Source organism: Vigna unguiculata, chromosome 9 (assembly GCF_037176805.1).
Source record: "Vigna unguiculata cultivar grain cowpea cultivar isolate G323 ecotype 2 chromosome 9, ASM3717680v1, whole genome shotgun sequence".
In the NCBI taxonomy this organism is placed as follows: Eukaryota; Viridiplantae; Streptophyta; class Magnoliopsida; order Fabales; family Fabaceae; genus Vigna; species Vigna unguiculata.
This window is the reverse complement of record NC_140800.1, coordinates 42,855,725-42,973,183: the sequence shown is the minus strand read 5'-3', so window position 1 is coordinate 42,973,183 and position 117,459 is coordinate 42,855,725. Positions and strand designations below refer to the sequence as shown.

Here is a 117,459-nt window from a genome sequence, read left to right as displayed (position 1 = left end):
TTAAAAATAATTAAAATACAATTGCAAAAATGAATTGAAATTTATGTCTAGCTACATTAATTTAATAATATGAATAATAGAGTTGACTTTTATAAATTAATTATTTGACAAATAAATTCCTGCTTTTGCATTATTTATTAGTTAATAAAATTTATTAATTTATTGTATGTCAGCTCATATTGATCATCTCTCGTATCCAAAAAGTAACATTTATCTCATTCATATTTATATGTTAAAAACGATGCTTAATTCATAATTTGGTTTTAATTTTATCTGAATTTTTAAAAGATTTATAATTTTTTTTTCAATTCAGTATTTTAAGTTTTTAAAAAATTTTAATTTAATTCTTTAAGTTAAATTATCGTTAATGTCGTGTTTGTACATATCATTCAAATGTTGATTTTTTTTTTAAATTATTTTTTAAATAAAAAATTGTCATGTGTCTAGGGATGTCAATATGGTAGAAATATCCATTCCATCCTCGTTTCCATATTTGTGTGGATATCCGTTATGCGTTATCTGCATATTTTTTTTAATATTTACGGATACCCACAGGTATTTACAAAAAAAAAAATATTTAACAACATATTTTAATCATAAATTCAAATAAAATACAATACATAACATTCATAAGTTTCAAACAAAGTCCAAATAATCAATTTAAAAAGTGTTGAATGACAGTTTAGAAAGAAATATAGATTTTTTAAAACCAATTGATAAAAAATAATGACTCATTCAAAATAAATGTCATAATATTTTAATCATATTTTTTTATTTTTTTTATTTAAATTATAGTATAACGGGTACCGATACTATGATATCCGTACTTATCTGTTAACATGTGAGTATAAAGAATACATGTACGGTTATCCTCATGTATCCATTCACAATATTTATTTTCTACCCGTTGCGAGTTTTATCTGCGAATACTCACAAGTGCATTTTATTGACATCCCTACACGTGTAAGGCTATGGTTGTGCCACTGACGTTAACAATGGGACGTGACACTACCACTGTCATACGACACAATCATGATCTGTCATGTAGCAAATTTTGTTTAAAAAAAAAAAACTGTTTAAACATGTACAGACACAACATTAACATTAATTTAACAAAAAATATCAAATTGAACATTTAAAAAAAAAGAAATTAAAAGATAAAAACTAAAAGTCTTTATGAATTTTCAAATAAAATTAGAACATCAAATTAAGAATTAAAACTAAAAACAAACATCGAAAGCAAGAGACGAAGGGAAGAAAAATTTTTGATAGTTACATTTCCAATTTTGTAATTTTAAAATACGAGGAAGATACACATGAATATGAAATATACACTCAAAACGAGAAAATGTTTACATCATTTAAATATGTTATAATGTAATGTTAGAATAACATTATTTTATATTGTTATACACTAAAATAAGATAGAATGTTATCTTTGAGAATAATTCATCTCAGTCATTTTTAGAGATCCCCACTCAATTTTACTTTTATCTCAAAAATAACATTTGTGAATCTAATTAAAAAAGAGAGAATATGTTAAAAGTAAAATCACAAAGAAAAATAAAAAGATAAAGTTTAAGTAAAAGTTTAACCAAAAAATTATTAGAGTCTAAAAAAAATTTGGCACTTATTTTGTACAAAAATGTCTTTTAATAACAAACAAGATGATAATCAAAGATAAAATGAAGAAAGTTGAAGATTTTGATAAAATGAACGAAGTTGAAGATTTCCATAAAGTTAATCAAGTTTTTGGCTCCACCAAGAATTTTCAAGAAGAAAAACACACACACAACAAAAAAGAGATCTGACTTAAATCTAAACAATACTTGATTTGAATAAATTTCAAGATAATGATATGATTAAGGACTAACTTTCCAAAAAGAGATAGTGAGAAAGATGTTTAAAATTTCTCTTCCATAATTTTATAGAAACTATTGTAAAATTAGTTTGAACTTTATGTAAATGTTAAATTTTGTATTTTTTTGTTCATCTTAGTACTCAACTTTCCATAACTAAACATTTTAATTATGATACTTTTTTGCAACTCACATTTATTTAAATGTAAATGGGGTTTAAAACCTTATAGAAAATACTCACAATTCACATTTGTAACTATGATTCAACAATTATCTATAATTAATATTCATATTTGCAAGTTCAATTCATATTTTTGTCAACTTTTAACATGTCCTATCATTAGAGATAAAATTGCATTGCACTGATATTTAAAATCCAATCAGTGTGTATTATAGGTATCCATCAATGTTTGAATAATTTATAACACTTTGAATTGAGTAACTCTTCTTCTTTCTAGTTTCGTCCTATCAACAATTTTATATTTATTTGAACATTTGGTTCTCAGTATGTGAAAAATCTTCGAATGATTTCATTACTGAAATAACATACTAGTAAGAAAAAATTGTCAAAATCTAGTAATAAAAATATCATTGTTCATTTTGAAATAATTTATTGTATTGCAATGACTATATACCATAATAAAAATTCTAAGATCTAAGACATTTTATAAGTAATGAAGTTTAGAATTAAATAAATATGTTTATTGATAATGAAATTGAAAATGGATCTCAGGAACAATAGGGTGGCCTTCGTCCAGGGCCTCCAAAGTAAAAGACAGGCTCAGCCCCATATTTGGCTTCATTCAAAGCACTGTAACAATAGGGTTCATCAGCCATTGCACTTACATAACTAGGATACTTGAGTTGAAGAGAATAATCCATGATCCTTATGTTCCTCATAAAACACGCATCCCTAAATCGACCATCTGCAAACTCTCCACTACCCATCTGTGTTCTCGTGTGAGGGGTGTTCTTTTTTATGTTGCCACTTGCCACCTGTCCTCCCCATTCCACCAATATCGCACTGTGCCTCAAAGAACTCAATATCTCAGCGGGCCAATAACCCACGGCGATGTTCTTGTTCAATTTCAGATACCAATTCCCTGTGTGTGCATCCTGCATCATACATCATTCATCATAAACACCATCTTAATCTTTTACCATCATTTCTAACATAATCATAGTAATAATTCCAACATTCTTTTACCAGGAACATTCCAACGTTAATCGCATACTGTTTCCCCCAACGTGATGATATAGGGTTTACTGCACCACCAAGCACTACCTGCCCTGTTTGCACAAATCCTGAACAAGTAAGATCAAAGCACCCTGTTGACCTATATGAATCCCTCTGCACCACAATCAACCAACACACCAATATTTCATCTTTGAACAACAACAAAACTAAGATCAATTAATCAACAAAATAACTTACTGTCCAATAGGCAAAAAACCTCGTTGCCCCATCTCGATATAGCTTTGGATTCACCTAAATCATAATAATAATAATAAAGCATTAGTGATGTTTGTTATTTAGTGAATGTAGAACATGCTAAGTTTTGCGAAGGGAAGGAACGAACCATCCACCCTGATTCCACGCTTTCAAAATAGGGATTGTTATTGTTTTTAAGCCATATTTGAGCAGTGGTGAACTCGCCTGCCTCAGGAACCCTTGGATTCCAAACATTGATGTCTGCTTGTGCACCGATATAATTGTATCCCATCGTCACAAGATATGCTGACTGTAATAATTAAGATTTAGTAGTAGTTGTTGAACTTCTAACAATAAACTGTAGTGATATTAATCGACACATACCGAACGATTTTGTGGAATAAAATTCTTTCTTTGGTTTGCTGTTAAATTCTGAAAATGCGGAGAAAATTTCCGGCCAAAGGTATGAAGAGAATCAGCTCTGAGTAAGTCTTCTCTTAAGATTCTGCGTATCGGAATGGTTCCTTTTGGACAACTTCCACTCCTTTGCCATGTCTGAAATAGCTCTAACTCTGAATCATCTTCTGTGCTTGAATCAGGCATCATCTGCCACATCCATTCTTTAAATTAAGATGCATACTCAGATGTTGTTGTATCAGACTCAGACAAAATAAAATCGTCAACATAATCACAATTTTAATGCCAAAACTACTCATTTAAAATTAAATGATCATATAGAAAGATAACGAGAGACCTTGATAGTGTGATTTTTTAAAGCTGGATGATCGAAAGCTGGTTGATCGTAGATGTTGACGCAATCAATAATGTCTCCATCTTCACTCTGCAAAAAAAAAAAAAATATAACCTTTCTAATTTGTTTCTATTTCTTAAATTAAAAATCATATATATACTGCACATGTATTTACTTTTAAATTTTGAGAGCATCATTGAAAGATATCTTTTAACAACATATAGAAAAAATATTCAAATAACTTCTAAGTTTTTCATGAATTAGATTTCTAGAAATTTTAGACTCTATACAAATAACCAAGCTCACAAAAATATATGTCTTACGTTCCTTTCAATTGTCAGTTTTCATTTTATTTAAGTTTTGCTGTTTGTAGGGTTCAAAACTTTAATTATAATTTTACCAATTATACTCTCTTTTCTAAAGTTCCAAAAAAAAATGTTTCATATATCTCTTTTTGAGAAAAAAATTGTGTATTTATTTACAAATGAGAACATATAAGTAAGAGAAGAAAATTAAAATTTTAGTATAAATAGAAAATATTTGTATTAAAAAATATCGAAAAATAAATATATTATTCAAATAGTTTTATTGATTAATTTTTTATAACCAAAACTTCTAAAGCCGGGTATTAAGCAGACAAGTACTTTTACGCAAAAGAAAAGTATAAAAATAATAAACATATTATCAAAATAAAATTATGAAAATTAATAATTTTATTGACTAATTTTTTTTATAACCAAACTTGTAATGCTAGGTATTAAGAAGATAAATATCTTCTAAAAAAATTGAGACGAATGTTTAAACAACTTTATTATGTTGTACGTTATTCAACTCACTTGGAAATTTATTTTAAAATTAGCAATAATCTCCTTGACTTTAATAACTTCTATCTTGCATTAAATAATTTCACTGATGAAATTGATGATGAAATAGTCAACCCTTTCGTACTTTCCCCGGCACTTGTTGTGATAGAATGTTTTTTTTACAACATATCCAACAAAGTTTAAGAAGTTCTGTTTAATATATTTTCTCTTTAAGATGAGAAATTTAGGCTTTTGGAAGCATTGATGATTTGGTTTTATGAAAATAAAGAATTTGAGAGCATTTAAAAAAGGTAAAATCTGGAAAAAGAATGAGAGAATGTTGGAAATGCAAACCTTGATGGTTTTCACAGCGGGCTTGTTGAGTTGCCTCAATTTGGCTTCAATTTCTGTTTCTAGCGTTGATGATGGCTTTGCTTCAACGTTGAATCTGATGCACAATGCAAAAAATGCCCAAAGGAACAAAATTTTAGCCTTTGTCTTTCTCATTTTAATTTGATTTCTTTTCTCCACTTATATGTTAACCTACACCACCAGACATCTACAACTTAAACTTGCATGACTATCAGTTTAAATACTAATCACTCATTTATTTTTGCATTTATTACAAAATTATTATTTTGGCTTTTATAACTTTTCACCGATCTATTTATTTAATATAAAAAGAAGGTTGTTGCTAATAGGTGTTTTTAAGGTTCTTGTTAAAAATTAAAATATAATTAAATGTAAGAAAAAAATTGAAGGAATGACAAAAAAAAATATCTCTTTAACTATTGAAGAGTCTTTCGATGAAAAGTTAAAATGTTTGAAATGTATCGTCTTTAATTTATGTAAAAAAAAAAAAAAAACTCTTTGAAAATTATAATTTTTGCACCGAAAACCTTTCTCCTTTTTTCATAATATTTTTTCATTCCTTCAAATTTTTTTACATTTAATTTTATTTTAATTTTTTGTAATATTAAAATATAATTATTTTTTAACTTTTTATAGGTGTGCATCTAATAAATTATTAATTAGAATTGTATTTACTTATGAACATTCTTATCTTTTAAATAAAGTAAAATTGTATTTATGATTATTGGGTCAACATTCTTTAATATTACAATTAACTATGTATTTTTGTAACATTCAAGACATTTTAATTATGCTTACCTAGGTGTCAGACACATGTTAACATTCTCATAAAAAAAATAGAGAGAAAGCTAACAAGTGTCTTAAGGGAGCACTTAAACGTATAATTAATAAATATTAAATTTTATAAAAATTCATATGTAACTGTAATATTAAATAAATTACGAAATTAACAATTATTAATATATTTTTACTTTATTTAGAAGATAATATTGTCCATGAGTATTATATGGTTGTAATTAATAATTTATTTATTACACAGTAAAAAATTAAAAATTAAATAGTCATATTTTAATGTCGTTAAAAATTAAAATATATTTGAACATTCAAATAACATAAACTAAAAAAAATTATAAAAATAACTTAAATAAAAACTTGATATATTTGAAATGTATCGTCTTTCATTTTTGTAAAAATAAAAATCTTTGAAAGTTATAATTTTTGTATTTTCATATGAAAAACTTTTTCCTTTCTTCGTAATATTTTTTTCCACTCCTTCAAATTAACTTTTTTTACATTAAATTTTATTTTAATTTTTTTAACATTAAAATATAGTTATTTTATTATTTAATTATTTTTTAATTTTTTATAGGTGTGCATTGAAAAAACAATTAATTAAAGTTGTATTTACTTATGGACATTTTTGTCTTCTAAATAAAGTAAAATTGTATTTATGAAATTAGGTCAATATTCAATATTTAAATGTAACTGTAATATTAAATAAATTATGAACTTAACAATTATTAATACATTTTTACTTTATTTAGAAGATAATATTGTCCATAAATATTATATAGTTGTAATTAATAATTTATCTATTACACAACTAAAAAAATTAAAAAATTAAAAAATTATATTTTAATGTTGTTAAAATTTAAAAATATAATTGAACATAATTTAACAAAAAAAATATTTATTTATTTAATAAAAAATTAGAAGTAATTAACATAATATTACCTTTATAAAAATAAATAAATAATATTTTATTTTATGTTAATGAATTTTTTATGTTCAATTATATTTTACTTTTTAGTAGCATTAAAATATAATTATTTTGTTATTTAATTTTCTTTTAACTATTTTTTTTGTGCATCAAATAAATTATTAATTATAAATGCATAATATGTATGAACATTTTTGTCCTCTTCCTAAAGTAAAAGTCCACTAATAATTGTTAAGGTCATAATTCATTTAATATTACACTTACCTATGAGATTTTACAGGATTCAACGTTCATTAATTGGACCTAAAAATTATCTTCAGGCCACTGGTTAGCTGGACCAAAAATATCTTAATCCGTGCTCTCAACGTGTAATTAATGAACATTGAATTTTGTAAAAATTCATAATAAGGTGTAATTAATGAACATTCAATTTTGTAAAAATTCATAATAAGGTGTAATTAATGAACATTCAATTTTGTAAAAATTCATAATAAGGTGTAATTAATGAACATTGAATTTTATAAGAGTTCATAGTTAACTGTAATATTAAATGAATTATAATCTTAATAATTATTAGTGTAATTATTTTTTATTTAGAGGACAAAAATGTCCATAAATATTACACATTTATAATTGATAATTTATTTGATACACACAAAAAAATTAAAAAATAATTATATTTCAATGTTCAAAAAAAATAACATATAATTAAATGAAAAAAATAAAAAAAAGCAAATAATATTTTATTTTATGTTAATTTAAGTTTTTTTACGTTTAATTATATTTTAATTTTTTAACAACATTAAAATATAGTTATTTTATTACAACTGTATAATATTTATGAACAATTTTATCCTTTAAATAATGTAAAATTGCATTAATAATCATTAAGATCAAAATTAATTCAATATAACAGTTGACTATAAACTTTTACAAAATTCAATGTTCATTAATTACACCTTAAGCAGTGTCCTTAGGACATTGGTCAGCAGTACCCTTAAAAATAAAGTTATACACATATATTGAGTTAAATATATTTTAAGTTCTTAAATTTTGATACAATCCCAAAACTTAAAAAATGAATAAATATAATTTTTCTAACTCAACTGGGTTTTAGGGTGACATTTAAGTTTTTTTTTTTCATCATTACAATATTTGTATAAAAGTTAATTTTGATCTCAATTTAGAAAGGATGAAATTGCTCCCATTTAAAAAGAAATTGAGACTAATGTGATACAAAATAAGAAATATATGAACCAAATTGAGATTTTTCACATCAACAATAATATGTGACAATTTTTTTTAAATCATAAAATAAATTAAAAATTTTAAAAAATCATGAGTTAACACGTGATCGACTCTTTTTTGACATGTAACAGTTTTTTTAAAATAAAATTAAATTAAATTAAAAAGTAAAAAACCACGAGGACATAGTCCTAATTTGACACTTGACATATTTTTTCTAAATTAAAAAATTCCAAATTCATAAAAAATAAAAAAAAAGAAACATAAGGTGACACATCACACTGAATTAATGCCATAAGTGGTGCACTGATAAAGATGATTAAATTGGGATACATTTTAAAACATAAAAACCCAATTAAAATGACTTTAAACCTGAGGAATCAAATAAAATTTTTGAACAAAAATAAAGACAATCTGAGAGGTCTAACCTACAAAAAATTTGTATACAAAAGTTGTATACAACAGAAGAAAAAAAAATCAACAAGTCTTTCAAAATAAAGTAAATTATTAAATCAAATTTTGAAATCAGATAATTACTTAAATCAAATTTCAAAATTTAGTAAATTTCTTAACCGGATTTTAAAATTCGCTACGTTCTTTAACTGAATTTTAAAATCCGATAAATTTTTAAATTAGATTTTCAAATCCAACAAATTTCTAAGTTCAATGAATTACTTAACTTTTACCTTAAATCAGAAATTCGTTTCTTTTGCAAACCGGATTTCGAAACCGGTTTTCAAAATCTAGTAATTTAAGGGTGCGAGGATGGGTAAATATAGCACTTCCACAGTAAATACACTTGATAAACAATATTTACTGGTTATCTAATTAATTTAATATTATATATATATATATATATATATATTTATATTCTGAAAAAACATATTTGGCATACAATAAAATTTGGGATGCATAAAAAAATTGGAGGTGCAGAAGGAAGAAACCCCAAGAATGATAAATATAAATAGAGAAAACAAAAGGAAGAACGAAAACTAAAATAAAAAACAAAAAACGCCTGGTACAAAATAGTTTCCATTCGTTAATTGTTCTATCTGTATAAAATAAGTAATCTACTTATTGCTGACTAAATCCCCACTTGTATATTTTTGAATAATTATTTATCAATACAAAATATCTATCAACTTTATTGATGAATAACTTTTGTCAGACCACGTGTATTGTATACATCTATTAATATGATTAAAAATAAATTAATTTCTACGATGGTAAACCATCGTGAGTGCATTTGGAAGAATTAATTTATTAACATTTAAAAATAATAAACAGTCATTTGAAGAAAATATTTTTGTTAGGTAGAAGAATTATTGTTGTCTTTGGTGGGGAGAGATTCTCCTGCAGAAGTCATGCAGTTTGATGATCCCCTAAATCTTCTTTTAGTTTATTTTTATTGATTAATTAGTTAATTAATTGAGAAAATATAATACAGTAATGGAAATTATTAAAAAGACAGAAGAAGAAAAAACAGGTTTGCCAAACTTTGGCAGCAGAACCAGCTGTAACAGCACAGCACCCACTCAAATTATAATAGCCACTCTGTAAATTTCTCTGCATTCCCAAAATACCCTTGCTTTCTCAACTCATTTCCCTTCTATATAAACAACACTCCCTCACCTTCTTCACTTCATTCGCCGCAATTCATTGTCGTTGGTTTATCTGGCGACACTCCTTCGATCAAAACCCTAAATCAGTGATAAACAATGGCTTCCTCTCAAGTCCTAACCATCACCACAATGACGGTCCTTCTTGCCGTCGTCTCCGCCGCTTACGCCGCCGATGCGCCGGCGCCTAGTCCTACCTCTCCCGCTCCCGTCATCTCTCCCTCCTTCGTCGCCGGTTTTCTAGCCGCCGCCGTTGCTCTCGTCTTCGGATCTTCTCACAGGATCTGAACATGCCGAGCTTCCGCCTTGAGATTTTCAATTTCTCTATTTTTTTGTGTGGATTACCAGAGATCGAGGCTTGCCCAGTAGTATATAGCTCTCTCATGTGTTGATGTGCAGAGATTTCATATGTTCATTTCTGGATCTTTAGTTATTTTGCCATTACTTGAGTATTATTACTTGTGATATTTGTTTTGGTACATAATGGATTTCTTTTATTTTCTAGTTTGTGCTTCTTTGTAGTGTTTTGTTATTAATTATATTGTTATTTTTTGTTTAGTTTTTCTGTGAATTCAGGTGTTCATATAAATAGATATGCTATCTATGGTCTGAGGCCATTCTTTAATTTTGGTAACGACTTTCGCAACAGCATTCGAATATTAAAAGAAGATAGAAAAATATTATATCTAAAGACCCTTTTGGGTTTCAATTTGGAGGTCCTTAAGTTAAAAAAAAGTAAAATTACAAAGTAATAATATATTTTGAATTCGAATTCGAATAGGAATACTGTTTGTCATAAATTATGTTTTGCCAAGACCAAAAAAGAGATTGGTCCACAAATTAAATTTATGAAATAAAGTTTGTTCAGATTTTAGAAAAAAAAAAATTTAATTTGTTTGAATGGAGGATTGATAAAGACATTTCCTTTTCCCTTGTTAAAAACTTGTAATAGAAGAAAATGAAGTATAAGTTTGTGGGTTTGGGTAGAGCGGCTAAAGAATAATTAATACAAATCAGTTCCACCATTTTTTTATATCGAAAGTCAAATAATTAAGTTCATCGGTTAAAATAATATAAATACGTATCATAGATTTTATATAGACAAAACTATCCTTTAAAATTATTATTAAGCAAGAAATTCTTATACAAAATAAATACTTAAAAATTTTAAGGTTTCTACTAAAAATTTAGATAATTAACTTTTTTATATTACTAGTTTTATGTATTTATAATTAATAACTTCATATGTTGAAATATTATTTTAAATTGATACTTTAATTGTTTTTTATTTTTTGTAAACTTTTTAGACCTTTAACAATATTATTTGTTGGTTTTTTTTATTAATTTAAATCTTTTTATCTTTAATTATATTTTAATTTATAGTAATATTAAAATATAATTATTTTATCATTTAATTATTTTTTAATTTTTATTTTTGAACATTAAATAAAATATTAAATCCAAATGTAATACTTATGAACATTTTAATCATTTAAATAAATAAAATTACATTAATGGTTATTATGTCAGATTTTATTTAATATTACAAATAATAATGAAGTTTTCCATGATTCAATACATATTAATTATTTTTAACTTGTATCCTTAGCCACCCTTAGAAAACCCTTAAATTGTTTTAATAATTGCTAATATGTTTTGGTGAAAATCTATAATGCTTTTATTTGTTTTTTTCCGAAAGAAAAAAATACATTTATGATGTTCATAAATCATAATTAGATTTTGGTTTCAATAATATTAAATTATGTTTAATGATTTTCTATGTCACGTATTATAGAGAACAAATTCTAATTTTGATTAAAAATAACAACTTAATTATCTTATTTTATCTATTTTTTAATAATTATAATGAATTTTAAAACATATAAAGTTAAGAAAACCGGCCTTTCCATAGGAGAGAATGCATTCTCCAAATATAAATTAAATTTTAATTGTATTTTTGGTTTATAATAAATTTGGATTTTGTCATCCAAATTTAATAAAATTACGTGATTCTCTTAAACTTTAAAATATACGGCTAAGTTTGAGAGATTTTCCAAAACATTTTAAATTCCTGTTAATTTTGGGAGATTGAAATTGTATATGTGTTTCAAATTTATTATTTCAGATTATAACTTTTATAATTGTAATAACTTTACCTATTATCAAATATAATACATAAATACATTAATTTTAAAAATAATAGAACACAATATACGATATATATACATATTGAAAAATATATAATCTTTTTAAAAAATATATAATTTTTAAAAAAATATATAATTATTTTTATAAATATAAATATAAATTAATATATTTTTAATATAAAAATTTATAAATGATTATTATTATAAAATTATTATTAATTTATATATTAGATACCAGTATCAATATAATATTTTAAAATATTAAATACTGATACATATCATACATATACGTACATGACACAAATGAAAGAAAGAGACTGTTACATGGTTGGACCACGACAACAATTCCAAACAGCTTCAACTGCTCAGTCAAATGTTCATCTCTATCTCTTCCTCGTACAGGGCATAGTTTTGCCATTGAATGGTTTAATTAAACAATTAAACAGTCTTGGCATAACTCCAAAAGTGGTCCCACCTCAACATATGTAAAGATATCGAAATAGGTTATAACATGTCCTAATTTCACTTAATTATGGTTTCTGATATTCACTGTTAATTTTCATAAAGGTGGACTAAATTGAATCCAATTTACGGTTAAACACTTTGAATTGGTTAAGTATGGGTTGATATAAACAAACTTCTTACTATTTTTTATTATAATTATGTAAATTGATAATATAATATTTTTAAATATTATAATATTTAAATAATATAAATATTTAATTTATTTGTTAAATTATGTAAGTTGACACTTAATTTTTTAATTTATTTGATAAAAAAATAAACACTTTATTGTATTGTTATAAAATAAATGAATTAAATCTATCTATTTTTATTTTACTATAATATAAATATATTAAATAATTTTAAAAAATAAAATATCATTAAATAAGTCAAGTCACTCATCTATTAACACATGGTTCCGACTCATCACTTCATTAGTCTTGTATGTGATTGAAATTCAGTAGTATTTGAATAATTTATTAATTGCATTACTTTAAAAAAGAATAATTAATGAAAATCAAATAAAATACTTGAAATGCAACTAAATATTTAATAATAAAAATTCACAAGGATGAGTTACTGAGTACATAAAAACATAAGGATTTGTATTTAATTCCAGCTTGGAAGAATGAAGTTGAATCTAGGATTTTAAAACCCAAGAAATCTAAGAAAAAAAAAAAGCACTTCAATTCCTAAAGTGATTGATTGTGTAGCATACCGATACTTATCAATATTAAAAATTGATGATTTTAACTCCACTTTTTATTTGTATACACTTTTTTCTTCTTTAACCAAGATTATCTTCACTTTTTAATGAGTAGTCTTGAGTCCATACTTCATCACAACAAAGCATTTATGAGCAATTGCTTGAGATTTCATCATTGATTTGGGTATAGAAAGGGTAATAATCATCAAAGAAGGCTAGGTCAAAGATAGATGGAAACATGGAAAAAGAAAACTAAGACAACACACATCATCGTACCTAAGAACAAACAAATTCCTCTGACACATGATCCCATTATTTAAAAAGATTAAGGATCATTTACTTGTTATAGAGGTATGAACTTCAATTCAACAAAGGAAATTATGACAGCCTTCTAGAAGATGCTCTATTTTAAAATGTTTTTTGCTAGAGATCACAAACAAGGCACGAAGGGTGTAGTTAATTTCTAAAAAACAAAAAAAAATCATTAAAAGAGAGAAAAGAAAGAGATAAAGATGATTTAAGAATAAAATTTTACAAAGGTTATAAAAGACAAGGTAAAAAATATATATAATTTCTTTTTTTAAAAAAAAAAATTGAGCAACCCATGAAACCGATGATAGTTAGGTAAGAATAATAGTATACAATTATAAATTTTAAATTCAACATTTCAAGTTAAAAATATTATATATTCATTTATAGATGTGTAAAATTATATTTTTAATCCTATTTTAAGAGTGAACAAAGACATAACCATTACCTACATATTAATGACAAAGGGGTCAAAAAATGATAAGCTGACTAATTCATTGGCATGTACATGCTAGACTTTCCTTAAACAAAATATTTATATGAGCATGCAATTTTTTCTTAAGTTTGATAAGTGTCAGGCAACCCCATTACTAAAATAGTGATATTATTTTAACCTAAAATTATCATAAAAAATGACGGGGTAAATGATAATTTGTGTGATAAAATGAACAATAGAAAATGTTGTCAAAGGTGTTGTGAGACACATTGTGTTAGTGAAAATGCCCCTCCTTGAGGAACACCTAGTCATTTGCAATTCCAAAGCAGTTTTCCAGACTAGGAAAGAAAGGAAATGAAGGCAGGGAGATTAAGCTAAGCAGTGGCAAAGCTAAAATATTTAATATTTTGATTTCGATGAGTTGACACCCAGCTGTGATGTCATGCCATGCTTTACAAAAATCCATGCATTTCCTACATCCTTACCAAACATAAAGCTTAGCACCTTCACTTCTCAACATTCATAGCCTCATCATTCACTTATCTCTCTACTCAGAATCAGACTCCATGTTTCCCATTGCTTTCAAACCTCTTGGTCTCTGCATCAAAATAAATTTTATTTCTTTATTTATGTGTCACAAAAACATCGTCTTCTCATAATTTTAGAAATGGGATGTTCTTCTTTTTTCCCATTCCATTTACCTTTTTGGATATTTTCTTCTCCCTAACCTCGTATCGTTCCAAGGTAAGATCGCACAACCATGCGCCAGGGCTAACGAGCTGTCAAACAAACAATATTCAAAACTCAAATCACAGATGCACTTATCTTTAGTTTCAATACATAACACCTTAATAAGACAGAAAATAACCCATTAAACAAATAAATAAGAACTTTCATCTTTACTTCCAAGTTTATAAAAATGCAGGGATTAGAAAAGAAGAGAATAAAAGAAAATATTTGAACTAGAATGCACATTCTTGAAATTATAATATTATAAATGTAAAATAAGATGAAACCTTATATAGACCAAAACATAAACTTAAACCTAAGCAACTATAATTCTTTTAGTTCTGTTCACAACCAGAAAGAAGTGTATAAATAAGATGCGTCACACATTTTCATTATTCAAAATAAATTTTTAAAACAGAAATGAAAATGATATAGATATACATATTTTACACAAGGGTATAGATTTATTTCTTTGAACTACTATGAGAGTACACAACAATTTCTCCTGGTATTCCATCCAGCTAAGAAGAGGTCAACAAGTTTCTAAATTTGTCGTCTAGTTAGTAGGAGTTTTGGTTTTTTGTTGATAAGTCTGTGTAGTGATTATTCCTATTCAATCAGGCACGTACACTACAACTGGCACCACTCATTACGCAGAAGATGTAATCCAGTATGGTCGCTCCCACTTTCTAATATATAAATCTAAACTCCACACGTGTGATACTCTCTTTTTATTTATTAAATTATTTATTTATTTATTATCTCTTTTACTTAATTCATTATTTCCTTTAAGTGTTTTTTATTCTGACCAGAACCCAATTAAGGTGGCATTGAATAGATAAATATCAAGTGGCCAAATACCAATAAAAAATAATAATAATAATAAATAATAGTAATAATCATAATATCAATATTAAATAATAGTAATAGTCATAATATCAATAATAAATAATAGTAATAGTCATAATATCAATAATAAATAATAGTAATAGTCATAATATCAATAATAAATAATAGTAATAATAATATTTTTCTAAATAAAATAATAATATTAAAACCACGGTTTTACTGTAGATTAAACAACTGAACTTTCAATAATACCAGTTTTATGATTAAGATCACAGTTTCAGTCTTAATTAAAGAACAGAATTTTCAATACCAGGTTTAAGAAACCGCATATTAGAGCCACCTAGGACTGAAAGAGGAAACAGATTTTTTTTTTTTAATTTAGGTACTGCTGCACACAGATTATTATACTAAATGGTAGGTGTAGGCATCAAATTCAAGAAAACTATTCAATTTCCCCTTCCTTAATTATTATTTTACTATAACTTGCTAAAAGCTTATTCAGCTTTCGGGATCCATCTGTGAGCATGTGGAAGAGTAGGCTAATCTCTATCTGTATACAATTCCAATAAGTAATAATGGAAAACAAGTAATAAAGCAAATAAACAAATATGATTAAATATTATTATTTTTAATAAATTAAAAAATTAAATATATCTCACGTAAAAATAGTGATGACTACGTACAGATAGTGGTGATGTTAGACTACTTAATTATTTTGGTGACTAACTATTCGGTGTGAGCCAAGCTCCGTTCGACGCGTGTAAGGCACTCCACAGCTGCCAACCATGTATGGCTTTTTCAGGAAAAGGGAAAAGCAAAATACCAAAGGAAAAAAAAAAGCACTCACCTAAAAGAATACCACCACAAATCAACTACTAAAATTAGAATATGCTACAAATAAATCTGTCCCAGAATTCAACTTTTTAATAAAAAATAATAATCCTATTAAAATTTATTAGTAAAAAATTTTCTGATGGGTTAAGCTTTATACTAATAATAATATGCTTTAAAAAAAATTAAAATATGATTCAGTTGGTATTCACACTCATTTTAATATTTTTATTATACCCTTACTAAGCAAAATAATTAGAACACCTTTCTTGTTGAGTGAGTACCAAAACAAGGTCATAGAACCTCTGTCAGACAGAGAGTAACTTCATCCAAATTATAAATTTCACTGAGATTTGTTTTACTATTGTCATTGTATTACTACTAGAAAATAAATTGATGGGAGCTGCTATGATTTAAGATATTCGACATAAAGAAAAGATCATGTTGATGTGATGAATAATAATAATAATAATTAAGTTGAAGAAAAGAATGAAAAAGCTGAAAAAGGGAAGTGAGGCTTACATTGAGGGTGCGCTGAATGAATTTAGCTCTCTTCTTGGGTCTCTGAGGCAGCTTTGAGCCCTTAATGGCGAGGAAATCTTCTTCCTTCTCCTTGTTGGTCAAGGCAATCACGAATTTTGGGGGCCACACAGGCGGAGCGGCGTCTCCGCTGCCGGAGGGCGACCCTCCCTTCTTGCTATCGTGCGCAGTATCCGATGAGGCTGCGGACTTGTTGTTGTCATTAAGGTGGTTGTTATGGGTCCCCCTCTTATCGTGCGCACCCCTGTCCGGTGAGGCAATTCCCCTAACGCCCCCGTTGCTTTGTCCTCCTCTCATGGCACTTGAACCTTCTGAGTTCCTAAATTACAACCCAAAAATTTAAAACGCAACCACAACCAACATGTAATTATCCTATGTGTCTTTCTTAATCGTAAGAACGTGAATCACATCACATAACACGACATAATAAATAGGGCAAACGAAGATGCATTTCAGAGGTTATTTTAGAGTTAATAAACATATATGTATATATTATTATATTATATATTGTGTATGAAAAGTAACCAGGGAGTGGTGAGTTTACGGAATTAACCTTGGGGGATTGATCTAGATCCAAGGGTGGGAGAGGCTGGAATCTATATAGACAGATTTTTAGCGTAGAAAAAGGGGTGGTTTTTGGCTCTTTGCGGGGCTTTGTATTTGTATTTTGGTTTGAAGGAGAGTTGGGTAGTTAATTTATTTTGGTCGATGAGAATTGGATATTTGAGTTGAGCCTTGAGGGCCTAGCCTAAGAGAGAAAGTGTTTGTAATTCCCTATAACGGCCACAGCTGGTTCCACGCCTTCTTTGGAGCCGTTGGATTTAGAGAGCTTTATTATTGGACAATGAAGATGAAGATTGCTACGTGTTCGAACGATGAAGGAGACGGAACGGATCTGCGACCTGGTCCCTTCGATCCGACGGCCAAAATGGAAAAGGACGTTTCGTTAACACGTGGAAGGAAACCCTCCATTCCATGGTTCCAACAAAGTCTTTCTGCTCCTAATCCATGTCAATAATCAACTCCTGCTTCCTCCTCCTACATGTAGATCCACAATCTGCAAATCCCCCTCTCTTCTGATCCTAATCCAATTCTAATCCTATCTTCTACAACGCACAAACCTCCTTCATTACTTATCTTTCTATCATAAAATTCAACATTTATTTTCTTTTTTATATAATTTCCAAACAGTAGTAAACAGTAACGAAACTTGGAATTAAATCTCACAGTAAATAAAAAAATGACCTGTCAGAGATTTGACAGAGTCAAAATAAATATCCCCTCATCTTCTAGGTTTTTCCATGGAAAACTCACCAAATATATAAAAACTAGATCTAGAAAAGAAAATGTCAACGGAAAAGTATCAACCACACCAACCTAAACCTCCTAAGAAATCTCAAACCCCTTGTCAGACGTCAGAAGCAAAGCAGCACTGCTTGGATTATTAACCTGATTTTCAGTATCAGACTCGCCGGTCGCTACCGATGATTCCAAGTTAAAATGTAATAAAGGAACGGACACAAACTATTTGATTTAAAAATGAAACATCCAAATTCATAAAGCAATGTCTGAAGGATTCCGCTAGTTTCCAACAGATTAAGCAAGAATCATCCTCCAACTATTTGTTTTTTTGTGTGCCTAAATATCATGGCGTTAATCCAAATTCAGAACCAGATATTATACCCTATTATCTATTTGTGAGGCAGATGAGAGAATGTGAGCTTAGCTTAGTGATCGAAGATATCTGGAAACAAAATTTGACGGAAGTGAAGAAGGGGATCTCACGCACTTACTCACCGTGAGTTCCTCTTCATTGTTTAATTTGGATGAGACTCCAACGACCTGACCAAGCCTTGGTGTATTCAGCCGAGATGAATTAAAATATATAATAATAATTTGAGTAGTGGCCCAAATTTTAAATTTTAAATTTATTTACAGTATTGAAGCTTAAGATTCTTTGGGTGAGAAATGTGATTTACAAGTTGCCCCCAACGAAATTTCGTGGCAGTTCCCACTAAACAATTTCAAAACCACTCTCTGCCCCACTACTCGCCACTACACTTTCAACTCATTCCCATGTCCACGCTGTGCTTTTTCTCTGCTACTTTTGTTTCTTTGTTTCCAGTTTACCAAGAAACCATCACACCCCAGTTCCCTTCTAACCAGTTTGTTAGATAGATATTTATTCCACTCTTACCCATGTGCTGCTTGCTTTCGAACTATATACATATCTTTCGCTAAAAATACGTTTAGTACATGTACACCACCACAAACCCTAGATTATTTATTTTATTTAATGAACAAAATAGAACAGATCGAAACAAAACATGGCCCACTCGGCAGTGCGCCACCAACACCATCCTTGCCCTCAAGATAAGTATGGATGGATACACACTCAACCAGAGAAAACAAAAAAATAATAATTATTAAGATTTGTAATTTTAAGTAACGATCACAAACTTTATCAATCACAAGGCACAAATCTTGAGTTTTCCCTCTTTTTGGTATAAAATCCGGAATTTTGTCAAATTGACCTATTCTCAGATCTCATTTCAGTCTTGCTCAATCAGATTTTTGTTTTTAAAAAAAAAAATTAAATCATATTCAATTCATTTATCATGTTTATCATGTATGAGGAAAGATAAAGTAACAGAGTGAATGACAAATAGCGTTACCTGAGAATTCGTTGCTGCGGAGAAGAAGGCCGTTGACGGAGATTTGGATACCCGTTACTCTGATTATGATGATGATTGTTATTGTTATTATTATGAGTGTGTCCAACTCCAAGGGTGTTATTATTGACACCGAAGGTGGGTTTATTTAAAGAATCCTTATCGGTTCTAACGACCCGGCGATCCACCCGAACCGTTGTCCTCTGAACCGGGCCTGAAGAATCATCTTTAACCTGCACTTTCATGCATCTTAACCGCTTCCGATTTCCCCACTGCAACACCAAATCCGACGTCGTTCCCTGTCTAGCGCCATCGGAACTCGCCCTCAACAGCAACGACCCATCCCCTCCGTTTTTATCTCTTCCACCAGACACCATGTTATTGCTTCGAATACTTGACTCTTTCTCCATTTCTTCAACCTTCAACCCTTCCCTGCCATCATCATCATCACCATACTAGGTTAATTTAACTACTAGCCACGATAAAAATAATTACAATTAAGATTTAATTATTCAAATTGCTACATTTTTAAATTGAAATTGAAATTGGATTTGTGTTCCTTCACAAAAAGGACACAGACAGCGTCTCTCTCGTCCACATCCCAATTGACTGAGGTTACTACACTGTTTAACAGGATTTGTGCATCGAATGGTCATGGATTCCCAACAAAAAATAAATTGTGCACTGTGAGCATCTTCTATATCTGGGTCATGACAAAAATGGGCGATGACAATAACAAGAGGGAGAGGAACAGAAGACAGTGGAAATGTTCTGTGCGCACGGAAAAAAGAGGTTCAAAATTCAGTATTTCCACAGGACAGTTAGGATAATGTGAAAACGAGACATCAATGGATTCAATTCAACTGGTCTCGGCCGGTTCTGCTTAATGTCTCGTCTCTTCAAAGCCACACTAGGATGTATTGTGAGCGGTTGAGATTAAGAAGAGCACCAAGGCCAAAGAGATCCGGAAAAAAACTAGATGTTTATACCTTACAAATTAACACTAGAACAGCAATCAATTCCTTCTGAAATTCTGAAACAACGGGATTTTTCGTTTACCTGCAGGAAATTATGAAGAAGAGAGAAATCAGAGAACAATATCAAGAACATATGAACATCAAAACTGAATTAACTGTTGCGGCCAAGACTGCAAGGTTGCGATCAGAATCAATTTATTCAGTTCTAATTTTGATTAAGTACATTAGTTTCTCTCACCTAAATCAGGTCCGGCCAGAACTTCGTATATGGCTGCAGAAAAAAGTGCCGGAATTTCAGTTCTGAAGCTATGGAAAATGTAAATCTATGTTGAAAATTCAAGTAATAATGACATTTCCAAAGCTTCTATCAGCGACGATGGATATAAACTCAGTCTTTACACCCAAGCAAGCAACGATCGTCCCTGTAATTACGGGACAAGCAGAAAGTTCAGAGCTTCAAAACCCCTTTTTTCTCAGAAAAATGTATCTGGGGAGGCAAAAAAAAAAATTCAGGAATAACTTAGCACAGACACCAAAGGAAGGAATAGAGGAACAAACAAGGCAAAAGAAAAAAAACTGGGGTCTTATTTCCCAACCTTCAAAAAACTGGAAATTTTCTGCAACTTATTAATCGCAATGATCAAAGGAAATCCCCAGAACAGGTTTCAGTTGAAAATTTAAAAAGGAATCGGAACAAACTCATGGAAACACTCTTGGAACATGCATCTGAAAACATAAATGAGCCAACAAAATTGGGAGAAGAAGAAAGGATTCGAGATTAAGACAAGTTTGGCTGTCGTGGGTGGGCAAAAGGAGGAAGAAAAGAAAAAGAGATAGATATCGATGCTGTCTAAATGGCTAACCCCATTGTATGTTTGGAAAAGTGTCAGATCCTGAAGATGAAACTTTGGGTTATGTGAATTAGTGTTGTAAATTGGAGAGGAAGCCAAGCCTGAGAGGTGAAGGAAGAGAAGAGAAGAAAAAAAAAAGGGTTGAAGAGGAAGCAGGTTGATGTTGTGATAAAAGGAAATGGTGTGTGTGGGTTGGTGTTTCCATTGAAGGACCTGTTTGTGTTATATACATACATCTTGTAGTACACACACAGACACTCCTTTGCACCACACCGTAGATCAATAATCTCACGGCTTTCCTCTTTTCTCCCTCTAACCATTCACGGTTTACCCTTACACACCATGCCCTTACGCCGTTAATGCTTTCACACCACCTTAACGGAATCTCTACACTCCTCACATTCCAAATTCCAATTATTATTTCAATGTTAAATATTAAATGTAAATTATCTTTTAATTTTATATTTTCATTTATCACCAATTATCATATGTACAAATATTTCAAAAAGAGTGCTAGATATTTCTCATGTTTAATTTATTGAATTGTTTTTTGCAAAAACTATTTCAGATTTTAAAACTTTACTCCTTAACCATATATAATTATTAAATTCATAATAAAATATATTTCGTTCACTTGAGTTCATTTCATTCCCGCCTTGAATTGATATTTAACCAGGGTTAGTTAACCTGATCTTTATAATAAACCGAGCCACAACACCGGTTATCTACAACAACGTGGCAAGAAGTAACTACAAATTTAGTTTCTTGACAGTTCTGTCTGTGAATGTCAGCTGTTTCGTGAATCATAAGAAGAGAGATAAATCTGATTCATACTTCAATCTAGCAACTACGGATTGACCAAATCCTGGCCGTCCATCCGTTATTCCAACTCTCATCAGCAGTTTCATAGATAAACTTTTTGAATAACATTCAAATTAAAACTTAAATCTTTCATATTTCTTAACTATAACACCCTAAAGTATAATTACCATAAATTTTCTTGCAATTTTAAAGATGTCTAATACTTTTTGTAGGGTTCAAAATTTCTTTCCATGTCACTATGCTTTCAAAATATAAAATTAGTGACTAAGGCATTATTGATATCTAATTTCCTTTTAGTGTGTTAATTTTATATTATTATGGTTATATATTTTAAACTTTATTTTATCAAACATATTCTATTCTATTAAGAATTATCACAAAGGACTAACGTCATAAAATAAACACGAACACGAGGGATGGACTTCAAACCCTAAACTATACACAGGGTCCTTATGGTTCCACATCTATAATACACAAAATTACAGAGTTGGTTTAAGAAATCATGACCAAAGTACAGTACATGACACAATGATATAGCATAAGGTTAACAACGACTATATTTAGTTTTCAATGGAGGACTTTCTATGAATTATGCACTGCAACCGCTGTGCAGAAAACTCCAGAGACCTCAGCCATTTGCTCTTTCCGTATTTCAGCACGTTGAAGTTGATGACAAAGTACCTTGTATGTTTCATCCCATACTGAGACCGGGATCCACAATGTATCTTAAAAGTCTTAACCTGAATCAACAGTAAATTAAGGCACAACTTTGTCAGAAATCAAAAGCTTTAGTTCAATCAATAAACAAAATGTTCATTTATTGAAAGGGGATACGGTGCCGGAGGCCCCTGCTGCCATCTCACACCGTAACTATGTGAACTGGATAGTTAATATCAAACAGAAAAGCAATGATTCAATCATAGACGGATTCTAGCATGCACAGTTCTTAAATTCATCCATGCACCTAGATTTTTTACTTATTATTGTAGGTGGACCATCTATTGTTGATGTCCTTTTTTTCCAAATCAATGACTATAGAATAAAAAGGTGCATGTTAAAAAGGGTCTCATACAATCAAACTCAACAAAGTGAATCAAGGAAAAAGTTTCTGGATCCCTTTCAATGCTAAATAAGAGCTTCCCGAAAAGTTTAATGTTTCTGTGAGAACTTACTTCCAGGATTTCTTTCTGAGCAGCAGTTTTCCTACAAGAACCCATAACAGCTTTGTGGAACTGGGAAAGCAGTGAAGAGAAGGTCAAGAAGATGTAATATAATTAGCAAAGTTAAAGGTTCAGCGTAGAAAACAAAACCAGAGATACCCCCTCCCCTCCTAGTCTTTTCTTGTAGTTTTAGCATTAAAGCCAAATTAACAATATTTCAAGAAAAGAAACTACCAGTCACTCACTCATGTTAGACAGAACCATGGGATTCACACAATTCTTCAGTATTTATCAAATCAACAAGGTTTATTATAATCTTTTCAAAGATTTCTTATCTCGATAGTTAAGTTCAGGTGGTTAGAGGAAATCATACATATACCACTTATGACACATTTGGTATTAGGAATGGGCTAATAGCCCTTCCCAAACTAAACCTTGGCAGCTTTAATCAAAAATAGGATGTCACTGAATTGTTTGGTACATGAAATGAATGTGGAATGGAATCTATGGGAATCACAATTCATATAATACCTTCCAACTATGAATATACCCCTTCAAATTTAAATTTTGGGAGCAAAATCATGATGAAGACAATTTAAGCAGTTATTTTATCAAATAGATGATAAAAAATCAATTTTTCAATCTTATGATACCTTATCCTAGAAATGGATGCGATCTTCATCATGTTGGTCGACTGTTTTTTGAAGGTGACACCTATGAGTTTTACTCAGGAGAGTAGAATTATCATTGGCAGGATATAAGAAGAGTGGGAACCATACTGCAACAACGCGTGGGAACCGTAGTCCGAATTTCCATTCATAGTCCTTTCTTTGACTTCTAAGCATAGCAGTAAAAAGACATCTCACACAAGTGAAACATATCCACTACCTCCTTGAACCCATCAAATATCAGTTCAGGAACTCTATCAAAACAGACAACTTTTCTCATGTATTTAAGCAACCAAGGTACCAAATAACATTCAGTTTATGTTAGTTTATTAGGTAATCAAATTAAGTTTGAAACATGATCTTACCAAAAATTGAAGAGTGTATTGGAAAAAAGACCTGTCCATAAAAGACCTTACAACATCACTTATTAGAAAAACAAGTCATTAAGGGCATCAAACAATTTCTTTTATAAATAAAAAATGGCTTGGTAAAGCACAAAATTATAGGAAAATGCAATTTTATAGTAGCATGTTCATATCATAACATTCATGAGAATTCATCAAGGTCATGGAAATTGCCTGGGTAAAAAAAGTATTGCATCCAATATATCTTATTTACATCTCCAATATACTTCATAATCATTGAAGATTTAGAGCGAAGAATAATGCATGTCAATATGCTTATTTGATACACTCGTACCTGTCTTCTATTCAAGCAACACTGTACTGATCACCCAGGTAGGTTTCATCTTCAGAGGGAGAAGGACTACAATGTATCCCACGACAATACTTTGCCCAGCTGTCTTCTGCTTTTGCAGATGTTGTTGCATATATAATCAGACCTTTCGGGAGAAGACCTCCGAAGATACTCCCAGATTCATTGCATAAATCATAAAACTAAGAATTAACAAGTAAATGGATAGAGTGAAGATTGCACAAACAGTACACAAATCATAACGACTAGTAACTTACTAGGCTTTTAGAAGTTCAAAGGCATGCTTGAGAAGCGCAGATATTTGGTGTGAAGAAACACTGTCGTATTACAAAAAACAAATGACACTAAAAGAATCACCAATAACCAGTAGTATGCACTAAAATGTGGATATTGACACCTACACTCTCTACTTCACTCTTCCTCACTCCTTTCTTCTTCTTTTTTTTTTTCAGGCGGGGCATGCCTCTTCCCCTGGTTTCATTGTTTACCCTTCAAGTTACCCACATAAAGAAGAGGAAACAATCAAATAAACAGAAAGCAGATATTAATGAGAACGTTTTAAAATGCTATTGTTCTCTGAAAAAAAAAATGCTGTATCAGAAATGATCAATTGAAGGGTAAATATTTAGGCTATGCCAATATGTCATTATTCCACTATGAGGCAATACCAACTCCCTGTTTAAAAATATCCAAATTCCTAGTGAATCGAAAAATATTCATACAATCAGTATTAAATCTGATATATGTCATTTTAAACCATCATCTTAACCAACATTTAAGAGTTCAAAGCTTTCAGTTTGTTGTATTTAAGTTGACAACTGTATAGACTTTTAGTTTTGGAAGTATACAATTAAATATTGGTTACATTATAATAATATTCAAATACAATATATTAATCAAATATAACAAACAATAAAAGATAAACTAAATTAAGTACATGTTATAGTTCATTCAGCATTCAGCCAGAATTCTCCTCTCTGAACCAAAGACGTCACCACATCCAATAAATTTTGGCTTGTCCAACATTAGAAGATTTTATAGAAACAGCTCAAGAATTTACTCGCCCATCAACCAACCTTTTAGGTTTTCAGTTGTTCAAATTTCATTCGGCGAGAAATGATTCGTCCAGCGACTATGTATAACTCAGAAAATCAACAAAACATATCAAGTGACCAGATTGGTTCAGAATGAGTTTTTCTCTTCATTTCTTATGTCTAACATGATATATTTGGTTCTAAAATAACATCAATATGAGCCAATTTGAGTCAATTTAATTATTTTGACTTTTCACTACTCAACATAACACAAATCACTAAACATACACCAATCAAGCAAATTCACAAAGCCTACATAAACAAAAAAATAGTGACTAAGTCACTTTCACATTCAAATCATCTACTCTAAAAAACTGAACCTTACCTATTAAGGCTTGTTGGCTCAAGTTTAAGCTCCCAAATTTCACTACTCTAACAAAAAAGTTACACAAGTAGACAGAAGACTATGATCAATGATAAAAACATATCCTTATATCCCTGAACTAACATAGATTCATCTTTGCCCTAGAGAGGTCACATGCAAGATTTCCTAATCTTCGTGCATGAAAAAATTCCCAAAACTAACTCAAGAAAAGGGGTAAAGAGAAACTTATTCAGAAAAAAAAATTATGATTGGACAGACTTGCTTTGTTCTACTCTACAATTCCTGTGGTGTGGACTCTCATCTAAAAAGAATGAGAAATTTAGAGAAAAAGGTAGAGAGAAAGTATTTATTAGATAAATGGTGATTTTTTTGAAAATTTGAATGGTTAACTTTTTCTATTTATAAGTTTTATATTAAAAAGTTTCTATGTCCTTACATGATAAAACTGTATTATTGTTGTTGCTAAAATTTTCAATAACCATTGCATAATGTAACTTACATTCTATTCAACATCAAACAAAAACACATAATCAACCCAAAAACAATGCAGGAAACACACATTTACCCTTGATAATTTTCAAAACAAGAAGACTCCACCATGCTGAATGCATGTAAAACATATAAAATCTATGATTTTCATAACAAAGTTTCGATGAAAGAATTCATAACTACCAACCTAGCACTCCCCTGGACGGTCATGACCAGGATATAATGTAAGTATCTGATCATTGGGACCATTGCTCATATCCTTCCCACTGAAACTGTAAAGAGCTGACTTATTTCCAAATATAGCTGACAAAAATTTGTTAACAGACAAAAATTGGTTAGCTGTAACATCTTCACCAGCGCAACCCTGCCAACAAGGTCCATGTTAGGAATCTACAGAACATTGAAACAGCATCTGGAATTGAAAACAAAATGAATTTCATTTCTACCCATTGTGGCTTAAACAATTTTACATCATGAACAAATCAGATATAGTATGATTTTAAGATAGTTACTGTTAGTTCGAGTGCATACACTATTTACTCTATAAATGATCACTTCTGATAGACTTTTATACCATTTTATACCAGATTACTTCCTTTAAAATATCAAAACTCAAGGTCACAACTCAAGGTTCAGTCTCCAAAGCTTTGTTTGGATAAAAATGGAAATTGAGGGCAAAGAAATAGAGAAAAAATATATAAAAAAGTTAATTGAATTGATTTTTGGATGCAACTTTGTACTATTAGAAAAAATTTATGAGGTGATTTATATTCATTTGTTTTTGGGTATATGAAATGAAGTTATACTTAGAAAATTATTAATTCATTCATCTAAGTATATCAAAGATAATCATTTCATATATTGTGTAATTAATGAGTTATATTAATAATTTTTGTATTTAAAAAAATACTCAAATAACTGAAGAAAACTAAATTGGGTATGATATGTACTTTAATTCAATTATTATATATATATATATATATATATATATATATATATATATATATATATATATATATATATATATATATATAATAATTGCAGTGGTAACATGTGTTTCTTCACTTCCACGCTAAAAATATATAAGGGGTGAGAAGTTGAATGAGTACATACCTGCTATTACTGTAGCCAAGGGTCCACAATGATGCAACCATATGCTTGGAAGAACCCTGGAAGCTAGGGAGAGTAATCGAATAATCAGAGACCCTGATGGCGGTCACCGGAGAGGAGGGTGGCAATGAGTAAGAGGATCGGAAAAGGCGTCGGTGATGGGAATGGAATTGAAGAGGAGGTGGGAATCAAAAATGATGATGAAGATGGTGAATCTCTCACTCACAATTTCAGAGTTGTTGATGTGTTCCATTAATGGTAATTCATTCACATGATCACAGTGAAGGACTGAGATTTAAATGAGGTTTTGTTCAACAACCTAAAATCTTAGGTAAAGTACTACAAAATAAAATGTCTATAGAAATTAAAATAACAAATTAATTTAAGTAATACTAAATTTAAAGTATTTGTCTCTGATTTAATTATTTGTTTTTTTTAATAAATTTTATTTTTAATACAAGATTTGTTTTCATAAATATAAAAATGCAGTTCAAATATTTAAATTTTTGCCTACAATAGGGTTTTTGTCTATTTGTCATTGTACAAATTTTAGAAGTATTTCATTTAGTGAATCACTATTAAATTCAATAATTTGTAATTTTTCTTCATTAAATGTCCCCTAAAATGTTCCGCCTACCATCTTACAAAATAAATACCAAACTAACAAGATTGTAAAAATATAGAGAATAAACAAGAATTGAAATAAAAATTCAAAATATTTCAAATACATGCAAATAAATAATTGAAAAAAAAAACTAAAATGTAAACTTTTTAACAAAGAAGTGAAAAAGTAATGGATACTAGCTTATACCTCTGTAAGTTATCAAATTGTCTAATTATATATATTTTCTTTGGATATCATGCTAATTTAACTTAGATGTTTATTTTCACATGTAAAATAAAGAGAGAATTATATTGATATTCTCTTAGGTTATGTTAAATGACATTTAATCCTCTAATTTTGAAACAAAATGCAGAGCTGGTTGAGTTTTTAATAAAATAGCAATCATACTTTATTTTTATAAATACATATTGGTTAAAATTGAATCAGAAATAACAAAAAAAAAAAGATTGTTAAAGATTTTAATAAAGTGTCACACAAGTCACTTGTACTATTCAATTTTCTTCTAAATTTACAATAGACATTCGCATATTTGTGTTAAAATCAACACTTCTACCTCTTATTTTATTTATAAATTTAATCACATATTTCATAATTATTTATTTTTCTATATTAAACCCATGTTTCTAAACTCTTAGTTTTTATAAAAACTTATAATTAAGTGATACTAAAATTTATTTTAGATATTATTAATACATAATATATAAATTACTCATTTTTTACAAAAGACTTATTTATAATTTATTTTTAAAACTTTACTTTTTTATTTTCATATTCTTATTTAAGTTTTAGTTAAAATTTATTTGTAAATAAAATAAGAGGATAAAATGTTATTTTATTAAAAGTACAAGGGAGGTAAATATCGTCTAAATTTTTTATTGAAAAAAATAAGATAGAGGCACGTCTTTTTTAAATTAGAACAATTGTGAGTATTGTTTAACATGATATTGACAAAAAAGTAAAATAAAATAAAAAATGTTTACTTTAAAATGAATGTTAATTAATGTGATAGTTAAAGAAATAGTGTAGTAGAAAAAATTGGTTTCTATCCTAATCAATATTTTTAAATCTAATGTCAAAAAATCAAACAAATATTTCAAAAGATATAATGTTTAAAATAAAAGGTGTTACATAAACTAATATAAAAATATTGATTACTTAACATTATCAATATATCAAGTACTACAAATATTAAATAAAAAAAGTTATATAACTTACGGGGACAATATATATATATATATATATATATATATATATATATATATATATATATATATATATATATATATATATAAATCTTTCTATAAAAATATAGAAAAATGAATAAATAGTTTAAGGATAAAATTAAATAAATTCTAAAATTATTCTACTTCAAATAATATTTAAAAAAAAATGCAAATTAGTAAAAGAAAATGATTGTCAAACGTTACTACTTAAGTGATAAACTTTTAAGTCAGTAAAAAAATAAAATAAAAACTAACTAAAATAATAAGTAGAATTAGTATGAGCATACTTTATTAAATACTATTTCAATAGATTTTTTTTTTTTAGAAAAAAAAAACTTATAAATTAAAATTTTATGTACGAGTTTAAAAATCAGATAAATTATATGTGATAAATTATATAAACTAATTTTACATAAATTAAATTAAAATTTTACATAAACCATTTTTTTATCTCTATATAGAAGTTTTTCCAGACATGATCAGATATATCATATATGATAAATAAAAAGTGCAAGCAATATTTTCTTCAAATATTTAATAGTTGGAACATAGAGAAAAAACACAAATCTTTGAAAGGTCTTCTTAAGAATAACTTTGTTTTTTGTAGTGGGTCCTAGTAAATTTGAACAAATAAAAAATGTTTAGAATTTATTGGTTTCTATAATAATTATTTAAAAACATTGTAGCATTAATTTTTAATTAATTGATTATATAAAATTTTATATTAGACAATACAAAGCCATATACATAGATAGATACTTTTTTTCTTTCTTTCCCTCACTTTATTCACTCTATCTTTGTTCCTTAAATTAATATTTAGCAAGGATTAGTTAAACCAAACCATGTGCTAGCTACCTGGCAAATGATAATAACACATTTGATTTCATTGTCATTCTGTCTGAAAAAAATCTGAATCATAGGAAAGAAAAATAAAATAAAATATCCAAACTTTGGGACGACTTAAATAAATTATACTAAAATACATAAACCAAGTCTGTATAATTTTATTAACGTCTAATACTTCTAAGATTCAAAATTAGTTGCTGGTATTCTTGTACTTTTTTAAAATCTAAACTACTCTTTAATGGCTGGCGGCTGTTGATTAATTTTACAGTAATATTTGCCACTCTGAGTGTTACTTTATGTTATCTTCTGATTTTTTTTTTTAAATATTTTAACAAATATATTAAGTTAAGAATGATCCCAACAGGGTTACTAGTTACTGCCATAGAATAGAAATGAAGGATGGGCTTACAAACACGATATCGTGCACTTTCATTTGAAGAAGTTGCAAGGGTCCTTAGGGTTTCACTGTCTCTGCTAAAGCAAAAGTAAAATGGCTTGGTTAAAGCATCTATTTTGCCCGAAATTACAATGCAAAGAGGGTTCCCAAGAGTTCCATGTGTATTTACAGTGTTGGAATAAGAATTCATGACCAAAGTACAGTACATGATGCAATGATAAACCATAAGGCTACAACCACTATACTTGGTTTCCAATTGGGTACATTGTATGAATTATGCACTGAAACCGCTGCGCAGAGAACTCCAGGGAGTTGCAGGAATACTGACGCATGCTTGTGGTGAGGCCTCGGCCATTTGCTCTTTCCGTATTCCAGCATTGCAGAGGTTTGCAAAGGACCTCATATGTTTCATCCCATACTGAGACAGGGATCCACAATGTGTCTCAAAAGTCCTAACCTGAATCAACAGTAGATTAAGGCACAGCTTTGTCAGATATCAAAAGTTTTACTTCAATCAACAAACAAATGCTGATTTATACTTTATAGTTCAAATCCAACATCAATTATTCCAAGGCAAAACACTGCCGGAGACCCTGCTGCCATCTCATACAACTATGTGAACTGGAAAATTAATACCAAACAGAAAAGCAATGATTCAATCATAGACGGATTCGAGCATGCACACTTCTTAAATTGTAGCACCCCTGCCCCTAATTTTTTTACTTGTTATTGTAGGTGGGGTGGACCACCTATTGTTGATGTCTTTTTTTTTTTTTTGCCAAATCAATGGCTACAGAATAAAGGTGCATGTGAGAAAGGGTCTAATACAATCAAACACAACAAAGTGAATCAAGGGAACGGTACCAGTGTTTTAAGGCAGTCCCAGTCATCAACAAGTGGTTGTCCAGCAGGTCTAACACTGCTAAGCAGTTCTGGACCCTCTTCAATGCCAAATAACAGCTTTCCAATAAGTGTCACGCTGTCGTCTATATGCATTCTGTGAGACATTGCTTCTAGAATTTGTTTCTGAGCTACAGATTTCCTAGAAGAACCCAAAGGAGCTTTGCGGAACTGGAAAAACAAAAAGGAGGTAAAGAAGATAGAATATAATTAGAAAAAATAAAGGCTTACCGTAGGAAATGACATCAGAGATATACCCCCTCCCTCTCCCATCTTCTTTTCTTGTAGTGTTATCATTAAAGCCAAATTACCAATATTTCAAGGAATGAAAACTACTAGCCACTCACTCGTGTAACATAAAGGCACGGGATTCACACAACTTTTCCATATTTTATCCAAGAAACAAGTTTAAAGATTTCTCATCTAGCTAGTTAAAGTTTTGGTGCATCTACATATTTGTTGGTGGAAATCCTATGGCACAGTTGGTACAAGGAATGGGCTAATAGCCACTACTAGTCTAAAGCTTGGCAGCTCCAATTACGAATGGGATGTTACTCAATTGTTTGGAACATGAAATGAATGTGGAGTGAAATCAATGGGATCACAACTCCATTTAATAATATCTGCCATGTATGAATATATGTCTACCCGTGTGAGGATTGACTCAATAAAAATCTGTTCAAAGATTCCTATATTGTCTAACACACCATCCAGTCTTAGTAGCATGTCTAGTCTTCTGTGATGTTTGCTAAGACTGAAGCATCTTATACTGGTGACCAGACGTGAGCGTCTTGTGCTGATGTTTGTGACCAGACGTGGGTAGTAATGTTAGTTAGGTGGAATTTATCTATAAATAGGGACCTTTTGTCATCATTTGCAACATGTAACTGTCAGTTAATGTTGTTACAAACTGTTAACAGAAACAGTGAGTTCACTAAGAAAAAAATTTCAAGTTGTAATTTGTGTTCATGGTTAATTTTATTGTGGATATCAGTTGAAGTTCGCTACTACTTCATGTTCCTTGTGTGATCTTTTACCTCCTTCAAGCTCTTTCTACGAAATTCTATTGTGGTTAATTCTGTCATCAAATATTGTTTACCTGGTAGACGCTAGTGAACATGAGCGTGTTGATCACAAAAACCCTTCAGATTTAAATTTTGGGGGAAAAATCATGAAGATATGGTTAAGCAATTATCTAACAAAATAAATAACAATAAACTAATTTTCAAACGTATGATACCTTATCCCAGAAATGGACGAGATCTGCATCACGTTGGTTGACTGCTTTTGAAGGTGGCACCAATGAGTTTTTCTCCAGAAAAGGAAAATTATCATTAGCAGGATTTGTACCCAAATATGAGGAGAGATTGTTCTTGCTAAGCCCAATGTCACCAAACTGCATCACGTGGGAACCATAGGCTGAATTTCCATTAATTGTCCTTTGTTTCACCTGTGAGCATAGCAGTCAGACAACTGAAACATATCTACTAGCTTCTCCGACCCATCAAATTTTTAGACAACTTTTGTGATATATTCAAGCAACAAAGGTATCAAATAACTTTCAGCTAGTATAAGTTGATTACATAACAGAACTAAGTAAGAAACGGGATCTTACCAATTCAAATTGTTGATGTAATGTTTCTGTTCGCAAATTGTGAATGTCACTGTTCAAAAAAGGTAGAGGGAAAAAGACCAGTCAATAAAAGACCTTACAAAATTAGTTATTAGAATACATAATCTTCCAAAAAGAAAAAAAAGTTATCAAGGGGCATGGAACAAAACTTCTTTCACATAAAAAAGGGTTTGCCAGAGTACAAAATAAGAGGCAAATACACGTATGCAGTAGCATGTATATATCACAGCAGTCATAGGCCTCAACAAGGTCTTGGAAATTTCCCGGGTAAAAGGTATTGCATCCAATATATCTTATGGGTGGTTCCAATATAATTATATAATCATTTGAGATTTGGAGAAATGAATAACACTAGTTTATATGATTTTTTGACACGCTCTTATAGTCATACCTGTCTTCCATCCAAGCAACACTGTACAGGTCGCCGAGGCAGGTTTCATATTCAGGGGGGGGACTAGGATTCTCCCCGGGACAATATGTTCCCCAACTGCTTTCTTCTGCATTTGCTGCTGTTGTTGCATAGATATTTAGACCTTCAGGAAGAAGACCTTCAAAGATACTCCCAGATTCACATGCCTCTAGATAAAATACCTGCAGCAACATTGCATAAATCATAAATAGAATTAGTAACTAGTAGCAATTGATACAAATATTAAGTAAGTCATAACTAGTAGCAACTTACTAGGCTTTTATAAGTTCCAGAAGCATGTTTTTTCTTTAAGACTTCGATCAGATCGGACGCATACATGTATGGACTAGTAGGCATCCCTGAAATCCATCCCCAGTACCCCACCCCCAAGGAAAAATACCATATAAGAAATAGAAACGGGCAGGTATTTAGCATGATGAAACACTTTGATGTATAAAAAAGAATCAAAAAACAAAATTATAATAGAAGAATCAACACCAATAAACAATATTGTGTACTAAAATGATCACGGACAAAAAAGGATAACAGGACATTGACAGTAAAGACCATATACTCCACTCTTCCGACCAATATTTTTTTTCGGGCGGGGAATGCAGCTTCCTCTGGTTTCATTTTTTACCCTTCAAGTTACCCAAACAAGGAAGAAAAAATAAACAAAGAAATAAACAGAAAGCACTTTATCAGAACATTTTGAAATGCTACTGTTGTTCGAAAAAGGGAGAAAGTTGCATCAGACATGATAAATTGTTTAGTATAGCCATACGATGAGTGTATATGTCTTACTGAAATCAACCCACAAACATGTTGCACTGTTCCTCTATGCTGCATAATACAACGTCTCCTCTTTAAAAAAAAAAATCCAAATTAAGCACTTGAGACAATCTTAAGAATCGGAAATATCCATAAAACTGGTATGAATTTTGAAATATTGCATCTAACAAAAACCAACATTTCAGAGTTCAAAGTTTTCAGTTTATTGTGCTTAGCTTGACAGCTATAGAGACTTTTAGCAAGGCAAGTATAGAAGTTCCACTTCGTAGAAACCATATTATAGGTGATGCTAAAATTCCCTATGACTATTACATTCAATTCGAAATCAAGCAACGTCACAAAAGCAACCCAGCAAAAAAACACAGGAATTACATTTGCCATTAATAAGTCGCAATACAAGAAGGCTCATATTAAAACATAAACAGAGCAAGATTTTCATAACAAAGCTTCTATGAAAGGTTTAGAACTACCAACCTAACACTCCTGGACCGCCATGATCAGAATAGTATATAAATATATGATCATTGGGACCACTATCGACAACCTTCCCGCTGCCACCGGTAAGAGCTGATTTATTTCCAAGTATAGCAGCAAAAAAATTGTTAACAGTGACATCTTCACCTACGTAATCCTGCCACAACAAGGTCCTTGCTAGGAATCTTCAAAACTCAAATTGGGAACAGGATATGGGATGCCAAAGTAAGATAACATACCTTCGGGACTCCCTTGTAAACATCATTTCCGTGAGGGCTGTTAATAATGACTCCAGGCCGTGGGTTCTCTTCATTGAAAGCAATGTCATCATACATAAATACCACAATATTTTCTTCTTTCAGACCACCTTTCCTCAGCAGTTGATACGCATGGCAAACATCAGACTGATGAAATGACAAATTTCGTCGGTTATCTCCAAATTAAAAAAAAAAAAAAAAAAACATACAAAGAAGAGTTTAATTCTATCTAGTACAAAAAATGCACACTTCAGTAAATCAGACATCAATGTAAACATGATTTTAAGGTAGTTATTATAAAAGTCAACAAACTTAAATATGATGGTCCATAATCTGATGACACTATGGAGATGCTTTATACTGTAAGTGCGGGCAATTTTTTACTCTACAAATGATAAATTGTTCCAGGCTTTTATACCACCATGATTAGGTTCTTCAAAAAATCAAAACTCAAGAGTCACAAGTCATAACCAAGAAGTAGGAAGGAAAACCACTTAGAATCAATCACGCGAATTATAAAATATACACCTACACAGCTGAGAGAGTTCATGACTGAATTTAAAAATTAAAAAAAAAAGTTAATTAAGATGGACTAAATTTGCTGTCCTACCAAACAAACATAGAAGACAGGGAAAGAATTAAAAAGCGAAGAGTGGGAAAGAAGAAAAAGAGTGACCTGGTGTCTGTAATTCCAGTAGCCATTGGATCCGGCAATTAAAACGGCCCATCTCGTGCCCTCATCGTTCTCATCGGCAGCAGGTGCTTGGAAGAACCTGGAAGTTTCGGAGGGCAATCGGAGAATCTCGTCGCGGCCACCGGAGACGAGGGCGATGAGGGTGGCGACGAGAAAAATGATCGGAAAACGATCCATGATGGGCGTTGAATTGAAGAAAGGTGTAGGTTGGAAAGAAAAAATGATGACGAAGCCAACCAAGCAACCCTTAAATTATAATTTCAGATTAATTTAATTCAGGGAAGACAAAGACTAAGTTGCGTTGGGTGGGTTGCGTTGCGTGGCGTTGGAGGTTTCCCTCCCTTTCCGGTTATAACTTACACTTTCAGAATCCGAATTCTCTTTTTATGGTGACCCCATCATTTTCCATAAATTATAAACGAAAACTTATTTTCCATATATACATTAAAACCTTCTTACGAGAAACCATATTATTCATTTTTATTTAGATGCTTTAAAAATATTAATAAATGAATAATTATTTAAAATTTGATTTTATAAATTTATATTTAAAAACAAATTTATTTAAATTTTCACTTTCGATTTTTTAACTACTTACGCGTAACACACTACAAATTACTAAATTTTGACAACAGTAGAAAGTATTTCCGGAAAAAAATATGCAACAGATTTTTCTAAGCACAAATTGTGTTCCTATATAATTATGTTGCTTGATGTTCATAATGCTTTGTCCCTACACTTTGTTTTATGATCATAATGCTTTCTTCCTTCACTTTGTTTGATGTGTAAAATAAAAAAATATAAAGAAATTGTCGCAGTTAACATAATTGTTTTATCAATATTTATGTATAACATTATGAAGATTTTTTTTATGTACGTATTTTATTTTCAATTTTATCGTTTAAATTGTTATTTTAACTAAAATACTTATTTTTAAATGATTGTTAACTTAAATTTATTTATTTTTAGATTCAAATAAATATTTTACCATTTTATCATTCAAATTTATTTATTTTTAAGTTCAAATTAATATTTTACTGTTTTATCATTTAAAATCACTATTTATTCAAATTCAGTTATTTTTTTTGCAAATTAAATTAATTATTTATAATAAAAAAATTACTCACATTGTTTTCACTAACATTTGAAGACATTTTTTTATTTGAAAATATTTTTCATAATAATTGTTTTAGAAATAATTATTTTATATTTTTTTGGAGTAGATTTCAAAAATATTTTTCAGTTCGGAAATATTAATATATTTTTAACATCTAATCCGAAATATAAAAAAAAAGGTCAAAATGAGTATAACGGACTGTACTTCGATATCCAAAAATATTTTGCTGATCCGGTGTTTTGGAATCCACAAATCTAATACTCAACCTCTTCTAGTATCATTTTCTTTTTTCTCTACGTAATTCCTTTACCTAAACCATTTTTCGTATGTTTTTATTTATTAGGTTTAAATGTTTTTTGTCCTTCATTTTTAGTAAAAAATGAAATTAGTTTTTTTTTTTAATTTTAATTCAATTTAGGCTTTTAAATTCTAGAAAAATTAAATTTAATCCTTTTAACCAAATTATTTTTGTTAAGTTTATTTGATATTTCAAACGCGTTTCATTTTATGATAATATTTGAGTTTGGTTACATTATTTGACACATTTCTACGTTTTAATTTTAATCGAGAAACATGTTGAAACGTCAAATAAATTTGAAAAAAAAATAAATAATTAAATCTATGCATCTAAAAATATAAAGATCAATTTGGTTTAAAATTTTTAATATAAACTAATTTTAATTTTTACTAAAAGTAAATAGATAAAAACATATTTAATCTTATTTATTTAAATGTTATGTCTGACTTGTTGACGAAGTTTTCGACATCACAAAAAATGGAGAAGGCACACATATGGGTAAGAAAGTTGGTGTATTTATTTCCATGTCTAACTTAACTATTTTATGAAGTTTTCAACAACACAAAATATGGAGGGAGGTGCACAAACGGACAGGAAAAGTGGTGGAAAATCATGTTTTAGAGATGGAGAAATGTGCGATGTGTTGTTGTAAATTGTATGAAAGAAAAGAAAAGGAAAAATGGTGAGTTGGAGAAGGTGATTTGGAGATGGAGGAGATGCACTCGTGGAATAAGAAAAAAAAAATAATGATATTTTAATTTTTTTCACTCACTTTTAATTTATTATTTTAATTATTATTAGATCATTATATTATGGTAATCTGTCACTTGAAAACCGGTTCAACAAGTTATAGGTTTCAAAGTTTTTCTATAAAAAAGTCTTTAAGTCCCTTATGTTGGACAAGAACTCTAAACCACTCTCTCTCTACCTCTGCCTTCTCTCTACTTGTCCCCCGCTTGTCTCTCCTCACCTTTTCTCTATTGTATACTTTATTTTCAACCATAAATAAACGAGAAATTTCAGATCTCTCTCCCCTCCCTCTGGAATCGAAGTAAGTTTTTATGAAGTAATTTTTTTCTAGGCATCTACGGATGTCTTGAGTAATATTTATTAAAAGATGCGGTAATCATTTAAAGGCTTAAAAACATTTTATGTACAGAATTTTATCTTTCTGTTTTACTTATTTGTTTTTCCTGAGATGTAAATTTATGAGAAAATATCTAACCGGCTTTGCCAGATTTATATTCTCATAATTTGTACATTTCTCTTTCTTTTGAGATGTAAAATTATAAGAGAATATATAACCGGCTCTGTCAGATTAAAATATTAAATTAAAAATTCATAAAAATATGAGTTAAAATATCATTATAAAAAAAAAATAATAGTTGGATTTTTTTAATATTATTTAATTGATAGGTAAAATGGAGATTAAAGATTTTATGGGGTGCAGGAAGAAACAAAAGGATACAGGAATAGCATCCATTGTCAATAATGAATCAGGACTTTAAAAAACAAACAAAGTTAAGGAAAAGACCTTTGGGTTGTTATGATGAAATATCATCGTCACACACACACACACACATATATATATATATATATATATATATATATATATATATATATATATTTATTTATTTATCTATTTATCATTTTTTGGAAAATAATTGTTAGGGATGAGAATTGACTGTTTTGGATCGAATTAAGATATAACCTGACAAATCCATTATACTCCAAATTTAATGTTTTAAGTTTATATTCGACTATTTAATTTATTGATCGGATTCAGGTTTTTGGATTATAGGTTAGTATAGTTGGATTTTTCTAATTGAAGATTTATATTGAATTATTTTTTTAATGAAAAAGTTTTTTTTGAATAAATAATATAAATATAGTTTATTTTTAACTAAAAAAATACATGTATAATATATATAGGAATGTTCCATTTTTGTGTTCACAATTTTACTTTTAATTTTATACTTCGCTAAATAAATGTTTTTTAAAATTCAAATAATTATTTTACTATTTTTACCTTTTAAAGTATCGTATTGGTAGATTTAAGTGTTTCGGTCATTTAATTATTCTTTTAAATTAATTACTTTAGAACTAAAATAAGTTATCTACAAAAATAAATTAATAAATATTTATAATAAAATTTAAAACATTAATTTTATTTTTTTTAAATTAAAAAAAGGTAAACACACGTAGCATAAATGTTTTCATTAGTAAATATTTGGTTAAAATACCTTTCTTTTCTCAATTTTTGTAAAATCCATCATATTTTTATTTTTGTGTTCAAATAGGTCATAATTTTAGTCAATTTTGTTCAATTTAGTCATTTTTTGCTGTAATGTGGTTTACATCATTTATATCATTTTTGGTTTTCTTTATTTTTTAAATATCCGCGTACAAATCCAGCAGTGTGTCAATCTCAGAGTCAATGATTTATTCAATATAGTCCCTATGTTTGTTATTTTTATTCAATTTAGTCTCAATTTTGTTTAAAATTGAACAATTTTGTCCTCTCGAACTTGAGATCAAATTTAATTTTTATAAGGATTGTTTTTTTTTATCCAAATCCACTTTCTAATTTTACCCTTGAAATAAAAGTTTTTTAACTAAAAATAATTATATTATTAATTTTTCTTTTTAAGTAATTGTTTTTCACATTTCACCATTTTTTCAAGTATAATAATACCTACAAAATAAATAAAAACTATTGACATTGAAATCATAAAAATTATTTATATTTAATAATTTTATATTTATAAATATAATAATAATAATATATGTTTTATTATCCTTAAAAAACAAATACACATGCACAACAACAACGTGTTTTCACTAGATTTAATAATAATAATTATTATGGATTATGATTTTGTATTACTTATCACTTAATTTTTATAAAATTATATCATATTAAAATTAAAATTTAAAATATTAATAAATTTATAAATATTAAAATACAAATTCGGATTGCATCAAATATCCATCCAATTTCAACCTATTATCATGGTCTACCATAATTATCCATTTTATTTTATCTAATTTTATTTTATTTTATCAAATTAAATTTTACCAAAAAATTAGAATATCAAATTAGTAATTATATATTTTTTAAAAATTCATTCATCAATCGAATATCAATCACGAGTAGGATGAAATTCAGGTATAAAATTGAAGTCCATTTAATATTATTAGTATTTAATTAAATTGAGTTCATCTTAAATTAATATTATATATCTATAACAATATATAAAGAGAATTATATCTTTTGTGTCCATATTTTAAAATACCAATTTTATCATATAAAATATAATTATTTATAAAATTTTTAAAAATTGACCATTACTTTTACAAACTTTTTTTATAAAATGGTCTATCTATACTTTTATCTTTTTCTTTATTTATCAATAGTTCTTCTCTCATCTTTTTCTGATATATTTTACTTTATTTTTAATAAATATAATTTTATTTTATATATTATAACTTAATAACATTATACTATCATGATTTTGGTGTCCAATTTTTTTTTTAGTTTTATCTCTTAAGTGATTTTTTTTATTTAACTATTTTTATTTTAAACTTAACTATTTTTTAAAATCAAATAAATAAAAAATATCTACAAAATAAATAAAAATAATCTATAATTAAATTAAATTGTAAAAAATATTTATATTTATTTTTATAATTATAATTTTATTATTTTTTGTTATAAAAAAACACAGTCTATTAAAGAGATCTCCCCTTACAACCATTTTATAATTGTTGTTTCAATCAGTTATCTCTAATAAAAAAATTATGTGATAATATTTTTTATCTTGAAAAGAAAAATACTAAAGACGCATGTATTTTCACTTATTAAAGAAAATGAGAAAATCTTTGCTGCATGAAACTTTTCATTAAAGTAAATAATGAAAGAGAATGAGAAAACTTTTACATCATACACGTATTATATTAATATTTAATTTTACCAAACATACATAAGTAATTTTATTGAAATTAACAATATTTTTTCGTGCTACAATAAATTATTAAGGGAGATGGAGAAAATCTTTACGAGATAAATGTATTATATTAACATTATTTAATTCTTACTATGTTATCTAAAACTTAACTAATGTTGGTTCAGAATTATTTTTAAATATTTAGTTATCATTTTATAGTTTTTTAAAATTATTTTTTCACTTTTTCTAAAGTTTCAAAGTAAAAGGGAAAAAAAAGTTCATCATAGGCTCGAAAATTTTATCTTTTTTGTCGAATTTCTACATGATATAGATATATCATAATGTCTTTTAGTTACTAAGTATAATTAGTTTTTTTTTTTCTTTTATCTTTATTTGTAAGAATTAATATTTTGTATTTTTTTTTATCTTTGTCATTACTTTCTTTTTTATTTTGAAAACTTGATTTTGTTTTTTCATATTTTGTTAAACTTGTGAATGTAGAAAATAAAGTTCGTCTTCTTTATTATTTTGAAGCCTTGATTTTGTTTTTTCATGTTTTGTTAAACTTGTGAATGTAGAAAACAGAGTTCGTCTTCGCTATTGATCAAGTCTTTCATTATGTTTGTTGTGTCTTTTAAGGTTTAGAAAAATACTCTTTCCCACTAAAAGATTACACAATTAATGAATAAAATTTTATTTTTGAAAAAAAGAATATAATGACAAATTTTAAAACTTTTATTATTAATATATATTTTTTGATAAATTAAAATTTTTATTGTTAATAATATCTTCGTCGATAAATTTTATAGTTAAATTTCGTTGATAATTTATAATATTTATTATTGATATATATATTTTTGCTCGTAATGATCCATCATTAAAAATATATTAACGTTTTCATTTTGGATTTTAATTATTTAATTGCAAAATTCGTGATTGAATGCGTCGGTAAATGATTTTTTTTTAAAATTGCATCTTGTAAGAATTTAAGGGTAAAAGTCATTGTTGTTTTGAAAATTTTATGAGTAAATTCATTGGTAAATATATATATTTTTAAAATACATGAATAAATCTATCCGTAGAATACACACCAAATTTCTTGTTAAATCCCACTAAAATAAGAAGAAAAAAATAAATCTTTTTATTTAACAATATTTTATAATAGTTTTATGAAAAGTGGTTTATATATTATATACACTACATTAGAATTGAATTATCATACAAGATGCATATATTATTATTTGTATTTCAATTTTTGTTACATAAATGATAACGGTAAGACGTGATTCATTAATTTTGAACTTAATTTTTTAATAATTATAAAATTTAAAATATTAAAAAATGTAAAATAATATTTTTTTTTTTAAATCCCTATTAATAATATATGTTTTCTGTATAAAAATTTCACCATTCTCACATCACATACTAGTATAAAAATGGAGACCCTTTCTTTTTCTTCAAAACTCTGAATTTCAAGAGTGGTAGTTCTCACTCGAGACTGCGGCAGTTTTCTTCTCCGCTCGCTCACATAGAAGGATTACGCATCGTTCTTTCGGGTTTGGTTTTTCACTGCCCTGCAGTGCCAAGGTAACCAACATCCAATCTTTTCGATTCTATCTGTCCACTGTGTTGCGTCTGTACCCGTAGTGCAATTGTGCTTATCTGTGGTTTAACTTCAAATAGTTTTCTTAATCGCTCTATTTGGAACAAATGTACGCACCGTTAGGGTTTTTATGTGTATTGTTTTTCTCTGTTTAATCAAAATTGGACTCAATGTTCGTAGACTATTTTTCATTTTTTTCCCTCTCCAATCATGTGTTAACATACCATCTTCATCTTCGTTTTATATCCCTGTTATTTTTTTTTTGTTTATAATTTTGTGTCTGGTTTTTGTATTTGAGATTAGAGTTCTCGTGATAATGTTTTGTGCGTTCATGATAATTGACAATTGATAATGTTTCTGAATACAGGTTAGCTGTTTGCTATGGAGAACGGGGATAACATTCTGGATGTCATATACGAGGAGGGTGACTTGGATGATATGGATGGCGATGTTGACATGGCTGATGTCGAAGAAGGGGAGTTGGTGGAGCCAGATTCCAAAAATGTTTTGGGACAAAGCAGTGCCGGAGATGTCAATGAAGCAAATGAAGAAACTCTCAGTAAGAACCGCAGGCGCAGAGCCAACAAGAAGAAGAATAAGAAGAAGAGGAAGGGTTCAGGATCTAATGCCACGGACATAGACAGGTCCAACTTTCTGCCCTTTAGAGTTTTGAAAGGCATTGTCATGTTGGCTAAAATATGATTCACTCACTAAAATTTAGTTCAAGTATGTTTTACCTCATAACTTTTAATGTGTAGTAGAATGTCGTTTAATATATCATTGAACTTGGATCCCTTATTCACAAATGTCCTGAATAAATGACAGCAGAACCAGAAAAAAAAAAAAAAACTGTTCCAATTCACCCCATAGTCCCATATCCAACTTTTGCTCCAAGTTCTTTGCATAAGTATCAAATCATCAGCTCAACAACAATTGGAACACGCAGTTCCAAGCCCTTCAGCCTTGCACTTTTGGCTGTTTTTCTTTGTTTCCTCACACCTCGGCCATAAGTTTTGTTTTTTCTCTTTCATGTATTGTTTATGAATACCTTTGTAACCCAATACAGTTTCGAATCCTAATGATAAGGATGGTTGGATTCATAATATTTTCTAGTTTATGATTGTGTTTTGCTTTAGTAACTATTCCTCTTTTATTCAAATCATGCAAGTTCTATTACCGAACATAGAAAAGTATATGCTGTTTGTTGGTGTAGCCCCAAAGTCACTGCCAATGACATAACTCAGTTGCCTCCATGACCCATTGCAATTTTTAATTCTAATACTAAGTATTCAATAATTATGTATTTGCTTCTTCCTTTTTATATGGTTGGAAAATGCAGTATTGTTCACTGCTCATTTGTTATCTTAACCTTAACCTATATTGTATTTGAATCCTCAACCCGGTATGGATCTAATATATAAAGTTGTTTTTCTGTTTGTCCCTTTAATTTTTTTACCAGCCTTTCTGTCCTAGCATTGAATTTCTAACAATTTGTCTGTTTTTCAGATTTGTGTTAGATACGTGTCGACGACTGAAAGAGAAAAAGTCTTACATGGTATACACTGCTGTGGGCTGCCTTGGGATCTCTGCATTAAGCGATCTTGTCAATGAGGTATTGAAACCCTGTTATATACTCAATTTTGGTTTAATAAGCCAGCTTACTGTGTTTGTTATTATAGCTGTCAGATTTTGTGTGAAATACCATGGCCAATTGGAAATTAGAAATAGTTTAAGAACCACCTAGCAACAATGCATAGTATGAGTTGAATAACATTGATATTTGATAATATTGTTTAATAACTGCTATGATAGTTATTGTACAGGTTCTGTACCATTCCAACGATTTACTCCTGACTCCATTAGTTGCACTGGAGTTTGCTGTCTCTGTTCAATAATTTCTTACCCTTGTTTCTTGTCTTAGTTCCTACTAGTTGTTTCTGTCATTTGGACAATGATTTCACATTGTCTGAATTCTTATTTTAGCTAATTATATATAGGTTTTTGTTGGTAAGGTTGATTGTCTATGGTGGTGTTAGTTTTGCTGGGATTACTTCGAGGTACAGCTGCACAGTAGTGATTACTTTTTACAGTTTGTCTTATTATACCAGCTACTTCTGGTTCTAATTTTCCAAATGTGGTTGGGTTCAAATGGTCCTATGCCTACTTTCTGAATACACTTGATTTTGGCTTCAGTCACTACCTTTAATGGCCTTCTCTCTTGATTTCCCATTGGTTTGCGCTTTGCATTTCTTTGAAATAAATTTGTATTTATGTTATGTGAATTCATTTCTTCTACAAGAATATGGATATGGTTGGGAGGAGACATAATTTGCTCACCTGTGTTGGGGCTAAGGTCCTAAAAGATTTGGGTCAGCCTTGAGCTGGTTATTCTTATCCACTCTTTCAAGCACCATATAGCTATTCATATTCTCTGATGTGTGCAATTTTGTCCCTAACCTTGCAGATTTTCCTTCCAGATGCTAGTTTGCTCCTTCCAACTCTCTACTTGAGCTTCGATGTTCCTGGCTGAACCACTTCATTATTTGCTATTTGTGAAGGTTGATGTCAATATTTGTTGCTTCATATTGTCAGTTATGCATATATGGAGAACGTTTTCTCCTTTTGGTCCCATTAAGAATTTATTAAGCATGTGCTGGTGAAAAGGAAGCTAATGGTTCTCTAGGGCTCATTTGTTAAGCTTTAAAAAATTGATTCTATGATACAATTTTTTGTCTAGAAACTACTCGGCTTCTAGAAGAAAAAAGGCACAAAAATGACTAAAGAAGTGTTTACATTATAAACATTTTTTTCTTTAAAGAAAAAGCACAAACAAACTGGGCATATGTCATTTTTGTCCACTTCATTGTGGCAACTTACAATTTCAAAGCCAAATTGAATCTCTTTTTCAATGTACTGCTTATTATCGTGATTATTATTTGATTTTGGCATGATCTCTTTCAACGTTCTTTTCTTTTTTAGTTAAGTTGTATGGCCGAATAGCTAACAGATCAGGAACTGTTGATGGTAAACTTAAGATTTAAGATTAAATATGCCAGGTACTGTAAGGAATTTTTTGTTATGTCTAGACAGGAAAATCGTGCTCTGTTAGTTTATATTTTAAACGGATTTACCATAACACCTAATTGTGTATTAATCACGCTGAAGGTTGCATTTAACTGCTGATCTAGCATTTTGTTGGAAAATCGTTTGCTTCCTGAAATCTGCTGCTTTACGCTGCAAGGATTTTTGCACTACCATAGCACTATCAAGTAAAGGGACTAGGTGCTTCTTTATTGTAATTTTGTAATATTATAACCAATCATTGTATCAGTTACTCTCTATTTCTTCGTTTTCTATTTGATGTAATTTCTTCTTTTTCTATTTGGTGTAATGGCTTCAGAGTTGTGTTTCGGTTTACCTGCAAATTTTATTCCTCTAGGACCGTTATCAGTTTCTGAACGAACTGGTTCAGAATCTAGAGGAAATCAGGGTTTTTCAATAAGCCTGAAATCCCAGTTGCTGTGCCAATGTGTGGTAGCTGCTGTAGGCTAGGATTAGAAGATACAAATGAATGATTTCCTGGGATATTTGAGAAACTGGACTCAATCCGGTCTTAAAGAATAAAGAATAGCTGCCTTTGTTTCAGTCCTTGCCTCTCCTTCATGCCAAAGATAGGACTTCCCTCAATTTTTGCCTCATCTTTGTAATCTATAAAGAGATTTTCAACTTGCCATTGATGCAATCCTTACCATTATGATTCTTGATCTCAGGAAATTCACTTTTTCTTTTTGTTTTTTGATTATGTGGGTAATGTTGTTGGGCTTCGCCCGGTTCTTGTAGCTTTATTCTTTTGTTTTCCTTGGTCCTTGTTTTGTTCTCAGACTCTTTTCTGTTATCTTTTCTTGCACCCAAGGTTCGTCATCTTCATTTTTGTTTTACTTAGCTCCCCGTGATTTTGCAGTTCTGGCATACCGATGCAATTGATTATAATCACACTTGGGTTTGAACTTTTTGTGTAGCATCTTTAAGTCATCCACCAGGCTGCATTCTGTGCAATTTCTCTGTTAGCTACCATTTGATAGCTTCTCTTCCTTTGCATGTTCCTGTGGCTTTAAATTACTGTTCTGTCTAGGTCAGCAACTAGTAAGCCTTTTCTCCATCAGATGTTGGAATCATCTTCAAGATTTAATACACAGCCGCACAATCAAAGCTCTGATTCCAGTTGATAGAACTGGTTTAGCATAATCTATGATGTGGCATAGGGTAGGGTTAGAGGATGCAAAACCCACCATTTTCTTGGATATTCAAGATCAGGACTCTTCACTTTGTCAAGAAGTCTAATCCTCTCTGAAATATTAAGATGATTTCTCTCTCAAATCCCAATCTCCTCTTTTTTGCAATATATGATGTTTGTTTTGTACTATCTCAGCCGGCCCAACTAACTACTTCCTTCACTAGGACACCTAACCAACTACTAATAGGTATCTATCGGTTTACCTCTACCTGTATCACCCAAATCCTCTTTTTTGTTTTTTTAATGATTTATGAACCTTTCAAATGATTTCAATATCTTGAATTCACCTTAAACCAACATATGGAAGGAGTTGTTGGAAATATATTGTGGGACTAAATTTAAGTAAAAAAATACTAAGGAGCAAAAGTACAATTAAACCTTATATTCTATTACATGTGTTTTGTGCTTTGCATGGAATCACAGTAATATCAACTATTTTCATATTGTGTATTAACTACACTTGTACCCTTCAATTTCTACTGAGAGTACCATTTTCGTTCTTTTTTGTTAATTTATAATCTGCCCCAATTTTCTAATTGATACGTTGTAAACTAGTATAATGATGTGGGGAAGTTACAGGTGGATGCAATACAGGCTTGTGGCGGCCAGAGAACAGCTGATGGTAGACGATTCCGGACAGGGGGTGGCATATTGTGGAGCATCTTAAAAGTTAGGGAACCGAAGGTCTTTAAAGAGATAATGAAAAAAACAAAGGAGTTTGAGGTGTGTGACTTTTTAACCTTTCATAATTTTGTTATTCTTTTGTTAATTTCTAATCTGGGCAAGCTGTCTAGTTGATACAATCTTTTCAAAAGATAAAAGGTATTGTTCCCGTTTATCCAGCGACAATGAATTTTTTCTTTTTTAGGGGGGTAGTATCATCTGACAATTTGCCTAAATGTGGTTTCTCACTACAATAAAGTTTCTTTTATTTAATCACCGCGAGTTTATTGTAAGAAGGGGTTCTTTTTCCATCCAACTAAAGTAAGGAAGGGCCTCATTGTTTTAAAGGTTTGCCTTTGATTTCTGAAGTGTGTATGGTATTGGTATGGCGTTAATAAGCATGTAAGGTTAAGAAAGTTATGGTTAGCATTTTTTGACTTGGATCTCTTAAAACTGTAATTTGTAGTTTACTTAAGTGTGAAATGGTAACTGGTGAGAAAATCGAGTTGACACTGACAGACATGATTACACACTGATTTACCGAGATCCCACAAGGATGAAGCCTTGCGATGTTTCTTCTTGAAATATGTACCCGTGGATGTTAGAGGCATACTTTGTTCAATTATATCCTCAGATTCTGTAATATGGACAGGTTTTCTGCTCCAGCAACTTCAATTCAACTTCAATTAACCTTAATGGAAAAGAACAAATCCCCACTATGCAAAGAAAATTTGGTTATCAGCTCCAATGCCTCTGGTTCTGAGATGAGGGCATTGCTGAAATTTGTTTGCGCTTAATGGTATTCTGTTTTTTGGTATAATTTGTGATTGAGATTTTTGAAACATAAAGCAAAAAATTTGGGCCAAATTTGTGATCGAGATATCTATTTTAATCCGTGTTCAAACCTCTGACCAAGATTGCTGAATTGTTTGGGATTATCCCTTTCATCATTCCATCTTCTTAACTAATTATGACGAACAAATGCTTCTTGAAATTCTTCGTTGTTGTTTACTAACTGGTTCTGTTTTTGCCTTTGTGCTTCATGTTTATCGTAATGCAGAAACAATTCAAGCAGCCTAATGTGACGCAACGACCTGTGCCAAAGAAAGACGATTCTTCTCAAGGAGTGCCCTTTTCATTCTCTGGCAGGGATCAGGCCAATGTTTTGGACAGTAATTTTCATGTTTCCCAGCTGCAGAATCAACATGAGCCAGCACCTTCTGAAGAAAAACCTATATCTGTGCATGATAGGTTAAGGATACCAGTATCATATGATGATGATCTTCTGGGAGAGAATCCAGTCAATGATGCAACCTGAATCTGGAAGTAGAGTGGCCTTCATCACTTGACAAGTTTTTCTTCCCTCTCAGATGGAATTCTACGGACACATCCCTCATTTTTCCTTTGGGACTGGAGCTATACTTCATTCTCCTTCTGTTCCCTTTTCCTCTCCCTGCGGCTCTCGTTTTTGTTTTTTGGCTTGTGCAACAATTCATTATAAGGAAAAATGATGTTTATGGTAAAAACAGGGCTTTATTCATTTTGCCTTACTGCCATCTAATATATAGTTTCGCGGGCAAAAATAAAAAATAAAAAATAAAAGCCACAAAATGGAAAGAGAAAAGATATCACTGCTGGACGTATTGATCTTCCAGCTGGCCGACGTTTTCGCAAAATTTAGGTTTGTCAGCGCGTCTTTCTTTGAGTTCGAAAAGCGACTATTTCTTTTAGATTATTTATGTAGAAAAATTATAAACATACACCTATTAATCCTCATACAATTATAAGTTGTATTATTCGAAAAGTATCTTATTACACTTTTTTTAATATTATTCTTTTTCTTTCCTTTTCTCTCAATCACATAGCTTATTTTTAATTTTCTGTATAATCTGGCTGTGCAAAGGTAATACTCCTGATAATTGAGCAGACTATCACCGCCTGAAATTAGGGTTGTTAATTATCATCCGATTACACCACTCATCAAAATTTAATAGAAAAAGAAGTCATGGTGTATTAAGTGGAGTAGAAGATTATATTATAGGAGATACATGGAGATTTATAAAGTAGAAAAGAGAAACCAGAGGATGCTAACAGAGAATAACAGAAGCAGTACATCTTCTTATCAGCTTTCTATATGGCTTGTATCTGTCATCTAACTTCCCAACGAACATTCACATGGCAACTTTGTTACCAAGAAAAAAGGGCCTTATCAGGGATTTCCACTTTTGACGGGTAGAAAGTGTGGCTTCTTCTGTAGGAAGAGGCAAACGGCAGTGCAGTCATCTAACTTGGAAGAAGGATACTTGTTTTTCCATGCTAAAACTGCTGCTTCCACTACAGCCCTTGCTGCTTCATTCTCAGTGTCTGCTGCCCACACAATTGAGGAAACCTCCTTGTTGCTCAGCACATCCCACACCTAAATCACAAGAACAAAAACTCAATAAAGAAAAATCCAAACAAGCAAATTAACATGCAAAATAAAACACTTACCCCATCACTTGCAAGAACAATAAATTGATCGCTAGATGTTAGAGTGCGATGCGAAATTTCAGGGATGGCAATGATGCCATAGTCTTTGAGCATGAAATCCCCAAAAGCCCGAGACATGGCTAGACCTGGAGAGTTCTCATCTGGTAACCACACTCGCTGGATGTGTGGTTCTTCCTTCAGGGAAAATACACGCCCATTACAACCTTTTATTCGTTCTGCTTCGCCTGCATTTCACGTTATTTACTTTTCATTTTCTTTTAGGCTCACATTAATTTACTTAGCTTCAACAAGAACGGTGATATTAGCCTTACAAGGTAATCCAGGTTTCATATCCGTGGTCAATTGAATGGGCACGATTTCACCGTCAGAGATTGTCCCCAAGATTGCTCTCGAGTCACCAAGGTTAGCTATGACAAGATCTTCACCCTGTTAATTTATCCATACGCATGCTTATTACTTACTATATATTTTCCATTCTAAATACCAAAAACTGAGGCACATACGATATGATCAAAGATTCGGTTCACTTGGTTTACCTGTCTTATGACAACCACAGCCGTAGTTCCACTGCAAGAGCAATCCAGATTCTCTTGTAACTTCACCTCCTTGTCCATCACCCTGAAACCATCAAGAATGGCTTCTTTCCATTCTTGAAAATTCTTGTTTAATAGAGATGAAGACTCGTCTTCTACTGTCTCCACATGGCTTATGATGTTCTTTTTTTCAATCTTTGCATGCACTTTTTTCTGGTCCACTATGAGTGAACACAAGTGGTTGTTCACTATTTTGCTCACTATGTGACCATTCCTTCCATGCCCATCAAAAACTCCACAAAACGCTGCGTTTGTCGTCCCATAAACCTAATAAAGGAAGCAGGAAGAGAAGTTACAATAAATGTCACGTGCTTCGTAGTGAGTATAGGATTCAGAAGAAAAAAAAAATAGTCAGAGATAGTTTCATTATAACAAACATGTACCTGGCAAAGTGTTGCAGCATCTTGGTTGAGCCCTTTGGTACCTTGTTTAGAGTAAGCAGAGGATAGTCCCCTTAGAAGCTTGGTTGCTTCAAACACTAACACATTTTCATCACGAGCTTCTTCAGGCGCTCCATGAATCGCTGAAGATTCAGAGGATATGCAGATACCCATGGAGACTTTTTCTTCTGTTATTTTATTCTATTCAAAATACCAAACAAGTCTAACACTCACGAATTATAGGACCCAATATATAGCAATCATTTGCAATTTAATAAGTGAAGTTGCTTATGTGGTTCCTTGTGGGAAAGCTTAAGCTAATGTAAACTCAATAATGGACGGTTTTTTAATGCTTATTTATTCAACTGGAATGTCCCAACACTGCCTTTAAGGGACACAGTACGGCTATTATTGAAATTAACAATAATCAAATGGCTCTGACTTTCTATATATGAAATTAATATCTCTAACAACACCATCAGAGATTCTAACACTTCTGCAGAACTATTAACTCTTCTTCTATGTTACATTACTAAGAACTAACATTTTCTCCTTATGTTTCAGTTATGGACTTTTGTGAAATAAGGATCAAGTTTCCTGTATTCCTGCAATCAACTTGTTCTTAGTTCTTAGAATTATGCATGGATACATCTAGTATCTTAACCATTAATTAATTTAACTTAATAATAAATTAAAACACATGTTGAGTTAACATTTTTTTTTGTAAGCATGGTTGAAGAAAGGAAGGATCCAATAATTAGAAATCTTATTTGAATGGAACAACATTTTAATATATTTAATTGGTATTTGACTTTCAATATGTATTAATAATGAAAACAAAGATTCAGAATAACTGTTCCGCTGCCATTACTACGTGTGTAAGACGGGTATTTTAAATTAAATAGAGATAATGTTAGGTATTTTTATTGTTAATGACTAGTATATATAATAAAGATATAATACTGCATATTTTTATTATTAATAACCAGTGTTAACAAAAGAGTATAATTTCGAGTGTTCACATTTTTGTGAAAACTAAAAGTAAAATAGCACAACATAGAAATAGATTATCACCTAAATTAGAATATATATATATATATATATATATATATATTATGTATGATTATAATTTATAACGTAGAATAAATAATATATTTAATTATAGTTATCTGAGTGTATGACTGTATTATATATAAAAAACATGCTTTAAAATAGTTAAATCTATTTGGTTGAACCTATCATCTTTTTCGCAAAAGCATTTTCTGATACATGCTTCCTAAATTAATATAAATTTACGAAGAAAAATCAATTTATCCCAAAAGACATGTCAGGCCCGGAAAAATAAATGTATAAAGTAATATGATATTTGGGAATTTTTTCCATTTATAAATCTACAATTAAATTCTTATGTATAAAAGTGGATTTTTTTTTCTTTATTTTTATTTCTATCTTATAAATTTTATCTTCTTTCTTAAAATTTACTATTTTTCTAAATAAAAATTATCTACTAAATAAATAAAAATTTTCTATTATTTAAATTGTAAAAATTAATTATATATATTTTTACTATTTTACGATTTAATCTTTAACAGTATAATTAATTTTTTTCTGAAAAGTATAAAATATTAATTAAACTAAAAAGTATAAAAAAAAAATTGGACCATTCCTTGATTTGTGTATCATCCTTAGCCAGGCTATATTGATCTTCTATGTATGTTCCAGTGTGATCGGTGTGGGACATAATAGGATCAAAATAAAACACCTAGTTGCTACTTAACAAAATATTAGTAATGTGTTACTGAGAAAATTTTCTCTGAATCTGTGTAATGAAGAAGAAAAGATACACAGGAACCAAGCAAGAAGTAAGTTCAATATAATTTTGAAGATAAAAAATGAATATCTAACCACTATCATCATATCTATAGCTATAGCCCTATCATGACTCTGCTCTGCAAACTCTGCACCTTACTTTTCATACGACATTGTCACATGTCTTTTCTTCAATATCAATATTAATTGAGAGTGTAAGTATAGATTAGTAATTAGAAATAATAAAATACTTTTACTATTTAAAAGTAATTTATGTTTTCTTCCTCTCTCAGTAAACATTATAATCTTATTTTTAATTTCCTCCTCTCCAAGTAATGCCCTAAGTGCTACTTCACATCAGTAGTGTACGGTGTGCAGTGTGTAGAGCAGAGTCATCATGGTTACGAATTAAAATACTTGGATCTTCTTTCATTCATCATTTCTGGGTTTCTATTCTGAGAGATGCTTCTTGTTTGCTTGCCATGGATACTCAACATTGCTTGAAGATTTCTTTTCTTCAGATTGCGCTTTTCGTTTCTTCTTCCATTTCTTGAAGATGCTCTGTCTAAGTGACTTCTGGTGACCTTAGTCATAACAGTTTAAACTAACGTAAAAAACGCAGCCACTTTCTCACTTTCTCTTCTCAACTTTCACCACCACAGCCAACCATCGTCTCTCTCGGTAAAGCTTCCCCCACCACAACCACCATCTCTCTCATTCTTCTTCTCTCTTGTTGAACTTCTACCACAACCACCTTCTCCTTCGCTCTTCTCTCTCGGTGAAGCTTCCTTCCACCACCACAGCCACCATCCATCCACCATCACCACCCCGTTTGGTAGAGCACGACGACAGCCACTGCAGCAACGCCGAACGTAACGCAGCCACGACCTCGCGTTTTCCGACCACCGCACCCACCACAGGTTCGTGTTCGTCTCCAATTTTTCAATTTTCAATTTTGAACCCTTTCCCCAATTTCGAACCCTAATTCATCCTCAATTTTCCAATTTTCAATTTCGAACCCTTTCTCCTAATTTTGAGCCCTAATTCGCCTGCTGTTACCCTTGCTCGTTAGATTCTGTTATTTGTGTTATTGATTGCTGTGTTATTGATTTTGTTTCTGTTATTTTTGTTGATATTATATTACTGTTTTTATGGTGATTACTGCTGCCCTGTTGTTTTTGGTGACTGATTCTGGTGATTACTGCTGCCTTGTTTTTTGACTGATTCTGGTGATTACCGGTGATTATTGGTTTTTGGTTACTGCCTTGGTGATTAATGGAAACGTGGTGGAGGGGAGTTGTTCTAAGGGTGCATCTAACAACCGTAACCGGTGAAGATTGAATGAAGGACTATTTGATTGCTTGAAATGGAATTTTTAGGACTATTTATTTGGTTATGTATTTGGTTTGGAACTTTGGTTCTGTGATTAGTGATTTCTTAAGTTGCATTCGCTGCTTGTGATGACAGTGAGATGGACGAGAACCAACACCTGAATCAAAGTTTTGATTCTTCAAGTTCTACTCTTACTCATTGCAAAGATTTAGGTTGGACAATTTATCTGATTGCTCATATTGTTCTTTGATTGTTGTTGCTAGTTGTCTAATTTTCAATTTTCCTTTTAGGAACTACTGACAGCGAATGTGATAGTTCCATCAACAATTTTGATTCTAACAAGGTATGTAATTTGGTAATATTTAGGCTTGTATATCAATTTTATTCTGGATTTCGGACTTGTATGTTTTCTTCTTTGCAGCCCTACATACTGAATGGGAATGGAAGGGAGGTTTTTAAACATCTGGCATTAGCTCGTGGTACACGACCGCCATACGACCAATACACAAGTTAGAGCAACATCAACTTGTGGCATGAAATTTCAAGAAATATTTTTTACGAGAATCCATATGTCAGTAAGGCCTCGTTGCCTGACATACTTTCAGTTGTCCGGGGATATTATAATATCTATATTGCAGATCCTTCATTGAGCAGATTGATGGATATCCCTTTCAAGAACACTATTCATTTTGTGTTTGGGCATCCTGTGTTTGGGCCATTATCTGGCCGGAAAGGCCCTCTAACATTTGAAGACATGGAAGAAGTGCAAAATGCATGTTCGGAAACTTGCATCGATGGGCAGACGGAGAGGCAACCAATTTTTCCGCCCACATCAGATGTCAAGAAAATGGCAAAGTTGCGGAGGGAGCTGGGTTACTCGGGGGTTTTATCAGTGCAATATGGTGAAGATCTTAAGCTTTTACCTCTAAAAGATGCACATAAGCGGTGGTTGCTCATACATCATGGTCCAACCTCTGATAAATATATAGCCATAGCAAAACAAGACCCCAAGTTTAGAAGAGATTGTCTTCTCAAGCTTTTTCATAAGGGTAAACCAAGTTCCAACTGTTCTAGGTCTTCGATTGGCTCTCAATAAAGAAGAAAATTATGAGAGTAAGTGAAGGTACGCATGTTACCATGCATTTCCTTTGCAATTTAAAATTTATTCACAACTAGTTCTAAAGCAAACTAATTTAGTGTGTACCTAGTGTAACATATCCTTTAGATGTATGTGTAGAGTTGGGGACTAATATGCTTATACAAAAGTTGAAACTCAAATATCATCAAATTAAAGTAGCTGTTCAGATTTCAAATATGCTCATCTACTTTTTGACTCCTGGATTTCTTTGACATTAAGCATTACAAAGAAGTGTAACAAGAGATACTACTTCACACCTTACAATTTCACAATTTCACCATGTTTTTAAGGCTACTAGATCAACATGGTAATTGAACTTGATAATTTTAATATCAGCAATGATTTTTCTACTTTATACTAATATAGATTGTGTTGTACGAGTAGGCTAGGTAGTTATGCTCATATTGCTGTTGTCCCGGATGCTGCTTCTCCACCTCTGTTGCAAAACACTATAAAAATTAGGAGAATTTGATTTATCCTAAAAAGTAGTGATGCTCATATTGCTTCTGTCTTGGTGCTGTCCCAGGTGCTGCTTCTCCACCTCTGCTGCCCCAACTGGCCTAGGATGCTCATGCTATTATATTGTGTGAAATGTGACAATTTCCGGTTGCTACATGTTTTTATGATCTCTTTTCTGTAATGAGAAAACTTCAATGTTCCATGTACCTGGTTTATATTTTATCTCACTTTCCTTAATTTGGCAAATTGCTTGTCCTGAAGATTGTTGTAATCATTAATTTCTTTCTAAATTTGAAGAAATGGATTTTGGTTTCATCATATATTTTCTTTTACTTACCCTTCCGTTATTTATCATACCTGTCCAAGGATGACACGCACAAATCGAGAAATGGTTCAAATTTTTCTTACAATTCTCTGTTTATCCTTGGTTGCGACTGGAAATGGGGTATACTGCAGAGTAGTTCCCAGAAACCTTGGTTTATGACATCTTTGTAAACACAGGAAGTTTTCTCTTTTTTTCTTTTCCTGCAAGAGTATGATTTCACTTCCCAAATATTTTTTCAGAATTCATATGATTATGTAATTGTGTTACGGAATATATGTGAAGAGTCTTAGACTTTATATGCAGTTCTCATGTTTTGTCTACAACCAAAACTAAGGTAGAAACAGACAAACTTGCTAATAAAATAGGTACCAAATTAGGTTGTATTCCTTACAGTTACCTTTTCAAATTTTATATCCCTTGCTTCAATGGTGGAACAAGAAGAGTAGATAAGCGCATGCAGTCAGGTATACTGCAATGAAATATCCAGCACGTTTGAGTAATATTCATTGCATCATCACAGAGTGATAAAAGAAGTTTCAGTTTTTCCTTATTTTAGAGTGAAATGGTGCACTTCGTAGCCGTACAAAATCCTATTTTCTGCTTTTGTTGTTCGAAAGGTCTCAGGTTTTCTGTTAAATCTAATGATACGAATATTGGTGATTCAAGAGGAAATTATATAGGTCTGATGTACCTCTATTCAATTGTGGGTTAAAATGGGTGAAGCGATAACTGTGTAAATTTCAAAAGTGAAAGAATTATTGGTGTATTTTCATCTGAATTTTGAGTAATTTTCGTAAAATGGCTAATAAATAAATAACGTATATAAAAAAAACATTGCGTGTTAGATTTAGTTAGACAAAGTATTTTAGCCGATACATATCGATAGCGGTGATTAATTATCAATCGTGTCTAATTAACGCAACTAAATAAATATAATTTTGTAAATAAAATATTTAATGACACATTAGAATCATAAAATGTGGAAGACTTAAGTGTGATTACCATGAACTCAGGTCTGTACAAATGCAGAGGGTAATTCCTTTTTGAAGTTTAAATTCATTTTTGCCTATGTAATAATATTCTATATAAAAATTTCAAATATATATTTATCTCTTAAATTTATAGAACTCGAGTACCTTTGATACATGTTAAAAAAACTAATATATGTTTAATAATAAAGTGTACTGAACCTTTATTAAATCTTATTACTAAATTTCTATGTGAATAATAGTTAGTATTGTTGTCAGATCACTTTTTTCTTTATATTCACAAAAATTTCCGAGTTTTATAGATCTTACAATCTTTTATTTATGTTTTGTTTAGCCCCAAGAATACCACCATGAAAATGTGAAAGATTATAAATGTGGTTGTCATAAAAAAAAACTGACACAGTTAAAAAATAATATTTGATTTAGTGACACTTTCAAACTATTATCAATTAATATAAGGGTATTAATTTCAAGAATTAAAAAAAAAAATCACAAGTATATGAAGAATGAATTAGTTATTTATGGTTTAACAAGAGAAAAAGGGATTTAAGTAAAGACGGATAGGGATACAAGTGCACTACACAATATAGGTTATAGAATTAATCTGATGCCATTTATTAGAAAATTTAGTAGAATGGATAAATTTAAATTACCTAAATAAACAACAAGGTGCTCCAATTTCATTTTAGATTTTCATTAAAAAACCGTATTTTATTACGCAATTTTAAGTTTAACGTTTTTTACATAGTATATAAGACAATGAATCTTTGCTGTTTTTTCAAACAGTTAAAATCACGTATATTTTTAAAAAAAACATGCAGTATTGAGACGTACAACAATTGAAATCGTATTAGTGTAATCTTTCCATTTTTTTTAATAATAAAAACATAGTAATTTTACTTTGTTGTGATTTTATAAATACTACTACCGTTTAGACATTCTTTTGCATCGCACCATTACGGTGTCAATCTTCTATACATGTGGCATTTTATAACGGTGTTCTAATATCAAGCCAAACGAAATAGAAAACACTTCTCTGCATATATCCCCTGCTCACTTTCTTTACCATGCCTACACTTACATTTGACAACAAGAAAGTGGGTTTGTAGGAAATGAATCAAAACTCAGAAATTGTTCATGCTAGTAACAATCCCAGTAACACAAGACTCCAACTTTGTTATGATCATATTCCCTTACCCTTGAGAGGTTAAAAGTGTCCAACGGCAATCCACTTTCCGATTCCTGAAATTGAAATGAAAAAAAAAAATTACATTTCCCTGGAGAATAATCTTTTGAATGCCAGCATAGCAGGGAGATAGAATCTGTCAAATTGAACTGACCAATTGACAATGCATACAAATTTTCAACCGTAAGAATAACCTTTGAAAAGTTAAACTAAACAATTGGTTTTGTTATAGCACAAGACAAAAGGATCTAAACCTGATACATGGAACAAACACCACAAACCCTCCTCTCTCCCATATCACAGGTTACAAACTATTGAACATTACTTATACATCATTAACATCACATCAAGATCTTTGGCTGGTAAAAGAAGACAACATCTACATACACATGAAAAAATAAAGTAAAAAGAGATTAGGGAAGTATGCAATTACATTGTGTTATTGGGAAGCTATGGGTGCGGTATCTTCAGTGGCCATAGGCTCCACCTGAGGAACCTTCTTTGCAATTGACTTAGGAATGTCAAGATACTCCTGGATACAACGCTGCTGAGGATGGGACAGAAGTATGAGGACGTGACGGAATAGAACACGTGCCAAACCCTGTCCACTCTCCAAGATAAACCCCTCATATTCACTAACATGTTCAAGGGCTTCCACTAGTGTATCATAAACCTCCTGGGGGCAATTATCAGGACCAGGCTTATCATGAAGGTACATCACATCCAATGTGAAGAGCTTCTGGTTCACCGGCCACTGATGCTGTGGTCGCTCCGATGATCTGCAGTAGAACAGAATCTACAATGGAGAAGCACGTAGCAGATTGCATGTCAGGATTCACAATCATAAATACAATTGTGTGATTGTGTGATGTTAATCGTAGCCATGAAAAACACTTACGACTCTAAAGATGCGACCCTCCACACGTGATTTCTTGGCTTCATGAGCGGCCAGTCGGAACAAAACGGTGAGATCGGGTGGGCCGGCGGAAGAAGAAGCTGAAATGCTCCGCATTGCAGCGATTGTCGAGTCGATTTCAGAGTTGAAGTCTCTCCGCAACTGTAATGAGAATTAAAATAAAAAACCCTAAAAAGCAAATGATTGATTAAATTGAAGGGGAATAGATAGGTTAGGGTGGAAAGAAACCCAGGAGAAGGTGTTGGAGAGAGTAGCGAAGGCGAAACGGTGTTGGGGGTTGATGGTGAGCTTGGCATTGACGAAGAGAATGATGGCTTGCTTGACGGAGTCCAATCGGGTGAGGGGTCTGCCGTTGGGTCCGGTGGCCCCTTTCATCTCGACGAGGCACTGAGGATCTACGTCCACGCATATCAGAATATCTTCGTTCGAAACTCGCGAGGGTTTCAGACTGTATCTGTTGCTGCTTCCCTCACCCCTTCCACACCCATCTCCTTCAATTCCCTCCATCTCTCTCTGATTCCTAATCTTCTTCTATTCTTGATTTCTTCTTACCTCTCCCGATATCCCTCTTATATATTTTCCCAATTTCAAATTTTCATCTCATTTTCAATTGCTCTACCCATTCCTAAATTCTTTTATGTTTACTGCTTATAAAAAATAATATTACTGATAAATAATACATGTTTAATTTAAAATACTTTTATCCTCAACTATAATCATTAACATTATATTTAAAATTGGAAAAAAAACATTATTTCATCCAAACAACAAATATTTAAATTACTCCCGTCTTTCTTTTATCCCAGCTTTGTTGGTGCAAATATTGAGACTCTGGAAGAAATTGACATGGAGTATAAGGCATTGGCGCTTGAAGCTGGCATCAAGAGTTGAGCACGTATACCTGACCATGATCTTGCCCCTTCCTTCATTACACATTTGGCAGATGCAGTAATAGAAGTTGTCCATCACCAAAAGCAATGTATCCATCGGTTCTCTGAAGGTAGCAATGTATCAAGCTATGCTCTGGTTCATTCATGGTATTCATGTCGTTCTTGTCATCCAAAATGATCATGGCATTCCCGAAAACGTTGAATATTTGTGCACACTACTTATTTGAAACTTCTTTACGTTTTAATGGGTCATTAACTGTTTAAGTCTCAAGCATACTTCGAGTGAAATAAATGAAAAGAAGGGAAATAAGTACGAAGGATAAAAAAAAGAAATGAAATTGAATGACTGGTGAACAACTTTCACACATTCAATAATGATTTTCTTTTGTCTTAAAACATACTACAATAAAACAGCAACAAAGCAAATGCGTTAACAAAATATTCCGGTCTTAATTTTTCATTTATGTCACATTCATTTTGACACAGACAGTTACTCTCACCAATTATTAGAAAACAATTTATGACCACAATAATTCAAAAGGAAAAACACTATTAAACACTTCGTAAGTTGTAAATAACAAGTCCCAAAAAGTTTTAATACCGCAAATTCGATGAAGTCAGTTGAATTAATTAAAAATTAAACGAAAATCAACCGATAGTTTGGTAACTTAAATTAAGCACACCATTTTTTCAAATGTTGCCATCATCAGGAGATCCGATTTAACCATACAAAAATATTCAACATGTAGGAAATTTAAGTACACGAACCCTTACATCTAAACATTGCAATGCTACATAGGTGGGTATCGCTAGTAGAATAAACAACTACGAAACACGATTAAAAAAAAAAGTCCATGAGAAAGAGAGAGGGAGAAAAATATCAACTCTGAGGCGAAGTCTTAGCAGCGCTAGTTTGGGGAGGCTGAGTATTCCCACTGCCATTACCATCGCCAGTATAGGCCGGAGCCTGAGTATAACCAGCACCATAAGAATTATTGCTGTATGGAGGCGGCGCCTGACCATAAGCAGGCTGGCCTCCCTGAGGTGCACCATATGTTTGAGAACCATAACCGGGTTGCCCTGCACCATAGCCCGATGGAGGTGCTCTCTGAGCACCAGTTTCTGCTTGGGGTTGAGTATAACCGGAAGGTGGAGGCTGCGCAGGATATGCCGACTGACCATAGCCTCCTACTGCACTAGGTGATTGCGACTGTCCATAAACAGGAGGATTGCCACTTGGTTTCTGAGATTGAGGGGTTCCATAACCAGGACCATAACCTGGCTGTTGTTGACTTCCATAAGCAGCTTGGGATGTAGGGGGAACCCCATAACCTGACTGAGGAGTTCCCTGAGGAGGGTAGTTGGAAGTGTTTGAACTGGGCTGTTGGCTACTAGGATAACCTTGCTGTGAAATGGTGGTCGGTTGGGTAGATGGAGCTGGTGCTGAATCTCCCTGCGATGCATAGCCTGCAGTGTGGCCCTCTTGTGCTGGGTTACTCCCACTACCATAGCCATAGCCTTGCTGCTGATCATATGTTGGTGGTTGTCCATACCCTGAATGAGATTGTGCATTATACGCATTATAGCTGTCCTGAGAATAACCCTGTCCCGGTTGGCTATAACCAGAAGAAGGTGGTTGACTGTAATTGTATGCAGAGCCATCAGCTGGAGGTGCAGGACCTCCAGGATTTTGCGGTTGCTGTGGCTGTTGATTATAGTAATCATAGCCCCCAGCATGAGTAGACTGTTGGTGAGGTGGTGCAGAAGACTGGTCCCAATTGGTGGAATATCCACCTGGTTGTTGGGAAGGATAGCCTGAATATGGTGGCTGAGGCATGTTATACTGAGGTGATGGACCAGAATATGCTCCAGGTTGAACATAGCCATAACCAGGTTGCTGCATTGGTGCGGGGGGGCCCCAGTTAGAGGGTGGTCGAGATTGGTAACCTTGCTGAGGATACCCACCAGACATTGAAGGATTTCTAAGACGATTCTGTGCAGACAAATAGAAAACAAAAATAAAGGGAGTCAATTCACCCAAGTTTCTACATCAGACAGGTACAGAAAGCAACATATGCACACGTACACAGGTTAAACTTATAAATGCAAAAATCAACATATAATGAACACGATATTAAAGGGTATGTTATCTTGCATTAACAGGTTGCATACATGATCAGAAAGGGATATGAATACCTACATACCGTACTGGTTCGTGATAAAACTGAGTTACTCCAGCAGAAGCACACCCTTTCCCTATTCGAATTGGATGGGTACAAAAGAAAGCACAGACCATAGAAGCAAACAAGCATTCAATATTTATTGCCTTGAAAAGGCAATCAGTCATATAGTATCTCAAAATAAGCAAAGATCTTACTCAAATTGTTACGCTATACAATATAATACTCATATTCATATTAATAGAACAAGTCTGACTGGAGTATATTTAACACGTACTAAGATGAAGGCTCAACTCTAAATACAAATATACAGACTGTTGAGACAACTTTTCTGTGATCCCATGTACATCCTCTCAACCTCTGTACAACCCAATCTAATAATTCAACCTCAGGATCACGAATTCAAAGTTCAAAATAAAGATTATTTAATTGGACAATGAATAAGAAAAATAATGGAATGATGAAGCAGAATAGAAGTGGCACAAAACGTACAACAGACAAATCTTAACAGAAATCTTGTAGATAATTTGGTTAGTTCAGAAAACTACTATTTAAACTGGACGACAATAATAGAATAGAGAAAATAATTAAAGTGCAGCACGATGGGTACGTCTCAGATTACCTATGCCAAATGTACGTCCAGTATAACATACGAGGATAAAATACTATTCCAAGTACATAAAGGTTCTATTGAGAAATGAACTGAAAACCACTTGTTGAAAACTATTTCAACACAAATCAGTATTCAATCTAATAATGACACTATAGTCAAAAAATATAGAAGGAGACTTACTGCCCTTGATAATAAATATCAAAACTGAGATTTAGAACCATACCAGGGCATGCTGAGGGAACACCAACAAATGGATTCATGTTGGTGTCACCAATGGTCCAATAGACACTAACCCTACAACAGTCCCAATAACAATATCAGTCATAGGATACACAATTAATAAGCATATTCCAATGTCGAGAGTCTATAATCTCAATGAGTATCCATCTGGACCAAAAAAATTCATAGTAACAGTAGCCTTTGCAGTCCCCAGGAATCTAAATCATTAAAAATATCGAAAGAGGAAACTCGCCAAAGCAGTGGGCCAGGTGCAAAATTCACCACAGTTAAAATACGGTCTTTGTAAAAAGTATGGTATCTTAGTCAACAAGACTGAGTCTAATTCCAAAATATTGCTACCAAAGTCATTGGTTTGAAGATGGATAAAAGAGATAGCGGATAAGATGTATTAGCTAATTATACAGAGCAGAGTACAAATGCACAAACATAAAGACGCAGTTGACAAGTCAGAATTAGAAAGACCCTGAAAGTTAATGACCAACACCTAATCCGAGACTAAACATAAAGAAAGGAGGATATTGCCAGTATATAAAGACTGTTAATCGAACAAGATACTATACAGTTGTTCACACCACAATACAGCTAATACACGACAGCTATAGCAGTGAACGATCTCACTAAACATTGATCTCACTACACCGAAGAGAGCTAGAGATTACAAGCAAGAACATCATAACAGCCACTATTGACTACTTTGTTTTCAACCTTAGTAAATTACTTTGTAAGAGTCTTGAAACACTTGCACAATATGACATTATGTACTTATTTTCTTTTGAGAACAATACAACAGGTAACAGAGGTAGTCTCAATATTTAAGTATCATATAATAAAAACCACTTACAAAAGGCACTTTAAGCTCTGAAAAAATAACCACATCCATAAACATACACTATCAGCCAAGCTGCATGGGAAGAGATACCAATGCATCCAGAATACGCATCAAGTTAACTAATATACAATAAGTAATAATGGTCATAGTGTGATGATATATCATTAATAAGATCAATGAATTAATTTATATGAACACAATAAAAGTCATTTATGCAAACTATAAATCATCACATGATTTACCAAACAAACTTGTTTACCTGCAAAGGAGCTAATCGAAGAGAGTACAAAATACATGTATCATGCACCAGGGGTAAATCAGATCCAATATTATATTTTAATATCATAAAAAAATAAAAAGATCCAACAGGCAATGACAAGCACACAGTATTCATTTAACAATCACATAAAGCAGCACGTAAATTAACCTACTTTGATAAAAAACAGTCTAGAAGATAAATAGATTGTGCAACATACATAGTACAAATCCAGTAGAAAAACAACAATTCTAAACACTGAACTAGACTTGGCATAACCACGCAAATATGCCTAAGCCAAATGTGGCAAAAAGAAGCACCATTCACATACCTCGCCGCTGATGATTTGATTAACCAACTCCTTTGCAGACTCAATTTGCTCAGGTGTCCCATCAATCTTTAATGTTCTTTCAGTTGATGTGTCACCTGGAGGAAGATGCAGAGGTATAACCTGACAAAATCATATGAACATTAGTCACAAGGAACTCCGGATAGAAATTTCCAAGTCATGAGTGTTGGCAGTTATCACAGTCTCTTATCAAATTAGTAGCAATCCCAAAGCTACAGTAAGAAAACCATAACGGCAAATCATCTATATCTAATAAACAAATAAGAGAACAGTGTTTTGCATATCAATTAAAAGTAAAAACCTGAATCCGTGCGCCGGTAGAAGCTTGCATATTCTTTATGGTTTCTCCACCTTTGCCAATAATAAGGCCAACCTGAAGATGACCACAATAAACTTATTAACCCAAACAGACAGAAAAAGAACCCCATACCTGAACTCGGAAATCACTCATGACTTTGTACAAAGCATACACTTCAACAAATCTGCCTTTCACACCTTATTATTTGGAATTCTCATGACAAATTCATCTGATCCAGCTTGTCCTGTAAGTCTTCGAGCAACAATGCCAGAGCCTCCAGATTCAGCCTGGTACAAAAATAGTTATCACCATATATATTGCAATTACAAAAATTTAGCATTTAAGCAGTTCACCAGAATATATGATAAACGAAAAATAATCCATCCATGACTGACAGAAGAAAAATAACAAGTATAAAATGTGTTTAACCTCAGCAAGAACTTCATTAATGAGTTTCTCCGCAGAGGCAATTGCCTCTGGAGTGCCCATAAGCTCAACGGTCCTGGTGGCAGAATTAGGGTCGGCGTCCATATCGCGAGTAACTTGAATTTTGGCACCTGACTGCAACTGCAGATACTTAATGGTCTCTCCACTTTTGCCAATAATCACACCAACCCTGCCGTTAGGGATGTCAATCTTCTTGCTCGTTCCTTGGTGACTGTAGGAGACGGGAGGAACAGCCGAGTACTGAGGCTTCGCATCTACGTTCACGGAAATCAGAGTTTATAAACCCTAACCTAAACGAGAAGAAGTGTGGAGCGGAGAGGGATAGTTTGTTACCGTAAGAATCGAAGCCGGAGGTAGGAGCACCGTTATCGGATTTGGGACGCTTGGCGTCGAGCGGGGGAGGAGGAGCAACGCTGAGGAGGCGGGCGGCGACTTCTTGAGCACGCTGCTTGGCGAGCTCGATGCCAGTGGCCGGGCCTGCAGAGAAGCCGGTAGGTCTGTCGGAGGATTGGTCTTCATACTTGCGTTTGAGGGGCGCAGAGTCGTTGGGAGATGAGTAGTGGGTTTCGTCCGCCATTGGCACAAACCCTAGAGATGTTAGGTGTGAAAGAGGGGCTGGTGCTATTATTTATAATTTATAGTGGTGGCTAGTGTGATCCCTACCCTGTGTGGGGCAGTGAAAAAAAAAGAAAAGGAGATATTTTGCATTGCTTCCCTTGTACAACCAAAATATTCAGGGGTCTTTACGTCATCTACAGAATTCCGACTTTATTTCAATTTTTACGGTGTTTCAATGTATAAATCTTTTACAAATAATACAAAGATGAAATTTTTAATCATAACATTTTATCTGTTATCTTTATGAAATTAAGTAAGAGTTTATTTATGAGATTTGATTGAAAACTATTATAAATATATATATATATATATATATATATATATATATAATTTATTCAAATTAGGGATTTTGTTTATGTCTCTCTTATGTACTATTTCAATACGATATTAGATTGAGGTTTACTTATTGTCTTTTGGATGAAATTATTTTTCATTTTTCAAGGATACTAATTTTTTTTATGTACATTATTATTTTTTAGTTTTTCTTTTGTCCTTGCTTTTTTGTCACAATTGTACTATCATTCAATTTGATTTTTCCATTGCATTGTCGTCCTTGTCATTGCATCTTGATGATTATTCATGGGTAGGTTGCGATCAGATTTTGAGTTTTCCGATTATACCTACATTTACTTGCACTCGTTCATTTTGCTAAATATTTTGAAGTACATCAATAATTTTTCTTTAAAATTTATATTATAATTATATTAATTACATTAACAAAACAAACTAATATTATTTATCGTTAAGAAAAATCTTCGATCCATTTTAAAAAATTTAACAAAAAACATTAAATTACATTAATTTTAAAAAATCAAGATCAAACTAAGAATAAAAACATCAAAAATAAACTTGACGTTTAAAAAAAAAGAAACAAGAATAAAAAATAATAACTAAACCTATTTTTAATATTGGGATTTATGAAAAATAATTTCAATTTTGATAGTTTAATTTATAGATTGACTTGGTCTATTTTGAAAAAGTGTCATGTCCAAACTTATCTGAGGAAAGTCTTAAGTTTTTAGAAAATTTTGCCAAACTTGTCTGTTTAGAATATGATTTTAGTGTATCTTATATTTTTCTGTTAGCTCCATATTATACTTTAGCTAAAATAATTTTAAATAATTTCCATTTTTCACATCCACCCAACACTCCAAACCAGACAACCACCATCAAGTATTCAATTTTTATGCAAAATCCATCAATAGATGAAAACAAAACATGATATTCCTGGAAAACATAAAACCAAAAAAAAATATCACTAAAATGGATAACATAGAAATAATAAATTATTTAACATCATATCAATATTATATTATACAATCACACAATGCTAAAAAACTTTTATTACAATAAAAACTTTACTTTTATTACTATAAATAAAAGTATGTTTTCATAATTTATTAAAAAGTTGCTTATGGATATAGTTTATTCTAAATTTTTCTCAAAACATTTAAAAAAGCAACTAAATAAAAAAGATAAATCTTCAAAAATCTCTATTCCAAACGAAACCCAAACTAGCATAAATATACTAAAGTTCAAGAAAATCACAACTTAAAACGCCATAAAAATGAGCTCCTATTCAACCATACAAAATAGGCAAAATGTAGAAAATATCAATACACCATTTTTTCCATCTAAACAATGCAACGCTACATAGTGTCACTAGAAAAATAAGGATCGGTAAAACAACTAAAAAAAAGACAATCCATGAGAGAAGGGGAAACAAAAATATCAACTCTGAGGCGATGCTTTAGCAACAGCAGTCTGAGGAGGCTGCGTATTTCCACTGCCATTACCATCGCCAGTATAGGCCGGAGCCTGAGTATAACCAGCACCATAAGAACTATTGCTGTATGGAGGTGGTCCCTGACCATAAGCAGGCTGGCCTCCCTGAGGTGCACCATATGTTTGAGAACCATAACCGGGTTGCCCTGCACCATAGCCCGATGGAGGTGCTCTCTGAGCACCAGTTTCTGCTTGGGGTTGAGTATAACTGGAAGGTGGAGGCTGAGCAGGATATGCTGACTGACCATAGCCTCCTACTGCACCAGGTGATTGCGACTGTCCATAAACAGGAGGATTGCCACTTGGTTTTTGAGATTGAGGGGCTCCATAACCAGGTCCATAACCTGGCTGTGGTTGACTTCCATAAGCAGCTTGGGATGTAGGGGGAACCCCATAACCTGACTGAGGAGTTCCCTGAGGTGGGTAGTTGGCAGTGTTTGAACTGGGCTGTTGGCTGGTAGGATAACCTTGCTGTGCCATGGTGGTCGGTTGGGTAGATGGAGCTGGGGCTGAATCTCCCTGGGATGCATAGCTCGCAGTGTGGCCCTCTTGTGCTGGGTTATTCCCACTACCATAGCCAGTAGTACCTGAGCCATAGCCTTGCTGCTGATCATATGTTTGTGCCTGTCCATACCCTGATTGAGACTGTGCATTGTATGCATTATAGCTGTCCTGAGAATAACCCTGTCCCGGTTGGCTATAACCAGATGAAGGGGGTTGACTGTAACTGTATGTAGAGCTATCCCCTGGAGGTGCTGGCCCTCCAGGATTTTGCGGTTGCTGTGGCTGTTGACTATAGTAATCATAGCCCCCAGCATGTGTAGACTGTTGGTGAGGTGGTGCAGAAGACTGGTCCCAGCTGGTGGAATATCCACCTGGTTGTTGGGGAGGATAGCCAGCATAAGGTGGTTGAGGCATATTATACTGAGGTGATGGACCAGAATAAGTACCAGGCTGCACATAACCATAACCAGGCTGTTGCATTGGAGCAGGGGGAGCCCAGTTAGAGGGTGGTCGAGATTGGTAACCTTGCTGAGGATAACCACCAGACATTGCAGGATTCCTAAGACGATTCTGAACAGACAAATTGAAACCAAATATGAAAAGTGAATCCAACCAAGATTCCACATCAGACAAGTATAAAAAGCAACATATGCACACGTACACAGGTTAAACTTACAAATGCAAAAATCATATAATGAACACGATATAGAGGGTATATTATCTTGCATTAACAGGTTGCATATCAGAAAGGGATATGAATACCTACATACCGTACTGGTTCGTGATAAAACTGAGTTACTCCAGCAGAAGCACACCCTTTCCCTATTCGAATTGAATGGGTACAAAAGAAAGCGCAGACCATAGAAGCAAACAAGCATTCAATATTCATTGCCTTGAAAGGGCAATTGACATATAGTATCTCAAAGTATGTAAGATCTTAATCCAATTGTTACAGTGCAATATAGAATATATCATTCATATTCAGGTTAATTGAAAAAGAGTGACTGGACTACATATATTTCACGCCGTATTAAGATGAAGGTGCAACTCTAAATCAAATATACAGACTGTTGAGACAACATTTATGTGCTCCCATGTACATCCTCTCATCCTTCGTACAACCCAATCTAATAGTTCAACCTTGGGACCAGAAATTAAAAGTTAAAATTAAATATTATTTTAAGGAAAAGGAACAAGAAAAATAATGGAATGACGAAGCCGAATAGAAGTAGTACAAAATGTACAACAGACAAATCTTAACAGAAATCTTGAAGATAACTGGTTAGTTCAGAAAACTACTATTTAAAGCTGGACAAGAATGCTAGTTTAGGGAAAATAATTAAAAAGCTGCACGACGGGCAACTTTCAGGTTACTGATGCCAAATGAATGTCAAGTATAAGATCCGAGGATGAAATGAAATACTATTCCAAGTACATAAAGGTTCTTTTTGAGATATGAACTGAAAAGCATAAGTGACCAAGTTGAAGACTATTTCAACAGAATCCAATATTCAGTCTAATAATGACACCATAGTCAAATAATATAGTAGGAGACTTACTGCCCTTGATAGTAAATATCTGAGATTTAGAACCATACCAGGGCATGCTGAGGGAACACCAACAAAGGGATTCATGTTGGTGTCACCAATGGTCCAATAGACACTAACCCTACAACAGTCCCAATAACAATATCAGTCATAGGATACACAATTAATAAGCATATTCCACTGTCCGTAGGCTATAATCTCAATGAGTATCCATCTGGACCAAAAAATATTCATAATAACAGTAGCCTTAACAGTCCCCAGGAATCTAATCCAACAAAAACAATGCAAGACGAACCTCAACCAAGCACTGGGCTAGGTGAAAAACTTCACCACAGTTAAAATACAGTCTATGTAAAAAAAGTATGGTATCTTGGTCAAGTAAACTGAAAGTCCAAATCTCAAATATTGCTACCAATATCCTAGGTTTGTGGATGGATGAAAGATAATGGCTAAGACGTATTAGCTAATTATACAGAGCAGAGTGCACATACACAAACGTAAAAAACCAGTTGACAAGTCAGAATTAGAAGACCCCAAAAGTTAATGACTGTCGCCTAATCCAAGATTAAACATAAAGAAAGGTGCATATTGCTAGTATATAAAGACTGTTAATAGAACAAGATACCATCAGTTGTTAACATTACAGCTAATATACGACGATTATAGCAGTCAAAGGTCTGCCTAACCATATTTCCACCTGGCGAGCTGAATAAACTACATTGAGGAGAGTTGGAGATTACAAGCAAGAACATCATAACAGCCACTAGTGATTTAGTTTATTTTCTACCTTTGTGCATTACTTTGTAAGAGTCTTGAAACACTTGCACAATATGAAGTTATGTACTAATTCTCTTTTGAGAACAATACAATAGGTAACAGAGGTCGTATCAATGTTTAAGTATCATATAATAGAAATCAGTTTTCAAAGGCAAAATAGGCTCTCAAAAAATACTACTTCCAAAAACATACACCATTTGCTAAGCTGCTTTGGAAGAGATATCAATGAATCAAGAATACGCTTCAAGTTAACTAATAATTGCCACACAACTAAAAGCTGCTTCAGTCCAGATCAAAACATCAATAATATACAATGTTAAGTAATAATGGTTACAGTGTTATGATATATCATTAATAAGATCAATGAATTAATTAATATGAGCAGAATAAAACTCATTTATGCAAACTCTAGTAAAAAGCATCACATGATTTACCAAAACAATTTTTCCCTGAAAAGGAACAAATCAAAGAGTACAGCAATCATGCATCATATTACAGGGATGAATCAGATCCAGTTTTATATTTTAATACCATAAAAAATAAAAAGATCCAACAGGCAATGAGAAGCAGGGAATGCTCATCTAACAATCACATAAAACTTGCACGTAAATTAGCCTATTTCGATCAAACAGTCTAGAAGATAAGTAGACAGTGCAACATACAGAGTACAAAACAAGTAGAGAAACAATAATTCCAACACTAGACGAGACTTGGCATAACCAGGCAGATATGCCTAAGCCAAATGTGGCAAAAATAAGCACCATTAACATACCTCGCCACTGATGATTTGATTAACCAACTCCTTTGCAGACTCAATTTGCTCAGGTGTCCCATCAATTTTCAATGTTCTTTCAGTTGATGTGTCACCTGGAGGAAGATGCAGAGGTATCACCTGAAAAAAATATATGAACATTAGTCGCAAGGAACTCCAGATAGAAATTTCCAAGACATGGGAGTTGGCAGTTATCACATAACAGCAAAGCTACGGTAAAAAAATATAACATAACAGTTATCACAAGGAATTCCAGACAGAATTTCCAACCACAAAGCTACGGTAAAAATACCATAACAGCAAATCACGGATATCTAATAACAAATAAAAGAAAAGTGTTCTATATATCACTTATAAGTAAACCTGAATCCGTGCACCAGTAGAAGCTTGCATATTCTTTATGGTTTCTCCACCTTTGCCAATTATAAGGCCAACCTGAAGATGCACACAATAAACATATCAATCCAAACAGACAGAAAAAGAACCCCAAGTCTGAACACAGGAAATACTCATGACATTGCACAAAGCATACACATAAATCTCCCTTTTCACACCTTATTATTCGGAATTCTCATGACAAATTCATCCGACCCAGCTTGTCCGGTGAGTCTTCGAGCAACAATGCCAGAACCTCCAGATTCAGCCTGGTACAAAAGTAGTTATCACCATATATATTGCAATAATTAAACATTTAAGCAATTCACCAGGAAACAGTTCTATGATAAACGAAATCTAATCCATCCATGATTGACAGAAAAAAAAAATGAGAAGTATAAGATATTTTTAACCTCAGCAAGAACTTCATTAATGAGTTTCTCTGCAGAGGCAATTGCCTCGGGAGTACCCATAAGCTCAACAGTCCTGGTAACAGAATTAGGGTCGGCGTCCATATCGCGAGTAACTTGAATTTTGGCACCAGACTGCAACTGGAGATACTTAATGGTCTCTCCACCTTTGCCAATAATCACACCAACCCTGCCATTAGGGATATCAATCTTCTTGCTCGTTCCTTGGTGACTGTAGGAGACTGGAGGAACGGCCGAGTACTGAGGCTTCGCATCTACATTCACGTAAATCAGAGTTCACAAAACCCTAAACGAGAACTAGAGTGGAGCAGAGAGGATAGAGGAAAGGAATAGTTAGTTACCGTAAGAATCGAAACCGGAGGAAGGAGCACCGTTATCGGGTTTGGGACGCTTGGCGTCGAGCGGGGGAGGAGGAGTGACACTGAGAAGGCGAGCGGCGACTTCTTGAGCACGCTGCTTGGCGAGTTCGATGCCGGTGGCGGGACCCGCAGAGAATCCGGTGGGTCTGTCGGAGGATTGGTCTTCGTACTTGCGCTTGAGGGATGCCGACTCCGTTCCCGATGAATACTGTGCTTCCTCCGCCATTGGCACAAACCCTAGCCACTCGCGTTACCTGTGTGTAGGGAGAGCGAGATATTTTGCTTCGCTTATGCAACAAAAATCACAAGATGTCTTATTACGTCATGTTTGTAAGAAGAATCTATATTTAAAGAAAAAATATTTATTATATTTTCACATTATTTTAATATATTTATTTTTCATTACTTCGCTCCTTTGGTTAGGCATTTTTAATATTTTCTTTCTATTTTATTTATTATAAATACAATGAAATAAATAAAAAATAAATAACTGTTTGAATGATTTTATACAAAAACACGTAAAATAATGGTTCATTTTAAAAAATAACTAATTATATTATAAAAGATAAAATAAAAATAAATAATTATAAAGAAAAGGAAAACTTTTATATATAATTATAGACTTTACACTTTATTTTCTTTAAAAAAAATCCAATTACTCAAAGTATCGTCTCTTTTTATTATTATTTTTTTTGTCAAAATATGTATGTGTGACGACATTCAGCAGTTTTTATTATAAACATAAAATAAGTTTATATTATAACTTCAGGTGTTAATTGTAAATGTAAAATATAATTCATATAGTCAAAAATAATTTCCTATTATGATGTTGAGTTTAATGTATAACTTATAAATTAATATTATTTTCTTTTATTTTAAAATTATTTACTATATCCGATTCGCACAGTAAAATAATAATTTGGTTGGAAGTGTAAAACAAAAACTATAACACGGTTAAAAAAACTATTTATTATAGTTTAAAGTGTGTTAAAAAAAAACTCAGGATTGTGTGAATAATAACCAAGCTCACACCTATTTTATAATTTTTAATAAATGTTAACACAAACAATTTATTGTGTTAAAAAAGGAATGGTATTTTCAATTTTAAACAAAATACTCGAATAAAAAAAAACAATTGATTGAAATTATTTTCTTAAATAATAACTAAAACCTAAAGTTATATGATAAAGGATTAAAAATAAGTTAAATTATGCACGTTTATTTTACTTATTTTACTATTTTCTTTCCAAGTTTGGTCAATTTATAAGCGAAACATAAATATTTTTTGAAAAAAATTAAGAAAGTAGGATTTATTAAATAACTATACATTCTTTCTTTTTTATTCTGCTTATATTTTATCATCACATTTCTACTTTCCTCTTCCTTCACTGAATCAAACAAGTAATTGTGGCATCCCAATATTACATGATTGTATTAAAGAGAAAAAAATTATGTTGAATTAAAGGAAAATGTTAAAAAAATTGAGAAATGAGCTGTACTATGTATTATCAATTATTTATTTTATTTATTTATTATTTTAATGAGTCATTTTGGTATATAAGTATACATATTAATAAAAATAAAGAATACAGTAGCCTATGTATTTGTTTATGTTAACACATAATTAAATATGAATTGACGTAAATTATAATAAAAATATAAGTTTAAAACATTAATAATCATAAATTTACCCAAAATAATAATGAAATGTTTTTATATGATTAATTTTATCATAAATATATTATGTCTCAAACGAACTTCTGAAGAAAATCAAAAAACACACATGAGAAGTTCAAAGCATATATTAGTTTTATTTTTTATGCTTTTCTTTTATTTCTCGACTCTTAGCTTTCCTAGCTTTCCGCGTCTTCAAACAGTAATCATGTTTTATGGTTAAAATAATGGTATAGTATTATCTATCAAGTACTAGTATTTTTATCAAAATAATATTATTTTAAACAAAGTATCATATCACCCCTGATTAGGCTTTCTATGAAAAAGCCCTTAACATTTTTGCTAAATCGACTATCAAGCCATAAATAATCCTTTAAATAATATCATTGTTGATTTAGAAAGAAAAAATCTTCCCTCTGACAAATCCTATATAAAAAAGCATAAACATTCTTTGAAAAGTATAGAGAACGAATATAAATGAGAACTACAAGTCAAAGCTTTGTGGAAATTGGGGTCATACAATTAAATTTTCAATGCAAAAGACAAATAGACACCTCATAAAAGAGAGTGTCATAAGTTTAAACACTCCTATTATATTTTATATTTGAAGGGGGTGGATTCAGAAAGAGAGTGCGGAAGGTACATGTTAGGGATGAAATCATCAGTTCAAAATTATTTATTGGAACACCAGGAGCCATTGGAGAGGGGAATTGGTCCAACGTAAAAACCGGAACTTACAAACCAAACATGAGTTTTTCACATATAGTTACTCTCGGGTACAAATGAAGAAGGATTAACAGATAAAAAAACTGAAGGGGAATGAAGCCCCCATAAAAAGAGCAGATAGAACATTCAGAAACTGTGATAAGGTAATGTATCGACACAATCTCCATCTAACATGGGCACTTCTTAGCAAGGTAATATAATACCATGAATTTGCTTATTGTAAAATAGTTTTTGGCTGCCAAGAAACAAGCTTAGTCGACCTTACTTTGTCCACCAATGGAGGAAATCTTTGCGCCTATTGATCTTTTTCTGCAGCTGGAGGAGTCCATACAGCAAAGCCTCAGCAGTTGGAGGACAGCCTGGAATATATATGTCGACAGGAACAATCCTGTCACATCCCCGAACCACTGAGTAAGAGTAGTGGTAATATCCTCCGCCGTTAGCACAACTTCCCATTGAAATGACCCATCTAGGTTCAGGCATTTGGTCATAAACCCTGCAAGAGTTTTTCAGCATCATATATAAAATTGTAAATTTAATTAACTTGATTTCGCCATGTCAAAGACAGAATACCAATGAAGTTCCAATGCAATAATAATGTCGGAACGTGGAATTTCACAGGGAAGAGGAGATAGAAAAATGACTTAAAAATCACATTGATAATGTTTCATGAAGATCAGTGACAGAAAAATCCCAACCAAGTGCAATGCATGCGGGATTACAACAGACGTAACTGCCAACATTTTCAAAAGAAAACATTTTGACAATTTAAAAAAACAAAGCAGTAGTCTTACAAGTGCGACTGCAAGCTGGCTAATGTTCATATACAGACTTACGTGGGGAGACATAAGGAAAAACCTATCCAGAGATTACTTGAGCATATAGAAACAACTTGTAACTCCCACAAACCTTTTTTAGCTTATTCTAATAATAGCTTTATGAAAAATCTGACATAAGTTTTCATGTAATGTTTGAAACAGGCGGTCATGCATGGAGGAAATGTTTCATGATTCTTACTTTCGCTGTCTGATAAGGATTACAATAATCTCCTGCAAACAGACTCCCAAATACAATCATCCTGGTCAGAAGATGTGCCAATAGAGTAAATGGCAAATTAGTATCTCTTGCTTTTCGGTTACGTAAGATGTTAGCTGGAAGAGGCTCTGGCCCAAATGATGCCTATTTTGGGTTCTGATGATCCAGATTAGCTTATAGAATTAGCGTTCAATTAAGTAGCTTACGGATACTCATCATGACATAGTAATAGATAATGATGAGCAACCAAGAATATGTATTATAACATAGTATAAAATTTAACAAGTGAAACTGGCAACTCTTGCACACCTTTCCTAAAGCAACTTAAAACAATTTTTATACTTTGTAGTTATATGACATAATTGTTCACACCTCTCATCCAACGCAAGACAACTATTATCCCCATAAGAACCTCTTTTCACATGCAGTATCATTAATCAAAGTGCTTTTTATAACAACATTTAATCACGAAGAGAACTCTATTAGCCACGATCTATTACTTAGGTGTTTGTTAAGAGGAAAGGGAAGGGTAACAAGGAAGTAGAAGCAAGTGGAAGCAATGAGGCAAAAAAATGTAAATGGGAATCAGTCTGGGGATATGGATTATAAATTTGCAACAACCAACAAAGTGCTCACATATGCCAGGTGGAGGCAGGATTCCAGTGAGGAATGTGAAGGTAGAAAGCAAGCCCCTTAAAGAGGTTACAGACTGCAGCTAGCGTGTCATTTCCCTATACTGTCTCCAACTCAATAAAATTTCTTTGTTAAAACAGAGTCCTGGTAGCAGTTTCCTATCAACACTAAAAAAAACCAAAAGCTACCACACCAAAACAAGAGTCAATTAAAACAGACTGTTACGAGAAAACCTAGTTCTAGGGCGATAGAGAGAAAGCCAAACAACAAGAACACAGGAAACCCCAGAATGAAGGGATTCCGAAACTGAGACAGAAGTGGCAGAATACAGGTATGTTTGTTATTGTTCAGTATGAATATTTTTAATAGCTAACTAAAATTTATATAGCTACTGTACTGACTGCTTAACAGTCGGTCCTAACCCATTTCATAACACAGACAAAATACATAATCATTGACCAGATTAAATTTCCCCGAAATGCAATTTAGTTACAGAAATTCTCAAATAACAGGCATCCACCTCTTGAACACCGAACACAGTTTATGTTTAAAATTCTCCAACGCATATATAACCGCATTTAAACAAAGACGCGACGGCATCGACACCATATCAAGTCAAATTGAATACTCAACCACGCACATATGTCACACACAAAACAAATAAGTGAATCGGGTGAGGGATATGATTTCTAATCTGCTGTGGAAAGGAACACAGTTAAAAATAGATTAGGGAAGTAAAAACCCTAGAAAAAAGGATAGAGGATTACTTGCGAAGAGCGGGAGCCATCTTGTTGGTGAGAGTGCCTGCGACGATCATACAGTCAGACTGGCGAGGGCTGGGCCTGAAAATGATGCCGAAGCGATCGAGATCATAGCGGGCGGCGCCGGTGTGCATCATTTCGACGGCGCAGCAGGCGAGTCCGAAGGTCATAGGCCAGATGGAGCCACGGCGAGCCCAGTTCATCAGATCGTCGACCTTGGAGATGACGAACTCCGCCGCCTTGGAAACGCCGACGGGAGAGGAAGCGGACGGAGGCGGTGGCGGAGCATATGGTGTGGGCGTGTGTGTGGATGTGGATGCGTTGAGAGCTGGGAGCGTCGTGTGGAGGGATAACGCTCGTTGATGGGAGTGCAGTTGATGGAAGCGTGAGGAGGCTCGACTGAGAAGAGCCATAGTGATGTTGGTGTGAGCGAATGAATCGCACCCGGGTTTCAGGACTCTCTCTCTATATCCCTGTCTACGCCCGAGCCAAACCTTTTTCTATATTTTGGAAAATGGTAGAGACATCGTTGACGAAACTGCGTGCCAAGGCTACTACTACGTGGCCCATTTCGGCTTCATTCCTTATTTTTCTTTTTCCAAATTACTATTATTTCATTTATTAAATTATTAAATAACCATTCAAATTCACTGCTTTCTAAGAGAAAGTCGATCATTTTACTTGGTTAGCTGTATTTTTTTAACTAGAGTTTTAAAATCACGAAAAAAATAATCTCTATGACATATATTAAAAAAAATAATGTAATAATTTTAGTAGTATTTATTTTTTTAAATTAAATAGATTTAATTCTTACTACATTTTCAAAACAAAAATATCGATAAAATAAAATTAAAAATCAAATCACATAAAAATGTAAAAATATAATTAAGTCTAATTTATTTTGGTGCGACGCTTACTTGTTACACTAATTTTACATTATCCATATTTTTTTTATCTAATACGTTTAACTGTAATTATATTGTTTAAGTTAAAAATATGAGTGAGTAAATTGTCAAATGAATATTTTATATGATTTTATATATGATTTTACATATAACTTCGTCGTTAAATGATTATGGATTAATTCATAATTCTTCAAATAGGATTCATATAATTTGAATTATCCACGGTAACATCTCATTTAATAGTTTTTAAATTACTAAATAAAGTATTATATAATGATAATCCAAAGTAGATAGCGTGAAAAATTAAGTATAATTTTATACAGGCATCCATAACTGAGTAATAACAATACTATATGTACAAGACCTCTAGAAGAAAGGAAAGGTAAATTCTAACCACTTACTACAAAACACACCTATCTACAGGACCTCTGGATACTACTGTTCAATCCTACTATCAACACCACGCAAAAACTCTCTACCTGCAGCCTCCTCTGCTCACACATTTAAGTGATCATTGCAAAGAATAAAACAAAGGGTAGACAAACATAAAACACGTAGAGTAAGATAATAATGATTTAAAGAAGACTACATTAGAATAAGAGCATAATAACAATCAATTATCACAAATTCACACAGGAACATTCCAATACTCACACGTCATTCAGCTCTAGACTCAATTATTCGGATATATGCAATTAACATCAGACCTCTTGGTGGCTTGCACCGGTGTATGATTCCCAAACTCTGCAGAGTTTGGCCTCAAGGGGTTATCACCCAATCATCACACCAGGTAAGTCTCTTTCGCGCCAAAGACTTGATCGAGTCCAATGGCTAAGACCTCCTGCTACTCCTCACGACATAACTCATTATACTCTATATGAGCCTTAATGGTTATTGGAGCGTCAAGATACTAACCAAATTTGAGTCCTTATGTCTTTGCATACCCTACCTCATTCACACTTAAAATTTCTCCATGAAATTCCTCCATAATTCACATACAACAGTTCCATATTCACCCAATCTCACTCAAAGCATACCAAGACAGTCAAAATAATTCATTTCACATCAGTTAATGCAATGAAACTAGGGATGACAAAAATACTCGTACCCGCGGATATCCGCGGATAAAATTTGTGGCGGATAGTTACTACCCATGGGTATTTATTACCCGCGGATAGCGGGTAGCGGGTATTTTAATACCCGCTTATAAACGGGTCGGGTATGGGTATCATACTATCCGTACCCGCGGGTACCCGCTATCCGCACAAAATTAAAATTAAAATTAAATTTATTTTTTATTAAGTTAAATTTAACTAAAATTAAAATTAACAGTATATTTTATTATGTCAAATTTAATTATAATTAAAATTTTATTTAATTTAAATTTTATTTTTATAATTTTATATTATAAAATTTATAAAATATATAATCTTTTAAATATTTGCGGGTATCGGGTATCCACGGGTACCCGCAGATTTTAAAAATATCCACGGATATTTTTTAAGCGGATACCCGACGGGTAAACGAGCAGGTAGCGGACGAATTTTTTTTTTGGCGGTTCGGGTTGCGGGTAGGCACTATTCGTGCCCGACCCGACCCGTTGCCATCCATAAATGAAACACATTAAAATAGCAAACACATGAAATCTGGCAGCCAGCGCTCAGCCTCGGATTCCAACGCTCAGTCTCAGCATTAAAATTTCGTTCCAGACCTGCAGGGGTCTTAGCACTGGGGCACCGCTCGGCTGGCGCTCAGCCTCATTCTTCTCGCATTTTTCAGCGCCAGGCACCGCTAGGCTAGCGCTCAGTGCTAATCCTCTCGCATTTTTCAAGGCTCAGCCTTGAATTCTGAGGCTCAGCCTCACACAAGAAAACAACACATATTCTGGTTTTTTGTTGGCAGATGTTTCACTTGATTTCATGACCCAAATTGGCACATCCATGGCAGTGTTGTCTAATTTTCAAAATGGTTTTTAAGCAAAGTGAGATGATACCAATTAGAGCCATGATTCAAGTGTTCATTTTCTAATTCAACCTCAATTCACAAAATGCAATCACAAATTCACTTATACCAAACATCAAACAATTCACATTCCATCATACTTCAAACAATCAATTCTAATTACACACAATTACATTCATTGTATCTTCCAATTAAATTCAATTATCAGCTTCCCTTACCTGATTAACTAGCATAATCTACTGCCAAAAACCTAAAACCGCTTTTCCATTGTCGATGCTCACAAATCAACCTAAAATTATCAGAAACATGATCAGAGAACATCATTAGAGCCACTGATCGACAGAGAATTTTTACAAGATATGCAAACCTCACATGCGATACAGATTACAACACATGCAATGTTTTCAAGAAAATACAGAGAAAAGAGCATAATTATAACTTACTCAATTCAAGGTTCTGATCAGACAGACTTGGAGATCTCACCGCAATGATCACTCTGGCGGTCTCTGATTTCAAAAAGGATGAGAGAATGGTAAGATATTTTAGAGAGAATTTAGAGGACGGAGTTTTAGAGAGATAATATTTTCTAAATAATGAAATCCTTTTATGAAATTTCTATTTATATATAAGCGGTTTATTATTAAAATAATAATAATAATAATAGGATCTCATTATTTTAAAGACAAACACTCTTTTAATGTGATTTTCTAGGTTCTCACATCCACTTCATGATAAATTATGTAATAATTCTTTGTATGAAAAATATATATAAATTGTTCTTATATAGGATCAATATATTTTTATAATATCTTCTATTCAAGTTGACATGACTTCTCGTATTTTAATTGGAATGATATTTCATTTTTCAGTCAACACTCATGAATGAATGCCTATAAAGACATCCAGACACTCAAATTAGTAATTTGTAAAACGCAAAAAATATTATAATAAATTAATGAACAATTTTATCTCAAAGAATACAATCTTCTACACATGTTTCATGGTCCTTTGATTGATTAAGCCTACACCAACTAGGCTATGCCTAATCTAAAATTGTTTAGGTAACCTTAATTTGGATAGTTAATCAGTTGATCATCTCGATGACATTATTAATTAGGTCAAAACGATGTTAATCTTTAAAAATTTCATCATCTTGATCTTATCTCTAAACTAGTCATTCAGACTCAAAAATAAATTCAGAGCCTTTCTTTTATTAGATAATATTTGAAAGAAAAAATTAATTTGTTTGGTCTTCACGCCTTACCCTAATATAATTCCCCAATCACATTTAACAATTGAAAGGTGAGCGCATGTAGGCGTTTGGGCTCTCTTTATTTTCTATAAATAGGGATATAATATCGTGGAAAGGACCCTTTTTGTTGATCCGAGACGTAATATTATTTGCTTTTCTTCTTTGTCGAGGTATGACTTCACTGTCTTCTTCAAATTCTAGTGGTTCTTTTGGTTCCAACATAGATAGTGGTGGTAATAGGGATTCATCAACAACAAATGGCCTAGGATGACATGCTTTTGCCAGAAGATCACAAACGGGTAGACTCTAAGGTTAAAGAGTATTTTTCAAAATATCGATAATTGTCTACGATTAAGGATTTTGTTAGAAGCATTGTGCTACTTGAGGATAATGTTAATGATGATATTATAGTTATTGACAGGGGAGTGTCATGCACAATGTATGTCACGGTCTATATGGTCATCATTCTTTATTTTCTATATGTAGTCAACATTAATTAACTAATTCTCATGTTTGATTTTCTTTCAACAAACTAACCATAGAGGTGTTGTAATTTTCATCGTGGCTCCTACACAATTACATCCAAATAGTTGGACATTTTTCCAAACCTTTCGAGACATTTGTCAGATTTTACTTGAAACCCACCTGAGGTCTTCCCTCACTATTATAGTACTCAGTTGGAGATTTAGTTAGTTCGTTGTCACTTGTTGGATAGACAAAAGTGTTTGCCTTATACACTTTATCATTATTAGTTAATAATAATAATAAAATATGAACATTTATTTATTTATTTCTATATTTATTTTATGTATTAATAAAAAGAAGTACTCGTTTAATATTATTTAGAGTATTTGAAACATGAACAATATCTAGTTAAGCCTACATCAATGCAAGATGAGAGAATGGAGACTAATCAAAATAATTTCACCTCATATTTAGAGATTATTCTCATATAAATATTTTTTAATTTATTGTCTAAATTTATTATATCATATTTATTAGTAAAAATATTCCTTAAATATTATTAACAGTTATTTAAATATAATGTATTATTTTTATGTTATAGATAGATTACACAATCTAAATATATTTTTTAATTTAAAATTATATTTTGAATTGGACAATGCAGAAAAAAAAAATCACTTCAGAGGTAATTTATGATTATCATGTTTTATAGGGGTGCAGGAAGAAAATTCCGGCCCTAAGTGGTCCTTTCCTTTTGAATGAGCTCAGCCCAATCACATGTTTTTATAATCACCTGTCAACAACAGGTGCTTCAAAGTTTACACAACAAAACAGTATCAATTTCGCACACTTCCTAATCTATATAACTTTTCAAAGCATGTGCAGGTACAAACAAAGGTAAGTTGACTTCTAACATGATTTTTGTTTTAAGGTAACAGTGATCAACTCTTTTCAAACACCTTGTTGATTTTTTTCTCATCTTCTTCAAGTCTAAAATATCTCTCCGATCACATGAACCCTAAATCCCAGATAAATTGAAACCGATGAAATTGTAAGAAAAAAGTAATGAAAGAAGAATTGCAATTAAACTAGGAAAAATTGTAAGAGTTATTATTATAGTAACACGTGGTCTCTGGGAAGCAGTAGTAGATGGAGACAGTGGCATCGGGATTGAGATTTAATAAATGGTCACAACTTCCCGCATTGAAATCTGCAACCTCTGCATCTGGTTGCTGTGAGATTGGCACCATGCTCTTGGAACTCTCATTATTCATTAATCACTTTTCTGTCAATGGTGAATGGTGTTTTTAAAGATTTTATATATTACCGCAGACAAATCTCATGTAACACTATGCTCTTGTTTCCTTCTGTTAGTGGTTTTTGCACTGGAAATGTTTGAAGGTATTGATCATGATTTGTGCTTCCTCTTCTTCAGACAAATAAATCACACATGTCATTCTGTCATGAACACAGTGCTGCTAGAGTTACACCATAAACATTACCTTCATTCATTTCCGTTTATAGTAATAGCTAGTTGGGTAATGTACTACTGCTCCCTCCATTTAATTTTATGCTATTTTGAAAAGAAAAAACTAATGTTTCTAAATTATAGTTTTGTTGTTATAAGAGTGAGTGAACAAATTAACAAATCAATACACTGACCATGATAGGTTTAAATACAAGTTTTCACTTCTTATAAAATGAGCTAATTTTAGTATTAATTTTTTAACTAATTTGTTCTCATTTTATATAAAGAGTTAAAAACAATGATTGCACAAAAATAAAATAACAATTAAAAAAATTGAAATCAAATTTTGCTTATTTTTACTGTGATTACAAACATACTCAAGTCACAGATCATATACTATAAATTTATATGATATACATTTTTAGCTGCTTTTAGTATAAACAATTTATTATTATATTTTTATTAATATAACTCATTTTATTATTGTACATTTTATATTTTTTAATTCAGTCAACTACTAAAAATAAAAAAATATATTTACTAAAAAATATTGTTTTATAAATATATTTTTAATAATAATAATATTTTTATTTTGATAATTAAAATAAATATACTTTTTTTATATAATATTTTATTGAGACATGTAAAAATACTTTTTTATATTATTTAAATGAATTTTTTGTAACTTTTAATCATTTTTTAAAACTTCTTAACTAATACCTTAAAAACATCGTTAACATAATCCTTAATTTGTATTATTTTCATTCCAAAAGAAAATGAAATTGAAAACAAAAATAATGTTAAAGTTGCAAAATACTACTACTTTTGTGAAAGATGTGTGATGACTCATTTAAGATTTTTATATTTTTATCCCAAAGTAAGCTATGCCATCAAACATCAGAGTTAAAGAGTTAAAAACCACTACATTATGTACTTATCTCAAAGTTAATTCAGTGTCATTATCATTATATATGCAACAAATTGCATGCACGAGCTAATTATATCCAATACAAAGTATTACTTGTTACTTATCATCATATTTATATTATCCTTGTGCATATAAATTCAAGTATAGTCACACATAATATCATTATTAATTATGAAGAGTCATTAGGAAAATTTTCATACTAACAAAAAAAAGAAGGTAAAATCAGTGTTATTTATTAATCATTTTTTAATATGTGTTATCACATATTAAGATGACATCTACTCCTAACTCAAATATAACTTGCTATGAAGTTAAATGTAAACATATTTCTTTATCTCACCACTTAAAATTCTATACATTTATTAGAAAAATTAAAATATGTTTCTATTAAGGTGAGTTTCTTATTTATCACCATCACTCAAAACAAGATATCACACTCTATTCCATGACCACTCATTAGTGTCAGACAACCACCCAAACAGGATTATCCATAAAAGTCAAACCTCGTCCACTCTGTACACCAATTAGGGTTATTCATAAAAGTCAAATCTCGTCCATTCCATACACCAATTAGGATCATCTATAAAAGTCAAACCTCGTGTACCAATATCAATCCACACACATGCATGTGATTTAATATGGTTCATTACTCACAAATGACCACCCAATATGACATATGTCATGCGCATAATGTGTCATGCTTCTTGACATTAATTACATGTCTATACAAGACAAACGGATACTTACCCTTTTATATATCAAATTAACCATACATAAACACATATAAAGACATTAAACAATATTATGTCATTATCATCCTATCATATTATCGCTTGAGTTAGTTTCTTATTTTAGCTTAAATGACACTTGTAATCCAAGAACAGTGTTTAATTTGAGAACATGTCAATGCAAGAACAACAATTTTGCCAATTAAAGTTGTGCCTTTGCTACGTGACTTTTCAAATAACGTTGAAGTCATGTTAACCAAAAATAACTTCATTTTGGGGTTCTATGGTATAGTATCAAAATACTATTCAAAATGTAGTTGTGTTAATATGGCATAACTTACTTATATTTGTAATTTTTTCAAAGCTGTCAATTTAGGTAAAATTAAACGAAACAATATTTTCTCATGACTTATCATGTTTCTCATATATATTAAATACATTTTAAATACTCCATAATAATTATTCTAGAGATATTCTCTACATAATAATCATTTGGAAAATGATAAACAAATATCTTCAAGTGATGTACATATGCACTTAATTTTTATTTATTTTTTAAACCACAACACATATATTAAACTAATGTAATGTTTTGATTAAATTAATATAATTATCAATTAAATTCATGTATAATGAACCAATTAATATATCAATTGTAACACATTCAAACACTACATAACCATTAGAAGATTGTAAATTTCTTATAATCATCAATAAGTTTGTAATAACTTGAAAAATCAATTATCAACATATTTGTGTATGTGAACAAAAATTAATTGTTTTATCAAGTTAAAATAATTAGTTAAATAATTTAAATTTTTTGTTAGATCTTGAATTGAGACATTTTGCTAATTGTATCTCATGGAAAAAATACGACACACAAGGCATCTTAATTTGTTTTTCAAGACACGTCACTTTAGTTAAATTAAGTGCAATGTTTTGATTCGATTACTACTATTGTTATTGTTAGATAATTTCATAGCCAATATATGTTTTACGATTTGTAAAACATATAAAAAAAGTTCACATAAATGATTTTAAGTATGAAGTTGCGGTAGGTTTATCAACACTATAAACGATTTTACATAAACCAGAATTCAACAGTGTAAAAAATCTCAACTAAGAGGAAAAATAAATATAAATTATGACAGCTTCAAAATGAATTTTAAGTTATAAACTTCTGATTTACTTTATGTATATAAGTTAAGTTCACAAGGATAATTAAAAGAGAGTTTGATCAAATTCTCCTTATTAAAATATACTATTTATCTTAAATTTTGTTTATACTATTTTTTAACCAGTGGTATAACTTTTATGGACATTCACTATCTTTTAATAATTTGCTATACTCAATTTATAAAATTTACAGAAGAATAAGTTTAAAACCTCAATTAAGAGTTATCTTTAATGATTTGAAAATGTAAAAGTTTTATATTTTCATACTGTAAATACTTCTTTCAATATTTTCTGTTACTTTTATCCTAATATAAAAATTATCTTGTCTTTTCCCTGAAGGATCGAGGGCGTTAATTTCGGTACAATTAATTTAACTTCTCGTGTAAGATAAATTTTATGATAAGTATAATCAATTTATGCTCTAACTAATAATACATTTTAATTAACACATTTCCTGCAATATTGTGGGTGCTAACTTAGTTATATTTATTTAGATTTATAATAACCAAACCCATGCCTCATGTTGCATGCTATGCATGGAATTTAACAGAGTTGAATATGTTTTTGATCCTTCAAGTTTCAGTGAAATTTAAAATTAGTTTCTCTTTAAAACTTTGAATCAATTTAGTCCTTCATTTTTGAATTTAGTCATTTTAACCAAATGTTGTTAAGTTTATCTAACGTTTTAAACACATTTTATGATAGTATTTGAATTGTTTACACTGTTTGACACATTTTCACTTTAATGTTAACTCAAATATTATCATACAACGTGTTTAAAATGTCAAATAAACTTAACAAAATTTGGTAAGAATGACTAAATTCACGTATTTCTAAAAATAAAGGACTAAATTGATATAAAATTTTGAAGAGGAACTAATTCCAAAATTCACTGAAACTTGAAGGACAAAAACATATTTAACCCAATTTAATAATAATATGTGCATAATGTATATCATTCCAATATTCAAAAAATGCACATGATTTTTACCAATAACTGTAGACAACTGACTTTATGTCAATAATTTAATACATAACACGATTTTTATAAAGTTAACCGTTAAATTATAACTATATATTGTTTTATAAACACGTTTACCGAAATTTTATAAAAAAGAAAATAGTTATTTGTATTTTTATTGTAGTTGATGTCCATTTAATGGGAGATGTTTAAAAGAGAAATAATTTAGAGGCTGAGATGAAAGACTAAAAAAAGGAAATTAAAAACCCAAAAGGGGATCCGTTTGGACGTGACAGTGGCGATTTTAATGAAAAAGAAATATGTTAGTTATTAATATTTAAAAAAGGGAGGGAGAAAAAATGTGAAGGAAAAAGTGTCGGCTTGGGAACCATGGTTAAGCGAAGCAGAGTGTGGGGTTAAGTAAGGGAGTGTTAATGCGGAGCGCTGGTGTGGCTTGAATTGAATTTGGCACGGGGATGAGCGTCGGTGACTCGTGCGAGACCAGCACAGAATGGAGAGAGAGAGAGAGAGAGAGAGAAATTGACGCATGCTAGCGCTGAGAACTAACTATAAAAGCGAATCAGGAGAAAGAAAGGAATGGAGTGTGAGTGGTTACACATTCACGACGCTATTGAGAGTGAAATGGCGGATTCGGTGTCGGTGGACATGGAAGCCATTTCTTCTCCACCCGAGGTAACTAACTAACGCTAACACTAACACTCACAATTTCATTTCATCTCTAACTCAATTATTGTTTTCATTCTCGTTTTTTTTTAACTCATTCTGTTTCTTCCTCGCTTGATTGATTAAAAACGACGTTCTTCCTTTGCGTTTCATAATGTTGTTGCATTGCTTCAGAATTATACGCTTACTTTAGTCTGTGTTTTTATAAAGCCTTAAATGAGGATTTCTTTTTTGTTGCATGATTTCCATGGATTAAATAAACTGGATTTGATTTGAACTTTTTTTAATTGTCTTAATCGGTATCACCGATAGGATTCTGGCAGGTGCAGATTGATATACTTTTTTTTATTTTTCTTAACTTGCAGTGTCAGCCTTCAATGATTTGCACTTTTTTGTTATTTTTTTTTTCCTTTTTTCTTTCCGTGAATGAGCACCCTGAAAAACCAGAGGATTTACACACTGTTGCCTATGCGGGAACCTTACAATAGATGACGTGGTTTTATTTTTTTTTTGGCCCTTCTTCTGGCTGTTAAAACATGAAGGAGGTGTTTTATCATATTCTTATGTAGTTTATTGTCTGTTCTGGGTATTTTTATGGCGCTGTTCCGGATTAATGAGCTACTGAGGTCTTTTTGCAGGAACATGTTGTAAGAACTCGTTATGGTTGTGTCTCTGTTGCTGTGTATGGGGACCAGGAAAAACCAGCGCTAATCACGTATCCTGATTTGGCTTTAAATTGTAAGTATCATGAAACTTTTTCCATATGATGATTCTAGCTCATGAGTACTCGTTGGACATGATTAAGGCCGTTTCAATAGTCTTTATTACATGGTTATATTTACCCAAAGAAAAACATGTATTACATGATATTGTGTTTTTAATAAAATAAATGCTTTATTTAATATTACCTTTTAGTTTTTTTAGTTTTTTTTAACTTGTGTATGTGTGTGTATGAAAGGGGGTTAAGTTATGAGTAACTTTGAAAGAGTTACTACTCATCTCAACCTTTTTTTTCTTAGTTCATTTATTTCATATAACTTATTAGTTCATTAATTCCTATTCGTCTGTGCAAGGTACTGACTAAGAATTTTTTTTTTCGTTAATATGCATTAAAATGCATTTCTTTATGATTTTTTAATGTGTTCCCACGTGATTTACAAAATCTTTTTATTTCTTAATTGGTGTGGTTATGTATGTATTCCTCAAAAGTCAAAATAATGTTTTTTAACCAAACAAATTATTCTCATTTATAGATTTGTTTTAATCAATAAGTTGGTAACGGTATGTCTCCTTATATTTAACTAGAGATTCAATGATGTGGTATTGGAAGTATGGTAGTTTTGTGTAATTAAATTATGGTTCTACTAGTTTTCTCTTAGAATATGCAACCGCATAAATGACAGTGGTTTGTGTTCAGTAAGAAGGGGGGGCCCGTGATTTACCAATATAATGGTTATAAAATAAATAAAAAATTGGTTTTATACACAAAATGTCGTAATATAAAGTGATGTTTAGTTTTTTCATAAACACTTCTAGAAAAGAAAAATAAGAAGAAAAATAATGAACTTCTTTATAGGCTAAAATTAGCTTATGCACCAGTTAAAAAAAAAATTATAGAAGTTATATACAAGAATTTTTACAAATTAACGTATGCCGTAAACTAATTTTAATTTATAGAAAAACTTTTTTCATTTTTCTTATTTTTTTCTCTTAGAAGTGCTTATGAAGAAGTTTGTCCAAACAACTGTTGTCTAGTTGACAAATCAACAATCTAACCATTTGCTTGCATGTGGTTTTCATCAGATGTCTCCTGCTTTCAAGGGTTGTTATTTTGTCCAGAAGCCTGTTCGCTACTGCTTCACAATTTCTGCATCTATCATATTAGTCCACCTGGGCATGAGGTCTCTAACTTTATTTCTTGAAACTGTAATATGCTGTTTCTTGCTACTTATCCCCACTCATTTTTAAATATTTTTAATTTTGGATGTATCTCGCTTCTTATCATTTTATACCTTTTCGTGAATTATTGCAGTTGGGAGCTGCTGCCATTGATCCAGACGGTCCAATTCTTTCTGCTGACGACTTAGCTGATGAAATAGCCGAAGTTCTTAATTATTTTGGGTATGTTTCAGCTCACTCATCAATTTCTTTCCATTTAGTTCATTGTATAAAGTTTTAAGAGGTAGTGGAGTGGAATCAAATGGAAATAATGAAATATGAAATAGAAACAGATTCGTTCCCTATTGTTGAAAATCAAAATTTCGGTAAAACCTTTATTTCCAAGTAGCCAAGTTATGGGTTGCTATAGTGAATCACAATTATTCAGTATAGAAACTATGCTATTTCCTTCGCAATCTCTTACTCTGGAAACTTTTAACTCCTAAACAAGGGTCTTATTCCCTAAATCCATCCTTTCCCGCCCCACTCCCCTTATGTAGCATGAAGACAATAATGTTAGATCAATTTCAATTCGGCTTCAATTTGAAATATTTGCTTTTTTTATTCTTTTACTTTACTATATTTGAACTGAAAGATCCTTCCTTTGTGCATTAAAAGTGACGTGTTTATAACTTGTGCAACTGATCTCGTCTCCTTGATCTTGAGAAGGCAATTTAATATATTTCCCCTCTCTCCTTTGCAGTCAGAGTGCAGTGATGTGTATGGGAGTGACTGCTGGGGCTTACATTCTTGCCTTATTTGCTGTGAGTCTTTGTATATGTCGCACTGTCTCTCTTTCTTTTTACCATTCTTAAATGGCTGAATGGGATCTCACAGATATTTCTTACTTTAACAACAGGTGAAATATAGACATCGTGTTCTTGGTTTGATACTTGTTTCTCCATTATGTAAAGCACCATCTTGGACTGAATGGCTGTACAATAAGGTTCTTTTTTCTAAACCTGAGAGGCTTTGTTTATTTATTATCAGAATACATATCACCTTTTGCTAAAGACTAATAATTGCAGGTCATGTCAAATTTACTCTACTTTTACGGCATGTGTGGGGTGGTTAAAGAAATATTGCTAAAGCGATACTTTAGCAAGGTATGCCTATTCCTGCAAAAGAAAAATTTCCCATTCCTTCTGTTGTGAGGTTGAGTCATTAACTTTATTGGTGATGATAGGAAGTTCGAGGCAGTGACTATTTGCCAGTGTCGGATATTATTCAAGCATGCCAAAGGGTTAGCCCAATTTATCTTACTTACGCTTCCGTGTATGGACTCTGTGTGTTGGCAGTTTGAAACTGAGCCCTTGTCTGACTCTCTTTTAAATATTTCTTGACAGTCATTGGATGAGAGGCAGAGTTTGAATGTGTGGCGTTTCCTTGAAGCGATTAATGGGTAAGATAACACTCCAAAATAGTGGTTTTCATTTCATCCAACTCGAACGTGACTACCTATTTTATTATACATATGTATGAGTTGGGTGGTGGTGGGGGTAGGAGTGGAGTTGCTCTCAGCATGGTACCAATTATTGCTAGACGTCAGTTGGAGACTCAGAATCTAATTACACATTCACTCGCTGTTAATTTACCACTTTTCATGCATAAATGCATTTGGTGACGCTGTAGTTCCACATAATATGAAGCAGCAACGTAGCCATAACTTTGTATTGTCATTTTTCAGGAGACATGACATCAGTGAAGGATTGAGAAAATTACATTGTCGTTCACTAATTTTTGTCGGGGATATGTCTCCTTTTCACTCCGAGGCTCTCCACATGGCATCTAAGTTGGATAGACGACTCAGTGCCTTAGTCGAAGTGCGTAAGACAATTCATATTCATTTTAATTTGCGAGAAGAATGTTTACCAATAAGCAATGAACTAGATTTAATAGCTACCGTGGGTGGAAGTGCAGGTTCAAGCGTGTGGGTCAATGGTAACAGAGGAGCAACCTCATGCCATGTTAACACCGTTGGAGTACTTTCTCATGGGATATGGCTTGTACAGACCATCTAAGTTGAGTGTCAGCCCAAGAAGTCCCCTGAGTCCCACTTGCATTTCTCCTGAGCTTTACTCCCCGGAGAGCATGGGTTTGAAATTGAAACCAATAAAGACACGAATTTCAGTGGAGATGTAGTACGGTAGTAGTCGTAGATGAATATAGATTGGCACCTATTTTGTATTTTGATTGTTGCACAAGTTTATAGTTCTTTGTTTTGTCAAAAATCTGGTGAAAAGGGTGATGTCATTGTAGATAGAGGGAGACGAAGAGAGAATCGACAGAGGAAAAAAAAAGGGGGAAGAGTTTAGTTGAAAGCAGCTATAGTCATTCTTTTATTTATGTAGTCATAGACATAAGTTAGCGAGTCTGCATAGTTGCTAAAGCTTAAGTGTTATTTTTGGATAAATAAATAAAAAATGACAGTTTTTGTTACAACTGTAAAGCTAACACGGTGGGCACACCATTTAATCTTACACTCAATTCCTTTTCATGTCGGTATCTTTTTACCCGCCCGCTGATACTTTTCGTCAAGAGATTCCTGACCCTGAAAGGCCGAAGTGAAATAATGAAAGCAACATCGGGATTTTTTTCCTGTTAAAGCAGTTAAGAAATTAATTGGTAAAAGCATAGATAGTATATGTAATAGTTTTTTCTACAATGACGAACTTGATATTTCTTGCAGGTATGTATGCCCAAACCTCCATGGCATGACTAACGGCATCAACCCGGCGGTACTTTTATCTGACTAGGATTTATCTTTGTTAATACTTTTGCCTTAACATGAGCCTCTTTCCATGTTGGACTTTACCTTCTTAAGAACCTTAACCGCTTTTACGGCTTCACCCATTTACTGGTGCATCGCCAAGGAAGGAAAAGAAATCAAGCCAAAATAAGACGAGTTCTAGGACGAATGGACAAATAAATGTCGTAAAATTTTCCAATATTCTATTTTCTTCATGGGCATCCTCTTAAATAATATACCCTACCTACCATGCAAAACAATAAGCTCAGATTTTGGCCTCAGTTCTGTTTTCTATTTGAATAAAGAAAAAGGTGCTTTATATCGTTATGCGACTTTGTACACCTTTAGTTAACATTAAACCTTTGGTTGCTCATGCTTATCCTATTTCCATGGTTATTCTGGATTTCTTCTTCATTTCGACAGGCCTTTCTTTTGTTCATTTCAGCATACATCTCTTCAATCATAGGTTTCCACAGCCGCACACGAGCATTTATAAACCAGTTGGATACCTGAGTTTCAAGACACAACCGAGCAAGTATATCAGATTGTTCATCTTTGAACAAAGTAAGAAACAAACAAGAGTAGTAGAAAAATACCTGACTTCTAGTCAACCCACTTTTCACTGCAAGCAAATGCTTCTCTGCGTCTTTGGGATACCTGAAATCCATCAAATAATAAAAAAGCACTTTCTTTACATATATTCTTTAAATTCGTTTCATGGATAAAACTCTGATGATTGAAGTATAAAGCCAGTCCAAGAAAGAGGCATATTGCATATTTGAAACTTACGGGTGTAGGAAATTCTGAAACATCCATGCCCGTAGAACCGAGACAGATCTTTCCGGCAAGCCTCTCTGGGGCCTCCACAGCTGATCTTTTCTTTTCAACTGCTGTAGAGCCCATTGCTTTTGAAGGAATGAAGTTTCAATAGACCATTCAGTCTCTTCCGTGCACGATTTGTTGAAACTTGATCCCATGGCAAGAATGTAGTTGCTAATCCTCTCCCGTAACTCCTTGTAAAAGACAGAGATGGTTCGAAGAGCAAAATGTGCATGTATTTGTGGGTCCAGCTCGGTAGCTGCATGGAATGCAGATACAACAGTATGTATCTCATCCAAACACTGGCTGTATCGATTGTCCACCTGATTTAAGAAAGAGATTGATAGTTAGTTGTATGACAATATTTCATTTACATGTTCTACTCTTAAACACTTCTACTTATCCGTTTTTCAGACCATTATTACCAACCAACTTTAGCAATTTATATACCATCCATGAATCTGAACGTGGACAAGTGCAATGCATTACTAACATGATTCTTCTGTGCATGACCATAATTAATATGAACATCAAAAGAATTAATTTATGATGCAGTGTCATACCAGTTGTAGAAGTGCCAGCAGTTGGGCTTTCTTAGATTCAGCAGCCTGCCTTTGCAATGGAGACTCTGCATGAGATTCGTAAACAGAACTTGCATTGTGATCTGTCAAGATGTTTCTCTTGGGTGGAAACGCTGAAGCTGACTTCTGCCCACCTGCTCTATTACCAGGGGCTGAATAGTTTAACTGTTCCAGATTTTCAAATGAATATCTTGCAATTTGAGCAAGTATCTCTTGAATCCCAAGAAGGTATCTCGATTCCAGTACTTCTGGTGAAATTTGTACATATTTATTACCACCCAAATTCATAGAAAGTTCCCTACTACTACTGCAGGAAATGGTTCCATTCATGCACGGGGTCATATTAGAGCAAGTCACGTCTGAGCGCTGTCCTGCGGCTGTAGATGTTGCAAGACTCAGAGAAAGTTCTTTACTAAAGTTAGAGGAATAGTGAGCATAATTGGCCATGTTTGCAACGTTTGATGTTGCCCATTCATTTGGATCCAGGTTTGCTATAGAAGAATAGGGCTGACAAGTTCCATCATTCTCCGGAGCTTTATGAAATTTGTTAGCATTCCACTTACTAGGAACTTCATTGTAACCACACTCCTCAAAAGTTCCAGACAAAGGGTTTGAAGTACCATACAAATTGTTGAAGAATACCTCTAGTGCCCCCGTGGAGAAGATTGAGGGAGCCAGAGCTGCTGAATTCTCCAAATTTTCTTCAAGACCAATTCTATCAGCAAGAATGGCTGCAAGCGAAGCAGGAGTGAGGGGCACTCCTCCAACTAAATGCTCTTGAAACTCAGAGTTCGCCATGGGATTTGAGGCATCTCCCACAATAGTCTTTCTCCGTGATGTAACTAATGGACTAGAGTCAGCAATAGTTGATGGATTAATGAAGCAAGCACCAGCATGGACATTACTTGTTGGTTCACCTTGCTCTCCAGAAAGCATTGAAATTCCATTTATGATGTGGGATTGGTTGTTAAGGTCAAGTGAATAGCACTGAATGAGAGGATTTGAGGTGGAATGATGAGATATTTCATCTATTACTGTACCACCTCGCCCAGAAATCTCCAGTGGAGCAATGTACATATCTCTCTCCATCAAATAACAAGTAATTAATGAATGAGGCTATTGATTTAGCAGTTGTCTTCAAGAAAAGGTTCACTGAGCGTTATGATCCAACAATAGCGAAGAGAGGAAAGAAGATAGACCTAAGCAACAAGAAACATCCGCACCATGATGAGAAAAGAAGCAAGTGGATAAATAATTATGCAGAAACATTCAAAATAGATTTTAGGTGGAAAGAAGAAAGGAGAGAAGAATTAATCAAAGAATGCTTTTAGATTAGTTATGAAAATATCAACTGACAGACAAAAGACGTCAAGTATCAAACCAAAATGATGCGAGCTAGCACAACCGACCTTCACTTAATCTGCAAAGGAGTAACATTTAACAACTCCTTGCCAACGTATGTTGTCTTTGGAGAACCTACAAGAATGACAAAGGAAAATGAAAAAGAACGGCAGTGGCAAGTAACAAGGCTACGTACTTGTTCAAAAGCAAGAAATAGAAACCATTGCTAACGCCATGCCAAAAAAAAAAAGACCAACATTAAAGTTGCGTTGGTTTCTTTTGCATGAACAGAAAAATCTTTTTCTTCAAGCCTCCAAACCCCAAAACAAGAGTGTCGTTTCCTTAGACCCCATCAAGCTTTCCTCTAGTGTTGCACATTAAAGACAAGAAGTTGAAGAAGAAGAGCATGAAAAGGAAAAAAAGTGTGTCAAAGTCGAAAAGAGAATGAAAAAGGAAGTGGGGATGCTGGAGATGAATGGAAATAAAATAAAAGGCATAAGTTAAGAGGGAAAGGTATAGAGGCAGAAAAGAGTAAAACAAGAAAAGAGGGGGGGAGAGGGAGGAGAAGGGTGAAGACATTAGTGTTTGGTGCAGTGGCACTCATTTGTGTTGCAGGCTTTACTGGGCCCATGTCTTGGCTCTCTCTCTGATCTCTTTTGTCCTCCTCAACACCCCTTATTATCTGTTGCCCTGCAATCATCATAATCAAAATATCTGGATTCTCTCTGTTCAAACTCCTGTTCATGGCAGGTAACCTCAGAAACATTTTCAGAGAAAGCCCTTTGCTTTTTAACTATTTTAATACCAGAAGACTAATGTGAGGAGAAAGGAGAGTAAATAAAGAAATGGGGTTGCAAGCTTTTCCTTCAGAATGTAACAACTAAGCGCACAAGGCAAATGAAAAGAGAGAGACAGGGAAAGTGAAACACTGTTGTTTTAGTCTCATGGCAGTGTCCTTTCTTGGTTTTGTGGTGGCCAGACACAGATACACACAGGAGAGGAGATTGAAGGAGTGATGTAAGCAAACCCCCTAATGACGACATATTTTGGTAGCTTGGATGATCCTACCTACTTTTACATGAATTTATTGTTGTTATTTCCGATAAATGGATTATACTGTGGAACCGAATGAACCTGTACTGTACCAACTCTTATTTATTGCTACAATTATTTACTACCTACTTAACACATTTCTAATTTTGCATGAGCAAATCCATGACTTCATACAGAATTATAACTTTGCATATCGGGTAATTACCATAGCTACACTACAGCCACTATCTATCTATATTCATTTTGTGAAAATAATAGACGTGCACCTCCTTTTTTACTGTTAAAAGCCATATCTTTACACACTTTAAATAATTTGTTTGTACAGGTGATTTTGTGGGGCCCACGTAATTAAGTTTTATACGATTTTCATTAATAAAAAATTAATTAAATGCGTGTATGCGCGCGCTGAAGGAGTGGGTTGTGAATCTCTCTACCTACATGAGTTCTTTTAAATCCTAAAGGTTCTTAATTTTTAAGTTAAATGTAACAACACGTTTCTAAATGTTTTTATTAAAAACCACATGCGTGTGATTTAATTAAAGACAACTTCTATAGTTATATTTATGCTAAAAATAAAAACAAAAATCTTAAATTAATGGTTTTGAAACATTTTATATATATACAACCTAAAATCCTAAACCCAAAACAACCTTATAAAATCAGTGTATAAGGTCATGGTTGCAGTCATTTATATATATAATATGGAAAAGTATACATTTTTTATTATGATATTAAAAAATACATCAGAATGATTCATCAGTGATTTTTATTTTAACAATTTATGGCAATAAGAAAATTATGTTTTCGGTTGCATAATTATTATTATGTGAAGAATGTGTGAAAGAGAAATACTAAAAGTGCCATACAATTTTTCTTTTGTTTTATGTTTCCTCTTTTGGGAGTTCTGGTCAACAAAGTTATTGGGTACTTGATTGGCTGGGCAGCAGTGCAGAATTGACTTCACATGACTCATAGAGGGTCATGTATGGGCTCTCTGTAACCTTTATGTAAAAGCCCATCAACTAGGTCAGGGGGTGTCATATTGCTACCCAATCTTCACAAATGACAAGGCCATATATGTATTATGGGCCTCTTGCTTCTCCCCAATTCTTGCACCCAATTTTTCTTTTTCACCACATAAAACCTGCAATTCCTAAATTACTTATCATTAAAAATATAATAAAACTTCCCTGCACATTTTTTTTTCTTTTTCGAATCGGATGTTCCTCAATATATTTTCTGTCTGAAAATGTTTTTCGAAACATTCAATTCAGAATGAATATTCCGGAATATATTTACTTTCAATCCCAAAATATGATGAAATGTTCGCAACTCAAACGTTTTAGTTGACAATTAACTCTTTTGACTTTTTCTTAAAAACTTTGACTATTTAGTATATATGTTAAATATTTTCCTTTTCTTTTTTGAGAGTTTACTTGAACGAATCTAAGTATGTGATAAAATTTTTGTTTTAAATTATAAAAAAAAACGACTAATTGGAAAATATGCATTAATCTTAAAAGGGTTTTAAGTTTTTTGAGAGTATTAGTTTGATATTTAGTTTAAAGGTTAAATCATTTCATTGATTTCCATTGGTAAGAAAATCTCAAGTAGTTTTCCTTTTTTTTTCTTTGTTTTAATTAAGTCTCTATTTTGGAGAAGTTGGTACATTTAGGTTCTTTTTATTAGTGTACATTAACCGCGTTAATTATGTACCATGTTTTAGCACGTGATTTTTTTAAATTTTTAAATTTTTTATTTATTTTATTAACTTTTAAAATTTTTTTAAAATAAAAATTTGTCACGTATCAAGCTGATGTTGTGCCACGTGGCAGAGATAGTACCACATATCACGATGTAGTCCCTATATTTGTTATCTTGTCTCAGTTGGATCTCACTTTTTATAAAACGGAAGTACTTTTATCCCTATTCAAATTGAGACAAAAATTAACCTTAATATAAATGTCACAATGATATTTCTAACAAAATTAAGTTTTTATTTTACATTGAACTTTATTTAAATATTATTTTATCAATAATTTATACACAAATATTAGGGTTGGTTTAAAAATAACAACTTTATAAATTGAATTGTAAAATTTTAAATAAATATATTTATTTTAAATTGTTATAAAATTGTTTTAAAATTTTATATTTGAATTTATAAAAATGTTATTTTTAATGTAACTCCAACATTTACCTATAAATTATAAATATATAAATATTTAACACAAAATTTAAATAAAGTTTAATACAAAATATATATTTAAATAACGTTCAATATAAAATATATATTTAAATACACAACGAATTTTTCACAATAAAAATCCAATTGAAAAAAAAAGACTTATTTAAGATTTTATTAAAAAATAGAGAACCATTTAACCTAGTTTAAAGAAAGGAAGGTACAAAAGAAATACCAAAACAACATTTTTTTTAAGAAAATAAGATAAACTATAAGATTAGGCCAATAAAACATACTAACGTACCCTTAGAAGCATTATGCTATATTAAAATATAAAGTTTCTAAAATTCATATAATGTTAATAGTATTATTTTTTAAAATTTATCTGCGATTAACTAATTTTTCAGCAATTAGTGGAAAAACTCAGTGATGTTGAAAATAATTGATTATAAAATAAAATTGAACAATTCATACATTTATTGAAAATTGAAAATATTAAAGTGTAACTGTGACTGAGACTGCAAAACATCTACACTCAGCACTCAGTCTGAAATGTCATTAATAGCCAATAGTGGTTTGTGTAACACTAATCAACCACTAATCACGTGCTTATATATTGCAATCACTCTTTTCAGTTTGATCGGGATATAGTTGTTGTTGTTTTGTAATGATATTTGAAATATAACCTGTTTCTTTTTTTTTTTTTCATGATAGTTTTTATAAACATAAAATTGATTTATTTTTTATTCTATTTTAAGGCAGTTTTACATTTCTTACGTTTTGTCATAATTGGGAAGGAAAAAACGTACTGGTGAATTAAACGAAGAAATTCATAATTAATGAATATGTAACAAAATCAAATATTTTTTAAAACCATAACTAATGGAAATTAAATTTTGAAGTAAATAAAATAATCCAACGGTGTAGTTTTACGCTGACGAGCATTCACAGTCACATGTTCCTTAAGGTTTGTCACAAGCCATCATCACAAGATTTTGTAACTTTTTGGTCTTTTGCCTTCAATTCGGGGTTAACACATGAACCACAAAATAAGGTTTTATTTTAACCTCAACTACCTGTTACCTTTTTCTTCTTAAACACAACATAAATATCGTTAGAGATTAAGGAAGAAAAGAGTAGAAATCATTTATTAAACAACAAATGTGAAAGTAATCAATATTTATAAACGGAATTAATTTAAAACATATATACTATTAGCATATTGAATGATTCTTAACCTGTTTCTTTCAAATTCAATTTTGAATATAACGATGTTTTTTTAATCAAAATAAAATAACAGTACAGTGTGTTTGAAATTAAATCAAATATGTCTTTATTGAGCTTAACGACAAATTAATTTAGAATGTTAATGATTAGAAGTCTTCTTCCTTTGTATTTGAGACTTTGAGTACACGAAAGCCCGAAACAAACTCGCAAGTTGCAACGCAATAATCCACCCCCAATAACGCACGCAAATGTTAAATCATATTAATAAGCGATTCCAATTAATGTCAAACACATCCATCTCTTTCTGCCTCATCGTAATCTTATAACCTTAAATATTTCACCTTTTCTTAAACGTAATCTTTCTTTCTTTCTTATGTTCTGTTTTTTCTTTCTAAACTTCCAGCCGGAATTCCAAATTAGTGTGGGATCTTCGAGGCCATAACGTAACACAAAAAAAAAAAAAACCTTGAAAGTGCACGCAATTCACTACATGCAAGTATTAATTTTTCTTTCTATTTCTATTTAAAGGGCCTAACAATCATAAACCGGGAATGGTTAACGAACCAATGGATCAATACCAAAATTATTGTATAACTCACCAAGATTAGCACTCGTTTTAACCATGTTAAATGCTTTCAAGTTAATCATGTCTGCCATCAAAACAAAAAAAAAAATCCTGAAGTGTGTATTATATTTCCTAAAAGTAAACAGAAAAGTAAGTCTACTTCATTGTAGCAACGACTATTACTTGAATTTATGTTGATGTTTTTTTGCTTTTAATTTTTTTTTTTTGGATATGCAAAACATGAAGATGTTGCTATTCATGTTGAATTCTAAAACTGCATAGTTGAAGTACTTATTAGGATCGAGGACAGATATATAGTTGATTATATAAATGAGGAAGAGGGATACAAGAAAAGTATTAATTAACAATGAAAAGTTGAAGTTGCAAAGAAAGCATGCAGGAACAATTAACCAATTAATAGTAATATATAGTAACTAAGGTAGTAGGAATGAAGTGAAGAAGGTACGTAGTGTGAGAGTGATATCGATGAAACTTGATCAGTGCAGAATGGTAGCCATAGCAACCTCCCCAAGTTTCTGAAGGTTAAGCTTCACGACGGTGTCCACAAACATCTTGGTATCAACGCCGGTGTTCCCTTCGGGAATGTCCACGACGTAGGATTCCAACACAACGGTGTAAACCTTACCGTCCTTGTTGAACTCGTTCACCGACGTGACGGAGCGGTAGTTGTGGAGCCTGTGCTCGCCGCCGACCACGCGGAAGCTGAGCAGGTGGTTGACGTCGTCGAGAATCTCGAGGCGCTCGGTGCTGGTGGAGGCAGGGAGGCCGGAGACGACGGTGACCTCCCGGATGCTGCCGACGCCGCCGTCGCCGGAGCGCATGTTGCAGCTCTTGATGAAGTGCTTGTACTTCTGCGGGTTGTCGAAGCTTCGAATGAGGGGCCAGACGGTGTGCGCGGGAGCCTCGATACGTTGCGCTATGATGGAGGTGCAGATTTTGGGGGATGGCGCGAACTTGTGGTGCGTGTTGATGGTGCTTTCGAGTTCCGTGAATTCCTCTAGGGTTAGACCTAGCTCAAGCACTGCTTCTGAAGCCATAACGGTTAGTTTTCTTTTTATTTGGCCTTTGGGTTTCGCTTTGTGTGGGAGCGTTTCCTAGTGTAACGAGGGGAAAGGAGGTTCGTGTTTTTCTTCTTCTTCGTCTTCATTCATGAAAACCAGATGAATAGTGAACGTCAAATCCAACAACACGTTTGGTGACGTGACTCTTATTTATCTTTCAGCCTTACTTTACTATGCCTCTTTTCTCTTAGACAGATATGCCCTCAACAAATTTTTTTCTTTATCTTTTTTCAAAATTTTATATATTTTGAACTCTTTAGGCTAAAATAACATTAAAAAAAAAGGTGACTTTGAAAATATTATTTATATGTTTTTCATCTATTATATTCTAAATAAAAAAACTAAAAAATCAATTTTAACGCAAAAAGTGGTGATAGAAGAGGGAAGTGGTCGCAATCGAAGAAAAGGAAAAGGCTGAGATGGAGATACGCGGTTCATGTGAGTTCTTTATCGAACTCTGACCCTCGTGTGGACCCACCATTCATTATGTTATGACCAACAAATTTGTGTAATGTTTTTGTTGTTGTTGCAGTATAATGTATTGTTTTTATGTTGATGAATGAAGTTGATAAAAAAAAGGAGAAATGGTTGATTAGTGAAGGATGAGACATGGCATGTTTGTTTACTGTGGACTCTCACTGTCGTCCATGCATGCCTACCAGATGTCCAAAGGGCAGGCCCATATGCACCAACTATAAATGGGCTCGATTATAAATCTTCTACACTCTTTTCAAAATTACTTAAGTTTCACCTACTTCTTGCATACATAGTCATTTTTATTTTTTTAAAATTTGACCTAAAAGATATCAGTTATAAACTGAAGATGCAAATAATTATTTTTGATCCTGTTTTTAGAAGATTTTAATTAGATAAATTAGGAAAATAAGAAGTGACTATTTGACATACTGATATAACTATCAACATAAAATTAAAATAGACTTAATATTAAATGATAAAATAAATATTATAGATAATATAATTATAAAAATAAAGAATAAGAGAAAACTAATTATTATACATGATCATTAATATATATGTATAAAATTGTAAAAAGAAGTAGTATAAGAAGAAAAACAAAATATTAAAGAGCTAATATAGTAAAAGAAAAACATTTACCGTAGCTAACAAATTTATCAAGCTTTTCTGTTAGTAAATTTTTTTAATCATAATTCTATGCCTATATTTTTAAAAATTCATGTTTTGCTTTTTTTTTTCTCTTCGATTTTTAGCTATTAGTAACTTTGTTGAATTTTAAATTTTTAAAAATTCACATTTGTACTTAAACGTTTAATTAACTAAGTAAGAATTATTGACTTGAAAATTGGATCAAGACATATTTTAAATGTAAAAATAAATAAATAAATAAATTTAAATATATTTTAAATTATTTATGAACACGTGTTAACTAATTTTTACCACTTGTACCTATCTCACGTTCAGAATGTACATGTTTTAACGTGAGAAGTATGTTAAAGATTTTACATTAACTAAAAGATGAACTTACAATATATATATATATATATATATATATATATATATATATATATATATAAATGATTACAAACATTATTTTATAAATTGATTTTGTAAGATTGTTTTAGGTTCCAAGTTCATTCTTAAGATGATGTCAAGTCATCTAAATTCCATCGTAATAAGATTTGTTGTTTGTTAGGTCTATAATATCATTTGTTATTGAATCTTTATTAAATAATCAATTAATGTCTAGTCTCATGCTCAAAATGTATATCTTTGAGTTATATAGAAAATCTCACATGAATCACAAAGATATGGTGAATTTAAAATATATATAAATAAATGAAAAATTAAAAATTAAACTAAAAAAATATTACGTATTTATTTTTTAAAATGGATTTAGTTAAAAAATTCACTCGTCGTATATAAATTACACTTACATGGTCACGAGAAACAATGTACCTTTACTTTTTTTTTTTTTTTTTTTTCATTTTCGATCTCATTATTATAGATGTCACTTTAAATGAGTAATTGGTTTAAGAAAGCTAGCTAGCTTCCATAATTAAAAAAAAAAAAATCATTCTTACCACATGTAAGACACGTATTTGTTTTATATTTTACCTTTTAAACTTTAAGCTATTAAATCAAACACATCTAATCAGTTAACTTTATGGTAAACCTTTTTAAAATTTTAGATTAATAAATAAATGAAAAACAAAGAAACTATAATCATAAAAAAACTTAAAGATTAAAATAGCACATTTTGTTAAATATATAAAATATATAAATCAAAATTACAAGTAAGCTAAAAAAAGTTAAGATATTATTAATAAATAAAGACAATTATATTTTAACAATTAAATTTTCAAAACTTTTATTTAAACAATAAACATAAATTATAAAATAATAGTGTATACCTTTACTATATTTTAATGTACGGATATGACTATTCCCAGGTGATGGGTGATGTGGTGCAGGCATGGAAATGGAAGGAAGAATAATTCTCTTGATCCCGCACTCCCAATGTGCCACTTGACAACATCATTTGATTATGTATTAATTAAGGACAAGCTTTTTTATGGTTCTCCAATTATAGTTTAAAGAGAGTTCTTGGATTTCTTTCTGTTTTTGGTTTCAACTGCAAAACCTTGGGTTGGAAAAAGCTCCCAACAAAAAACTGTGTTCTCTATCGCTATTTTTTACTCCAATATTCAACCTTTTTGCTCCCACTATGCACGTTAACAATGGCGCCACCAAAGACCGCACAACTAATGCAAATAATGAATCATTTCTATGCCTTTTTGTTCTGATTTCTGACTCTATATATATATATATATATATGCGTGTGTGTGTGTGTTTCTGGTCTCCATTAGGTAATATTTGATATGCAAGGGATATTCTTTGTGTAGTTCAGAAATGGGAATAGCCAGAAAATGTTCATATTGTGGTAATTTAGGTCACAATTCAAGAACTTGTAAAACTCCTCTCAGTCATACATACCTGAAGCTCTTTGGAGTGCAGGTTGAAATTTCTTCTTCGTCTTCTTCTTCATCTTCTTCTTCGTCTTCCTCTTCCTCTTCATCTTCTACTATTTCTTTTTCTTCACCTTCATATTCTGCCATGAAACCGAGTTTCAGCACCAACTACTTCTTCTCTTCATCTCCTTCCCTGCGTGACGGAAACCAAAATTCAGATGCTTACTTACTCACTGCCAATACCCTCCTATCGACAATCCAAGACACAAAAAAAGGTTATTTTTCTCACTTCATCTTTTTCTTCCTCTGTTATGGATTCCAGTGAAATAAGGGTTATTTTTTTTATTTCTATTTGTTTCAGGAGGAAATCACGTATATATACTTCTTTAAAATCATTGTTATCGATTTTTAATATGTTTATTTAAGATTTTATTGAATGATAAATAATGTTATTATTCTTATCAGAGAATGAATTTAGCTTTGTGTGAAGTTGAAATTTGTTTGCACTTACTTGAATATTGTAATTTGATCACTCCTTTAGTTGAATTTCACATGCAAATAAACTTGGTACGTATAAAGTAATATTATATAAATAGCTTATTTAGTGAATTTATGATGTCCTGTAATATTATATTAGAACATGGATTTTAAATCTAAGCCAAAACCTTTAAGGAATAATAACTCTATAGTCCCAAATTTATTTATTTATTATTAAAAATCCAATAAGAGAAAAATATAAGGTAAAATGAATTATGTAGTCGAAAAACATGAAGAAAAAAAACTAATGAGACTTTTAAATAAAAGTAATATTACTCTTAAAAAACGATATTTTTTTTATTTTATTATTTTTTTAAATATGAAATTATAATTAAGTTCAATTTTAAAATATTAGTTGTTCTTCTTATAACTGCATTAAAAAAAGAAGTTCTTTAAGTAAACCTTTTAAAAGCAAAAAGGAAAAATTGTACTTGTTTCCTTTTCCTTTTGAAGTTATGCTCAATAATTGTACTTATTTCCTTTTTAAAGTAGATATACTAATCACTCAAATCATTTTAATAAAGTACCATTTACGTTACTTATGGATTTTAAATAAATAATCCCCTTTTTTATGTTTATAATAAAATCATACCCACTTGCTTTATATTTTTAATAAAGTGACAATTTGACTCATTTTATTTAAAAATACACATTGACTAAAATTTGAATAAAAATCGAAAATAAAAATTCAAAAAATAAAGAATTTTTAATATTGATAAAGGTAAAAATATACGTTTTATGAATAAAGTAAGAGGCGTAATATTGTTACGTTACTAAAAAACAGAAATGTGAATTATATATTTAAAAATCATAGACAGTACACAAATATTTTATTAAAAACATAAAAGCAATAATTTTTTTTTTTAAAATTAAAAAGAGTTTGAGTATTATTGGCAAATACAAATTTTGAAGAAAGTAAATCACTTCTTTCTTAAAGTTAGATAAGTGGGCATAATTATATAAACAATTGTTAATTACGTCAGAAGTATCGTCTCAATTAGAAATAAAATTTATTCAGAATATATAAATGAATATAATTCTTAAAATTCAATTTTGTGAAAATCGATTGTGAGATCGAATTTGACTTAAAATCAACTTCTAAACGGTTAAAATCAACTTCTAAACGGTTAATAATGGGAAAGTTGTATAATGTATAGAATGAATATTGTTTTGCATAAGTAAATAAATATAGTTATGATGGTTTGTAAGAAAATGTTAGTGTTTGTGGAAAGTTCAGGTGTAGCATGGACAGAGGAAGAACACAGGGTGTTTCTGGTAGGGCTTCAGAAGCTGGGGAAGGGAAACTGGAGAGGAATATCGAAAAGTTTTGTGAAAACAAGAACACCTGTGCAAGTGGCAAGTCATGCACAGAAGTATTTTCTCCGACAATCTCACAATATCCCTTCATCTTCATCTTCATCTTCATCTAATTGCACTCTTCAGATGCCACACCCAGATTTAGAACTCAAACTCGCAACTCCCACGCAGATGCATAGTTTTTGAGTTTATGTCTCATATTTAACTTCTCTATATATGCATTATCTACTTTTTCTCACCTCAAATTCACCAACGTCTGTACTATTTATCTATGCCACTGAAGAGAGTTTTCTTTTATGGGTCCAGTTAAGTTCTTTATTCACCACATTTAACGCTTAAAATAATAGTGTCTTATTATAATGCGACTTACCTTATATATTCTTCATGGAAAACTCATTCTCGTGAATACTTATAATAATAACAGTCAAATAAGATTAAGGATAAGTCTTCCACTAATTGAGTTATTCTTCAAGTCGGAAGTTACCCCAACGTATATAAGTTATTTCACAATGAAAAAGCAAAGGCGATATGAGGATAAAAAACAATTATATATATATATTCGTAAATGAAAGCATTTAAATAACTATTATTTCATTCTAATCTTCAATGATGTAAAAACTTAAATGGAAGCTTTTGAACAGATTTGCTGGGAAGGGAAAAAGTGAGTATAGAGGTTTTACTTAATGAAAGTTACATTATCATCATTATGATGCGATGAAGCAAAGGTCAAACAGCAACAACTCTATAATAGGAAGAGTTTATATACATTGTATGAATAAAAATAAGAACGAAAGAAGATTACGTTGTTGTGGAACTTTGTTCTTCAGCAACCTTTGAATCTGTGGGAAGGGTGCAAACCAAGTTCCGGTCACCGTACACATTATCAATACGTCCTGATACACCCAACAACATTTAATCTTCATTAGTCTATCTAATTGTCAAACATAATGGTAGAACCTGCAAATTCACTAAGATTACAGAAAAAAAGTGTATTTATATGCATAGTTTAATTACATTCAGAATCAATTAATACCCCCTCATATATGGTGAAAAATTGCTCACCAACTTTAGAAAGTAGCCTCACAATAAAGGTAAATTGTGGAAGATTAATTATGGAAATGATTTCATACCAGTGGATGGCCAGAACTTAGAAAAACGAAGCCAGGAAGCTGGGAATGCTGCATATTCTCGAGAGTAAGGTTTTGTCCATGTATCTGCCATGAGCAGTGATGGTGGGTGAGGGGCACCCTGCATAAAATGTTTCAGATGATCATCACTCAAACGTTTATTAACTAAATTGAAATTTTAGATAAATATGAATGGAGAAGAATAAACAAGAGCCAAAAACCAAACTCATACCTTTAGTACATTGTTTTTGATGTCAGCCTTTCCATTCTCAATCTCAGCAATTTCTTGCCGAATGGAAATAAGAGCATCACAAAACCTGTCTAACTCAGCCTGCAATCAAGTTTAGTTGAGTTGAATAAATAGAAAGTAGAAAAAGAGAGGTCATTAGTTTCCTATATTAGAATACCTTGCTTTCACTTTCGGTGGGTTCAATCATAAGTGTGCCAGACACAGGAAATGACATGGTGGGTCCATGGAAGCCATAGTCTATAAGCCGCTTTGCAACATCCTCAGGTTCTATCCCAGTAGTGTTCTGCCACAAGCATAGTTTGCTATTAAGCAGATAGTGAATAATTCAAACTGGTTGAAAAAACATTCTCAATAACGAATTGGAGCTACCTTAAAGCCTCTTAAGTCAATGATGAATTCATGAGCAACAGTTCCATTCGCTCCACGGTAAAGAACAGGATAATGAGTCTGTGAAACTTAGAAGTATAATTAAGTTGAAAGGTGAACAGAAACACATGCAAATGCAATCGTTGAAACGTTGCACAAACCTCCAATCGTTTTGCCATATAGTTTGCCTTCAAAATTGCTGTTTTTGAGGCTTCGGTGAGTCCTTTAGAACCCATCATGGCTATGTAAGAGTACGAGATTGGTAGTATCAGAGCTGAGCCCCATGGTGCTGCTGAAATGGTACCAACTGGTTGTCTTTTGTCAGGGGAAGGAATGCCACCAGTGGGAACCTTTTAGTATGTAACAAATCGTTGATTACAAAGAAAAAGTGCAACACAAAGTTAAACATGATTTTTTCTGTGATATGATATGTAATGTCACATAGAACAAAAATTATTACCACTGGATGTGAAGGTAAAAATGGTGCCAAGTGTTTCTTTACTCCAATAGGACCCATGCCAGGGCCACCTCCTCCATGAGGGATGCAAAATGTTTTGTGGAGATTCAGATGGCAAACATCTGCTCCAATCCTTCCTGGGCTTGTAAGTCCCACCTGTAAAGACGAAACAAATTACCAAAATTTTGAAAATTACTCAACTATTAAATTGCAGACCAAAATGATTATAGATAACAACAACAACAAAACTATGATCGAAGATGTTTACATAGAATGCAAAGATGTGTATAAAGACAAACCTGTGCATTCATGTTAGCACCATCCATATATACTTGTCCTCCGTTATCATGAATAATCTTGCATATCTCATCAATGCCTTCTTCGTAAACACCATGAGTTGAAGGATATGTTACCTATGGTTAACAAGAAAACCAACACAAATGAATGTTTAAATACAAAATTGACCAAGATGTTTCTCCGAGCACAGAGTTACTCCAAACAGAGCAAGTAAAATTCAAATACAGGAAGCAAGTTGTACCATAAGCGTAGATAAGTTGTCCTTGTGTGTTTCAGCAGCCTTCCTCAACTCTTCAATATTGATGTTTCCCTTTGCATCAGTTCCGATTGATACAATTTTCATTCCACACATAGCAGCACTAGCAGGATTTGTACCATGTGCAGAAACTGGTATAATGCAAATGTTGCGGTGGTGGTCTCCTCTTGCCTACGGTTTTTCCAATTTGTAAAATAAGTGCGCATCACAAAAACTTCAGAATATCAAAGTAAATAATGTAATGGAAGACATTGCATGCAGCAAAGTAAATCACAGTAGATTGCAAACATGTTCATAATGATGACTATGGCCAGCATACCAAGTGATATGCACGAATAATCATCAATCCAGCGTATTCTCCAGCGGCACCCGCATTAGGTTGCAAAGAGAAGGAGTCAAATCCAGTGATTGCGCACAACATGCTACCCAAATTTTTGAACATTTCCTGGTACCAAATTTGCTTGTTTAGACAGAAAAATTCATATACCGTATTTTTCTTAATTTAAATGCACACACCTGATAACCTTGAGCCTGTTCGATTGGTGCAAAAGGGTGAATGTTAGCAAAGTTAGGCCATGTCACAGGCATCATTTCAGTGGTTGCATTCAACTTCATTGTACATGATCCCAAGGGGATCATACTATGGCACAATGAAAGATCTTTCGATTGTAGCCTATGAATGTACCTGAGCATCTCATGCTCAGTGTGGTACCTATTCAAGGGAAAATGGAATATACATGTTAAAGCTTCCACAATATAATGGCTTGAATTCAACTTATGCTCAAAGGGATATATACATGTTAAAGACAGGGTGTGTTAGATAAGGACTCTTCCTAATTAGTCCTGAAGGAATTGCATTCTGAACTTCTGGTGCAAGAGAGGTAGCTGTGAAGGATACCTGCAAATGAATAATCAATTAAAGTTTTAGATGTTACAGTAATGAGTAATGATAAAATTGACAATTATGAACATTGCATATGTAACAAAGCTTACATGCTTGCCATTAGAAAATACTTTGAAAAGGTTATCAACATCCTCCAAGGTTGTTGTTTCATCAAAGGCAACAGTGATCTGAAAAGCACCAAACTCAATACTCCAAAGACATGAAAACAAATTCAGTGGATTTGATCCAATAAAAAGTAACACTCACTGTGTTCCCATCAACAACCCGCAAATTTATTTCACTTTTGCGAGCAACATCAACAATTTCTTGAGCATTGGTTGTCTTAATTTTCACAGTGTCAAAGAAGGGAAGGTCCTGAACTTCCACGGTACCAAGTTTCTTCAATCCCAGGGCAAAGACCCCAGCCAGGCCATGAACTCGTTGGGCAATGGTTTTAAGTCCTTCAGGTCCATGATACACAACATACATAGCAGCCATGTTTGCAAGCAATGCCTGATTAGAAACAACAATCGTCAAACAAAATCAGTTACATCTTTTGATTAAAGCAAATGAGGGAAAAGAAGGAGGGTGTTACCTGAGCAGTGCAAATGTTGCTGGTGGCCTTGTCCCTGCGGATATGCTGCTCCCTAGTTTGCAAGGCCATTCTGAAAGCCGACTTTCCACAAGAATCAACACTGAGCCCAATGATCCTTCCAGGCACCAACCTTTTATACTCTTGTGATGTGGCCAGGAACGCAGCATGTGGACCCCCATAACCCATTGGAACCCCAAACCTCTGAGTAGACCCAACAACAATATCCACACCAAGTTCCCCAGGAGGCTTCAACATCGTTAGACCCAACAAATCAGCCGCCATAACAACCTTAACTCCATGTGCATGAGCCTCCTTAACAAACTCCCCATAGTCCAAAACCTCACCCTCAGTCCCCGGATACTGAACAAGAACTCCACAAACATCACCGGATCCGTAATCCACATCGTTAACGTCCACAACAACAACCTTAATCCCGAAACCAGTTGCTCTAGTCATGCAAATATCAATAGTTTGAGGGTGACAGTTATTGGCTATGGCAAAGGTCTTCCTCTTCCCCCTGTGAATGTTGTTACACATCGACATTGCTTCAGCAGCCGCAGTTCCTTCATCGAGCAACGAAGAGTTGGCCATTGGAAGAGCGGTGAGATCTGTGACCATGGTTTGGTAATTCATGAGGGACTCGAGACGACCCTGAGAGATCTCAGCCTGGTACGGAGTGTACTGAGTGTACCACGCAGGGTTCTCCATGATGTTCCGAAAGATCACGGGTGGCACGTGCGTGTTGTAGTACCCCATCCCGATGTAGGACTTGAAGCATTTGTTCTTTGATTCCAAGCTCTTCATGTGCAACGTCATTTCGGACTCTGCCAGTCCCTCATCGAAGGTGTTGAACGACATTTCTTTCCGTCGGATGGATTTGGGAATGGTGGCGTCGATGAGGGAGTTGACATTGCCGAAGCCGCATGTCTGTGCCATTTTGGTTAGTTCATCGGAGGTGGCAGAGTTGTGACGCCGAGGGAGCGTGTCGCTGGGCTTGAGTGCCTCCACTGAAATGGATCGAGATGTTACATTGCATGCATGGTGTCTGTTGTTTCCGATCAAGTTTTCTTGTTTGGTTCTTGCAAAGGAATGAGAAACATACGACAGACGCCGTGAATGGGAATGATCCTTCGTGGAAGAAACCAGTTTCTTTAGAATTGCCCTATTTGCTAGCCTCCGTGCACGTTCCATTTGAATGTGGGAAAGAGAAATAGGATTGGGGTGATCTTGTTTTGTCTATGATCCTAGGTGTGCGTCGGAGAGAGCCTTAATGACAAAGTGTGACTGTGTTGGAACAACACCACCTAGGTTTCATCACATTCAAAGGTTGAATTTTGAGTTTGAAGTGAAGATTAGAAAGAGTGGTTCGGTTGGCAGTGTTCATGCGGGTGTGCACAAGAACATGATGATGAAAAGCATCACAATTGGATTGGGAGATCTTGATTCTTGATTCATTATGTGATACCGTTGCTTGTAAATGGACAATATAAAGAACTTGGATCATCTGCATCAAGTTTCTCTCTCCAGCAGCAGTGATGATGACCTTCGGATTAATCTCACGGTGGAGAGATCAAAGCTAAAGAAATTCTCACACTTTTCCTTCGGTCACTCTTGACTTTTATTTTTGTTCAAAGGCTCATATCTTTTCTTAGTAAATATAACTAAAAGGTTCACAATATCGCTGAATAAAAAAAATCATTTACTTAACTGATGATTTGTCTTTCTTCAATTTCATTTCCATATGATGAAGTAAAAAAATCTACAGCTTATTGAAAAATTTAAAAAGATCGTAAGTGAATGTTGCTTGCAAATTTTACCATTTTTTTATATTCAGTATCTCTGTCTATTTAACTAGTATAGTTACTCGTCATGCCATGCACAAGAATATTTGAAAATTATCGATATAAAATAGGCTTAAATAAATTTTTGTCCTCATTTTCGTGTTTGTTGCGGATGGTCCTCATATTGATAGAATGTTTAAAATGGTCCTCATTTTGAATCGAATGTTAAAAATGGTTCTCATCTTCGCAATTTGTATTTTATTTGGTCATTTTCTATAACACCGTTTAAATCATTAACGAAGCATTGTACAGGTGGCACGGTTTTGTATTAGGATGTGTTACGTGTACTGTACATATGACTAATTAACGTTAATTTCTCAATTTATGGCAAATTTTGCAATTAGGGAAATTTCTTCATCTTTCCCGTCAATGGTGAAGTCTTATGGGAAAGAACTCCCTACCCTAACGTCCATCCACCATATAAGAGGATCTTACCAAGAAGACCCAAGAAAAAAAAAAGAAGGTTGGAAGAGTGAGAATTGAGAAAGATAACACATAAATCAGCAAAGGAGGTCATAGAAAAAGATATAACATATGCCGTCAGATTGGACATAACAGCAACAGATGCCCAGACTGCACCAACTGATGAAACTCAAACAACTCAACCACCAAGGAATGAAGTGGAGAGTCAAGCAACACCACTACCAACACCAGAAGAACCATCTCAGCAGTTTAGGATGAAATTACAAATTAGGAGGAGGCCATGATAGTAGCTACAAACGTCTTAGTTATTTTTTGGAATTTCTGATATATTGATGTACTGCATTTTGACTTTCCTTAAACTTAGATCAATTTCACTTTTGCCAAACATTGATGTAGTGCATTTTGATGAGGATGAATTAATGTTATAAATTTATCTTCTTCCAAACTTATATCAATTTAATTTTTTTCAAGCTTAGATCAATTTAATTTTTCCTAAGCTTAGATCAATATCACTTACTTCCATGCTCAGATTAAGATGTCATTTTGAACATGTTGGGACTAATATCAACATAATCAAACTAATTTATTTCTTCATTTAACAAAAGTACAAAACATATTGGACTGACTTGATGACTTTAAAAGATTACACACAATAACAGTACGCATAATACAATAACAACAAGTGAACCCTATTACTAATTGTAACCTTTTCTCAACATCCTCCCATAACTTCTCCAAATCATTAATCTGCAATAACATTCAATAACCTTCAATGACATCTTCTCATCAACACCACCATCTGAAAAAATTGCAGCCCACATTATTAGAACCACCACTCTGTAAATCAATAAACCAAAAATTAAAGTCAATTTATTATTAACACAAAAATAAAAACAGATTGTACCCAAAATTTTTTACCAATATACTTTGGAGTTCTTGTCATCCTCAAAGTTGTCATCTCTCCGCAGCTACAAATCGGGATTAATCCATTTCTCATTGAACCACCAACAGTGCACGAAGTGATACAACACGGTTCCTCCAAGGATTACAACCAGAGGTAAAGGAAGAAGATTGGAACCGTAACATACCTATATAATGGGATTGCAGGAAGAAGAAGATTGTAGCAACACCAATTGAGAATGGAGGAACAAGATTGTCAAAACTCACCAACGGCTAAACATTCCTTACCAAAACCCTAGGTCACTTATTTATCTCCAAATATCTAATTACCACATCTGTACAGTACACGTAACACACCATAATACAAATTTTGACACCTGTACAATGCTCCGTTAATGATTTAAACGGCGTTACAGAAAATGACAAAATAAAACACGAATTGCGAAAATGAGGACCATTTTAAACATTCGGTAAAAATGATGACCATTTTAAATATTCTGTCAAAATGAGGACCATCCGCAACAAACACTACGAAAATGAGGACCAAAAATGTATTTAAGCCTATAAAATAATAATATTAAATTAAATATCAATTAATGATGTTCACAATTTTAAATTATATTACATATTTATATTGTATTTAAGTAAGTCATATTGATTTAATGTTACATAGCAAATTACACGGATAAATATGAATTATAGACATTAATGTAAAAATTATAATAATTCCTTAAAAGATATAAACATTATTTTAACATGAGTATTACTTTGTATGAACCTTTGTACGAGAAACAAATGAATATTATTTTTCTAATTATAGAAAAATGATTCATTCTTAAGTCTATTAATTCACTATAAAAAAACAGTAATTACTAAGAGACAAAATTTATTACTGTAGAAAAACCAGTTAGTAATATGAGTTTATTGAATGAAACATATTTTAATATTGTAAATAATAATCCGAGTAATATTATTATTATGAAGTAATAATCAGAAAGATAATATTAATGATAATATATAATGTGCATATTAAGTTATGATATTTAACCAGATTTTAAGTTCCACGGATATATTGAATCAAATAAACAAAAATTTTAAGATGTTGATATCTAAGATTTCTAATATCAAGTATTATGAAGATTTATCATACTTAAGATGTGTGAAATTATCCTGTTGTAACAGGTTATTGTATAAAATCTATATTAAAGATGATATATAGATTACTTAAATGACTAAGTAATATAATAAATGTTAATTTTTAACTTTGAAATTAGTATTAGTCCTTTGCAAGAAGTTAGTCGCATTTTATACCTATTATATGGATGAAATGATTAGTCTTTGATATATTTTGTGTCATTATATTTGTATTATAATATTCAGTATTATATGTTTAATCAAACAATTAGATGGTTCCTATATTTGCTATGTGATATTACTAAGATGGTGTTTTGGTACGAGGATAGATAAGTTTATAGGAATAAGAGTTAGAAGAAACCTGTAGAGAGTTTGCATATTAATTTTCGTTTGATTCTTTGTTAAATTTATTACATTTATATGAGTTATGTCATAGTATGTTTGATTATAGTTAAAATTATCAATTTTAGGGTGCTATTGGATATAGGAGATATTTTTATTAAAAATATTGTGATAAGACATTAGTTAATATTTGTGAATACTTAAGATATTAGTGGAAAATGAATATTACATGGAAGAAAGAGTTCTACTTATAATAAGTAAACAAAGCCTCTCTAGATAAATCCATTAGAAGCATCGCTGCCTGAGATACTTCATCCATTGGAAACTCTTGCTTCAAAGCTGAATCATCCCTCAAACTTATGGCAAAGTCCTTCAAATCAATCCTCAGTTTCTGCTCCTCAGATAATGTTCCTCTACCAGTAGCACTAGTTGCAGTCTTGGACTTATTCTTCAACCCTGCAAAATGCTTTCTACGACACTTCTTTTCCTTTTCATGATGCCCTCTGGAAGGACCAAAACCATTCGCCGCTTCTGCCATTGCCCTTCTCGCCTTCCTCTGCCGAATGCCGCAGGCATTGCAAAGTGACTACACCACCAAGATTTTACCATAGCTTCTTAGTTTTTAATGCAATTTCTTAATTAATATTTTGCACAAAACTTCAAAGCATCAAATGTAAACAATGTACAGCAAGCGTTAATTAATTAATTAATTATTAGATAAAAGAAGAGAGGGAAAAGTACCTTAGGACCATTAGGACCACTCCTCCAGAGTGGGGTACTGGTTGTGTTACAATCTGCACAAACCCTAATAATATCGAAAGCTTTGTTTGTGGCTAGATCACTGTTATTGCTGCTAGGTGGGCTCATCATTTTTCTCGTCAACCTCACATTTGAAGACAACCATTTTTCATACCCGTAATTTCCTCTTCTCTTCTCTGGATCCTCTATTTTGTGGAAGGATAAATTATGGCGGCTACACGCGCTGCTATTTGGATCTGCCATAACCGACTTAGGTTGAGTGGACGATGCATTGCACACTTGCTCATTATCTGATGATCCACCATGAAATACAAACTTCACATCCTAATGTAAAGAGAATCATCAAAGACTGTTAATATTAGTTGCACAATTCAAACTAAAACTCAAAGACTATGAAAATGAAAAGAATAAGATCTTGCCTCTTGATCAGCATGTGTTAAGTATCTGATATCTTTGGTCTGGCTTTGGTCTAATATGTCGAAGAAGGAGTAACATGAGAGAGTTGAATGGTGATTATCGGGGGAAATGAAGAGTTCAGTTTGATCTGGTAGGTTCAGAGAAACAGAAGTCATGGAAGGAGGGAGAGAGAGAGAGAGAGAGAGAGAGGTTCTAGGGTTCTTATATATAGAAGGAGGCAAAGGCTAAGGACACAACAGGTTTCAGCCAAGCATTCACGTGAACAATATATATATATATATATATAACTTCAATTGAATATGTTAACGTGATTTTTACAGTTGATGGGAAAAAAATAGTTTATGTAAATATGCTAGAACAGACAGAAAGACCACAATAAAAAAGTGAAAAGAAATGTATAATGATAATAAATTTCAAAACATTTGTTAAGATGAGACAAGAAAAAATAAAGCTGTAGAGTGCAAGTACTGGGAACCGACAAAATTCCTATCTGCGATTTTTTCAGTCCCCCCACGTTGTTCAACCCCACTATATATTTTTAAATAACTATATTATTCATTTATTATATTTTATCATACTTTTTTTCTATTATTTTATAATATTTATTATCTTACTTTATATTTTTTCTGTTTCTTCTTTCTATATTTAAATTGTAAAGATTGTAAAAATATGTACAATTTCTTTTTAAAAAAAATAATCTTTTGCAGCATGGCACTTTTTAAGAAGTATATACAAAGCGTTTAAGTTATAGTTATAACTTATACATATGTATCTCAAATTTATCTGAATAAGTTTTGTTAGATTGTTACTTGTATAAAGTAATTGTTGAGAATTTATGAATTTTGTTCACTTTCGAATAATGGAGAGTGAGATGAGGATTTTGCAGATCTGAAGAGATTGATACAGATATGAATGAAAG

At 32.0% G+C, this 117,459-nt stretch overlaps 15 protein-coding genes, 1 long non-coding RNA gene and 1 pseudogene across 40 annotated transcripts; 4 read left to right on the top strand and 13 right to left on the bottom strand.

Annotated features, from left to right (window-relative positions):
• Nucleotides 1-2,550: 2,550 nt before the first annotated feature.
• Nucleotides 2,551-5,388, bottom strand: LOC114164721 (protein neprosin-like). Its single transcript, XM_028049468.2, has 7 exons — nucleotides 5,200-5,388; nucleotides 4,046-4,132; nucleotides 3,676-3,897; nucleotides 3,440-3,601; nucleotides 3,295-3,348; nucleotides 3,067-3,210; nucleotides 2,551-2,975 (listed from the first exon to the last, which is right to left on the bottom strand). Exons 1-7 carry the CDS (start codon nucleotides 5,350-5,352, stop codon nucleotides 2,589-2,591), a joined length of 1,209 nt encoding a protein of 402 aa, XP_027905269.1. The 5' UTR covers nucleotides 5,353-5,388; the 3' UTR covers nucleotides 2,551-2,588.
• An 8,712-nt stretch (nucleotides 5,389-14,100) lies between these two features.
• Nucleotides 14,101-21,562, bottom strand: LOC114163056 (uncharacterized). 10 transcript variants are annotated; one of them, XR_014984592.1, is made up of 8 exons: nucleotides 21,098-21,562; nucleotides 20,740-20,988; nucleotides 20,514-20,583; nucleotides 19,528-19,956; nucleotides 16,835-17,171; nucleotides 16,165-16,257; nucleotides 14,605-14,682; nucleotides 14,101-14,501 (listed from the first exon to the last, which is right to left on the bottom strand). XR_014984592.1 is itself a non-coding variant. In XM_028047110.2 (8 exons), the coding sequence occupies exons 5-8, from the start codon at nucleotides 19,932-19,934 to the stop codon at nucleotides 14,451-14,453; spliced, it is 873 nt and encodes a 290-aa protein (XP_027902911.1). In that variant the 5' UTR covers nucleotides 19,935-19,956; nucleotides 20,514-20,583; nucleotides 20,740-20,772; nucleotides 20,853-20,988; nucleotides 21,098-21,561; the 3' UTR covers nucleotides 14,101-14,450. The 10 variants fall into 10 exon arrangements, 9 of the variants coding, with proteins under 9 accessions (XP_027902911.1, XP_027902913.1, XP_027902916.1 ...); XM_028047110.2 differs by lacking the exon at nucleotides 16,165-16,257 and having other exon boundaries at nucleotides 20,740-20,772; nucleotides 20,853-20,988; nucleotides 21,098-21,561; XM_028047112.2 differs by lacking the exon at nucleotides 16,165-16,257 and having other exon boundaries at nucleotides 20,740-20,772; nucleotides 20,853-20,923; nucleotides 21,098-21,561.
• Nucleotides 21,563-22,591: 1,029 nt separating this feature from the next.
• On the bottom strand, nucleotides 22,592-28,045 carry LOC114162199 (uncharacterized). Of its 10 annotated transcripts, none has more exons than XR_014984443.1 (8): nucleotides 27,738-28,045; nucleotides 25,118-26,988; nucleotides 24,974-25,033; nucleotides 24,702-24,898; nucleotides 24,368-24,398; nucleotides 23,988-24,256; nucleotides 23,347-23,406; nucleotides 22,592-22,914 (listed from the first exon to the last, which is right to left on the bottom strand). It is a non-coding gene; the product is annotated as an uncharacterized LOC114162199 (long non-coding RNA). The 10 variants fall into 10 exon arrangements; XR_003599157.2 differs by having other exon boundaries at nucleotides 24,702-25,033; nucleotides 25,118-25,205; nucleotides 26,812-26,988; nucleotides 27,738-28,035; XR_003599158.2 differs by having other exon boundaries at nucleotides 24,974-26,988.
• Nucleotides 28,046-30,833: 2,788 nt separating this feature from the next.
• Nucleotides 30,834-36,343, bottom strand: LOC114163155 (vacuolar-processing enzyme-like). Its single transcript, XM_028047286.2, has 9 exons — nucleotides 35,967-36,343; nucleotides 35,273-35,437; nucleotides 35,034-35,190; nucleotides 34,041-34,126; nucleotides 33,750-33,949; nucleotides 33,341-33,389; nucleotides 32,966-33,175; nucleotides 31,690-31,896; nucleotides 30,834-31,282 (listed from the first exon to the last, which is right to left on the bottom strand). The coding sequence occupies exons 1-9, from the start codon at nucleotides 36,159-36,161 to the stop codon at nucleotides 31,100-31,102; spliced, it is 1,452 nt and encodes a 483-aa protein (XP_027903087.2). The 5' UTR covers nucleotides 36,162-36,343; the 3' UTR covers nucleotides 30,834-31,099.
• Nucleotides 36,344-42,775: 6,432 nt separating this feature from the next.
• LOC114163996 (uncharacterized) lies at nucleotides 42,776-49,446 on the top strand. The gene is made up of 5 exons (XM_028048444.2): nucleotides 42,776-42,933; nucleotides 43,317-43,593; nucleotides 44,456-44,561; nucleotides 47,823-47,966; nucleotides 48,967-49,446. Exons 2-5 carry the CDS (start codon nucleotides 43,331-43,333, stop codon nucleotides 49,222-49,224), a joined length of 771 nt encoding a protein of 256 aa, XP_027904245.1. The 5' UTR covers nucleotides 42,776-42,933; nucleotides 43,317-43,330; the 3' UTR covers nucleotides 49,225-49,446.
• Nucleotides 49,447-49,892: 446 nt separating this feature from the next.
• LOC114163995 (putative protein phosphatase 2C 72) lies at nucleotides 49,893-51,610 on the bottom strand. Its single transcript, XM_028048443.2, has 5 exons — nucleotides 51,373-51,610; nucleotides 50,933-51,256; nucleotides 50,708-50,822; nucleotides 50,397-50,620; nucleotides 49,893-50,322 (listed from the first exon to the last, which is right to left on the bottom strand). The coding sequence occupies exons 1-5, from the start codon at nucleotides 51,541-51,543 to the stop codon at nucleotides 50,116-50,118; spliced, it is 1,041 nt and encodes a 346-aa protein (XP_027904244.2). The 5' UTR covers nucleotides 51,544-51,610; the 3' UTR covers nucleotides 49,893-50,115.
• A 1,811-nt stretch (nucleotides 51,611-53,421) lies between these two features.
• Nucleotides 53,422-56,422, top strand: LOC114164853 (uncharacterized; annotated as a pseudogene). Its single transcript, XR_003599605.2, has 4 exons — nucleotides 53,422-54,098; nucleotides 54,646-54,722; nucleotides 54,801-55,633; nucleotides 56,175-56,422. The product of XR_003599605.2 is annotated as an uncharacterized LOC114164853 (transcript).
• A 2,021-nt stretch (nucleotides 56,423-58,443) lies between these two features.
• LOC114162195 (BRISC/BRCA1-A complex protein) lies at nucleotides 58,444-60,104 on the bottom strand. The gene is made up of 4 exons (XM_028046003.2): nucleotides 59,752-60,104; nucleotides 59,506-59,664; nucleotides 59,041-59,403; nucleotides 58,444-58,663 (listed from the first exon to the last, which is right to left on the bottom strand). Exons 1-3 carry the CDS (start codon nucleotides 60,028-60,030, stop codon nucleotides 59,047-59,049), a joined length of 795 nt encoding a protein of 264 aa, XP_027901804.1. The 5' UTR covers nucleotides 60,031-60,104; the 3' UTR covers nucleotides 58,444-58,663; nucleotides 59,041-59,046.
• A 968-nt stretch (nucleotides 60,105-61,072) lies between these two features.
• LOC114163763 (uncharacterized) lies at nucleotides 61,073-66,244 on the bottom strand. Its single transcript, XM_028048068.2, has 6 exons — nucleotides 65,959-66,244; nucleotides 65,608-65,879; nucleotides 65,376-65,465; nucleotides 65,182-65,253; nucleotides 64,863-64,982; nucleotides 61,073-62,406 (listed from the first exon to the last, which is right to left on the bottom strand). Exons 1-6 carry the CDS (start codon nucleotides 66,200-66,202, stop codon nucleotides 61,294-61,296), a joined length of 1,911 nt encoding a protein of 636 aa, XP_027903869.2. The 5' UTR covers nucleotides 66,203-66,244; the 3' UTR covers nucleotides 61,073-61,293.
• Nucleotides 66,245-67,794: 1,550 nt separating this feature from the next.
• Nucleotides 67,795-73,114, bottom strand: LOC114163923 (uncharacterized). Its single transcript, XM_028048314.2, has 6 exons — nucleotides 72,776-73,114; nucleotides 72,417-72,688; nucleotides 72,183-72,272; nucleotides 71,992-72,063; nucleotides 71,629-71,748; nucleotides 67,795-69,102 (listed from the first exon to the last, which is right to left on the bottom strand). Exons 1-6 carry the CDS (start codon nucleotides 73,017-73,019, stop codon nucleotides 67,975-67,977), a joined length of 1,926 nt encoding a protein of 641 aa, XP_027904115.2. The 5' UTR covers nucleotides 73,020-73,114; the 3' UTR covers nucleotides 67,795-67,974.
• A 1,999-nt stretch (nucleotides 73,115-75,113) lies between these two features.
• On the bottom strand, nucleotides 75,114-78,136 carry LOC114164017 (uncharacterized). The gene is made up of 2 exons (XM_028048472.2): nucleotides 77,629-78,136; nucleotides 75,114-75,689 (listed from the first exon to the last, which is right to left on the bottom strand). Exons 1-2 carry the CDS (start codon nucleotides 78,033-78,035, stop codon nucleotides 75,455-75,457), a joined length of 642 nt encoding a protein of 213 aa, XP_027904273.1. The 5' UTR covers nucleotides 78,036-78,136; the 3' UTR covers nucleotides 75,114-75,454.
• Nucleotides 78,137-87,917: 9,781 nt separating this feature from the next.
• On the top strand, nucleotides 87,918-92,531 carry LOC114164667 (protein NDL2-like). 2 transcript variants are annotated; one of them, XM_028049407.2, is made up of 11 exons: nucleotides 87,918-88,160; nucleotides 88,790-88,889; nucleotides 89,955-90,052; nucleotides 90,184-90,272; nucleotides 90,793-90,853; nucleotides 90,949-91,035; nucleotides 91,118-91,195; nucleotides 91,276-91,332; nucleotides 91,436-91,491; nucleotides 91,777-91,912; nucleotides 92,010-92,531. In XM_028049407.2, the coding sequence occupies exons 1-11, from the start codon at nucleotides 88,065-88,067 to the stop codon at nucleotides 92,229-92,231; spliced, it is 1,080 nt and encodes a 359-aa protein (XP_027905208.1). In that variant the 5' UTR covers nucleotides 87,918-88,064; the 3' UTR covers nucleotides 92,232-92,531. The 2 variants fall into 2 exon arrangements, with proteins under 2 accessions (XP_027905208.1, XP_027905209.1); XM_028049408.2 differs by having other exon boundaries at nucleotides 87,949-88,160; nucleotides 89,955-90,077.
• A 474-nt stretch (nucleotides 92,532-93,005) lies between these two features.
• LOC114164666 (homeobox protein ATH1-like) lies at nucleotides 93,006-96,608 on the bottom strand. 5 transcript variants are annotated; one of them, XM_028049405.2, is made up of 7 exons: nucleotides 96,157-96,607; nucleotides 95,837-95,943; nucleotides 95,648-95,714; nucleotides 94,221-95,437; nucleotides 93,628-93,980; nucleotides 93,435-93,495; nucleotides 93,006-93,347 (listed from the first exon to the last, which is right to left on the bottom strand). In XM_028049405.2, the coding sequence occupies exons 4-7, from the start codon at nucleotides 95,325-95,327 to the stop codon at nucleotides 93,183-93,185; spliced, it is 1,686 nt and encodes a 561-aa protein (XP_027905206.1). In that variant the 5' UTR covers nucleotides 95,328-95,437; nucleotides 95,648-95,714; nucleotides 95,837-95,943; nucleotides 96,157-96,607; the 3' UTR covers nucleotides 93,006-93,182. The 5 variants fall into 5 exon arrangements, with proteins under 5 accessions (XP_027905206.1, XP_027905207.1, XP_027905205.1 ...); XM_028049406.2 differs by having other exon boundaries at nucleotides 95,801-96,607; XM_028049404.2 differs by having other exon boundaries at nucleotides 95,837-96,607.
• A 4,303-nt stretch (nucleotides 96,609-100,911) lies between these two features.
• On the bottom strand, nucleotides 100,912-101,892 carry LOC114162335 (abscisic acid receptor PYL2-like). Its single transcript, XM_028046189.2, has one exon. The coding sequence runs from the start codon at nucleotides 101,665-101,667 to the stop codon at nucleotides 101,107-101,109; it is 561 nt and encodes a 186-aa protein (XP_027901990.1). The 5' UTR covers nucleotides 101,668-101,892; the 3' UTR covers nucleotides 100,912-101,106.
• Nucleotides 101,893-104,516: 2,624 nt separating this feature from the next.
• On the top strand, nucleotides 104,517-106,798 carry LOC114162334 (transcription factor MYBS3-like). Its single transcript, XM_028046188.2, has 2 exons — nucleotides 104,517-104,914; nucleotides 106,414-106,798. Exons 1-2 carry the CDS (start codon nucleotides 104,581-104,583, stop codon nucleotides 106,677-106,679), a joined length of 600 nt encoding a protein of 199 aa, XP_027901989.1. The 5' UTR covers nucleotides 104,517-104,580; the 3' UTR covers nucleotides 106,680-106,798.
• Nucleotides 106,799-107,101: 303 nt separating this feature from the next.
• On the bottom strand, nucleotides 107,102-112,167 carry LOC114162333 (glycine dehydrogenase (decarboxylating), mitochondrial-like). The gene is made up of 15 exons (XM_028046187.2): nucleotides 110,725-112,167; nucleotides 110,397-110,642; nucleotides 110,240-110,317; nucleotides 110,044-110,144; nucleotides 109,763-109,958; nucleotides 109,566-109,691; nucleotides 109,232-109,417; nucleotides 108,993-109,106; nucleotides 108,697-108,849; nucleotides 108,398-108,586; nucleotides 108,240-108,317; nucleotides 108,028-108,153; nucleotides 107,853-107,951; nucleotides 107,624-107,741; nucleotides 107,102-107,386 (listed from the first exon to the last, which is right to left on the bottom strand). The coding sequence occupies exons 1-15, from the start codon at nucleotides 111,913-111,915 to the stop codon at nucleotides 107,292-107,294; spliced, it is 3,096 nt and encodes a 1,031-aa protein (XP_027901988.1). The 5' UTR covers nucleotides 111,916-112,167; the 3' UTR covers nucleotides 107,102-107,291.
• A 3,332-nt stretch (nucleotides 112,168-115,499) lies between these two features.
• LOC114164431 (putative GATA transcription factor 22) lies at nucleotides 115,500-116,783 on the bottom strand. Its single transcript, XM_028049101.2, has 3 exons — nucleotides 116,543-116,783; nucleotides 116,106-116,447; nucleotides 115,500-115,950 (listed from the first exon to the last, which is right to left on the bottom strand). Exons 1-3 carry the CDS (start codon nucleotides 116,693-116,695, stop codon nucleotides 115,609-115,611), a joined length of 837 nt encoding a protein of 278 aa, XP_027904902.1. The 5' UTR covers nucleotides 116,696-116,783; the 3' UTR covers nucleotides 115,500-115,608.
• Between the last annotated feature and the right edge of the window lie 676 nt (nucleotides 116,784-117,459).

Excerpts from the sequence above, each read along its gene's own strand:
- LOC114162333 (XM_028046187.2), bottom strand. The coding sequence starts at position 111,915 with ATGGAACGTGCACGGAGGCTAGCAAATAGGGCAATTCTAAAGAAACTG. Across the intron at positions 109,959-110,043 it reads ACACACCCTGTCTTTAACAT|GTACCACACTGAGCATGAGA; the intron begins GTATATATCCCT and ends TCCCTTGAATAG. Across the intron at positions 109,692-109,762 it reads AACAGGCTCAAGGTTATCAG|GAAATGTTCAAAAATTTGGG; the intron begins GTGTGTGCATTT and ends ATTTGGTACCAG.
- LOC114163996 (XM_028048444.2), top strand. The coding sequence starts at position 43,331 with ATGGAGAACGGGGATAACATTCTGGATGTCATATACGAGGAGGGTGAC. Across the intron at positions 43,594-44,455 it reads AATGCCACGGACATAGACAG|ATTTGTGTTAGATACGTGTC; the intron begins GTCCAACTTTCT and ends TCTGTTTTTCAG. Across the intron at positions 44,562-47,822 it reads TAAGCGATCTTGTCAATGAG|GTGGATGCAATACAGGCTTG; the intron begins GTATTGAAACCC and ends GGGAAGTTACAG.
- LOC114163763 (XM_028048068.2), bottom strand. The coding sequence starts at position 66,202 with ATGGCGGACGAAACCCACTACTCATCTCCCAACGACTCTGCGCCCCTC. Across the intron at positions 65,254-65,375 it reads TGAGAATTCCAAATAATAAG|GTTGGCCTTATTATTGGCAA; the intron begins GTGTGAAAGGCA and ends GGTCATCTTCAG. Across the intron at positions 62,407-64,862 it reads ATCAAATCATCAGCGGCGAG|AATCGTCTTAGAAATCCTTC; the intron begins GTATGTGAATGG and ends TTGTCTGCACAG.
- LOC114164017 (XM_028048472.2), bottom strand. The coding sequence starts at position 78,035 with ATGGCTCTTCTCAGTCGAGCCTCCTCACGCTTCCATCAACTGCACTCC. Across the intron at positions 75,690-77,628 it reads ATGGCTCCCGCTCTTCGCAA|GGTTTATGACCAAATGCCTG; the intron begins GTAATCCTCTAT and ends AAACTCTTGCAG.
- LOC114163995 (XM_028048443.2), bottom strand. The coding sequence starts at position 51,543 with ATGGGTATCTGCATATCCTCTGAATCTTCAGCGATTCATGGAGCGCCT. Across the intron at positions 50,823-50,932 it reads CTGTGGTTGTCATAAGACAG|GGTGAAGATCTTGTCATAGC; the intron begins GTAAACCAAGTG and ends ATAAATTAACAG. Across the intron at positions 50,323-50,396 it reads TTGTTCTTGCAAGTGATGGG|GTGTGGGATGTGCTGAGCAA; the intron begins GTAAGTGTTTTA and ends CTTGTGATTTAG.
- LOC114162334 (XM_028046188.2), top strand. The coding sequence starts at position 104,581 with ATGGGAATAGCCAGAAAATGTTCATATTGTGGTAATTTAGGTCACAAT. Across the intron at positions 104,915-106,413 it reads AATCCAAGACACAAAAAAAG|GTGTAGCATGGACAGAGGAA; the intron begins GTTATTTTTCTC and ends TGGAAAGTTCAG.
- LOC114162335 (XM_028046189.2), bottom strand. The coding sequence starts at position 101,667 with ATGGCTTCAGAAGCAGTGCTTGAGCTAGGTCTAACCCTAGAGGAATTC.
- LOC114164721 (XM_028049468.2), bottom strand. The coding sequence starts at position 5,352 with ATGAGAAAGACAAAGGCTAAAATTTTGTTCCTTTGGGCATTTTTTGCA. Across the intron at positions 4,133-5,199 it reads CCGCTGTGAAAACCATCAAG|AGTGAAGATGGAGACATTAT; the intron begins GTTTGCATTTCC and ends TTTTTTTTGCAG. Across the intron at positions 3,211-3,294 it reads GGTTTTTTGCCTATTGGACA|AGGGATTCATATAGGTCAAC; the intron begins GTAAGTTATTTT and ends ATTGTGGTGCAG.
- LOC114163155 (XM_028047286.2), bottom strand. The coding sequence starts at position 36,161 with ATGGATCGTTTTCCGATCATTTTTCTCGTCGCCACCCTCATCGCCCTC. Across the intron at positions 35,438-35,966 it reads ACTGGAATTACAGACACCAG|TCTGATGTTTGCCATGCGTA; the intron begins GTCACTCTTTTT and ends TCATTTCATCAG. Across the intron at positions 34,127-35,033 it reads TGGCGGTCCAGGAGTGTTAG|GGATGCCTACTAGTCCATAC; the intron begins GTTGGTAGTTCT and ends GATGGATTTCAG.
- LOC114162195 (XM_028046003.2), bottom strand. The coding sequence starts at position 60,030 with ATGGAGGGAATTGAAGGAGATGGGTGTGGAAGGGGTGAGGGAAGCAGC. Across the intron at positions 59,665-59,751 it reads TCTCCAACACCTTCTCCTGG|TTGCGGAGAGACTTCAACTC; the intron begins GTTTCTTTCCAC and ends TTCTCATTACAG. Across the intron at positions 59,404-59,505 it reads AGGGTCGCATCTTTAGAGTC|ATTCTGTTCTACTGCAGATC; the intron begins GTAAGTGTTTTT and ends TCTCCATTGTAG.
- LOC114164666 (XM_085666569.1), bottom strand. The coding sequence starts at position 95,327 with ATGGAGAGAGATATGTACATTGCTCCACTGGAGATTTCTGGGCGAGGT. Across the intron at positions 93,496-93,627 it reads TTTCAGAATTTCCTACACCC|GTATCCCAAAGACGCAGAGA; the intron begins GTAAGTTTCAAA and ends GATGGATTTCAG. Across the intron at positions 93,348-93,434 it reads GTGGGTTGACTAGAAGTCAG|GTATCCAACTGGTTTATAAA; the intron begins GTATTTTTCTAC and ends CTTGAAACTCAG.
- LOC114163923 (XM_028048314.2), bottom strand. The coding sequence starts at position 73,019 with ATGGCGGAGGAAGCACAGTATTCATCGGGAACGGAGTCGGCATCCCTC. Across the intron at positions 72,689-72,775 it reads CTCCGGTTTCGATTCTTACG|ATGCGAAGCCTCAGTACTCG; the intron begins GTAACTAACTAT and ends ACGTGAATGTAG. Across the intron at positions 72,273-72,416 it reads TTAATGAAGTTCTTGCTGAG|GCTGAATCTGGAGGTTCTGG; the intron begins GTTAAAAATATC and ends CTTTTGTACCAG.
- LOC114164667 (XM_028049407.2), top strand. The coding sequence starts at position 88,065 with ATGGAGTGTGAGTGGTTACACATTCACGACGCTATTGAGAGTGAAATG. Across the intron at positions 88,890-89,954 it reads TCCTGATTTGGCTTTAAATT|ATGTCTCCTGCTTTCAAGGG; the intron begins GTAAGTATCATG and ends GGTTTTCATCAG. Across the intron at positions 91,196-91,275 it reads TAAAGCGATACTTTAGCAAG|GAAGTTCGAGGCAGTGACTA; the intron begins GTATGCCTATTC and ends TGGTGATGATAG.
- LOC114163056 (XM_085666539.1), bottom strand. The coding sequence starts at position 19,934 with ATGGAGAAAGAGTCAAGTATTCGAAGCAATAACATGGTGTCTGGTGGA. Across the intron at positions 17,172-19,527 it reads CCGCAGCAACGAATTCTCAG|GAACTCAGAAGGTTCAAGTG; the intron begins GTAACGCTATTT and ends GTTGTAATTTAG. Across the intron at positions 14,502-14,604 it reads AGAAGAAAATATCCAAAAAG|AGACCAAGAGGTTTGAAAGC; the intron begins GTAAATGGAATG and ends ATTTTGATGCAG.
- LOC114164431 (XM_028049101.2), bottom strand. The coding sequence starts at position 116,695 with ATGACTTCTGTTTCTCTGAACCTACCAGATCAAACTGAACTCTTCATT. Across the intron at positions 116,448-116,542 it reads TAACACATGCTGATCAAGAG|GATGTGAAGTTTGTATTTCA; the intron begins GCAAGATCTTAT and ends TCTTTACATTAG. Across the intron at positions 115,951-116,105 it reads GTGGTCCTAATGGTCCTAAG|TCACTTTGCAATGCCTGCGG; the intron begins GTACTTTTCCCT and ends TTGGTGGTGTAG.